We start from the raw sequence: 144,179 nt of genomic DNA on the forward strand, positions 1-144,179 counted from the left end.
GTACTGGAAGCTAACAGCAGGCAGCAAAAAAACCCAACCCTGTTTTATTTTGCTGATTATTCCAAGTAACTTGGTGTCCCTGTGTGGAGGTGAGTGGGCTGCTTGCACATAAGCAGTTTTCTGTGCATCCCAAACCCATGCAGGAGCTGCAGATGTCATTGCAGCTTCATGCTTGGACTGGTGACCCCTACCTACAAAAGAAAGCTTTTGATGCAGGAACAGAGAAATCAACAGATTAAAAACCACCCCAAACCAACAGATTCAAAACAAACACCACTCTTCTTGTGAAACTGCTCTATTTAAAAACTAAGAAAAAAAATCACTCTCCCCTGAAAAACATATTCCAGTGTTCTTAGCTACTGCACACTGTTGCCTTGTTTTTGGATAAAGTAATTAATTGCAGTACCAGCAACTCACTGACAAATCTCATGATATGCTGGAGGAAAAACCTCCAGGAACAACTGACCTACCTAATATCTTCCTTATGCTACTTTATAATGGGTTAATTCAGTCACTTCAAAGTGTAAAAGTCAGTATAGAAGCAGGCCAATTGTTTTATAATTGTATAATAAAAAACTATTGAATGGTCATAATTAGGGGAAGTCATTGGCACATGCACCTAATAGCCTGAAACTGAAGGGACAATGGAACAAATAAAACAAACTGTGAAGATATTTCTACATTTAAAAAATTGTTCCTTATACAGTCTGAGCTGTGTCCAATACAAAGATATTATTATCAGCCTTTTCATTATTCAGAATTCTTTCAACAATTGCATCCAAATTAACACAACCATTGATTTCCATGAGAGCACGAATTCATGCTAATTGTACATTAATTCCCAGGATGAATAATTGAGGTATCAGATGCAATAGTTCAAAAAATGAAATCTTGTTTAGTGATTAAGTAACAAGTAACAAGCTGATAAAGAAAACTGTATCTGGGTCTTCATTAACACATCAGGAATCAATCCAGAGCTGATAAAATCAGAGACCACGCAGGTTTAAGAGTGTGTGACCCTGTTGTGTTTGACTCAGCCTGAACATACCTGTGGTCTTTAAATTTCTCAGTGCTGGTAATTTTATAGCTGGCAACCATCACCTCCCATTATGCTATAAGACCTCTCCAAAGCAATCATGAAGTGTGGATGTAGAAAAGGAATTATTTTAAAATGATGCCTAGTTCTTCTTGTTTGGGATCAGCTAGCATTTATTCCTCCTTTCCTGTATTTCTTCCTGGCAGTCTTGAATGGAGAACTTATATGTAGGCATTCTGCCCATTATGATTCCTCTGTGTACTAATATGACTTCATGTTGCCTCCCATTAACCCTCTACTTATAAATATTACCTAGATCATGAACCTATTTTATCAATTAGGGAAACCAGCCAAATTTTTGCAAGAAAATATGACAATTTCAAAAGTTAAAATGTTGCAAAATAGAAGGAGATACCTAAATAAACTGACACAATTTACTTGTTACTAACAGCTTGCTTGTTTCTAACCAGTTGTAAGATGGAAATAGAGCATCCAGCCTGCTAAGGTAGAAAATTCCAATATAATTATTAGCCAAGAATGGAAAAACCCCAGACCCCAGAATATATGGCTTTTATATTCTGGTCATTTGAATGCCAACATGGTATCCATGCATACTTCAGAAGCAACTTAGTCAAGTTGTTTTTTAGCAAGTTCATTACTAAGCAGAGAATGCTTGGGTCAAACATTTGGCTGTGCTATTTTGTATTTGTACCGTATCCACACTTAAGGGACCTTCACAAATTAAGGAGATCAGAAGTGTTTCCTGAGTGTGTCTACACATATAGAATTTACAAGCACACATGCACAGCATATGTTTTAGCTGTTTGTATAGCAGGGAAAAGAAAGTGGGTAGACGCTTCTAGTTAAAAGCTGAAGTGCATTAAGTCTTTCCTGAAATCGGCTGCTAAAAGCTTATGTATTTAGGGAAGTGTCAGTTCCTTTACTTACACATTATCTGCCAGAGACAAAAAGGACAAAGATCAGAACTAGAGACTTCTTGCCAGCTTTACACACCTGCCCTAGCAAGATGAGCCCTCTTTCTCAATCCATTTCCCTAGTTTTCTCTACAATCTGGAAAAATGCTTGAATGACAAGCTCAGATGGACAACCGGAAACCATTTATCCTCAGCTCTGAGAGGAGGATAATTTCTGCTGGCAAATTGACCTTATCTCTTTGAGAAGATAGCTTCCTTTTCTGTGCCCTTGCTTGTTGAAGAGGACTCATTAGGTTAACCAAGAGGTCATTAGGTCATTAACTCCCCAAGCTGTGGTAGATTTCCCATGACTTTTTAAAGCTTGCTTATGTTTAGACCTTCCAGACTTTCCTTCACTAAAATTCAGGAATAATTTTGTTTTTAAAAAAAGCAACAAATTAGGATGCTGAATTCTAATATATATTCTGAACTGTTCCATCACAAAATAAGCTTTTCAAAGTGCTTTGTATATTTCCTCATCTTTCTTTTTTAATAAAATGCAGCAAGCACTATAACCTTAACTTTTCTTATATTGTCTTTTGATCCATCAATTTCACTTTTCATACATGTGGTATCCCTAGCAATGGAAAAAGATACTAAATAAGCATATGGCTTTACTGTTGGCATATTTACATGGCTGAAAGCAGCTTTTCTGCATCTGTAGATGCACATGCTCTTTCTGAAAGAAAACTTCTGCCCATCTGATGTATCGTATCAGAAGCTTAAGACATCAGTTGAAAAGAACCACCTCCAGCTTCTGCACTCAGTGCTGCTGATAACAAGGCTAACATTGATCCAATTTGAACAGCAGTAGGAACTTCACAGTACTTTTCAATGCTTTCCAGGTTTGTAAGCCCTTGGTGGAATCATCTTACTGTTTAGCATCCGTAAGTCTTCAGCTCTGCTGAGCTCTGATCTGACTGATCATGCCACTGTGAAATGTGGCAGCAATGGATGAGCCACAGTCTGTTTTGTAGCCATGGAACACAGCTGACCTATAAAAATATCTCTGGTCATATGAACATATTGTAGAGAGTTTAAAATAGTTATGTGATGCTTGATGAGAGGATGACAATGCCTTTTTGTGAGGCTAAATGACATATCTCTGTTGAGATCAATATGACTCAGATGTGCAAACACTGAAGTACTGCACTGCAGCTGTAACTATTCCCCTGGTTTTTGTGCTGAAAAATGCAATGTGGACATTATACACATCTATCTCAAAGCTACCCATCCTCTGCTCCTTGCTGCCAGACAGTTCATACAGTCATTATACATTAAAATATTAAATCACTGATAAATTTCTACAGAAAAATTAATGGCATGATAAATGATACTTGAGCTGATTAACAATTACTACCAATCAATATCATAAGTCTGATAAAACACTAATTGTCCTTCTAATTGTTAGAACTTTCTTTTCATCATGAAATGACAATGAAACATTGTTTAAATGTACCTTACAGCTCTCTTGTTATAAGGAAGGAATCAATTGTCACTGTTCCTTGAGTGTACCTGCCTGTGATACCTCTCCGCACTGCTAGCAGGCTGCAAGGAAAGCCTAGACTAGAAACAGCCAGCAGTGCACCAGAAGCAGTTACTTTTAGAAATTTGACATTCAGAAGGTTAAAGCAGCAGGTCTGGTTTGAAGAAAGTAGGTGTTTTGCCAGAATTGCCTCTGGGAAAATTTTTTATGGCATAGACACCTAGAGCATTTACTTGTCTGCTGGAAGAGAAAAATGGTGGTAGCCCAAGGGCTAAGGGAATTTCCTATTTATTCTTTCAATTGTTATTCAGGTTTCAACGTTACTGTATATCTTCCTAAAATGTTGTATAGGTTTTACAGCCCTGCTCTTAAATTTCAATTGAATGCAGGAACAAGCTGTGCAGTGTCAACACAAAAGCTTAATAAGATTATATCTATCTCTGTCTCTTTAGATCCCTATATGAAGCCTATTGCTCGTTAAAATTAGCATACTATCCTTACTGGATCCTACTGTTGCTGACAAAGGATTCTGGTCTGAAATTTGTATGAAGATTCTTGCACAACAACCTCCTTGTACACAGTAGATTTTGCTATCTCAGATTCCCTAATCCTCATTAAAAATCTCATAAAGACTTCAGTCAGCACATCCTTTCCAGGCTTTCAGATTACTGGTCATATTTCTGCAAAAAGACAAAAAGGAAAGAAGAAAGATGTCTGACCACGATATGTCCAGGTAATACTGTATTTTGATAAATCAGGATTTTCTCACTCTTTACGCTTTTTTCTTAAAGCTTAATTACATATCATGTGGAGTATTTACACAATAAAGGCAGTGCTTAGCATTCAAATGCTGAATCTGATACTGTCATATAATTTATAAATATATAAAATATATTACTAGGGATTTTATGGGAGACAAAGCAAGACATCACCCTTGCTCAATGAATCTACATCCTAAATTCTATGTGATCTACCAAGGACTAGTAACAAGCAGCAGAGAAACAGACAAAACACAGCAGTTGTTTAACAGCATATAAAATTTAAGCACATACTTGTACTGTGGCACATTCTTCTATCTTTTGATAAAATACAAGAAGATAAAGATAATGCAGTAAATATGATCAACTACACAATATGTCATTTTCATAGAATATAGCAGAGAAAGAGAGAATGCTACACAAAATATTGTTACATGGGAAAAAAACCCACAGGGTATGAAAAATTTCCTTTTGAAAAAAGAGTTCCAGCTAACATAACAGCCAAAGAATTGTTAGGCCTGGCTCATGGGAACACCCACAAACTTACTCAGTCTCATTGACTTAGTATACACTTTCTCTTCCATTTCAAAGAATAGATGTAATTTCACATATCAAAAAGCAGTAATGCTGATCCAAAAGGCAGTGAGATGCTTTCCATGCTGGGTTAATATCCTGGGATGCAGAGGAAGCCAGAAAGAACAATTCACACCAGTGGCAATGGTGTTATGCATAAGCACTCAGTGCTGCTTTGCAGTTAGCACTTGGCTAAGTTTGTTGTATTAAAAATAACTCACTGATTAAAATGATTTCATTATTTTTAGGGTTCAGTTTAACACTTTAATATACAAAGCTTTGCAAAGTGATAACAAAATTCAGATCAGCTCCCGGCTGGGAGCAGGACCTGGTGACTTAAAAGTCAGCTAATTTCCTGCATGAATTGTTTACTTACAAAACGTTTTCTCAAATGATATGTTAGAAATAACAACACAGGTTCCCTTGTTTGCAAACTTAACTAAACTGTTACCTATTTCCAGTGGGAGTTGTCTTGTAAGTGTTTGCACGAGGCTCAGGTAAGCCCCACTGCTTCATCAGCAGATTCTTTGTTCTCACTATAAATCCCTCTGCTACGTATGCTTTTCCAACAACCACTTTGCCTGGAAAAGTGGATCTGGACATCTTTTGTGAGTGCAGAATATAAATGAGCCTTTGACCTCTAACGACCAATAGCTGGTGTGTGGGATCTTTACCTCCTCCTGTGGAAAGTTTCCCTCTAGACATTTTAATAGGTTATCACAATGGTGCTTTGGGATGAGTTGAAGTACCTGACTGTGGACTCAAGGCCTAGTCACTTGTCTTGGGAGCAAAAAGTAATCAAAACGTCACCAGTCATATCACTCCTTTATGTGCCTCTGGTATAGAAACAGACATAATTTTTTATCCATGCCACTTGCATGGTCTTTCCATGCTCTATGCCTGTTTTTGAAACAACAATATTCCTACTGACTTCAGTTAAGATTTCCCCTCATGACATACCACTGCTTATAATAATGAGAAAAACTTGGAAGGAGAAGCAGGATGCTGTTACGACATGAATTTGGTGATTACAAAGTTTGATTAGCACAGGGAAGCCAAGCATCACTCTTATATTACAAACAGAAGGTTTCCAGTACTGCTCTACCAGTGTATTTCCTTTCAACACAGTGGACTACTTCTGGGACATATTCTATGCCTAGTTTTACTGCTGATGTGGATATAGAAATATGTATAAAGTGTTCATGTGCCATAGCTCACTGGAAATTATCTGTCAGCTCCAGATGTGGATAACTGTTGAATAAAAACAGATCATCAACTGATTTTTGCAAAGGCTGTGGAATGACAATTTGACAGTAATTTGGAGCACATCTTGAATGCACATAGCATGACTTCAAGACAGCAACCTAGACAAAAAGGACACTGTCACCCAATGTCCTCTATCTCCTTCAATAAATACTAGTCTTTCTGCAGTTTTAAAATGCTACATGTCATTGGGAAGCCTTTGTGAATAACGATAGAGTTGGTTTTGCAATTTCTCTAGCTTGTTAAGGATGTGTTCATACATAGCACATCCTATTTTCTTTCTGGAAGCTTGAGGATGGTCTATGCAAAGTGAAGAGAGATGTACCTCCAAACAGTGACAACTTCTGTGCCCCTTAGGCACCTATCATAGGAGTGAAGGGGATATGCTGGATCACCTGGAGGTATCCATGTCTCCCTGTGATTTATAGAATAAGCCCAGCAGACTAGACCAAACAGAGAACTTTGACAATGCTAAATTTAAGAGCAATCTGTTCCAGACTCTGTGAGCTGGCAGATGAGTGGACTGAGAGAAAAACTTTTCATATTCATCTGCATTTTGCACTGATACAGAATTCAACCTACATACAGTATTAAAATAAACAAAGGATAGGAATGATTTGGTCAAACACAGACTTCTGTACAGATATCTCTTGCTTGCTTTCTCTTTATAGCCAATAATAGACAGAAATAGAAATTTTTACGTTCCTCTTCTTAGGTGATTGAATGCTAATAGAAGGGGTTAGATAATTTGTTACATTAACCAATTAAATGGGTTAGATAAATTGTGCCTTCCAAGTGTTTCCTCTCTCTTCACTTAATTTGAAAAGGGAGGATAGCATGAGAGGTACAAAATCTTAAATGAAAGCAATAACATAAACAAAATAAATGACAAAAATTCATTCTCATGCCTAACCTATTTTCTGACTCATCAAACTTATTCATAGTCTTGTTTCCAATTTTATTTTGTGTTAAAAATTCAAATTCTGAGTTGGACACTCCCTGGGAAGGTGATTATTGAAAACACCTTTATAAATATTCTTATAGCTTGCATAGGATTGAGGCGAGGATACATGAGGTCAAAACTATCACTGAAACCTGAAGAGTCTAGCATCCTCTTCCATAGAAGCATTGCCTTAAAATTTGGGGCTTAAATTGTTATTTTAAAACAGTACAGTGATGTCTGAGGCACATAAAACATGTGTGTATATATGTGCATTTCTGGATGTGTGCACACAGGTGCATGCAGGTGTATGAATCACCTATAAGCTGGTCATCCTGGCAAGTCTCTTGTGGAAATCAGAGTTGTGTCGTGGCTTGTCTGCCACTGCAGTTACCAACCAAAATTTATTCTATCCTAAACTTGCAGATTTCTGTATTTGGAATTTATTATAAATGCATAGAATTTATATTAAAGCATTATACAAAAAACACCTTACATAGCAATTATTTGCACATTTTCTGGATTTTTAGAATTATATTTGACCACCTAGGACAAGTCAGCAATTTTATTTTCTACTGCAACTGAACAAACCCAGGTACCATCTAACATGGAGCCTTGCTGGAGACCTGAGGAGACCAGATGGAGTAACAGCAATTTTAGTGATCATGGCAGAAGCTCTGACTGGAAGGGGTGGTTGGGAGAGAAAGCACTCATGCACCACATTAAATTATATGGCACTTCCTTTGCAATACACAGGTAGCAACCCAAGAGACACCACAGTGTGCTGGAGTAAGTACTTGTTAAGATCAATTAAAAACAGGGCTGCCCTTATGACATGCTAGGAACTCAAACATGACATTGAATACATAACCCAGCTGGCCTGGGTCTAGGGCAAGACACACTGCCTGGTAAAAAGCTCTGTGAGAAGCCAAGCTGGGGCTCATCATGAGTGGGTGGGCTCACGGCACTCACCTCACCATGGCCCTCATGTCTGCAGAGGTAACAGGACACAAAGCAGAGTGGGCCTGAGTCACAAACCGCAACACGGCAATAATTCAACACCTTGGAGGGAAGGGATGCCCTCCAGAGGGCCCCTGGCACACTTGACAGGTGGGCTGGTGTGAACCTCATGAAGTTCAACAAAGTAAAGTGCGAGGTCCTGCACCCAGACTGTGGCAATCCCGGGCACACCTACATGTTGGGAGGAGAAGTGACTGAGAGCCACACTGTGGAGAAAGACTTAGGTGTGATGGCTGGTGAAAAACTCAACACGAGCCAGCAGTGTGCACTCATAGTCCAGAAAATCAATGGAGTCCTGGGCTGCAGCAAAAGCAGCGTGGCCAGCAGGGTTAGGGGGGTGATTTTCCCCATCTACTCTGCTCTGCTGAGATCCCACCTGCAGTTCTGCGTACAGTTGCGGTGTGCCCAGAGTAAGGAGGACATGAAAGTTTTGAAGCAAGTCCAGACTAGAGCATCCCCCCTAACAATGCTGAGCAAGTTGGGGCTGTTCAGCCTGGAGAACAGAGGGTTTCGTGTAGACCTCATGGCAACCTTCCAGTATCTGAAGGGGCCGACAGGGAAGCTGGAGTGACTCTGCATCCGTCCTTATTGTGACATGACAAGGAGTAAAGGGTACAAACTGAAAGAGGCGAAATTTATCTTAAGACATCAGGAAGAAATTCTTAACTGTGAGGACAATGAGACACTGGAACAGGTTGCCCAGAGAAGCTGTGGATGCCCCATCCCTGACATTGCTCAACGCCAGCTTGGATGGAGCTTTGGTCTACTGCTGGGGGTCCCTACCCATGGCAGCGGGGTTGGGGCTTGATCATCTTTAAGGGCCCTTCCAACCCTTGTCATTCCAGGACTCTCCTACCCCAGAGCCAACCCTCCACGCCCGCTGCCCGCCGGGCCCGCGCGGGCCCGCCCCACGCCGGGGCTCGGGCAGGCGCAGCCGGCGGCCCCGCCCCCGCCGCGCCGCTTCCCCCGGTTCCCGCCCCCGCCGCCCTCCGTGCGCGGTGCTTCCGGCGGCGCCCGGCGCGGCGGCGGCTCCGGTGGCCCGGGCAGCTCCGCCCTCCGGACGGGGTAGGGTGGCGGCGGCGGCGCTGCCGGGCGGGCGCGGGGGGGCCGCAGCGCCGGGCCCTGCGGCAGCCCCGGTGCGGGGCCGGCCCTGCGCGGCGGGTGCGGGCGGCCGCGGGTGTGCGCTCCCCGTCCGCCCACCCAGGGGACGCTGGCGGGGCCAGGCCTGGCCGGTGCTGCTGTCAGGGAGGGGACGCGGAAGGCAGCGGTGGCACCGGGCAGTCCCGCTCGCATCTGCCCGCCGCTGTCCCTAGGCCTCGGCGGGAGCTGCGTCCCGGGGAAGGGAACTGCCCCCCTGGGGAAGGGAGCTACCCCTGCCGGTAGAGAGCGCGGTGGCCCAAGGAGTGGGAAGGAGTCGGGATGGGATGGAGCAGGGAGGAGGGGAGGAACAGTGCTGGGACCAGACAAAGCGGGCAGGGCTGGGCACGGGTTGTGCTCCTCTCCCCTGCGGGTCTTCGGCCGCTGCTCGGTCCCTGCGGTGTTCCGCACTTACACGGCTTCACCCAGTTGCCCGATCACAACGCGACAGAAAGCAGGATAGGAGCTGAAGTAGCGGTACTATTTTATTTTATTTTTTAGCTGTGTACTTTGGGGTGCTTCACTTCTTGTGGATTGTTATTTGCTACCAGTGCAGGCTGACAAATAGACATCAATTGGATGTGAACGGACATGATTAGGACGAGAGAACACAGTCTTAAGCTGTGACAGGGGAGATTCAGGTTTGCCAGGAGGAAGAATTTCTTCACAGAAGGGGTGACTAGACACCGGAACGGGCTGCCCAGGGAGGTGATGGAGTTACTGTCCTTGGAGGTGTTTAAGTAAACATGGCACTTAGTGCCGTGGTCTAGGTGACTTGGTGCTTTTAGGTCATAGGTTGAACTTGATGATCTCAGAGGCCTTTTCCAACCCAATTGATTCAGTAATTCTGTGACAGTGGGAGATACCAACTACATCCGTGCAGTGAGGAAGCAGCTGACTGGCAAGTAAATGCTATACTGAGTGTGCCAGCATGGAGAGGCAGTATGATATCTCAAGAGAAAAGTGAAAAGACAAATACGACAAATGCACGCAAATTCCTTTTTAAAAGCACTGTGGGGAATTTTATTTTTTTTTATATATTGCATTAAGGGAACGGTTTAACCACAGCTGGAAGGGTAGTTGGTCAGAATGAAGTGGTATAATGCTGGTAACTTTAGGCTGTTAATAGAAAGGGCTGCCTGATGATTACTCACGTTGAGAAACAGTTTCTGTTATCTGGGAAAGCCACCTCCATAAGACAGGGTGGCCACTTTGAATGTGGAATAGGTGCCAAAGGACTTTTGTCTCCGTTGTATCTCAGTGCTAAACCACATGGTGAGTCTGGTCCTAGCAGGGATGCAGTCAGTGAAGTCATCTGAAATTCTTGGATTTTGCATGTTTTGGTACTCATGAAGGCAACACAAGATTTTAGATAGATAAAATTGCCATATATTCCAATATTTTTCAAACAGTAAAATTATTAGTTAGAATGTGTGTGAAATGGCTTGTTTTAGTGCCAGAATATATTATGGGAAGAAACACAGCAAATGGGGCCTGAGTTTAAAGTATACTGTAACAGCTTATTCATTTTTAATTAATAATAGCTTCTAGTTTCAACAAGTTGAGTGTAGATGTTGGTACAATCTAGGTAATTAACAGCAAGAGATGCTAACCTGTGGTAAAAGCACTCTATTTTAGACTGTAATGTAAGGATCCAGTATTCCCTCTGTGCATTAGTGTACAAAGATAATTAAGAGATTTCCCATTTACTGCCTTTTATCTAAGAGACACATATTAAATTGTATTAATCTATCTTCAGAGATCATACGAGCCCTTGTTTTTGTCATTTATACATTCTTTGTAATTTGTCAATGTTGCTGTTTCTTTTATAGTCAAATGAAGGAAAACTGCTCACTGCTCCCAAATGTGAGATTAGCAAAGCTGGTGTAAACAGGAATTATTAATTCACTGGCTTTAAAAATCAAACCTTGTGTATGCATGACTAGCATGTACAACATTTGCTTCTCTTGAAATAGTACAAACTCTTGCCTATCATGTGCTTTTCCAGGGATGGCTCAGGGATGAAATGTGCCATATTTTTTTTTCTAAATCTAGTGTCTGATACTTGTTATGTTTTCACAGACATCCTTCATTTCACAGCCCTTTGAAATCTCAAGTATTTTTCTGTGTACTGCCCACCTTTTCTCGGCAGTCTGGTTGGTGAATAGCTCTGTCCTGTTTCTGCTTGTATGGGATAAAATGATGAGTATTGAGGAGTTGCATTTGCCAAACTAACCAAAATGAATAGGTGGAATCATAGAAGATCCTGAGTTGGAAGGGACCCATCAGGATCATCAAGTCCAACTTCTGGCCCTGCTCAGGACACTCCAACTCCGTGTGCCTGAGAGCATTGTCCAAATGCTTCTTCAACTTGGACAGGACTGGTGCTGTCACCACTTCTCTGGAGAGCCTGCTCCAGTGCCCAGCCATCCTCTGGGTGAAAAACATTTTCCTCATACCCAGCCTAAACCTGCCCTGACTCAGCTTCATGCTGTTTTTTCAAGTACAGGACTCATTAATTGGATAGGTTGCTTCAAAGCTAGGAAATAGATTTGTATACAAAAACTCCCTGTAAAAAGAGGCAAAATAGATTGAAGAGATCTGGTGCTTTTGAATGCTTTAACTTAATTAATGCCTTTTCTCCTGAAATCTGCACAGGAGCTGTAAGGTATTTTACTTTGTCAAGGTTTTCTGTACTTGGAAGAAAGAATACAGTGAATTACAGTCTTAGAAGCCTTTCTGTATGTATAGCATGAAGAAAAGAAGGGTTAGAAAAAGAGAGTTTGCCCATATAATTGAAATAGTTATAAATTAAATAATAGTCTGGGTAGGAGATATTGTAAATAATGTGATGGACTCTAATGTATTTTGAAAGAAAATATCTCTTAAAAAAATTTTGTTCCAGGTCTAGTCCAAAGGGGTTTTCTGGAGTCCTGTCTGTCTTGTAAAAGTAGAGGTAACATTTTGGTAGTCCTTTGTGCTAGTCTGACTTGGGGCCTGTGCAGTCTTGCTCCTTCCTCAAGCCAGCACTCACACAAGATGATTTGGGGAGAAGAACAGACTGAAAACTGGTTCTGGTGTTTCATAGCACTATTTCAGTCCATTTAATGGTATTGACAGGAAATCAAATGATATAAAAGAAACAAAAGATGTAGAAGGCTGCTGCTTGGGAGGAGGATAAAAAGACACATTTTTATTAGGCTTTAGTTTAGCATAATTATGCCTGTACAAAAAAAAAAAAATTAATCATATACAACAGGCCAAAGACCCAGCCAGAGTTTGGAAGGCATAGTTGCATGGGCCTAAGTGGATCTCTTTAAAATAATCAAGCAATTTGAGGGAAGGGGGAGCTTTTGTAATAAACTTTGCATGTACATGAGCTCCAGGGCTGTTTATCTTGATACTTTGCACAGACCTGAGTCTGCATTTTTATCTTTTTTTTGCAAAGTTAAATCCTGTTAATTAGAAATCAGCTTGACTTCTGGTTGTTCCTGAAAAAAATCTCTTTGTATCATCTGGCCCTACTGATCTGTATTTAATGTAATTCTTTCACTAGCTTATTATCCTTTAACCTCTGAAGCAATTTTTCATTTGTCTTTTTAACTCCACACAATTCTTAATGCTTCTTTTAAAATGCCAGAGGAAGAATTCCTATTTGCACTGTAGTCCTAATGATTATTTAATCATTCTTTTATAGTAGTTTTGTCTTACTTGTTATAAGCTGCTATATCTGATATTGTTTTTAGCTCTTTAAAACTAATTTGCCTCCACTTCTGTTGTTTAGACTAATAAGTATACATGAAAGCTTTCTGCTCCTACTTACTTACTTTTGGCCCTGTTGACTAATGCCAGCCAAAATTAACAAAGTTGTGTCAGTGTCAAGGATTTCAAATTTTTACAGGTTTTACAAAATTAGCAAGTTGCTAGAAGGCAAATGACCCAAATTAACATTACTGCTAATGGAAAACCTGCAGCATGATTTCAGGTTATTTCCTTTCTTAGACCTGGCTTAAAGTGGCCAGCTAGCTAACGTACAGCTCTGAGCTGTTGGATGGTTTTACTGCTCTTGGACAAGTTTAGATTAGGAGCACAGCTGGGTTTTACAGCAGCCCCACACGAGCTGCTGGCTGTGGCCAGAGGAATTTGCAGTGCAGATGTGAAGTTGTGTGGGTTGCATATGTGAGATAAGTGATTCCCACTGATCTTCGAGCACCACATCTGAATGATTCTTAAAATTGAGATGCGTAGAGTCATATTTTCTGTGGAGCAGTCTTCATCTTAATCAATAAAATTTTAAGTTTGAAAGTGGTGTATATGCTGATCTAGCCATGATTTCAGGGCTTGATAGCAGAACGTTTCTTGAAGTTTAATGTCTGTTGGCATATTCTTTAAATAGATCTTCTTTTTAAGAGGGGAAAAATCCAGAACGAGAATGTATTTGTAATCTTTACTTACATCTTACACCAAAGCATCTCTGCTTTGAAAAAATAACCACTTTTGGTTTGGAGTTGTTTCTTTTTAATTTTTAAGGAGGAGAGGTTCAGGGTTGTGCTATTTTTTTTTTTCCAGCATCTTTTCTGAAAGGTGGCTCAGGTTGTTTGTGGGAAATGTGACATTATTGGTTCTTGGTTCTTGGCATTCCAGGGGAGCTTGAAGTAAATCTGGCATAATGTCTTATGCACTCCCTTCTGCACTGAGTATCAAGAGTAATTCATGGTCTTGACAGCTACATCAACATGTGAAACTTAACAAAAAGCCAATAATAGAAGAGGCAAGAAAGTGAGAATTGAGCACTTCATTAGTAAACTTACTTTCTGTAGTGAGTAAAATGGGCAAATATTGCAGCCTGTTACCACAAGTGCCTTCTTGCTGGAAACATTCATGCAAAAGAGAGCTGTTTGTACATCTCTGTGTGTTTCTGAGTATGGGACCAAGCAACTGACCCAAAAAAAACCCACACAGTGGATCTGTGTAGAGACTTTAAAAAGTTTCCATTTGTTTAATAATTTACCCTACTTTAAACTTATGCTTTCAAAACCGCTATAGTAGGGTCTCACTTGTACCCACTGCAAACATAAAATACGTGGTTTGTCTGCCTGGCAGTGGGAAGCATTGTGTTAGTTGTTACTTGAGGTGTCTTCTGCAATAGAAGGGTCACATCTGTTGGTTCCGAGATTACCACAGTGTGTATCCTGTGGTAAACTAAGCGGTAACTCCAGCACAGGCTACTGAAGAAACATTTATTCTATTTTGAGACATGCTTAGTCATCCCTGTTTGGCCTCTAACAGGTTACAGGCATTACTCCTTATTCTCTCTTAGTAAAGCTGATGGACAAGTTAATGAGAAGGCCAGTTTGTAGAGCTGGGGGATGGAAATTCATAGCCTGAGCGTGTTGTGTAGCGCCAGCGGAAATCGAAGAATACACTGCACATTTCGTTGTGTTGGTAAAACTCACAGTTTACATCACGCAGGTATGGAGCAGCTGCTCAATATGGGACAAGCATATGTAAGAGGATCTTTATTAGTAGGGAATATGATACAGCCCTCCTGTGTCCTGTAGAGAACATTCAGCTATAAATGTTTCTTCACTGTTGTAAACAGAAAACTTTAGTAAAGTTACTTACCTTTCATTTAGCTTTTTCTAATTGCTAAACCTGCTTATTTGATTGTTTTACTTGTATTGGTGTAGGCTGTGTAAACCATATTGTTATCCTTAATTAATAGTATATTTTATGTTGGGTTTTTAAAGTATGCAGATCTAGTACATTTTGTGTTTAACTGAATTGTTACTTTAATGAAAATATTTTCTTTTGTCAGAATTAAAATGCTTTCTATGGGGACTTCTGCTTCTGATGCCAGGACTCTTTTGAAGACCTCTTTTGTTGCATGGTTTAAAGGAAGATGATGTTGTTAGTGAATTCTGAGCATCCTTCGGGAGGCTGATGACCCTTCTGTTGTTGGTGTATGCTGTCATGGACAACTTCAAACGGTAAAAACGGTATTTTTCTGACTCTGTTTCAGATTAGTGCTCTGATAGAGGAAGCGGTGGGTTAAGTTTAGATTAACAGCTCAAAAGCTTGTTCTTTTGACTCTTAAAACCATTTACACTTTTATTAAAGAAAGTAAAACCATTCACAATGGTTTTAAGAAGCTGTGTTTTCAAAATGGGAAGGTATATCTTCAGATATGCTTTCACAGTTGTTTACAGCATGGGCCAAATTTCATTTCATACTTGAATTCTTTTCCCTGAGTCACTGCAATTTTTTTTCTTGTAATAAATCCCTAAAGATAATGCTTATTTTGACCATTAGTTTTTATGTTGCTTGAGAGCTGGTTTTGGCTAATGTTTCTTCATAGTCTTCTCTTTTTTTAAACAAAAAATAAATGTGAAGTAAGGTAAAATGTAAATGGGAAGTCACACTTAGTAGCTTCCAACTAAGCAATTGTCTTACAATAAAATACAATAATTTATGAATATTTTAGTAGCAGTACTTTGTTTAAGATGATATTCAAAATAGTACAATTTGCTTTCTAAGAATCCTGTATCTGCTCACTGTGTTTATTCATTCTGTTTTATCAGCTCTTTTTCAAAACACCACAGGCAATTAATTCAACTTATAAAGGACTCCTGACTTTTGGCATCTTCCTAAGTCCTACCTAGATGCCACCAGTGTTTCCCATGTTAACAGTTCTGAGCATGTTTTACTACATGTGCCTTCGGCGCCGAGCTAGGACAGCGACGAGAGGAGAAATGAACAGTCGGAGGGCTATTGAATCGAACACCCGAGCCTTACCTATCAACGTTGAAATAGTTCAGTATGCCAAAGAAGTGTTGGATTTCAGCTCTCACTATGGCAGTGAAAACAGCATGTCCTATACCATGTGGAATTTAGCGGGGATTCCCAACGTGTACCCTAGTTCTGGTGACTTTACCCAGACTGCTGTCTTTCGAACTTACGGGACCTGGTGGGACCGTTGCCCGAGCGCTCGGCTGCCTTTCAAGAGGACACCATCCACCTTCTGTAGCCAAGACTATGTGGAACTTGCTTTTGAAGAACCAGTTTATCCCACTGCAGTGCACATTCTGGAAACATACCATCCTGGAGCTGTAGTCAGGATTTTGGCATGCTCTGCAAATCCTTACTCACAAAATCCACCAGCTGAAGTAAGGTAATTTTTTTCTTCTTTATGCTTTCCTGTAAGATGTTAAATGCTACAAATAGGGCTGCTTAGTGAACTTCCTAATACTTATCAGTTTTGTATCTGACTGGCTAAAATTTTCTTTTATTTCCTCATGCTTTTAAAACTGTGGTGACTTGTTTTGATAGCAACTTCAGAGATGTAGACATCTTTTAGGAATTAATGCATCTCCTAACATCAACTTTAATTTGTGTAATGATAGTTTTGGTGCTGGAATTTTTATGGGCAATAATTACTATGTCTGTATAAAACACTATTGAAATGGTAGGTCTGAGCTCTTCCTTCAGTAGGAAGAGAAAATTGTGTAGAAGAGGTTAAGGATTCATGGCTGCTGTATCATCCTGCTTCAAGTAGCCATGGACTCTTTCTTCTCTGCATGCTTTAGGTTGCATGTATAGTACAATTAGGCACTGTAACTATTCTTATGGAAATAAAGCTGAAACCAGAAGCACAGAACAGTCAGACAAAAGGTGATACCATTTGTCTCATCTTTTTTGGTCTGGTCAAAGGGTGGTGAGCTGCACTTGTTTTTACACTCACTTCATCTAAAAGAAGCAGATTTGATCCTGTTGGTTTTCCTTATATTAGGAAGTCTTGATGAAATTCCAGTTGCAGGATCAGGAGTGTGGTAACATGGGGAATGGTGAGATAGTAAAGAAAAACACTGTGTGTGCAGTGAAAAGCTCTTAGTGAGGAAGTGAGGAAATAGGAATGGAAGGAGGAAGTGAACAGGTCAAAGCACGTAGTGCAGAAAAACATTGGGAAAAGCCATCAGTATATGCAATTGAAGTATTCCATATCAAAAAGAGATTAAATGATACCAAAGATATAAAGGAAGGGAGGGCTGATTGAAGAAATACTTAACAAAATGTGTCCTGTAAAGGTTAGTATGCCAACAAATACTATATTGCTATGAAATACACACTTGGGTGGTATAAGCAGTGCTAGGATGTTGGGTGATTTTTTACTGACTTACCTGTAACAGATGCCACTAAAAAGTATATTTTTAGGTCTATGTTACTATCCCTTGCTTTTTAATACTGGGCCATTGATGTTAATTCAAAAACCCTTGGAAAATCAGGTGTCATGGTTTATATTCATAATTCCCAGTTAATATATTTTGTATGCTTCTGTCATCTGCTGTGGTTAAGTGCAGTTGCTTGTTTTACAGATCTAAGGAGAATATGTTGCATAGCTCTAAAGTTAACATCTGAATTCAAGGAACAGTGATAGATCAAAGTAATAATAACAAGCCACCTAACTTTAGAAGTATGAGTGCTTTTAGCACTGTAATTCAGAACTTACTTACAGAATGGTGTGTGGTGAAGGCAGCTTTAAGACTTTCAAATTCAGAACCTAATGCGCAATGACTTCTGGGCAATTACTCTGTGAGCTTCCATTTTACTTTTTTACTTTGTGATGTAGATTTTATTTCCTTATGGTGGAGCACAGATTGGAGGAAAGCTCAAAAATAGTTAACTGAAGCACCTGTTTAATTAGGTAGACAAAAGAGAAATTGAAAATTGTACAGAGAGCTAAAGGGAGATGGAAGTGAAAATACAAATATAAAACTTGGAGGTTTGTGCTTTATGACTTCTCTTGAGGTGTGGTCAGAGTGAGAGCTCAGATGCCCTTCTTCATATTAAAAGGTGAAGTTTCTGTCGGATCTTACTTTTTAATTTGTAGGCAAGAATGCCCCCTGTCCTGCCTGCATAGGTTAATATTTCTGATTGGAAAAAGCTTGTCTCAGGCATCCTTGGAAGGAGTTGTCTGTGCTGCCTCTTCAATAATTGTTAGTCTTGATGCTAGGGAAGTGTTAGAGAGACCTTTTCTTTTCTTTGCTTACTTTTGCTCTGCAGGACTTGTGTGTTTGGAGCTGCACATTTGGTTTGTCTCTTTTCTTCTAAAGGAGGCAAATGTCTTATGCATGGTGTCTTGAAGGGAAGATAAAGGAACCCTTTCTCCACATGAGGGATACAGTATTTTTTTCCTCTGTTCATTTGCCCACCTTTATGAGAGGAATCTGAAGAGTGCAAGAGTGCAGTCTCTTTTCTGCTTCTGTTCTTGGTCTCTTGTTTTTACTTTCAAAAATTCTCTCAGATACCAGAATTCTTTTTTTTTGAAAATGGAATGCTGCTGTAATCTCAGGTGATTCCTTGTTTAACTGATGTTTTGGTCTTGAAGTGCTGTTTCTTCTGTTAAAAAAGGCCGTGACCTACTTACTCAAAAGGCACTTAGAACCTTGTTTTCCTCTTCTGACTATTTTGATACTTGGTTTATTACCAATGAAACCTTTCAGTGCTGCTTTATTTTATCAGCTGATGCTGTATGTGTTTCTTAACACCAGTATAGAAAGGGCAGGTCATTAGGAAAGTTCTTTTTCACCAGCTCCTTTTGATATACAGAGAAGGCCAAACTGTTGGTGAAGTCAAAACTGCTGAGAGGAAAAAATCTATTCAGACTTGCTTAAATGTTATGTTTAGTGGATTATACTGTTCCAACTAGGTAATATTTTTTTATTTTTGGTTAGTTTTTAAAACATCAGCTCATTCAAAACTTAGCTGTGTATAAAAACTTCTAGGCTACAAGTCTCTTTATGAGGAGCTAGTGTATCACAGTTCTTGCTCAAGGGAATTTTACATATTTTTGTTAAAAAATGGCAAACACCCACATCCTTGGTCAATGTATTACTCACTTTATGCTTCAGTTGCATGAAAGATCAGCTCTTGCAGGTGTTCAGAAAATGGTCTTTGGTCATGTTCCTTTGTTGCTGGTGCACTGAGTACTGCTGTCACAGCTTTGTATGATGCTGTCTCAGGTGAGCTTTATTCAGTGTCTTTAGAGGCTGGGTCAGATCTTCATGGAATGGGAATAAGCATTTACCTCTCAGAGGGTTTGTAATTTTTTCTAAGTAATCCTCATGATTAGAACCTGACAGTTAGTTTGAATTTTTTTTTCATTATACTTTAACCAGCATCCAGCAGCTGGAGGATTCTCTGTCATCTCATATCTTTTCCTGCTTTAAACACAAAAGGCATTACATCACTTTTCTGTATGTGAAACAATTTTTTAAAATCATAAATGTCAGAGAAACTGCTGTTCTAACACATGGAAACCTTTTGTGCTTTTCATTTGTGCCTCTCATACCTTGACTGGTGAGAAGTGTAGGTAATTCCTTAAACTATACTAACATTCCATGTACAGATTTGTTACATGAATTACCCAAGTGCAGAAAACCCAAGAAAAAATTAATAGCCTGAGATTAGGGAAATGTAACATAAAGTCTCAATTTTTATGTGGTGAAGAAATCAATCTCTATTTTTGATTGTGTTGTGTTATGATTATTTTACTAGTGTTGCCCTGGGACTTTGTACACATTAGTAGAAGAACACACTCTGTGTTTGTAGGGTTTGGTGACAATGCTGAGTTGTCACCAAGCTTCAGCCAGTGGAGGAGGCAGAGCTCTACACACGTGTGGTGGGGATAAATGCAGCATGAGCTGAACCCAACCAAGAGAGTTTTCTTAGTTTTTCATAGTATATTAGATTGATGGGTAAGTCATAGCTAGCCTCTGTGATGAGAAAAATGGTTTTTTTTTCCTGGTTTTTCCCTCCTTTTTTACCCAGAAGGCTTTCTCTTGATGATTCCCTAGTGGCTTCTTCAGTGTTAGCCCTTTTGATACATTTTGATATTCTTAATAGTTGTTGTTAGTCTTTGTTTAAATGGGAAAGTAAAAAATAATTGTTTCAGAACATTTTCAACTTTTTCTTTTTATAAAAATAACTTAGGTTTTAAAGTTTGTAATATGAAACAAAAACATGATCCCTATTCTCCTGCTGTGGTCTTTTAAAATTTGATTTGACTGTTGTTTTTATGTCATATATGTTATACTGATACTGTATATTCACGTGCTTTTATAAATCTCAAAATCAGAGATTCCTAACAAGTCTAGAATCTGTGGCTGTACTTGGGGTGATATTTCATAGCATGTGTCCTTCCTGCTATGCAGTGATTGCTTCTTCAATAATTAGAGATTATCTTGTGATTAATTTTTTCTTGTTTGCTACAGATAAGGTGTGACACTTACTAGGTTTTTTCCTCATGGATGAGCTACCATGATCATTTGTCTGGGAGCACTTCCATTCTGTCTTGTGTATTCCTGTGGTTTATTTCTATTTAATTTGTGTAATTTCATGTAATTTAGAATTTTGCTAGAAAATTGAGCATGGCTTAGTATTTCCAAGTTCAACTGTGTTTGCTGTATGCAAAGTTTCTTTCTGTTTCTGAAAGTCTTAAAGCCTGTAGAGGCAGAAGCTGCTACAAACCAGAGAAGCAGGCTAATGAAGACAGACAAAATAAAAGGCTCCCTCTCCTTCCAATGGGAAATTTATTGTATTTAAGCAGCCTGGACAGGGATCAAAATGTTTTATGGAACCTCTCTCTCCCCCTGCTCCCCCTTCCCCTTAAAAAAGGGGAGTGCAATCAGAAAGGCAGTGTACTGAATGTAAAATATCATGAGTTCTTACTTGTAGAGAGTGGCATTCAGATGGTTCTTTCACTTTACCTTTTATTCCCTGAGAATCTCAGATGAAAACACCCAAAACACTGCTGATACCATCAACACATTTGAGTGTGATAAGGAACCTTCAGGCCTGTATCTCACCTATGTGTAACACACAAGTTCTAGACATTTGCATCCTTACTTAAAACGTGTTTTGACATCTTCAGGCAAACAGCTTTTTCCTGTTTCGATGCCTGTCATAGAAAAATGAATTCTGGGTTTGTGGAATACAGTCATTTTTGAGAAGCTCCTAAAAAGCTCATGTAGACAGAGCAGTTACTTGAAATACCTTTTGCTGTTTTAAATGTCCTGAGCATTCTTGGAGTCTTGTCTGCTGTCTCTGGTATTTCAGAGTTGAACTTTAGGTAGAAATGAAAATTTGCTTCATATTTTCTCATAATGAGTAGATTGCTTTGAACTCTGCTTATCAGCTTAATCTGAATGATTCTTAAATTGTGCTTATGATCTTCCCAGTTTTCCCTGCCTTTTGTGTTCATGAGCTCACAGCTGAGGTCAGGGGTACACTTTTCCAGGTTGGTTTGAACTAGTGTGCTGAAGCATCCCTGGCATGTTTGCAGGCAGGAGATGTTTTCTCCTAGGTAATCTACAGATTTCTGCTGTGCAGTAATCAGCTAAGAGTAGCATGTGATTATAATTGTTGCACAAGTTGCATTTTCATCAAAGGTGTGGTTATATTCTCTGAAATGCCTTATGAGCTCCTTGTTGGTCTATCTGGAACTCTCACTTCTATTGGCTTTTAACTCAGCTATTAGTTTCTTGAGGCAAGGCATTTATTGGATTGCTTGTAGTGCTTTTTTTTACTTTCTGCACCTATCTCGATTTGACAATACAAGAAACCTCAGCAATTGCAAGCAAAGTTTAATCTTGTATTGCTGGAGAGAAATCTGATTACTTTTCCTAGAAGCCCCTTTTTCAAAGACTCTCTCTTATTACATATATTTCTTCAGAAGTAACCAGGTCTGCTCAGGCATCATCTTAACCATTAAAAACCTTTCCAACAACATTAGGTCAACAAAAAATTAGGCAAGCTTTAAATATGTGCTGTCATTTGACACAGACCTTCCAGGTATGATTCTCAACCTACAAATCACCAGACTGTATTTTTTTTCATGGTAAAGGAAGAAGGATGGATTTTTTTTTTTTTTTTTTTTTTTTTTTTTTTTTTTTTTTTTTTTTTAACCACCTAGGTGTATGGAGTCTCTAGTATCAGAGAAAATTGAGTTCCTGTCTGTCTTCATGGGACAGAGAGAAATTTAATGGGGAAACTGAGTCTGTGACTGAATGGCTGAATTGAGAAACTCACTTAATGTCCTCCTTTTCTTCGATCACTAGAGAAAGTAATACAGATGTTGCTGACTTTTATTCAGGCTTTGCCTGGCACTCCTTGCTGGAAAGACTGAGGCTTTCTAGCACCTTGTTGATGAAACCTTCTTATCAAAGCATTCGCAGTGTGACATCTTTGATCAGCTGTTACTATGTATCTACAAGACTGGAGGACAAACAATGTACTACCTGAATTCATTTGATTCTACTTGATTTTTTGAGAGCTTATTAATTAACCCAGGGTGTGGGGCAGGCAGAAATCCTTGGCTTCTTTAAAGGTATTATTTGGGTTCAGTTTCTCTTTGTTTTGGGTTAAATAGCTTATTGAACATTGTAAGCTTGAAACAGATGCAGGCAACCTTCTTAGGGAAACTGATTTTGATATATATCCTCAAACCATGACTGACTGTAAAAATGCCTTTCTTATGAAAGATTTTTAGGTGGATTACCATAGCAAAAATGTTCCAGAACAGAAGAATGAAATTCTTTCTGAAGCCTCTTGGAAATTTAGACTTTTTTGATCCTGATGTGAATTTTTCACTCCCATTCTGATTACCTGCAGCCTCTTTAAGTGTCACAGTGGTGATCCTAGAGGAAGAGATCACTTCCACTTGTATTAATAGGTTAAGAGCCTGGGAAGGATTTACCATGCCTACACATGGGAAGGATTTACCAGCAATTACTCAGAGCAACTGCTATTACCTGCTTGTTTGTGGTGCCACCAAGGCAGAGAATATCATCAAATCAACCTGATAGACTTGAGTTTTTCCAGATAAACCAAGAGCTAACTTCTTTGACATTAGATTGGTGGGCTGATGATGAAAAGTAAACAGTATGACAAGGACTGTGGGAAACTGTCACTCGTTTGGCTGTTCATCAGCATTTGGTATGCAGTGTGGAGCTTCATAAGATTGTGAAATCATGCTACGTGTCTTCCATTTTCTCTAGTTTATTACAAAGATTGGAAATTGGCTACTGCTAGTGCTGGTTATTGCACTGCAATTTGATGAGCCCAGGTCTCCAGATACATTTTTTTTTTTTTTTTGAGAGCTCTACTGCTGCTAGATAATCCTCTCTCCAGGGTCCAAAAGGAGAAGTCAATAACAGACACATTCTGCTAAAAGTTGATGGTCCAATGTGTGTTAGATGAGTGAAAAAATAGCCTTTGAGTTTCCCTAAGGGTACTTTGAGTGGGTACATGGAAGTGTCTAAGCAAAATGTCAGATGGTGATCTGGATGTGTTCAAGGAAGGTCATGTGGCTTGCCAGCACTAAGTATTTGCTTAGAGAATCGACCTATGTGAGAGGATGTGACAGTGGGACTACAGCTGTTACTTTGCCATGAGTTGACATTCATTTGTAAATTAATGAAATCTTTTCTTAATACTGTCTCTCTTATGAAAACTGTTAATTTTAGGGTAGAGCTGTCCACTCTCCTATGTTAGTACTCTGATGTGCCATATGCTCACTACTCTTCTATGTTTTTAGTTCATGATGTTTTTGGGGTTTTTTTCCCTTGGGACATAAGAGTTCTGCAAGTCTCCTATTTCTACTATAAGAAACTTGGAGAGCAGCATGATGTAGGATAGGAAAATTTATCTGTGCGTACCTGAAAATGTTCATTGTGAAATGGAAGTTATGGCCAATATTGATTAATTTTCTTGATTTTCCTACTAGCAAATATCAAATTTCTAAACCTTACTTACGCTGTGTGCAGTGTTTTAATGAAAATCCCTACATTTCTTTTGCTTTCTGTTGTGATGGAAAAAGTTAAAGCATTTGTTTCTGTTGTGAGTTCAAAGTAGTGGTGTCTGGTAGGGAAGGCCAAGATGCTGAGGTGTTGGGGAGCAGATAGAGTGCTTCTGAAATTCATGTGGCAGGACAGGAAGTCTGAGAGAAATCCTTGGAGCTGGGACTAGGCTGATCAGAAATAGATGGTGTACATGTGGAAGTGTCTGGATTAGTATCGAGGTAAGCACGTTGTCAAAGGGAGTAGCAGTAGTAACTGCTCGAGGCTTTCTTCTTCAGGAATTAACTAGACTTGAGGGAGGAAAAGCATGGAAAAAAGGGGAAAAGTGGATGAAGGATCTCCAGTCACTAAGTGAGGACCTATGCAGCTATAAAAGAGTATGTTTCTGTTTTCAGGCCTTTAGGCAAGTTTGGGAGTGCTGGAGATCGAAGGAATGTAAGACTTGATTCCTCCAGATTACTCAGTTGGCAGCAGGTTTCCCTGTCACTTAGTGGAGGAGATCTGGGGTCTATGTGTGAAAGTAAAGATGTTCTGTACATGCCTTGAACTTCTGTCTGTCACTGAACCAAAGAGGAGAAAGGCTTTTCAGTTCAGCAGTTTGGAAATTCTGGCATCTTTTGCAAAGGACCCTTTCAAAAATGACTTAAAGTTTCTACTTGCTTTGCTAATTTGTCACTGAATTACTTGTAAAAGGAACATTTTGCTTGCCTAGGCAGATAAACAAAGTAAAATTTCAATTTTTTTAATAATTTGTAATACTGTAATTTAGGCAGGCTTGATATTAAAGAGTCTGAGTGATGTTTTGTTTTTTTTTTTTCTTTTGTTTTGTAAGAAATAAGAGGTCAAATGACTCTTTGGGTTACATGGCAAGACTGTTCCTTTAGTGCTTACACTAACATGCCATCATTGTGGAGACATCAGCAATCCATTTGTTTCAATTACCTTATCTGTGAGATGTTAGAAAAACCTGGGCACAGATAACACTAACACAAGTGACTATGAGTCTACAGCTTTGTTATTCAGTGGAGAAAATATGCTAAGGTCTTGAATTAGTGTGTCTTGTTAAATTCATCCATAGGATATTTATCAAATCTAGGGAAAGCATAAGTATCATAAATCATCTTTTCAGCCTTTTTTATTACTTGTTAAATACTTCTGACAGATGATGTTGCCCTCTTACTGTGCTCAGGAATTGCTTTAGAAAATTTGTTTTTAATTCCTGTACTGTATGTATGTCTTTTTTTTTTTTTTCCACAGATGGGAAATACTTTGGTCTGAGGCACCTACGAAGGTTAACGGTGCTCAGGCTCGGCAGTTCACACCTTGTATCAAACAGATAAACTTCCCCACAAACTTAATCCGACTGGAAGTGAACAGCTCTCTTCTGGACTATTACACTGAATTGGATGCAGTGGTACTACATGGTGTGAAAGAGAGACCTGTGCTTTCACTTAAGACTTCAATGATTGATATGAATGATATAGATGAAGATGAGGATGAAGAAAAATTTGCCTGTGGAATGGACACCCTTAATAAACAGTTCAGCATTGTTACCCTCAGGGAATGGCCAACTAATGGATATTTTGATAAACTGCCTTATGAGGTAAGAAAAGCACGTTTACACTCTCTCATTGTCGTGATCATTAAGGGTGCAAAGGTGCTTTACAGAGTATTGGTCAGGATTGTTGTTTTTTTCCCAGTTAGTTCTTGCATTCCTTGTGAATCCCCTGCATTTACTGTATATGTATGCCTGAATTCTGTAAGTCTGTCTGCTTCCATGGGTGGATGTTAGGTATTTGCATAGTTACTGCACTCTTAATTCTCAAGAATCTGTGCATTCACACACAGTTTTTACACCAGTTATTCTAGCCTTGAATTTTCAGCTCTTGAACTTAGAGGCTTTTAGCAGTTTTCTGCTAAATTTTTAGTCCTCGTGCTTGACAAAGAAAATATACAGAAGAGATATGAAAAGATTCAGTAAACATCTGGAAGTGGAAAGAGTTTGCAATAGGTTAAAAGTTTGTTTTCCTGTTTTTTCTCTTAGAAAACTTACAGAGCTTTGTTCTTGAAAATGCCATAATATTTTTATATTATTATTAAGTGAACTTTTTCCGTCTAGCTAAGTTTTGAATTGCGGTGCAGGTAAAATATCTTATAGCTGGACTTCAGCACACTCTCTTCTTTTTTACACTTGCTACTTTTTATTCTATCATTAACACAGAAAACAGTTGTGAGTAAACTCCTTCCAGATCCCCTGGCACCACGATGGTTGCAAGTGTGCTCAGAGTCTGTAGAAGAGTATTTTCTTTCCTCTAATTTCCAGTATAATGAAATTGTGGAGTGTGATTGCTGAATACCATGTGCAGGTCAGGCAGTTCTCGGTGGGGTACAGCTCTTTATGAAGGCTGGTACTCTGACTGGAGTAAGAATTGAGAGATGAAACAGTTATCTTCACCTCTCCTAAGAGAAACTGTTGGCACATCGTGGAAAGGAGCCTTTACTTGCTGGTCAGTCCTTTGGATTTGGGCAGACACAAGATTATTCCTGCTCTTCAGTGTGCTGCAGTCTGGCAGAGGCAGCAAGTGTTCATTCAGTGTGGGAACTCAGCAAATGCTCGGAGTGCTTGTGGCTTGATCCAGGCTCGCTTTTGAAAGGGAAGGTGAGCTGTGCTGCCATGGATTGGAGGGTGCTTGCAGAAATGCCTCATCTAATCAAAGAGGATTTCGGTCTTACCACATCTTTTGACTCTAAGTACCCCAGTTTGACACATGGAGGCTGTGGTTGGGTGACCATGTGCCCTAGTAGCCTGCAGAAGTTTGCTTGTAAAGAGGAAAGAGAAAGGAAGAGAAAGTAACAACTCTTGTGCTTATAAAGAGGAGAGAGAAGGGAAGAGAATGTAACAACTTTTCCTGTCTTCTCTTGATACGTCTCTTGAAACCAAACCTCTTGAGTTTGATTTGAGGTTCTTTTTGTTGTTGATGCAATGGAATAATAGATAAGGAAACTAACTTTATCATGAGTTAGCTTTAGTGGTGTTAGTTTGTTTGGTTTTTTCCCCCAGAGTACACATGATGTTTATTTTACTGTTGATGTTTGCAGGCAGTACTGAAGTAAAGAAAGTACTTCGCATAACTGTTTGAAAGTTGAAAACATGTTGGTTTTAGTAATTCAAGGAAATTAATTGTAGATAAAACTTCATTTAAATGTAGGAATTTTTCTTGTTTGAAAAGGCTAGATAAATAGATTTGTAATGTACTAGAATATCAGAGAGATTGATTAATCTCTTTTCTGTTCCACATGATCATAGAATCATGAAGGTTGCAAAAGATCTCCAAGCTCATTGAATCAGACCATAAATGGTTGGTAACACATATTAAAATTTTAATTTAGGAAGTATTTGTGTAGTCTTGTTACTCCTATGAGCTTCTGTCTCCATGTACTTTATTGTGTTTTTCTGCTCTCCTTTTTGTCTACCAGCTTTCTTTTTTATCCATTTTTTAATATGTTTGGTTTCATGAATAAATTTATATGGTCTGTCAATACCAAGAACATTTTTTTTTTTTCTGCTTCGGTTTAAAGAAACTGAAAATATGGGTGGAATATTCGTCAGAAAACTATAAAAGACTATTTCTGTACTGGTTTTGTGATAGCAGAAATCTCAGTTTCCTACTTTCTAGTCCAGCTGGAAGGGATGGGCATCAGAACAACAAAAATGTTGTACTTGGTGGTGTAACAGTTTTTTATCACATTGGATATGGAAGCAGTACTCTGCATGCTGTATTTAAGACTGACAAATATTAGCTTTTTAGGGGAAGTGTTCAAACTGTGGGTGAAGTAAGGCAATTGCTGACTCCTTCCGGTTTTGATTGATGCATTACATGAAAAATTGTACCTTTTCTGTAGGTGTATATTGATTGTCAATGTGTAACTGTCCTAAGTTTTCATAAACATGTCTGTTCCTTATTTGAGCTGTTTGAAGCTTTTTCGTACTATCCTATGTAATTTATGTAATTCATAAAATATACAAGCTGAGTGGGTTTTGCTAAGTAGGCAGCAGTTCCTCCAGCCTTTTTTTTTTTTTTTTCTTTTTGCCTTTGCTGAATTTCTGAAACTTCCATAGACTATCCTTTCTTACGATATGTTGTTCCTCAAAATGGCATTAGGAACGGTTTGCTGCATTGTGAACTCCAAAGACATTTTAGGACTGCTCTTGTCTAAAAAAGAGAAAAATGCTCAACTTGCCAGGGCACAGTCTTCTGTAGAAGAAACTGTAGATTTTTGGATGATCTTAGTGAGAGAATTTTCCTTCCCTAACCTTGGATGGTGTTAACCAGCACTTATTAGCTGTGAAATACTTGTACTATCTATGATCTCTTCTACAGAACTACCTTAAAATTGAGGAAGGATTTTAGAGGAGAGACTTCATGTCCTTGTCTTCCTTCCCAGTTCATTGACCAGCTTGTGCTGCTTGTAAAGTGGAAGGAGTAAGGCCTTAGTCTTAGTTGGCTTTGCAGGAATACTTGAAGACTGAAAGGCCTGACCAAATTCAAAGCTTTTGGGAAATCTGAGGAATACCTGCCACAGCATCCATGTTGTGCAGTTTGAGACTCACCAAGATGTGCTGGCTACTAAAAACCCAGCTTATTTTTCTCCAGAGAGGAGAATCAGAAGACTCTGCATGCCCCAGTCCAAAATAGGATTTTTGTAAAAATTTTGGTATAGAAAGATATAAATGACATCTTTGTCATTCCTTGAAGCTGATTTTTCCAAAAGCTGCCTACAAGCTTTATGAGCTGTTCATGTCTGCTGGTGTTCATGTGTACTATGTAATGTGTGTGCATTTGCTGGTGCAAGTTGTACTGTTGTAGAACCACAGATGTGTGTTTTCTTAAACTATACTGAGAAATGCCAAAAGCCCTAGAATACCGCCTTCTTCTTGCCTTCTCTCTTTGCCTCTTTGTGCACATATCCTTTGTCCTTTACTTGAGCACGTTTTAATATCAGTTCTAATTAAATAGTCTAAGCTGTAGCAGCCCTAGCTGCAAGAACCAAAAAATTGCAAGTTGTTCATTTGTCTGTTTCTGAATTAGTGGTTTGCGTAGGCCAGTGTATTTTTTATTGGAAAACCATTTCATCTTCATGTGGAAGAACCAAAAAAGGAAATTTGTAGAAAGTATGAGTATTGTAGCTTTGACCAGCATCGAGACATTCCCTTCTGACAAAACCAAGTTGTGTGTTACTGTGCTCTAGCCACAGAAAGTATTTTATAAGTATAAATGGTTGTTGCTTGCTGTTTTTCAACAAAAAAGCTTAAAAAGCCAGAGAAACTTCTGGTTCAGTAAGTATTATTAGAAACTACACCATTGGTAAAGTTTTGCCCCTTGTACTGAGGAGTGGAAATTCTGTCTGGGCTTATAGGCAAACTTTGTAGTGGGTGAGAAGCTTTTTTTTTTTTTAATATGTTATGTTTTTTTATTTGGTAGTTCAAAAATATGCCTAGTTTAAAGCTGGCATGTGCCATGTTTGACCTGGAAATGGCAGAGGAAGTACTCTTGTACTCTTAGTCCATTGAGTGTTGTATAAATTATATTTTGTTTTCTTTCTAATTTTTTTCCAATAAACTTTGTTTTTACTGATTGGTTTATAAGAAAGTGTGAAATAATAATGATTGTCATAATTTTTCATAAAATCACAGTAAAAACTGTTGTTTGTGAGAAACTACATTATGAAATTAGCTTTCAAAGCAGATTCTCAGTTCTGTAGCATTCTGGGAATCACCACGAACACAGCGTAGCACAGTACAGCCCATCATGTCATGTACTCATTATGATATCAAATTGTACTTTATGCTAGGGTACACAGACACAAAAAGTGTGTTCCTGACAGACACCAGACTCCAGGCTAATGGTGATTAATGGTTATTAGCCTGTATGTTTTGAACCTGTTCTTTTTGTTTAATCAAAAGCCAGGAAAAAGCACTTTATAACATAGGAGTATAATATCATAGGAGTGACATTTCATTGTATGTTTTCATTCTAAATATTATGAAGTAGAACAATTTCAGTAAAAAATAAAGACAATTTTTTTTGATTGAGACATGGGCAATTTCATCTCAGGTGTGGAAAGACATCCACACATGGAAAGTATTTTACAAAATACTCATTGAAGTCATCAGTTAGTGTAAATGGACATTCTTCAGTCATTTATAGTTTCATTCACCATTCTCTATTGCTCAGAAGTTACAAAATAACTTTTTTCTCATTGAATGAAATTTGTACTACTTTGCTTTTATCAGACATTATGTCACATTAATTGTAGACATAAATTCTGCTAACTGTGCAGCCTCTGCTGAGCTTTCAGCTCTAGAAAACTTAGTAAGTAACCATGGGAGAAAAATCTGAGGGGAAAGGCATTAATAAAATAGATATTTAGCTGACTTACATAGTGCGGATTAGCTGAAAGTTTGCAAAAAATCAAGATATTAACTTGGGATTACGTCTTTGTTAGCTCCTAGTTATTTTGGATATTTTAGGTTTCAAAATGTCAACAGGTTCCTAAATGCCAGTTGGGCGCAAACTTTGCTGTTTATAATATAACTGCAGTTCCTATATGTGCATATATATTTTTTTATATATGCACATATATATATGTGTCTGACTGTGTATGTATGCTGTTACACTGAAATGTCTGTGCTGGTCCTCTGCATCAGTCTGAGTTCCAGACACCTGCAGAGACAAAAGTCTGGGCTGTTTTTTGGGGAACAGACAAGCAAGGAGAAGAGAAGATGAAGGGCTTGAAACCAAGTATTAAAGAAACTGGAGTATATCAAACACTGTATTTTTGCTATGGAGTTAAACTAAAATGTTTTAAGATTCGTAGATCTTGTTGGAAATTTCAATACTAAATCTGGAGCTGAGTAGGAAGTAACATTTTCCATTTTGCAGGAAGTTGAATTGTTTTGTTGTTCCAAAAATGAAGGGGGGAGGAGGGGAGGTGGAAAGTAGCTGCATAATAAAGTGATGCATTGGAAGTACAATCTGTTTGGATCTCACAAAAAGCTCCATTTTCATTTTACGTCATGGATTTTATTCTGATTTTTGGCGGATTTGTCTTATGAATCCTTCTAAGACATTAAAATGAAACATGTTGGTATTTTGAAAGGACCACAGGATTCTCTTCCGTTCGAGTTGATTTGTGAGTTGTAGTTTTTTTAATTTACACTGATTCATTTCAGTGATTTACTGCTTCCCACTCTGCTTGAAAACAGTCAATTTAAGTTATATAACTTGAGTGCAGGTACTTACATCTGCTAGAGACACCTCTGGTAAAGTAAACATTAATTTTTAGATTTCATTTTTCAAGTGCATTTTCTCTCGGTTCCTAAGCTAAAAGAGATTTCTGGATTTTGTTGGGTGTTTTTATTTCCTAAACAGAGTATTTATGTCTGTGTGTGTGTTGATCATTCCTTGGAAGGGTAAACAGAGTGTGATGGGAGAGGAGGGATATTTCTTAGTTTCTGAGTGTGACATAAAAAACTGTTACAGTGATGCTAGTCAGAAAGAATGGTGATTATTCTGAAGCTGAGATGATTCAACTGATACAGTTAAAAAGGGGTTTTGCCTTTCAGATTTGACTCTGGTGTAGAACAAAAATGCTCTCAAAGTATTACAGCAAGGAAGAGATTGTAAAAGGAGATCTCTTTATGTTGAATTTTTTTACTCGGTTGCATAGTCCAGAGGAGAGGATATAAGATAGAACACAATACACTGATTTTTAAAGCAGGGAGAAGAGGAATAAATATGAAATTGATTTAGGGTGTGGGGAAACTGGGACATGGTATTGTTTTTCCATGTACTTTGCAAATATCTCCCATCTTAAAAACCAAATACAGAGAAGGAGGATGCCAGTTCTGTGTTCTGTTCAATGAAAGAGCAGACTTAGTGAAAGGAAATATATAAACATAGTGTTTACATATATATCACTGTTTAAATTAGCATGGGTAAAGAAACTTTTGATTTGAAAGCTTCCTGTCACTTTCATATGCTGATCTTCTTTTTCTTTTCTTGTTTAGCACGTTGTCAAACTGAGAAGCCAGCGCAGTTCTATTTAATAGTTAATCAATTTATTTAAGAAGTTACTTTTAAGTAAAAGTTTTACTTTTCTTGACATTAGAACGCATTTTCTTATTCCTTTGCAGTTTTCCCTTAATGTTTTACGTGCTATATGACCATCTGTGACTTTTTTCCTGTTTTTAATGTAGCTCATCCAGTTGATTTTGAGTCACCTTACAGTACCAGACCTGTGTAGACTAGCACAAACTTGTAAGCTACTGTATCAACATTGCTGTGACCCTCTACAGTACATTCATCTCAGTTTACAACCGTACTGGGCAAGGATTAATGACACATCCCTGGAGTACCTACAGTCTCGCTGCACGCTCATCCAGTGGCTGAATTTATCTTGGACTGGAAACAGGGGAGCCATCTCTGTTTCTGGATTTAGCAGGTCAGTGTTAAATGTACAGAAATGTTTGCAAAGCTGCTGCACGGTAGTTTCACTAAGTATTTGAAACTTTATTAAAAGGCAAGAAATATCTTGGATTTTCTATAAAGGGTGTGATTGTTATGATGTAGAAAAAAGGAACAGCTAAAACAGTAGGAGTTACTAAATATAGCAGCAGAAGTCCATAGCAGTCTGTAGAGTCTGCATGTTCCAAGCTGCTTGTGACTGAAAGGCTTCTTCCAGGGGGAGCAGTGTTTTGCTTTCTTCTGGGCTTCTAAAACACTGTGCTAGAACTGAGCTATCAAAAATCCATCTTGCAAGGAAAATGTTTGTGGTTGTTCTTTGTACAGATGAGTCATCAGTAGGACTGTTTTAGAATGGCTGCAGTAATAAACTGATTGCATGCTCACATGATATGAGCCAAGTAATCACTGGAGTCCAATGTAAATGCAAATATTTTCATAAAAATGATTTAAAACATTAGCCCTGTTGGAAAACAGGGGGGTTGCATGTGCGTATTCCAATGAGCTGAAAATATGACTGTGGTGTAGGTCATTAAAATAGCAAATTTGCAGGGATTCTTCTCTGTATAACAGCCATGTTCTCTGCTTTCTTAAGATATAATTTCTTGCTTCTTTGCTCATTTGCATTAGTTAAACAGCTTCTATCAATGCATTTCATTTTAGCAAAAATTGTTGCTTCAACTAAGGGGTAATCAGCAATGGCAGTTGAAAGCAGAAATTGACTGATAAGAAACAGAAATGTTTAATATATTTGAAAAAGTTTTCTTAAGTCTCATTTGTTTTCTGAATAAAACGGTTAACTCAAGTATGCAGACATTTTCTTTCCTTTCATGCCTAAATTCCTTACCTGAGGAAGTAAAATATTTTGAAGAAATACTTTGTCAAGATGGGAATGTCTCTTCTGTTTTTCTAGACCCTCCAGTATAATGCAAGAATCCTGTGCCTTTTTTGTGCTTATTGGTAGGGGGAAAAAAAAAGCATTGGCTAGTTGTTGAATTGGGTACGAAAATTTCTCCTAAATTTGGATTTCATGTTAGATACTTTATGCAGAGGATGAATATGCAAGCTTTAATTGAGAATTCAATTTGAAAATCATGAAGTGCCTGCTTTCTGATGCTTAGCTATTAAGTCTGTCTTTTGAAAACTTAGCATATGTGAATCTTTGCGGCAACTCTTTTTCATTTCCATGATTTTTTTTTTTTTTTTTAGTATACAGCACTGCGAAAAATCTTTGTAGTCTTGGAAGAAATTATTGCCAGATTCAGAGACTTATAAACTTTACAGTTCTGGCATTTCTGACTTCTACTTAGTTGAAAATGACTTTATTATTACTAATTTTTTTCTTCAGTGCTGAATTACTAGTAACATGTATTAGTATACAGTGTTTTTAATTAATAAATATTCATTGTTTGTCTATTAATAATCTGAGTGAACATTTTCCATTTCTATTTCTTATAAGGGATTATATTTATTTGTAACAAATGGGGAAAAATTTTGACATTGTTGCAATTCTGAAATTATCTTAGTTTTAGGAAAAAGTGTTTCTTAGAAGAGATGGGTGCAGTCTGGGAATGGGAGGTGCAGTTCAATCGTAAATTTTAAAAGCAGAGTTATAAGCTAAATAATTTGCATGTCTAAACTGTTCTTATCATTTTCCCTTCGGAAACAAAAATTCTCCACTGTAACTAGGTCTGGTTTTAAATCTTTTTCTATTACAGAAATAATTTTGCAACCATTTCTTCTGTAAAAGTCTTTTCTAGTAAAATCTCCAACACAAGTTTTTCTTTCGACAGTCTTCATCAGCATGTTTGTCAAATTTGCTGCAGGAGAGGAAATTTCCTCCAGGAGAGGAAAATTTGCTGCTCATTTGCTATGAACGTATCTACTAAGAGAGGAGACTCATTAGAACAAGACTTGCTTTTCACCATTTTTCCTTTTGTCCAAAACCAGGACACGTATATTTTTGCCCTTTTCTCAGCATTTGGAGTTACAGTTGGCAGTGTTGAATTCAAAACTAGTGGAGTTGGATTAATTCTTACAGTTGTACAGTTTAAGTTAGGATTTCTGCAAGTCAGGATATGTTTAAATGCTAGTCTTGCTTAAATCTTATTTTGGAAAATCTCTTTCAAAAATGTTTTTATCTGTTGTTTCTTATGACAGTCTTAAAAGTTGTAGCTTGTATAAATTTGTCATCTTAAAATGTACATATATGCATGAAATGATTGAAAATACTAAGGAATGATTGGAAATACGTATTTTCTTCAAAAATGTACTAGAGTGAAAAGAAGTTAAAAGTAATTTTAGGAAATGTGACTGGAGCAAATACTGTATTATCATGAGAAGACAGAATGCTTCAGGCATATGAACATCCTGAGGCAAAGCTGAAGGTATTTTAACTTATTGATAACATCTATTCCTTAGGGCTAAAAATTACTATCATAAATTTTTCATTTCAGCATATAATATAAATTAACTAAACTTTATATTAGATTGAACTAAAAGTGTACAAAAAAAGTGAAAGGAGCATCTGAGCAGTCTTACAGTCTGAAATGCAAAATGACAGGGAATAAGCAAAGAATTCATGGCAAGCATTACATAAGCAGCTCTGCATTTCTCTTGGCTTTGGAGGCCTGGTGAATCTCTTCATGCCAGGGGGAAATATCAGTATGGGTGTGGAGGACCTGGATAGGAAGGGTGAGTGGAGTTGATAGGAGGAGTAGTAAATATTGAGATGCTGAATAAATGCTCTGAGGTTTAAACAGCTCATGGACAATGACAGTTTAAAAACGGAGTTCTGCATGCAGATTTCCTTGGATCACTGATAATGTCATTAACTTGTTTAAACTCGATCTTTAAATATCTGAGGAATTAGGATTTTTATTTACATCTGACATTTTACTCTGTGAGAATGAATTAATAGTGTTTTATTTTCAGGTTAGTGATGCAGTATTTGCATAGCAAGCACATCCTGGAATATTTCTTTAACAGTTTTGTTGTTGTTGACAATTGACAGCTTTCATTGCCTTTAGTAGAAGTGTGTTCTGAAAATATTTAATTTAGTGAGGCTTTGCTAGAAGTCAAACTAGGAGGAGGGTCAGACAAATTACTGAAATATACACCAAACAGTCATAGAAAAGGGAGTAATGTGTGACTTTACAGGGATTCTCAACTTAACAATCAGGCCTGTCTCTTGCTTTAATTTCCAGAGGTTTTTAGTAAAACTAGGGTTGACTGAGAGAAAGTTATAATGTTTGTTTTGCATGTTTTTCTTGATATAGTTTAATCTGTTTTGAGAAAAGCACATGATCAGGTACTTGATATTCTACTTACTTCCATGCCATGTTTTAGGATTTACTTACCAAAAAGGAAGTGTAATACATGCTAGAGTAGAAAATATCATTTTGCCAATTAGAATAGCTAGAGGAAGGGAAAGTGATTAATTTTAAAACCAAATTACCTTACAAAGTCTCGCTCTTAAGCATGAATTCTTGCATGCACCAAGAGAACCAAGATGTGTGTCCAAATCAATTTGTCTGGCATGCAGTCTCACCATCCTGTGCCGCTCCTGTCCTTCATCTCCTGATCTGTGTGCCCTGAAAAACTGCCTGAACAAGTGTTCAAGGATGTCAGTGACCTGCTAATCTGACTTCCACCAACACACTCCTCTGTTCCAGCCCTTGTGATGCCATTTGTTATTTTTCCTTCTCCTACACCTCTATGTACCCAGTTGTTCTCCACTCTTACCAGCCTCAACACTTTTGTTGCAATTACCTATGCTAAATGCTGCTGCTGTCGTGTAACATGGCAGTCTTGAAAGGAAAAGCATCACTGTGAATTTAAAAATATATGAACAGGTCTTTAAGAAGGATATTAAAATGGAATTCCACAAACCATTTTATTAAACACAAGGCTGTAATTGTAAGGCAGAAAGTCCTCTGTGAGTTTGTGCAAGCAGTCATATAGATAGAGCTAAGTAAGAAAGAGGGGATCTCAAGATCTTGGAAGTGAAATGAGGAAGAATAAAATCCAGGTGGATTTTGACATTTTGCTTGTCTGGTGGCAGGCTCTGGAAACAGGAGACCTGAGTAGCTGGAGGGAGCATGTAGTTGGCTTGAAGCAGACATAAATGGTTGTTTTTATGAAATAATGACTCTAGGAGGCTTATACCAAGGAAGGCCTGGCAAATGGGGCAATATTGTATCTGTCAAGTAACAGAGGTAACATCACTAACATGGATGCTAATGAAAGGTAACACCAAAAGGGAAAGTGCTAAAGAAAAAAATTCTGTCCGACCCTGTGTTGTTCACAAATGGAAATTGGTTCCCTTTTCCACCCTCTCTCTTGGATACCAAATTCAAATATATGTCAGTGAGTATAAAATCAGTAGTGAAGATTTTAATTGAAAAAAGATTTGGTAAAATCAGCATAATAGAAAACTGTTGTGTTAATTGCACTAAAGGAACATAAAACTATGTAGCTAATTGCATTTAGAGAGGATGAGTAGATGAAAGAGAGCCAGGACTATGTTCGCTACTTCTTACAGCGTTTCCAATAATTTTGAACTGGGGAGTATAGAGTAAGTGAGGATCATTAAGCTAAGAGTGAATTATAGGTTCTAGTTTGGAGGGAATGTGATGTGTAGTACCTGCGTAAGCACGTCTAAAGGTATTTTGAGAATTTCTTTTGGAGGTCTTACATTCTGACGTGAAGAGTATATCTCTTCTACCTTGGATTTTAATTTTGGATCGTGGGATATGCTTATGATGTACACATGAATTACAAGATTGGAATTGTTAGTGGACTAAGTGACCCTGTGATCATGATGGGTTTAACCATGAGCAAATATCATCCTGCCTGCTAATAGATATATTTGTATTTCAGGAAAACTTCATTAGAACTTGCTTCCCAAAAGCTGGAGGGGTTGAAAATAAGCAGCAGTTCTTGAGAGTAGGCAGGTGATGGAAAGTGGAATTCCTTTTTTTATGAAAAACAACAATCCCCTCCCCCCTGGGAAAAAAATAAAAAAAAACCAAACAACAAAACAGGGCCCCTCTCCAAAAACTAGAAAGAAACAAAACTGAACAACTAAGAGGCCTGAAATACTGCTGTCTAGAGTGAGAATAATCTTCAAGGGAAAGGCCCAATGCACTGTCTGGTAAAACAAATGTGCATGTTCACATTATCCTAGATTGTTCAGTCATATTTTATAGCAAATATGAAGGGATGAAGAGAAATCACTTCAGAAATGGTGTGTATAAAATATTGATAATAAAAACAAAACTAAAGGGATGGATGACTGCAGAACAAGAACCAGTCAGTCCTCAGTGATTAAAGGAGAGGTATGTGAAGAAATTTTGATTTGGGTAGAAGGTTCTTTTTTGGGTGTTGTTTTTTTTCAGATTAGCTAAATCAAGCCAGTCACTCAGAGACTGTTAAGTCTCAGAAGTATGAAGACCATGCCACATTTGTTTTGAAAGCATGAGAACTCATATTCTGCCTTGACATATGGCTCTGCGTGGAGATCCGTGTGGAAAGACAGCAGCAAAAGACCTCTATCCTGAGCAGTCTGTTTAATTCAAACAAAGATCAAGGTGTCCCCATAGAACTGTGCACTTCTGCCCAGTGTTCTCTGCCATGTGCTGGTTGTTGACTTCCTCAGATTCCTCATTCTGTTTCTTTTCCTACATGCATGTCTGCTCATTCTTGTACCCTGCTGCTGCATGTACCGTATCCCCCTTTTGTTTCTGTTTCATGTCTCCTAAGTAACCTTTTCCAGCAAGGCAACAAACCCATGAAGGGCAGTGCTTGTTGCTGTCTCTGTGTTTGGTCTCTGTTTCAAGTGTAATGAGTTTAAATAAAATGTTATGAGGATAATAACTCCTCCAGCTGGTGAGCCTGGGGTTCTTCTCCATGTCTAGGGGGTTAACTGAGTGTTTCCCTGACCTGGTAATGTTAACTTTTAATAGTCCTAGAAAGAGAAAAGCATTGATCTCTACTAACATTTATAACAGCCAAGCCCTGTTAAATTATATGGCAGTTAAACTAACATCCATTATTGTAATGGAGTAATTCATAAAATATTTATTTGTTAACAAATTAAAAGCTGGAGGTATAATAAGTGTTGACTGACAAAGTTTTATGGAAAATACCATCATTCAAACAAACCTGATAATTTGTTGATGAAAGAAGCTGTGTGAATGTATTGTTAAAGCACTCATTAAATAGAGGAATTGGCTAATTGGTAATCAGCAATGTATCCATATATCTCAGCTCTGATTTCCAGGGGATTTCCATCCTGCATTTCTCCGTAATAGTGTTGAACTCTATTGCTAGTCTAAAATAGCACTTAAATGTTTAAATACCTGATGTTAATTGTTGTGAATTGTCGTGTCATTTCAGCTCTGACATTCCCACAGGAAGGCTTACTAGTCTCTGTGAATTCACTGTATCCAGTATGGAAACTGCTTGGTGTTTTATTAAACTCTGACTTTAAAAGCTAAAATAGAGTCTAAATAGAGACTGCAGAGTTAGAAAAAAACAGTGGAGGAGTAGACTTGAAGACCATACATGGCAGAACTCCTATGGCTCTGGGGCTTATGTCTCCCCTTTTGTGTCTCAGACCCTCTCTTTGTTTCTGTTTGCTTAGGCTCATAGAAATGTTGGATGTTAGGGACCTCTGAAGGTCGTCTACTCCAAGCTCCCACTTGAAGTGCCAGTGTCCCCAACGCTAGATCAGGTCAGTCAAGGTTTCAGGTGGCTCTTGGAAACATCCAGGGATGGAGATGCCACCCTGGAATCTCCTTTTCCCTCTGTATTCTATAGGATCTACATAATCACACTAAGGCCATGTAATATGCAAGGTGAAAGGAATAAAGAAAGGTGATAATGAATGGCAAGTATGACTTGAGTAAGTAATGAAAAAATAAGGAAAGGAGGCAGCTTGAAACTTGGATCTTGAAAGATGGATTTCAAATCTTGGGCTACTATTGGTGTCTCCTCCTTGAATGTGTCTTCTTCTAAGACCAGCAGCAATTTCATACTAAGCTTCAGCATGAACAAATGCTTGGGAAGGCTAATAACTCTTTCCTTGTAGCAATAGGAGTTTTTGTGCAAGCAGGAGCTTTGTGTCTGTCTGGCATTTTTATTACATCAGTTAAACCCAAGAAGTAATACTGACTTCATGGTGGAATTGTCAGAACCTGAAGCTGCTTTGTCTGAGTGAATGTTTTTGTAGGATAGAACTGGTAAGAGAGCAGAATATTTATTAAGAGAAACTAATTCATGCTTGTTCACAAGTAGGTCCATTATTCTAGGAAATAACATGGGAAACTCATTACAACATGTAGTTTAAGACAATAGTTTTTCTACTGGAGGAACTATGAAAATATAACTATAAGCATGGCAATTGTGTGGGCATTTTTATCTTATTAAATATCAAGCTTACAAGCCTAGTGATTAATTTATGGTTTGGAGGTTATCTTTGAAATGAAAAGTCACTAAGTTTATGTGGTTTTGGTTAAAGCTCAGATTAGAGATAAAAGAGCTTGGGATTCTGACATGAGATCTCTGACAGGAAAGCAAAATATAGAGACCATCAAAGTTTCTACATTTTGGGTCTTTTTTCATATGATATATTAATTTTTTATAATTCCAATGAAAGTCAAGTATTCCTCAGGAATCTGTGTTCTAGAACAGCTAGCAAGTGTTGATTCTAACTAGTTAATGAAAAGAATGAGATTTTTTTTTTCCTGAAAGTCTTAAAACGATTCTGAATAGATCATCCATTTAAAAGGATTTGTTTAACCTCATTTTTCTATTTGCAGATTTTTCTGAGATAAAATATAAAATTATTGGTGTAAACTTGCAGGCCATTGTCAAAATTGGCTTTTGGCTGTTCTAAAACATTTCAAACATGATCAGTGTTTTACTTTGCTCCATTGTCTTAGAATTAATATTAATAACAAAGCATATTCTAGCTTCCTAAACCAAAACAGAATTATCAAGACTATTGTCTTTTCTTTTTTGAAAGAAATTATCTTGTGGTTTACATGGTTAAGGTTTTGACAGTATTCAGACTCTCACCTGAAAGTATGTTAAATTTTCACTTAATATGTGGGCTTCTTTTACAGGTTCCTGAAAGTCTGTGGCTCTGAACTAGTGCGTCTTGAGTTGTCTTGTGGCCATTTCCTTAATGAAACATGCTTGGAGGTCATCACTGAAATGTGTCCAAATCTTCAGGAATTAAATCTCTCATCATGTGATAAAATACCACCTCAGGCTTTCAACCACATAGCCAAAGTGGGCAGCCTAAAGCGTCTCATTCTCTACAGAACAAAAGTGGAGGTAAGAACAGCTATTTTCAACCTTTGCAATAAATATTTTCAATCCTGATAAAGTTGGTTTGGGGTTTAGTTTTTTTTTTTTCAATAATGAAGAAGTAAATTAGTGTTTTGAGTGTCAAGTCAGAGCTAAACTCGGAAAGTCCAAAGGTAGTTTCAAAAACCTTAGGATGTTTTTTTATTTTCAGAATGCTTTTGGCCTGCATGTTTTAACTTTCATGGTAGGTTGGTGACTTTTCACCAGCTGTTTTAAGCAATGTGGTAAAATTACAAATTTAAAGCTTTTCTTGTATTTTGAAGTGTTCTCTAGACAAACTGTACTGGCAGATAAAATTATAGAATTATCATGTTTAATAACTTTAATTCTCAACATTCTCTCCTTTGAAATGATTTGCTAATTTTTAGATTCCTACAGTCTTTGTATATTAGCAGTACTTGAGACACAGAACACAAGTTTTTCATAAAACTTCTCATTTACAGTCTAAAAATTATTTCTTTATACAGTTACTTGACTGCCGAAATCAGAGTTGTTACTGCTTGCTGCAACACATTTCTTCTCTAAGATGAAATGGATTTGTGTGCTAGGGCTGAGAAGTCTGTTGTAGTTTGCTACATTTTACAAATGGTGTATCCTGGTAAACTCAGAAGAATTCCATTCCCTCTCAGTAGCTACATTACTCATGTGTTACAACCTTGCTACCATGGTTTACCTGGAAGCTGTCCTACTTTTGTATTGCGAAAGCTGTGCCAAAATGGGGGCAAACCCATGTCTCTGCATGTTTTTTCCTAGCTTCTAATTCTAGGTTAAACATTTCTAAAAGGGTTTGGTTGTGTGTGTTACTTGTGTTTGAGCTTTTGGTGCCCAGAAGTCAGGCTGTGACACTGGATTGTGTGAGGTGTTAATCTGCAGTGTCATGAAGGGACTGAAGCTGGAACAGTGGGTTCTGTCAACCAGATGTGCAAGTTAACATCTGAAGTTAAGACTACGATGTTGCATTCATAAATTGCATTCAGTTCACACCTGACACATGCATTAGAGTTAGTTGGGTCTTGTCCTTTATTTGGTGAGTCCTAACTTTGTGCCCACGTTCCAGCTAGGTGTCTGTAATGGGGTGGGTAACAGAAGGTAGTTAGATTAGAGAGTGATCTACCTAGTGTGAGTGGTGCTTACTGTGGGATGTGCAGTCACCATGAAACCAGTGGCCCTCAGTAACTTGTTGTTTTGTGGTAGCTGCTCTCTGTATTGAAGCAATTATTATTTTCTTCAAGCCAAAAAGAAAATTGGTGAGCCCTGCATTTTTTGAATAGAGCTGTATTGGTGCCTTGGGTACATCTGTTCTGTTTCTACAATACTAGTCTTTCTGTTAATCTTGGATAAATCTCTTTATTTCATTTTGACTATTGGCTCTAATTCACAAAGCTTTTTTCAGATCCGGGAAAGATCATTGTTATCAGAGGTAGTGATTGTATAATTTTTTTTTTTTTTTTTTTTACTGTTGATTGATCAGAATCTTGATTCTGCTCAGGTAACTTCTGAAGTTTGAGACTTCATGCTTGTAATAATGCAGCAGATGAAATATACTCTGAAGTGATTGGTAACTGTCACTCCTCTGCTATCGCTTTGCTGAGCAGAGCTTGAAATTAGATTGAATGTAGGTGGTAAATATTTCCTGACTTTGAAGTCCTTACATTGTGAAGATTCACTTCTCCCTTTCATGTGTATGGACATGCCTCTGCTTGTAGCTGACAAGAACATTCATTCATAATCAAGTTTATTTAAGATTTTGCTTCCATTTTATACGCATGTATGAACAAAAGGCACTGTTCCTAATAAACAGTGGAAGAGAAATTTCTGAAAATTTAATAGGTACATTTGAGATGATGCTTGGGTGTTACTTGTTAATATGAAGCCATTTAAAAACACACATTGTGCATCACAGGTCAAAAAATAGAAGGGAAAGAATGAAGATGTGGTATAGGATTTGAGTTAGAGCATTAGAACTACAAAAGTCACGGATTTGTAGAAACAACATTATCTTTCTCAACATGAGTTTCTCTTAGTGCAAATCTTTGGTTATCTGTACAAAATAGGCTGCTATTCCTTCTGTACTTTTCAGCTGGTACAGAAATGCTTGTTAGTAAGTGGTGGCTATATGCAAAAAAAGGATAGATTGATCAAGCATGCTGTCAAGTGACTGAGACTTCTCTAAAACCTTTCAAAGAGCTGTTAGTATTCTTGATTTTTTGTGAAATTTCTACTGCTGTCTTCATTGTTGGAGCTTCTGAGGAGCAAACAGAGGAACAATGCTAATGATTAACCAAGAACTTGGTGTTGTATTGTTGCCAACTGGATCTGCTCAGTGAAAAGATTCTGAGGCTGTGAATTCACTAAGAAAAAAAATGCAAACTGATAACAAGTATATGTTTATTATGAGAAAATAAGAAGGTAAGGACAGAGCTGATAAGGTGTTCTGTTAAAGTTCTGTCTCAAAACCAAGAAGAAAGCAAAAGAAAAATCTGTTAATTTTATTTAGACTGTTTTCCTAAATAATTCAGGGGCCTGCTTTTTTTCCTAATCCAAACAATGAACAAAATAAACCACAAAACCTTCATGTTTTAGATCACATCTGGGTAAATAGTACAATTTTTTTCTATTGGTTGTGGATTTAGACATGTGATTAAGTAATGTAGGAAGAGATGAAGATTCTCCATCCTCTTTGTTAGTATGTAATAATTCTGTTTCTGGTTTTACATTATTATGCTTAATAAAAAATACAGAATTAACATTTTAATAAAAGAAATGGTATTTCTACCATATACACTCCCAAGTGCCTGCCCAGATACAGGATTTTCTTGCATTCTGTCCTGCTGTAGCCTTTCCCTTTACTTTTTTGCATTTTAATACTAAAAAAGAGGAAAAAAAGTTCTTTCAACATCTAAATTTAAAGTATTTGTTGTATTTTTTCTATGTATATGATTACTGTGACACTAATAGATAAATTCTAAGGAAACACTCTGTCAAAAAATTGACTACTATTAATGATTTTTTTAGATGCATAGATTTTGAGGACAATGGAAATTTACTAAAATTAATAACATTAAGTTGTCTGAGCAATTGTAATTACTGTTTCTTCTTACTTTAGCTATTTTCTTTGAATAGGTTTTGTATTTAAAAGTGTTGCCATTGTTTCTGTTATCAAAGCTCCAGTTTTTAAGTGCATGTTTTTAGTGAAATGGGCAAGGCACTGCTACTTTGAAAGATTTCTGTACTATCTGGAGAATGTTGTAGTCTTTGGTCTGAACCCTGCTGATTCTTAAGGCCATGTGTAATGTTGCTTCCTTGACATATTGAGTGTGAGGTTGTGTGTATAGAATTGTTTTCTAATGTCTGAACTGAAGCTTCCAATGCCTTTGAATGATTTCAACCTTTCTGTTAATAGGCAAGTCCAGTGATTTTCAGTAACTTTTCAGTTACTAAAAAGAAGTGTCCTGTATGGCTATCTTCCTCCCCACCAAATGTGGCTCATTTTTCCACTGCTATAAGTTCATTAATATGGGTTCCTAAAAGTTGTTTGATTATGTATATGCTTGAATAATTTGTATCTTGCTTTGAGAAACTGATCTCAACCTTTCATAAATGTAATTTCTTTGTGCTCAATACCACTGTTATACTTGTGGGATTTTTGTGCTGGTGGTTTTGATATTTACTGATACATAACTCCTTAATGTTTATTAGTTGAGAGTGTATTCACAGCATAACTTAAGCACTTGTTGGCCTTGATACATTTGAAGAGTACAATGAACAGTGGAAGTATTATTGTATACAGCAATGCACATCTTTATCCTTGAGCATGAATATTACCTTAAGTTAATGCTTATTGTGAAGTATTTAGTCCATATGAATAATGCAGCCAAAAATGTATTTTAAAGAAACCAAAGTCACAATTGTAGTAGGAGAACTTGTCAGTCTTCTTACTGATGGGTGTACATTTTAATGTAAGATTATATATTTCATATTGCATGAAACTCTTATTTTCTTACACCATGACCAATCTAACAGTTAATGCTGCTGTAAAAATGTTCTACGGTGTTTTCAGAAATAACCTATTATAGGTCACATCATAGTTTTGAGAGCTATTGTTTAAAGAGTTTTCAGTTTGGGCAAAGTTCCATTGGCTTGGGTATGAATCTTTAGGATGAAGAGTTGCAAGCAAATAGTGGGGGGAAAAACGGTGAAAGGCTCTAGCTGGAATGTGGATTCTTGGCTTCAAGTTGAGTCAGTGACAATTGTGTGATACAGGGCCTTGATGGTGCTTTTTGATTTCATGTCAGGCTCACAGCATGGAATTTGGTTGTTTGAGCCTGTAATGTGAAGTGAGGGGGAAGAATGAAGGTGTAAAACAGATTTGCAGACATAAGGGAGGACATAATTTGACCAAATAAAGAAAAATCAAAATACAGTAATTTAATTAACTGCAGGGACTATTACTTTCATTGAATTAATTCAGTAATTGCTGTGTTGCTATGTCTTAGTCCCTGCTGTGCCCCTGGCACTGCCAAGTAGCTGTAGAGAACAAAAAGGTGCCCCTTTATATTATGAATCCCAGCTTGCAAGTTATACTGGGTCTGTTTCTGAAGAGCCAAGTTGTTCTGACTTTTGAAAGGCTACACCTGCACTCATTAATAAGGCTCATTCCACCTCATTCCTCTCTTACCTCACACTACGAGTGTTCACATTGCGTCAGTGTTTTTAAATGTGTCATAAAGTTTTGAAGACAGAAGTTTTACCACTGTCTCAAAAATGATATCTCAGAAATGGTCCTATAAACCACATGCATTCGGGGGCTATGGACAGCAAATTTTTAATGAATGCATTTCACTTGTCTCCCTTTTCATCATGTTTCTTTCCATGTTGTATCTTCCAAGGTGATAGCTGATGGATACTTGGGGGAGAATAGAATTCCTGTTCTAATGTCAGCTTCTAGTGTGGAGGAAAATTATTTGCTGCCATGTTTATTTTGAATCTATAAAAGGAAATTGACTGCATTAATGTCAGAGGGCATTACTCATTACCCTTGTGATTGTGGTATTTAAGGACAGCGTGGGGGCCTCATCCTGGAAATGGACTGGGTCCTACATCTCTTGTGAACATTTTTCAGTCAGTTTGGAGATGCCAGCTGAGCCTGGAGCCAGGTGGTCTGAGCTAAACAGTTTCCAGAAGTTCCTTCCCACGCTTAGCTCTTCTGTGATTCTCTTATTGCTGATGACACTGATTGGGAACTTAACCTGGGAGCTTTGTGTTCCTGATCTCTGACTGTGGCCAGTTGCAAGGTGCATGGTTTCTGTATGCTGCACTTCTTCTATCAATAAAATTTGTGTAGTAGCAAGGTACTCATTTTGTAGCTGTGGTATGAGGATAGATACAAAGAAGACTGAGGTTCTCTGACGTGTGATAGTAATAGGATACTCCACATAGTGTAAGGACTTGAAATACTGTACATAGCATAACACAACATGCTTTTCTAAGTTGCAGGAAGTTCAGTTTGTTACAAAGCTTAACCTTTTTTCATCTGGAAAATTTGAGGAAAGGATTGTGTAAAGTTGTTTAAGAGGTATAATCATTTCTGAGCACAAAGTGATTGGATACTTGCAGGGATATCTCTCTCTCTCTCTGGGACTATATGGGCATCTTGTTCTTCCAAAAGGCCACAAAAACTACATTGTAAAGGGTGAGGTGACCTCTTCTATTTTTTCCTCATGAAATAGCTTGCAGAACTGAAGAACTTAAGCATTAAACAAATTTGGCCACCATTTAGTTCTGATTTAACATAAGATTCCCTGACATTTTCTGTAACATTTTATTTAGCTGAAAATTAACATTATAGTGAAAGATAGACGAATAGAAGGTGAACAACTTGAATAGCTCTGTAGACCTCTAGATCCAAGTAGAGTTTCAAGAAATAGTGTATTATGTATTTTGTGTGTTATTGAATGTTTGTGTACTCTTCCCAGATGTGGGGTTTTTTGGTAAAAAATAAGCTACTGAGAATAGGTATTTATCCTCAGAACTCAAAATCTTAGAAGCAGTCTGAAAATGAGTGCTTTCTGGGCAACCAACAGGTATGAAAACTTTTTCTGAAAACAAAGTCTAGTACTTTGTAAGTATCTAAAATTAATTTTGTGGGTTTTTTAATCTGGTTAAACCACTGACTCTCATGTGTTTATTACGATGCATCCCATCTCTGTAAACCTCTCACAGTACCTCATGTCTTTAACATAATTGTTTTAAAGTATCATAGACCAAGAAGTCCAGAACTGAAATTATCTTGATGCTTTGAAATATTGTGGTTGTTGGGGGGAATAGGAGGGAAAATCAACCTGGAATCATATTGTACAGTTTCTCTGTTGCAGCAGATTTAGATGAAAATTGTATTTCACCATTACCCTACATTTGGTTTTCTGCATTATTAACATCTTACATTCTCTTTCTGTTAAAAAAAAAAAATTGCTTTTGGAAACTACTGCAGCATGATTGTAGGTTTTTAGATGCAGAGGTATGATACCTTGAAATTTCTGAACTAGACCCTTTTTTTTACTTATGGGCAGTATTGGTTTGCCCTGTTGTACCTTCCAAAAGGCATGGTTCAATAGAAGTTTAGAGAATTCTGGCTTTGCATCCAATGCAGTTTTTAATTGTTGTGGTAGAATAGCAGATGCCAAGTAATTTCTGACGTAGTTCTTTCACAGACTGTGCCAAGAAAATCCCCTCACCCAAACAGTTGATTTTTGGCTTTCTTTTAGTGCTGTATAATGCCAAAGGGAGGAAAAAATAAGTATTGTGAATTTTTGTAGATTTTTAATTGCTTTTGACAGTCTTAACAAGTTTGTATTTTACATTTGTATGGGGGGGTGTTTGTAATCACAAATCTTTGTAGCAATAGTGACACTCAGATTGATAGAATTGGTTTCTTTTGAGGACTTCTTGTTTGGTTGGTTGGGTTTTTTACTATAGGTAGTTCTAGTATGCCCAAACTTTTATTGGTGTGGTACCTATGAAATGCTATTTCACTGGCTTAAGGTAGACTGATACATCAACTATTTGAAAATACATTTTAATTTAACAACAATAAGTAGCACTCATGGTGTGTGTGCTGAAGTTAGAGATGTTTTGGGCTAATCTGTTCCCAAAGTTGTGTGTTTCTCTGGGTGAATTGACCAGTTCTGACACCCCTTGCTGTAAATTTAAACCTTTTGGGAACAAAAGGGAAGCTTCTGCCCTGATCATGAACAGAGGAACCTTTCTGTGCAGTTCTAAGAATATTACGACTTTTCTGCTAAAGAATCAGCTTCTGAGAATTATGGATGTGATTGGTGCACTTGAGAGAGACATAGATTTCATTGGCTTGGCCTTTGTCTGCAGTTCTCCAGTTCTTCTTTCTTTCAGTATCTCACATTCCAAGAATCTTAAGGAATTCATGCAACAGTTATTGACTTTGATAGGTTTTAGGAAGACAGAGTACTCAGACCACCCTGCAAAGTTACCTCCTCTTTACAACATTTACCCCTCCTCACTGAGGCAGGGTTGTGGGGATGGCTATTGAAGGAAATATTTTCTACTAGTAACTTGGATTTTTAATGTTAAAAATATAAAATTAAATCCTACATAATTCAATTTTTTCTTCAACAAAAAGGTTAACTGGAGAATTAGTAACTCTGATTAAAAACATAGCGAGCAAAGGAAGGGAAGAAGCAGTCTTTAATTATCTTAAGATAATTTTTAGATTCCTTTGTCTTAGCATTAACTTCACTGAAAAATTTGAAGAAAAAATTGCAGAAGAATAAAGGTATTTTAAAAGACTTAGGCTCTTGTTTTATTGAGGGACTGGAAGAATTCCCAGTTTATGTCAGACACAGTTCTTCTGAGAAGGGGAAAAAACAACCTGTTGTTTGTCTCCAGTAAAACAGTTACAAATTTAAAAGTATCTTACAAGATTTATCTATGGAAAGTTAATTAAAAGCTGCAGACTCTTTCTTCCCTAACCCAAACCCAAAGCAAAACTTTTGTTGTTTTTCTTAAGCGCTTCTTTTAATCTTCCAGAGTCACACTGCGGTGCACTTATCTTCATGCCTTGTATGGTAGTGCAATTGTTATGTGATAGCCATATTATAGTGCATAATTTGTATTTTTTTAACCCTTCTAATATTTTTTTAATCTCTGGCTATTTGACAATGAAACTGCAATGAGTAAATAGTCAAATGTTCTAAGTGCATCTTTCACAGATGAGTCACCTCTGCCACAGACAGAAGGCTTTTCTGTTTGAACAGACATTGAGCTCAGGCTATCTGTTGGATGCTTTCTTTATCATACTAACATCAGAAATGATTTGTGCTTTCTGCTGGATCATGAATGTAAAAAAATTCTGGAAAAAGCCAAGCAAGATTCAGTCTTGCCAAGTATATTGCTCTGGCACCAGTGTTTGGTTTTTTTGCTGGTGGGTTGTCTGTTCAAACCAGCAGTACTTTTACAACACAGAAGTTAAAACTTTTGTGATGGCCAAGGCCTTTACAAAGACAGGTAGGATACAATTTATTCCAATACCACCTGCTTATTTGAAGTATACACAGCACATAACTGTCTTCTAGTAAGTATTATTGTTTGCATCTGGGTATGTATTACAGAGTGGAGGACTTTGATGTTTGGACAGACCTGTCCCCTGTCTTGTGTGGAGTAAAGGATTTCAAGTGGTAATCTCATCTCTTGTTCAAGCCAGGATCAGCTCTGTTGAAGTCCTGTCTGACAGACATTTGTTGTACTCATATATAAAGATTTCAGAGAATCTTCAGGCCATCTTCCCTTTTTCTGAGGTTTATGACTAACTACTATGCCTTAAAATATTTCTGAAATCTGCTCTGTAAGGTTGTGTTTAGCAGCACTGTTGTATCCTTCCGATCAGTTTGATGTCACAGTCTTCTTTCTGAAAACAACTTCTTCACTCTGTTTTCCTCATCTAAAAACCTCTTTCCTGGGAATGGAGGACAGGGCAGACCATTTTATTCTCCCACTTTGAACTTTTCCTGTTGTCTCTGGTATCTTATAAAAATAGATTATTTTGGTAGGTTTTGTTTTGCTTGGAAGGCAAAAAAAATTTAGATCATTGAAGCCATGATTCTGCTAAACAAAAGTAAATGTTACCTAAAGTTTGTTTCCAGAGCGTTTTCTAATGAGTTGTTATAATCATCCACTCTTCTCTCAGTCCTTTAAAAGGGAGCAAGTACGAAGCTAAGCTTTGCCTTTGGTTCAGGGGAAACTCAAAAAATCTCCAAACTATACATTTGTCTTGGCTGCTAGGCTGAAGAATGTTGTTAGATGGATATCTTTGATTTGAATGTCTCTGCTTGGCCAAGAAAGTGAAGTTAGACTCCAGGTTAAAGCTCCTCTTAGCTCCTCTTGCAAAGCACTCTAACATTGGAAAGTTGGCCGGTTACAGCTCCAGGATGGGGTGATTGCCTTGCTGTTCTCCTTCACTGAAGTAGGAGTGTTGTCGCTCATGTTGTTGTACTGACAGATGGCTTGACACAGACAGGTTATTACAATGATCATCCTCCTATATGTAGTGCATATGGATTCTGTGAGCTGCCATTCTCTCCTGCTATTTTCATGTCTTTTGCCACCTGGATTCTCAACTGACTGAGACACAGCTAGGCATGCACAAAGGGTTTTTTCTTCTTACATGACATATGCAAAGCCCACCTCAGTTACAGAAGAACAGACACTGCGTCTGAAGGAAATCTGGTTTGCTGTGTGTGGGCATGTGTGCGCCCCAGAAGAGGAATTAATATAGCCAGCAAAATGAATGTTGAGTATGTGGTTGTTTACTCTTGGGCTTGACTTGGCATGATTTGTGATGGTATGACATGGTGTTCTACCAAGCTCCCTTCTATTACTCAGGTTTCTAGTCCTTTGTTTTTAAGTTGTTTTTGTTTTTTTAAATAATGGTCTAAAGTAATAGATTGTGAAAAGACCTTTGAAAATGTAGACTCAGTGCATGGCAGTACAGGAAGGACTGTCTTAAAAAAGGGAGGGACTAAAAAGGTACTCTGAGAGTTCTATGACATTCCTGTTGAAGCTAACACATGGAGCTCAGTTATCTATCAAACTAGCTGTGAATACTAGTCTTCCTCTCTATTTCACCCCACTCAGAAGAGGCATGGAATTGATCTCACATCCTACAAAGCTGTTCAGAGTGACTGTTCACTTTTGTATTGTTTGTGTCAATTAAGGAAAGAGATTGCTGTTTCCCATCCTTTCAGGCCAGTGTTTAACTTCCAATCTGGAAACCATTACTAAAAGACTTGGTAGAATGCAGCAATATATTCAGCTTTCCTGTGGAGACATCTGAATACCTGCAGAAACCTTGTTTAGAGCTCTGTGTGCTGTCAGAGACTGATTTGTTTAGCTCCAATATTTAAGGTTTGCAGATAGGGGTTTGGGGATTTTGCTTTTAATTTGTGCATCTGAGTAGGTTCTGAAGCTCATAGCTTTCACTGAGTTGAATAGGAATGACTATATCTCATTCTCTTTGAGTCTTTCATGATCCAAATGAACCATTTGCTTATTAAGCGCTCAATGTAAAATGAATTGGATATTTACACATTTACAACCTTAAAATATTCTTAATAACCTCTTGAATAATGGCTTTTTAATGCTTGCGTTTCATTCCCTAGCTACCTTTTCCTTTAAAAAGTGAATGAAAGTCAAGCAAGGAAGGGACAGTGACTTTGTAGGGAGGGGAGGCTTACTCTTAGCATCTACTTTTAGGCTGCCTTTGGGAAATCAAATCTTAGAAGGCCAAGCTGAATCAAGATTCAGCATGTCAAGTGTTGGGTATTTATAATTGCTCCTTGGAGACACCTAAATTAAATGTCTGAAATGGCCTCTGTGAATACCCCATGCTATGTCCCTGTTCTGTGTCTGCCAGTCTTTCCAGGAATCAGATGTTTCTTCTTGGTGATATGGCAAAGGATCATATTTCTGCCAAGTTCCATTGGAATGTAACAGAGGAAACTAACTAAAGCATTTACCTATAAACTTTCTAAAAACAAGTAAATTTATATTTAAAGAAACTATAAATTATACTACTCCTGCATACAAACATTGTTGACTAGTGTTCTTGGTGTAATTGTACTCAATAGCATTAGATTACTTTGTCACTTGTATATTGCTTGGGGTTTTTTTTCTATTAGAAACTGTTGTATATCCTGTAGAAATGCACATATTTTTGTTGTTAACATGTTGTGAAGCCTAGTCCTATTTTAAAGGTCATATAGATCACAAAGTCCTAATGGAGTGATGTTTTAAGTATGATGCATAGGTATTTGTGATATGAATCCCAGATTATATTATTTTTTTCACACTGTGAGTGTTTCCAAATACAAAACAAAGTATGTCTACAGACCGTGCAGAAGGATCTTTTCTGTATCTTAGAAACACAGGTAAAAACCTGTAAAGTTTCCTTTGTTGTGGAACAGACCTTTTTGTAAGGTGCAGTCAGTTTCAGGCTGAGCAATGTGCAGTACTTTCTGCAAAGAATGGCAACTCTAAATGGCAGGAACAGGAGTGTAAAATACCCATTATATCTGTTTCAGTCTGTGTGATAGTAGTGACAAGTGCTCAGTGGCTGTCAGCATCCTTGTCAGCACAGAGCTGCCTTTGACATTCAAGTCCCCAGCCCAGCCCTGATGCTGTGCTGCTCTATTGGCAGCTCCATCAGGCTGCAGCTGACCAGCGAATGTCAGAGCCTGCCCTCTTCTCCTGGTGTGTGGCCAGCCCTCTGTGTTTGAGGCTGGCCTTGCCTGTTATTTGATCTTGCTGCACTTCTTCACCAGCTCTCCTATGGGAAATGAGTGGATAGGTCAGTGGGTATCTTCAGGGCAGCACACAACCCCAACCAAAGTGACTTGCATAAAGGTTTGTAACGATTACCATTTCTTTAAGCCAATCAATGGGTAAAGTACCCAGAGACTCATTAAGTGGCATTTGAGGCACCTGTAAAAGAATTTTGAGCTGTATTTCAGGAAATGTGGTGACAGCCTTTAATGCCTAATTGACCTCTTCTCTTTGTTTCTCTTTCCATATTTCCTTCTGATGTGTTCCCCCGTGGCAGCAAACAGCCCTGCTCAGTATTTTGAACTTCTGCTCGGAGCTGCAGCACCTCAGCCTGGGCAGCTGTGTCATGGTGAGTGCTTGGACCATTCAGAATGTGTGGGGGCATTGTGTGTGTGTGCGCACTTGCTTTGGAACCAGTCTGGGTTTGTTTCACAAAGGTGTGTTAAATGCGAGGTTGATACAAGGCTCTACTCTTTTAAAAGGTCCAAGATGAATGCAGGTCATATATTTAAGGGTTATGTACTAGTTTAGTAGGCCTGAAATTGCTTGTGGGCTTTCTCAGGGTTCTTTAGCCTTTTTCTAAGTTTTTGGGCATTCTCTAGATGCGTAATCACTTAATAAGTAATTAATAAGACTTTCATAAGGAGATGCAGCAACTGATGGACTTAAAATGGAAATAAGTACAGTCTTCAATCATTCTTCAGTAGCTGCACTTCCTGTGGTCATAAAAGCTGTTGTAATCATCTTTTAAGGGGAAAACAACTGTGCAAAAAAAAAAGTTTCTTCAAAGAAACAACTTTTGCTGCAGTTTGATCCTCAGTATTAAGTGAATTTAAAACCAGCTGAGTCTGGTGTTTATAGGAAATTTATTTTATTTTTGTCTTTTATAAAAGTAGATTTCACTGTACCATGCAGTGAACAATTTTTGTAGCTCTTTAGAAATTGCAAATGCTTGAGAGAGATGTGTTATGTGTGTTAGGAAGCAAACCTTGAAACACCTCTGTATGTCTGAAACGATGCTGCACATGACGGAGTGTCTGCATTCCTTGCAGATTGAAGACTATGACCTCATAGCAAGCATGATGGGAGCAAAATGCAAAAAGCTTCGCAGTCTGGATTTGTGGAGATGCAAAAACATAACTGAAAGCGGGATCGCAGAATTGGCTTCAGGCTGCCGGCTTTTGGAAGAACTTGATCTTGGTTGGTGTCCTACACTCCAGAGCAGTACAGGCTGCTTCACAAACCTTGCGCGCAAACTCCCGAATTTGCAGAAGCTCTTTCTTACGGCCAACAGGTCCGTGTGTGACACGGACATCGAGGAGCTCGCTGCCAACTGCACGCACTTACGGCAGCTGGATATATTGGGTGAGAGAATGGGGGAATACTGGTGTTTGTTTTACGGTGTGTAAAAGCCTGTCAGTTAAAAAGGAGTCCTTAAGACAAAATTGTCCCCTAGACATATTTGTTAAATAATTATTTCTTAAAATTACGGTTTAGCACATAAAAAAAAGAGGGACGTTTTGCTCACTGCATGATTTCTGTCTCAGAAGCCCATGGATTTATACCAGCTATGTAATTTGACTGCTGAGTATGAATTGCTTAAACTGGAATTTAAGTGCAAGATTTTTTCCACCAACTTTTATTTTCATGACCATCAGCTTTTTTAACTGAAACCTTTCTCTTCTGATTATCAGAAGATTCCATTTTTTTTCATTCTCTCTGGTTTTGTTTGTGTTTTTATCTCTGTGAAGTGTGACAAAGTAGATTTATAGCATGAGTCAGTGATCAATAAACAGATTTTGCTTTTGTGCAATAAATATTTGTTATATATTATATAATATATATTATGTACTATGCAATACTGAATTTCTTCCTCACTTTTATCGGTAGGTGAATTTGAGTTATTAAAGATGAAAGGTTAATTAACAGCAAAACCTAAATAGACTTTCTAGTAAGGTGGAAGGAAGTGATGAGGGTCAAAAAGCATAGCAAATCTGGAATTTCTAATCCTCTGCAGTTTCCATAATTGAAAATATTTTTAGAGATCTAAAGTAAATATACTTTGAACTCTTGAGTAAGGACTTTGAGAAGTGTAGTTTTGTGTGATGCTGAATTTATTCTTTTATGGTGTCATATGAGGTTTTCTTTTTATAATAATGTAGGACAGCAGGGCTGTTTGTGACATCAGTGTGGGAGAAAATTCTTCATGGTTTTACCAACTTAGTTTCACAGGATAGCTGAAAAAGGAAGATTTAAATGAAAGGCAATAAAGTAGTTGCTCTGTGTACTTCTAATGTTTAATAATTGTAATGAAAATACTAATTTGGGTTGAGAGGGATACTGCAAAGAACTGAGAGCCATCAAGGTGAATAATTTTCCGAGCAAGTTTAAGGATTTATGCTTATCAGCATTTATAATTTCAAAGTATTTACCATATGGCTTCAGATTGGCATTCCAGCACACTCTTCTATAATGGTGAAGAGTTTTACTTCTGACTGAGACAGCTGCCTTCTGACCAACACAGGAAAGACTTATGAACAGAAAAAAACTTAACTCCACCTAGTTCAAGTTGTAGGTATGTTATGTTTATGCCCCCCAGGGGTACTGTCTTTTGTGTATCTTTAAGAGAATCTGCTCTGCAGCTAAATTACCAGGGGCACACTGCCCTGTTCAGACATTAAAAGTTTCCAAATGGTGTAGGGAATTAAGTCTCTAAGAAACACTTGTGCCCCTGACCACCCACTTCATGTGTTTCTGTTACAATGGCCTTGTGTCTGCCCACAAAGTGGTCAGACCTTGTTACTGCAGCAGAGGCTTCCCAAAGAATAGTTTGGCTGTGTTAACCTTATGGACAATCTGTTACTTCTGTTGCCTTTCTGACAGCAGTGAAGGCTTACTGCCACATTTCTGTAGTGTTTGAATTCAGATTTTAATTCAGTTGGACATCCTAATGATTTTTTTTTTTAATAATCTGAAAGTGGAAAAAGAGTTTGTTCTGTTTCCTGGGTGCTTACCAATATTCCTGAGTCAGATGGATTTTTAGTCAAACTTTTGCTATGAGATTGCATGTTGCATTCAGATAAATCCCCTCTAGGGGATATCCAGTTGAAAAATCTGAAAAGAAATGGACTTACCATGCTTTTTTGGCAACAGCAAGGAAACTGCATTAATTTTTTTTGTCTGAAGGTAGTAACCACTACAGTCTGTGGTTACAAGAAAGAGCTGTCAAGTAGAACCACATCATGTCATCTGCAGGTAGAGTTGCTAGGTGTTCCCATGTAAGTGCAGAAGTCTCTGTTGTTGGAACAAAGAGCGAGTCTCTCACTGTGCAGGAGTACCAAGGAAGTCAAAGATTTCTGAATGTGCTCTTACTTTGGGCATGTGATACAGGGCCATCCTGTTACTTTAAGCTGCATGAATGTGTAGTATGTTTTTGTCCTTCAGTAGAAGTGTGACAACAGGTCTGAAGCTGTAAGAGGTCAGAGCTCAGCTTTGCAAGAGTAACCTTGAACAGTGGGTCTTCTCTGTGATGTGAATGAATGAGAGGTGCTCTCATTATATCCTTTGTCATCTCCCAAGTTAAGAAATGTCTGGCTTGCATGTGCATTGTGAAGGGTGTAGAGGTATTGCTGCTAGGTTAGCACTGTGTGCTGTAAGGGACTTCTTTTGCTTCAACAAAGCTGTGTAAAAGCAAGGTTTTTTCCTGCATACAAGCACTTATCCAAGTAAGGGTCAGAATGTCTTTCCTTCACTGTAGTCACCAGTGTTGAAGATACTATACTGGTGTCTCTCTGCAGTTGTTAGAACTTATAAACTTGTCAGAGAAAGCTTCTTGTTTCAGCTATAGGTTATTTATCATCACAATAGCTTCAGGGGTGGAGGAGTCTAAGCCTTTGAAAGAAAGCTTGTTGAACTGTAAGGGATGAAAAACACACATTATATATAGCCTGAATGCTATTTGAAGGTGATAGGTCCTGAGGCTTGCTACCCATCTGTCCTTTACCATAATTGTTTGGCAATTTCCTTGTTACAGAGTCAGAGGACTCTGTAGAAGATGAAAATTGCTGGTTTTCAAGGACTCTGTATACTTACTGGCCCATGTAAAGCATTGTTGGATGTCAGGCTGTGTTTGTGCTGTGTAAAACATAGAAAGTAAATTTCTGTTAAAAAAAATCATGGGCTGGTCCATATCTGCTGTATCATAGTTTGGAAGAAGCAGCATAGTGTGTATCACTGAATGCATGAGGATGTGCTTCTCTTGAACTTTTAGTTCTGAGCTTTCTTTTACCCACTACATCCTGAACTGCTTGCTTACAAGTATCACTTCCTCCTCAGCCCACATCTTTTCCGCTGACATGGCATGGTTCCACCCTCTGTCAGAACGATCCAGCTATGATCATCTGACAGTTCTGTAGTGATACAGTACATCAGCCAGTGCTATCAAAAGTTAAGTGGACACCTCTAGACCAGTAGTTAAAAAACTAGTCTTCAAACTGTGATCAGCATTGAGCAATGTGACAAGTCAGATGGCAACCTGAATTGACAGTGTCAAAAGCTTTTCTTGCACATCACATCAGCTGCTTAGTTCTCTTCCTGTGGGGTTCTCAGCTGCTGCCACGGGGGAAGAGTAAATGGTATTAACCTAGCTCTGCAAAAGTTCCAACTGCTCTGTCCTGCACAAAAAGAGTAATGAAAAGTAGACACCCTCGTTACCACAAAATTCATGTATTCCTATCTACATTCCAACACCTCCCACACCTTCCTGAGCAACAGAAAACCCAACTGCCCCCTTGCCAGCTGTCAAAGTTTTCAGCTTTATCTTGAGAACATCAACACGTAGTTAGTCAATTCAAACATGAAAATGTGTATTGTAGCACATTAAAATTTTGAATTTGAGTTCTGTGCAATAGTTTGAATAAAACGTAATGAATAAAAGTCTAGTTTGGCTGGTCTAGGGAAAGAAAGGAAAGTAAGAATATTTGAGGGAAGAGTGCTAGTTATTTTCAAGAGGTGGTACTCCGAAATATTTTTTGGTGTATAGTAGTATCTCTTGCCCTAGAAATTTGGGTTCTGCAGTTTTTATAGCTGTCCTGTACAGGTCTCCTAAACAGCTATAGAATTTGAAGACTTGGATATATGATGGATATCAAATTATTTACAGCTAATAAGCATAATTGTTTGAGCAAAGAGATCATTACTCAGAGGTGCCTTTTACAAAGGTGATACCAGAGAATTAACTGAACAACAAAATTAAATAGCAGATTTTAATGTTTTGGTTATGTATGTATTCTGAAAAATGGCTGATTAGTCTATGGAGAAGTTGTAGTAAATAATAAAGATCCAAAAGCCTCCAGACTCTAGAAGAAAAATGCTCTATATAAGTAATTAACTAGCAGGCTACATTGTCAGTCTTTCAAAAGCAAAGGAAAATGTGCTGTATTAAAATTCTGAAATGCTTTTGAATGGGCTTTTAGGATATATACATAACTAACTGCACATTGTATAAATAAAAGTAAGACTACAGATGATGTGCGTTTATCCTGTGGTGTGAATAACCAAACCCCTACTGGATTGCTTTTAGAAAAAGGTATTTCCTAACATAAAATTTAAAGTCTGAGGAGGGAAAAAACCCAGGTGCAATAAAACATGCAATGTAGGATGACCTACTTAGTTGCAAATCTATTAAAAGTCTTGGATGAAATGATAGGAAAACTATCAAAGTTCAGGTAGGAAGGAATGAAGAACATCCTACACAAAAAAATCTGTGGCTAGGCATCTAAATCTAGAATTTTTGTAGAAACACACGTTTGGATCTTGAAGCATAAAAGCTGTGATGCATAAATGAGGCTGGGTTTAGATGAAGGTGCTGATGTAGTAGCAATTTTAAGTCTTGGTGGAAAAAAAGATAAGTAGCATAATGTGTTGTTCCTAGAGTTGCATTTGGAATGGTAGAGCAGGTCCTTATGGTAGAACAGTGATACTGTGGTAAAGTGTGTGGTCAAAAGAAGTGAATAAATAAAGCATGTTACAGAATTTCTGTGTAAAGCTTTAGGGACTGTTGCATGAACCACCAGACGGTTCTGATGATGGCGATTATATAATGGTAAGGGAGTTAAAAATCACAGTGATAATGACAAGCTTAGTCTCTGTAGAGGAGATAAAATTTCAGGGCATTATAGCAAAGACTCTCCTTGGGTGATGTTCAATAATGTCTCAAAGCAACTAACCTGAGAGCCTGCCATAGGATAATTGGAGACCACATTCAGATACCTCCTTGCTTATGCAGAAGAAGGGAGACTAATGAAACCATTTGGAGTCTTTCTGAAATTGAATCCCATTCAGAGAATGAAAATAGGAAGATGAACTATAGAAAGTGAAACAAAATCACAGTAAGGCAGTATGAGGCATTAAGGAAGCACTGGCTAGAGGTGAATGATGCTGTGTTTCAGCTGTGTTTCAAGTTTACAGGAGTGCCTGAGCTCGTAGAAAGTCAGGTGTGAAGGCTCATCCCAATACAAGGCTATTGCAGGACAACTGTTGTGTGTCCATTTGTGTTCGTGGTGGAAGGGATCAAGCAGGCTGCTACATCAGAGCCCTTCTTTCCAGGAGATTAGCCTGGACAGCTGCCTTAAATTGGAATGCCAATACAGAAAGCTTTTGAGCAAATCAATACATTGAACAATAATAAATTGTTAGGACTAAATGGTATTTATGCAGTGATTCTAAATGAGCTCAAATACAGGGCTCTGGAAATCTTAGTTCTGGTATGTGATCTGTCTCTTAAATCAGCTTCAGTGCTAGAGTAATGCAGGGTTAGAGATATGGCACAACCTTCTGTAAAGGGCTGAGGTTAGGAGCTACAAAACAGTAAGATCATCTTTTGCTCTGTGTACACCAGTGGCAGCCATGAGAAAGTCAGTCAGTGGACATACAGAGGACATTTCCATATTTTGAAGAAGAGCTGCATCCCAGCAAAGGTAGTATTAGCTTTGTCTCTCCGGTCCTTTAGAATTCCTTGAAGTTCTTGGTGAATGTGAGCACTACTCCAATCCATAGAAGATTGGATTTTCAAAAGCTTTAGTTGTGCTGCTTTTGTAATTTAGCTGTCTTTTCCTGGATTGAGTGTTTCAGAGACAACAGAGGACAAGAATGTATCATCTCTTTTCTCAGTGATGTCACTACTGTGGTTACCAAGGGTCTGTTCTGAGCTGCTTATAAGTAGTCCAGGCAGAGGGGTAGATAATGCCAGCAGGTAACACAAAGGTATTCAGGGTAGAAAAATCTTATACTGAAGAACTTAACACTGAAAAAAGGCAGAATGATCTTGTGATACTTATTAGGCAGGTGATAAAGCAGGAGGAAAACATTGAATCAAGTGCAAAGTAGTCACACGAGGCAAAATAACATCAACTAAATATATAGGGGACTGGATTTATATTAGCTTCTGTTTTGTAGGAAAGAGATCCTGTGGACAATTTTTGGAAAACATCAGCTCATTGTCCAGCATCGTTCTAATGGGAATAGAGAAGATTAGGGTTATTTAGACATGAAAAACACCATAGGACTTACTATAAAATTACTGACTGTGTGCTCAGTGCACTGTATGGTTCTGGTCATCCAGTTTCAAAAGTACTAAATTATTGCAGAAACAACACAACAGGGGCCATTTTGAGATGCAAGGGAGTCTGGAAAACAGATGGCCTTGAGGGAACAGAAGAGATGTGCATGGGAGTATGAATGATTTAGAAATAGTGAATTGGGAATGATCTCACTGCTTCTTTCATTGCACCTTAATTATTGCAACTAATAGGCTGGAGTTTTTTGTTTGTTTTTTCTCTTTTTTTTTTTTTTTTTACATAATGTAGTTGAACTATGGAACTTGTGAAGGGGCTTTTAAGTATGAAGAAATTCAGAAAAGTAGTAGAATTCATGAAAGATAGCTTTAGAAACCCTAAAATTATAATTTTTGGCAATTGAGAAGATTCACCAATGAAAAGCTACTTAAAAAAATCTGCTGCTTTTTTTTTTGCAGGGGAGGAAAGGAGTGTAGGGAGCATAATTGGCCCTAGCCCTAGACAAGATCCTGAACTAGATGGCTTTTTGGGGTGCTAGTTAGCTGCAGATGGAGCTGTGTGAGTTGAAGTGTCTGCCAGCAGTTTTCTGCAGTAGTGTTGGATATATAAACTCTCTAGAGGGAAAGCTTGACGAGCAGTTTAGCCCACTCTAGACACCCAGGCTCAGTTCACTTGCCTAGAGTAACCTGCCAGGCTTGCAGCCTTTCCTGTAAGGCATGAATCTCCTGCTCTGGGTCCAGTGTCCTGTCTGCCAGCTGTGTGTGGATGTCCTGCATGGTGCAAGGTCCCCAAGGGGCACTGAGTACTTCAGACAGCTGATTCACACCCCAGTGCCCAGTCAGATGAACCAGGTGCTAAGCACCATGGACTGGACTGTCTGGATGTCCATCAGCTGTAATGGATGTGTGGATTTGTGCTTATGAACATCGATTTATTTAGTTTCTGACTGAATCCTATGCTTGTTCTGACCCTGTGTGACACTTGGGAGTTCAGTCACTGGTCTTGTTTTTAGTAGGGTTTAGCTAGTATTTTGTACATATACTTATGTATGATCAGCAGTCTCTTGAATAACTGCCCCTGCATGTGTGTAATACCCACACTTGCTCTGGAGCCCTGGGAGCCTTGCTGATGCCTTTGGAACTGGAGTAGCCCCTGATCACTTGTCTGCTGTGCTGATGGTCTGTGTGCTCAACAGGAGAGCATGACTCTAGCATCCCATGCTGCTGCTGGTCCCTGGGAGGTCTTGTGGCTCTGGGTACCTGGCTTCTGTAGTAAAAGATTCCCCTTGAAGTTATAAAGTTGCCCCCCAATAGGAAATGATGGTGACTTAAGTAGTTAAGAAAATGCACTAGGTTTTCTAAAGGTAAAAATTCTATGTGCTCTCTGAGAAGCTTTTAATTTGAAAACTAATTTAAATAATCTAGATAAAAGTTGTGTTGTAGTAGCATTTTTTGACACAGTATTAACAGCTTCAAACCCTGCACTATTTTTGGTAACTTTACAATTCTGTTTTGTTTTGTTTTTGAACAGGAACAAGGATGGTGAGCCCTGCATCTTTAAGAAAATTGCTGGAGTCCTGTAAAGACCTTTCTTTACTCGATGTGTCCTTCTGTTCACAGATCGATAATAGAGTTGTGCTAGAACTGAATGCCAGCTTTCCTAATGTGTTCATAAAAAAGAGTTTCACCCAGTGACTCTCTACATATGCTGCTGTGGAATTCGTTTGACAGAGTTGTTTTCCTGTAAATTTGTGCTGATTTTTTTTTTTTAAGAGAATATAAATCTGCTATAAAATAGTAGAAACTATTAATTATCTACACAAATGGGTAAAATGCATTTAAATGTATTATGTTTCTTAAAGTTGATATTGTAGCTAAGAATTATTTTACTCTGCTAATTGGTGGCACTGCATGTTTTTAAATACTTGCCATATGTCTGGCTTTAATGAGAAGCAAATGAATGTCTTAAATGTCCCTTCATGGGGTGTTATACACAATACACTATATTAATATCCAGGTGAAAGCAGAAGTTCAGTATTTATCAGTAAGGAAAATATGGGTGCTTCCTTTTCATGTGTTTGTGTGTGTATATATAAATGTATACATATGTATTTGTATATACATACACAGATATTGTAGCATTCTAGTTTGGCCTGCAGCATAAGATTTTATCATCTGGCCTATTATTAGCTATTTGAAAACCAGTTTAAGTGTGTATAAGAACAGACAGAAAAGGCACTTTGTCTTCTTCGAGTTTTGGCAGTGAATTGTATCTGATGCAGTTTTCTCACTTCCTTCACCTGAAATAGATGTAGTGATGTTTACAGTCCAGCCTAAGCAACACAACAGATAAATGCAAGAACCTGGACCACCTGAACTTAGAGCAGAAATGAAAGATAAAATTGACAGCTGCTTCTTGCTATTGAGACACAAAGTTTAAGCCAGGTACTTAATGTCTTAACTGATAATGTGTAGAAAACTCCGGGGTAGTTTTCTTTTTCAAATTTCTGTCATGGTTGAAACTTGATTTGTGAAACGTCTGGTTATTGTGCAGAGTACCATGAAAAGTAGAACTTGGGGTAATGTGTTAGCAACTGTCCTTTCACTGGCATCAAATCTACTGTCAGGTGTAAAAACAAGCATCTTTGTTCAGTAAAACAGCAATGAAAATATAATGGGTTTGAAACAAGGGCAATACGATTTGATGATTTTATGATCACCAGACCTTAGTACTGGATTTGTTTTGTTTGGGTTTTTGTTTTGTTTTGTTTTTCCAAGAGGAGAGTAGCTCAAAGTACTATTGCACTCTCTCTTTAAGACTGCTTAACCTCTGGAGAAGGAAAACTGTGTTGATGGACAATTTCTGGAAGTTTCTTTCTTTTGCACTTTCTTGGATGAAGCTTTTCTCTTTTTTTCCCCTTGAATACCACTGCTCTGTACAGCTTTGGTTTAGAATTTTACCTTTTTAGCCATTGTTGATGCATATGGACCATAAAATATAGGCTGTCTTTTGATACTGATTCTGTTATTCTTGTACTGATGGCACTTATTACCTACTGGAATAAGAAGAAAAATACTTTGTCTGAGAGAAGTACAGTATTGTACTGAAGATCAGTGACAAAGAACACTTCAGTTCATGCAGTAAATAAGCAACTGCTACTAGAGGACTGCTGCAAATCATTAAAAATCTGACAATCTCTGTGACTCCTGAATGACTGCTTTGAACTCTTTGTGCTGGTGCCAATACTTTATAAACCATGTCATGAAACAGCTACAGAACATTTATCTGATTTTATTGAAAGACCTAGTTCTTCAGATTTTTAAATTTTGCTGAATCTCTGGGGAATTCCAGATCCAAAGAAGGGCATGCACAGTTGGCTTTTTGATTTTTTTCCCTCCACACAGATGGCACTATGGGATTTCCAACTAGTTTATGCCGTTCCATTTTTTTTTCTTCTTTAGAAATCTGGGCATTGTCAGAGAACTTTAAATTGATTTACTTTTTTTTTCCATACTGAAAGATGTCAGCTTTGGTATGATTCTCTGTGAGACCTCATTTCTCTCAATCATGTTTGGGTTCATTTGTTTTTCTGTGAACTTTTAACTTTTTTTAGTCTATATTTTTCATTCTAATTATTAAACATTATTATTCTAGTTACATGAGAACACAGGTACAGATAACGGGAGTTTACAAAGAACAGAGTTCAAAACAAATGTATTTGTTGTAAAACTTCACTTCTCAGGGGTTGTTCTGTGTTTATCTCCTTTTTTTCCTATAGAGATCCATTTTGTTTGTTTTTCACTGTAAATACAATGGGATGTGGATGAAGTGATAGCCATTGTGCCTTCAAACTGGTAAACTTGGTAGATAATAGAGTTTTTCTCATCAATTAATCAAATAATAAGTGTTTTTGTAATCATGTACATGTAAAGAGTTTCATATTTGAAATATTGGTTGCTTTTTAGGTAGCATAAAGGAGGTTTAAATTGAATTTTTGTTCATACTGGAGGATCTTTTCTTTCTTATGATGCATCTTCTGTTTGAAAATGTTTTTTCCAGGTATTCTCTATTGTCACTTGGAAGATAAATTGAAGTTGACCTTTTATTTGGATTGTTTAAAACTTGTTTAAACAAACAAAAAAAAAATTGTTTAAACTATTACCAACATATAATGAATTCAAAGAGCAAAGAAGCAATTGGGAATGACTTCCATCTATAGTTGTAGATTCAACCTTCAGTCAGAGAGTAAGAAACTTTTAGCTATGGCCTTATAAGTCCCAAGAAGTCTTCCAGCAAAACAGTTAGACCAGACTTGACATTTGTAATACTTGTAGGATAAAGAAAACAACCTGCTTTTAGACCTTCCTCATATGTCACAGAGAAGCAAGAATAGGACGCTGTCTCTTTAGTTCTGCTATCTTATACTTGTGTCTATTTATTTATATATATATGTATACATAAATTATATATACACACATATACATTCATGTGTTTATATGAATTCTTTGGATGTGTGTACATACATAAATATATATGTATAAATCTCAAAGTTTTTCATGTAGGAATTACTTTTGTAAAGTGAGTGTAATAGCAAAAGGTGTTTCATAGCAGTTCTGCTTTCAACTATTGCTTTACTCTACCTGGAGACTGAGTTCATCTCCACCCATGCATCAGGAAAAGCCTGGACAGATGTGCTGAATTTCCAGTGTTGCTTTGCCAAAGTGCCTTTTCATTTGCTCGTGGATGGTGTTACAGGGTATGAAGAGTGAATGCAAAGTCCCATAACTACTGTGGACTGTCTCCTTGCAAAGCAGTCGTATAGAGGGAAACTTATATTCTAGTTTCATTTAATCCAAAATGAATGATGTCAATTCCTTCACTGGATTAATTTAATTACTCTTGAATTGGGTCTCAGCTCCATCACTAGACTGTCCCTCAGTCATGTTATTTATATTCTTCTGTTAAGGAATATTCCTTTTTCTTTACTTCTGTTGTTTGATTATCTGTCTTTTTGAAGCTTTGTAGAAGATGTACTTTGGCACCAAATATTAAAAAAACCATGGCTGTCGTGTTCAAAAAAAAGGGGTTTACTCTGAACTGCTCCTGTTTTTAAACTAAAGGGGATCTTCCTCTGTGTGAAATTGATGTGGGATGGCCTGTAGGTAAAGATGTAATTTCTTGGGTAATTTTAAAAACTAGTATGATAACTTTACCATTTAAAGCATCTTCTTAACTCTTCAAGGCTTTAATTCAGCAGTGTACTTACTTGTATTCATAATTTTGAGATGTCTGGCTACATAGCTCTATAAAATGGATGGGGTTTCTGTTCTTTAAATTATACACCTGATTAAGTCATGCTCCATTAGTGAGCATGACTTATATAGAACAGTTTTGCATAGGAGCTTATAATCCTCCACGTACTTGGAAGTCCAAGTTTCAGACAAAAAAACCACAAACAAACAAAACCTTTGTATTTCCTTAGAGCTCTTATGCTAAGTTTTCCAGATACAAGATGTCCAGTAATCATGGTACACAGTGAGTAGAATTCATCTCACTGAATGTTAGTTCTCTGAAAGTTAGACATCTACTTCAAGGAGGAATCTGGGCACCGCTGGGGAGTTATTAATCTCTTAAGGCAGACATTTCAGGAAAGTAGAATGAATCATGTTCTAGAGAGCCTCTCTGGAGACTGTGGAAGCTGTGATTTAGCTCAGGTTAGATACTAAACTGAGATTAATTCCATCCAGTGCTGTACTACCTGTCTTGAAAAACAAGACTGAAACAACATCCATTCTTAAACCTTCAAATCCTTCAAATTCTATCCAGAGAGAAGCAAAAAAAAAGAAATTCTGAGGAGGAAACCTTGAGGAATTTTCTTAATGCCGGGATCTGCTTTTGCTCCTTGCTAATACCTGTGGTATATAATTTGTTTTATTTTGTTAGTTTGGCTTTTGGGTTTGGGTTTTTTGGAAATGCATCCTCTTTCCCTGTACCAGAATCTCATGTACCTAACTGGCTGTATGTATAGTTCCATAAATGCGTGAAGTGAACAGGCAAACATAATTAACTTATTGCCACTATTTTGGTAATATTTCATAGTGCTCTAATAAAGACTGAGTAGTTTAACTGCTCTACTGTCATCAGAAATGTCACCCACTGTGCATTTGCAAAAATTGTGTGCTGAGTCCTGGTTCTTACTGTGTATACTTACTGCATCTTATGGAGTATATTTCCCATGTCACATCAGCAGGACTGCTAAATTTACAAAAACTAAATAAAATGTAGCATTTTATTATGAGGACTATGGGAGTGACTTTATATGTGATTTACATGTTCATTACTGCTCTTTTACAGTGATTCTGTAAGTTGTAGCTTTTGAAATTACGAGACTAGAAATCCCTAGTTTAATGTATCTGCACACTCTGTGTCAGATGCAGTCAGTGTTTTTTCCCAAATGAAGGCATTAGTCCTTCACTGAGATGATGATTTCTGTGATTTTTAGATATCTGACTTGATAATGAAATGCAAGAAGGTGCTCTTTAATAAATTTTACCAGCACAGGATAAATTGTTGTAACTGACATTTGGAAGGGCTGAGAAATGAGTGTTGCATGTTACAGATCCTCATGAGCTTCAGAGAAGGGCACCAGCAGGAAGAGTCTCATTAAGAAGACTCAGCCTCTGAGTAGGAGGCAATGGTGAGATTTTCCTTTTCAGCTAATGGACTAAATACTTTTGTTTGAGTTACATAGCTCTGGTTTCTGCTTGTCTTGTTTTCATTTAAGGATGGTAAATGGTGCAGTTAGGACAGACATCCTAAGCTGAAGGACATCCATTGTGAGGAGTGAAGTTTTTCTGTTGCATGTTTTGTTTCAACTTTTCTAAAAATAAAAGAATAAAAATACCCTCAACTATTTGAGTAATCTATTCCTTAGCTTCTGAAGAAATGCAAATGTCAAGAAGATTGAGAAAAGGAAAAAAGGGTACTTATCCAGATTTATCTGGAAACTCATGGAAGGGTAGCCAGAGCTATTTATAGATGTGAGGAAAGTAAGTGCCTTGTTCTAGATCAGCTGTTACCTTTCCTAGAAACATAGCTTTCCACATAGAATCACATGCTCGTACTTCTAAATCAAGATTTACCATTTAGATGCTCTTAATGTTGACCTTTCGTGTACATGTTTGTGCAGTAAGTCAGAATGTCTCTTTGTTTCACTTCTATCAACTACATAAAAATAGTTTTTCTTTGCCTACCACTGTGAAATCATGTTTTTTGTTACTTAATGAAACTATTTCATGCATGTACACACAGGTGCATGTAAAACTTAATTGCTCCAGTTTTTTGCAACTGGTCCTTTTCTGAGGACAAACTGCAGTTTGGGGGTAAAAATGGTAAAGTCTCTAGGGAAGGTTCAAGGGAAGTCTGATCAATGTATCAAAATACCTGATGGAGGGAAAGAATGAAGAAGAGGGAGCCAGATTCTTCTCAGTGATGCCCATGAACAGGACAAGAGGCAATGTGTACAAACTGAAACACACAAGATGACACATTTTATGGCACAGGTTGCCTAGCAGAGAGCTTGTGGAGTCTCCATCCTTGGAGATACTCATCATCCTGGGCACTGACTGGCTGGCCCTACTTGAGCTGGTGGAGGCTGGACTAGATGACCTCCAGAGGTCCCTTTCCAGCCTCATCTGTTCTTTCTTCTATGATCTGAGATACACCTGTGGTTGGTTTCTTTGCTTCATTGTATTGATTGCTGAAGAAGATAGGGGGAGGGGGAAAAGAAAGAATACTTGTCATAAGGAACTTGTCATGTTGAGAACAGACATGAGAACCTTGTACATTTCCTTTTTTAATTATTTTGGGAGAAATAACGTATCTCTCCATTTAAGTTAGCAGAAAAATCTAGGTGCAACTTAACTGGAATAAAATTTTGGTAACATTTTTAACATGCAGATCTGTAATGTACGAAACACACAACTGCTTTATGGGAATGTGATTGTCACTCCAAAGCCTGAAAGTTACACCAAGGACTAAGAAAAATAGCCCTGTTCTTGGGCACTGGCAGTAGTTTCTGGGTAGAGACTGAGTTGTCTATAATACACTAGGAATGGTTTCGTTTGTATATCTTTAGTATTTGTTTACATAGACCTTACACTGAATTGGGATTGCCATGGTTTAGGTGACAGTTATTCCTGCTTACTCTGTTGGAAACTGAGTATAGGAGTTACCTGTTCACAGTGTCGAACACAAATGTTCAAATTCAGGTGAAAAAGAGGACCAAGTTTATGAAACAGTGAGATGTCTGAGTGTTTTAGGGAGGTACCATGTATAATTGTGGTGAGTTCTCCATCTTTTGTATATTTACTGTTTACCATTGTCAGGAGTAGTTGGCTCTGCTCACCATCAGAGATGGGTTCCCTTTTATCAGACCTTGGTCTCTCTAGATTTTTGTTTAGGGCAGTGCCACAGATTTTTGCACATACCCACTGTTCTGAAATGAACAGAGAAAATAGCTGGCTTGGGTAGAATTTGGAAACTAATGGCTAGTCTATGCTAGAAGTTATTTTGGAATAGTTACTAAAAGTAAATTAAAATAACCAGGAATTGATATGTTCACAGGGCGACCTTGCACTTTCTGAGTTAACTTTGGCATTCAGACAATTACAGGTGCCCTTCAGCTGTCATAGTGAAATCTGTGATGGTGGTCTTTCTGGATTTTGTTAATGAACATAAAGCCACTGCAGCTCTTCAGCATCTTGTGGCATTTTGCATTCATGTCCTTGCCAGGCAGATGGTGGAGTTGAGGGTTGTGGAGATTGGCCTAGCTCTGGAAGTGAGGTGTGTGAATTGCCTGGGGAAATTTCCTGCTTGCATTTATTCATATGTGCAGATGAGAAGGAAGGGCATCTCCAGACTTTCACATTTAAATACCTAAATCCAGCACCTGGATTCATTTAAACATAACAGGTCTCTCTCCCTGCCCCCCATCACATAACCAGCAACAAAATACTTGCATTGTATTTATGATTTAATAGTACACTCAATTTTCTGCAGCAATAGGACTTTGAGTAATGTAACAAGAAACTAATTTCTGTAAAACTGGAAGAGAAGCAATAGAGGGAATAGTTCCAGACTCTATCTGTAAATACCTGTGCTGTGCATGCTATGCCTGTAAGCACCAGAAGCAAGTTATGCCTTTTTGTAATAACAAGTTGAGAAAGGACAAAAGGGATAATTGCCTCCAAGCACATTTTCTGTAGCTGGAGGATATTTATATCATTGAATTTTAAATATCTAGAGTAGATAGTAAAGTTAGGACACTATTTTCCTAGGGTCTGTCACTGAGTAGATAGGTTCTTCTGTAGGGTAATTCAGATCAGATTAGTCTTCAATTGAGGTCTTGAATTGACCTTTGGAAAAGCAGAGGTCTGTGTAGACCCAATAAAATTTCTGTTGGAAGCTAGCATGAGTGGATTCAGAGTAAGAGGTTGCTTACCCCTTGGTGCTCTCTATTATCTCTCCCCTGGCTTGACTTGCTTCCACCAAAGGCCACCACTTGCTTTGCTCTGTTAGTTGAACTGGGTCTAATTTCTCCCTACAAAATATCTTGGTTAAAACTAGAAAACGGCTTGTTTTCTAGTAGTTGTCCTTTTGGTTGTTAGAGGTTTTTTTTACCCTCCTAATTTGGCTATTAAAGCAAGCAGAAGGAAGGGGGCATTTAGCTTCAATTAAAATAATAACAAGCAGCAGGTGGGAGCATGTTGGTCGTGCAAATGCTTTAATTCAAATTAGCATAAATGAGGATAGCCACTCTTGATTGTGATCCAAAGCTTCTTAATTTGTACATAGTTCATCTCAGTACTGTGCCACAAAAATGTCCAAAATGAGGTTGTTTATTTGCACCTCATGATGGTGGCTGAAGCCCTAAAGTATAAAATGCTACTGTAAACATATGAGAGCGTTCAGGTCCTAACTGGCTTCAATAAATTCCCAAAAAAAGATTCTTCCTTCCAAACAAATGTTGGAAGTTTTAGATTAGAAAGGCTAATAAGAGCATATTTAAAGTATGGTGAAGGCAGTGGTTAGCAAATCTAAGCTGGAGGGAGGGGCAACAGTTCTTGGATGAGTTTTTCAAGACTCTTTTCCTGATCTTAAGCTGCATTGGCCCATGAAGATAACATTCACTCCTTTGCAGTCCAAATATAGTCAGTATTCCAAGAGCTCTTTCTCTATGTGCAGTCTTAGATGCCAAATCTGTTTTCTGTGTTTCTATTCAGTAATTAGATGATCCACTTTTAGTTTTGTCCTCCTCTTAGTATACAAGTAGTGTTTATCTTAACATCTATATTTATTTTTAATACTCCTCTCTGAGACTTGTGCTTTCCTTTTATACTTAGGCAAGTATTTGATTACATTCAAAACGGGGTTTTTCCTCTGCTCTGTGTTCTGCTTGACCAAGAGTAAGTGGAAGATAATGTTATTGGTGTGTTCCTTCTTTTCAGATGTGGCTGCTGTATAAACCCAAAGGTGTCTGCATTTGCAGTCACAGCTCCAGCATGGATCCCTGGCTCCTCCTCATTTGACTGTTGCTTTTGGGGTATGAATTATGGGTTGACTTGAATGCACACATACACACAAAACAGAGATGTTAGCCCTGTATTCATGAAGGATCCCATTTATTATGGAGAAATCATCTAATGCCTTATATTGTTAATTCAAAGATAAAATCTTCTTATCTTTAAAAGTTAACCAATGATTTCTATTTAGGAAATTAAGTCTGTTTTCTTCTGCTGTGTTGGATCATTTAAAATATCATAATACTGTGTTGTGCAGTTTACTCCATTACTGCCGGTATAAAGAAATTGAAATTAATGTTCTCCCTGAGTTGTCAGTGTCTGCTAATTCAGAGATGACAGGAATGTGTTAAAATATAGTCAACCTATAATATTTATCTTGCTTTGCACTTAATTTGGTTCCCTTTGACTGTGTTGCAAAATGCCAAGTGTACATAAAATAATGAATAAATAAAAAATAAATTATTTGTCTACATTCATTGACCTTTTGTGCATTCCTTTTAAAAAACAATGAAATACAATACAATATGATGCATTCCAAGGAACAGTTTGGTTATGTTTTTATATATAAAAATATATTTTATATATATTTTGAAATAAGACACCCTGGATGGTTTTTTGATATGATTTCATAACCTAGCTTATTATTATTATTATTATAAAATTGTATTATTTTTTAGTGGTTAGCTTCCTCTAGTCCTATGAAAGCACATGGAACTAGGTGTGTTACACAAAATAGATGCTTCACTGCCTGAAACAGTTTGTGGTACAGAGCAAGAGACGACAGATGTATGTAGACAGATGGGATATAAAGCAGAATATGGAGATTACAATGTACCAAGAGAGACCTCCAAGAAAAATATAATTGTTGACTTTCTTTCAAGAATAATTTCCTAGTCTAGTGCAAATTATGTTACCATAAGGCATTTCTTAATCTCTTTAATTATGTACGTACTGGTACGGTTGCTTTTAAATGTGGAGCTTAAGTAACATAATAAACTCTGAATTTAGCAAAAATGTTAAAGGCTCTGCAGCTCTGAATATGGGCACCAGAAGGGGACAGGTGATCAGCTGGACTCTACTTGTCAAGATCAACCCAAATGTTGAATTGAAAATGAGCAACTGCTTTGCTAGGAGTTTGTCCTCCTTTTGATGAGTTTTCTAAAGTGGTTTTATGGGTTCCAAAGTTGATGTTAATTTAATCGGTGCCCATTTTCTTCTAGACAAATTTTTTGAGTGTTAGGTTCTCCTGATAGTGTTAATTGTTCAAGGCAATTAACTTAACCAGATACAGAGCTTTGAGTTTTCTAACATCTTTAAAGAAATTCTTAATAAGACTTTTAATCTCCAGCACCTCCTGAAGGGTTCTGCTTTTGTATCACAGCTTTGCCTCAGGCCAGTTTAATTTCAAATGTGCTAAAACTGTCTTCTACCATCAGCTTAGAGCTGCTGGTGCTTACAGTTATCCAGAAGTGTAAGAACAAGATTGGGCCTGGCTTCTATGCATTTGGACAAAACACAGCTGACTTTTGACACCTGCTAAAGTACAGTTTCAGGCACTGTTTCTGGTGGCCCTGTTTCTCATGATACCTGTTTCGCAGTATTGAAAATTCACACAAAAATCTGAAATGTGTCAGGTGTCTGTCTTTCCCTTGTGGGGCACTTCAGGTAATGGAAACAGTTTAAAAACCTACACAAATAAAGCCAGATTTCAAAATATTTCAGGATTTGCAGACTTTAGTGCCTGAGAGCCTGTAATATGCTTCTTTACATTATTATTTGGCAGATCATTATTTGAGCAATTTAAGGAGTTATGTGTTCTCCATGCCCATACTTTTACCTGCTCTGTGTCTAGACAGAGAGAGGAAAGTTCAGTGTTCTATGAAAGCATTAAAAAATATGCAAATTTATCTCTGTTACTTTGCAATGCAATTGGCAGTCTTGACTGAAATTTAAACAGAACGGTGCAGATCTGATACCATGCATGCTGCAACTGTTTATTCACTGGTAAAATCAAATGTCATTATATACAACATAGGCATTTATTATTACAAACAGATTTTAACATAATGCTTTCCCTTACAGTTTTTTAGAGCTAGAAATAAAAATGCCCTGATGCCAGGCAGTTTTGAACTGACAAGTATCTTCGGAAGTTAAAATAAATGCAGCAGCATTTTTTTAGCAAGGTCATGTCCACCCCTCTGGATGCAAATGCACAAACAATTTCAGTTCAAACTTCAGGCCAATAGGTCTCTAAATGCAGTTGGAGCCCAGTGATGCAGTCTCCATCATTTCTTTGTGAAAAGGATGAATCATGCTTTGATTCAGCCTTTTTAACTGGCTACAAGCTCAGGGCTCAAAGTGCACCACAGGCAAAATATTAAAAAAAAAAAAAAACAACAGATAATAGGCATTAAATTGTCTGTATTTAAAAACAACACTGAATGTGATGAAGATGTGACTGGCAATCTACTTAGGTTATCTTTTCTAGTACCCGTGTCTAATAATAAATGTTAACATTACTGTAGCACAGAAGGCCTATCATAGAAGAACCTAGAAGAAAATTACTGTGTTGGGAATAAACTTCAGAGAGCTTACTGTGTGGTATCTCTATTTAGAGAAATCTTCGTTGTGTTTTTGCTATTGCTTCTGCTTAGTAATTGCAAAGGGTTTGTCTGCAAAATTATCTAACTGTCACAGGGAGGGTTCATTGAAGGTGATGACATGCTATTTTCAACATATGCCCAGTTTTTTTCCCCATAACATTCATTGATAGACTTGATACAATGCCTTACAGTAACTTTCATTCCCCCAGCAGATATCTTTTCTAGAGCCCCTACCTAGTGCTGAGTATAAAATGCTCCTCTTTTTAAAAGGATTTTGGAAGGAAAAAAAAAGTGGTGGGACATAGCCTTCAGGTGCCCTAGACTGTTTTTATCCATGCTGTGGCTGCTGCTTGCCCTGGAGAGGAGTTTTAAAACAGTTCTAATTAATTTTCCATTTGTGTGTTACCAGGTAGTATTTACTGTATATGTTACTAATGAGACTCATGAAGAAAAATGTTACGCAAAAGTAAATCACTATCTTTGAATTGGCTAAGAGAAAAGATTTGTAAGATCAAAATATTGTGGGCACTGATCAAACTGAGAGATCTACAATGCTGCTCTGTTTTTTTTATATCTATACTTTTAAATAATTCAGTCTTTTCAGAGAATTACGGCAGCTTTCAAGTTAAAATATTGATTGGTGGGTGTTCTGCTGCTCTCCAAAAGGTGTAGAGGCTTTCACATCTGCGTCTCCTCCTCTCAAAGTGGCAGATCTTCGTTAAGGAGGCACGGATTAAGGATCTCCAGCTAATGATTCAGTGCTGTCTGTCCCCTGATAGGAAGAAGTCATTTGGGAGGGGGTGGGGTTACAACCCCTCTTTTTGTCCTTTCCTAAATATACAGTCCTTAGGCAATTTTTACATCTTTCAGTTGCCTTAAATATTGTAGGAAACTAAGTGAACGCAGTCTCCTCTCTCTCTACAAGGAAGAGTACATGTACTGCCTTGCTCCCTAGCATATCTTTTTCCTCAGAGCAACACTGTCTCCTTACAAAAAAGCACGTTTCCCCAGAAGTCTTTTAAAATAATGAGCTTAAATTTGGAAGAGTGAGGGAATTCCAGCTTCTTGCATCTTTCTGTCTGCTGCTGAATGATTCATATCTGTTGTAGTTCTGTTCATACACAACAGCAGGGTCTATCCAGGGAAAGCAGAGGCTGTTCCCTCTGACCGAGAAATAGCAATGCTGTATCTTGTCTCAAAACAGATATGAGAAAATGGTCCATATTCCCTTGGGATGCTCTTCTGTATTGGGTAACAAGCTGGAATTGTAACATTTCAATGAGGCTGTTATTCTTGTTTTACAACACTCACAGCTGCTGTGGCCACTGCCTCTAAGGTCTCCTGCAAGCTCCGGTGTCCTTACCCCTGACTCTCTGGTTGATGCTGAATTTTACCTTAACTAGAAGTCATTCAGCACATGTAAATGATGGGGCTTTCCCCTGCCTATGGCCACGTAGGCTGCATGTTTGGGACTAGCAGGAGCTACTGCAGCTAGCCTTATTTCCTCTGGTGAGAGTTACGTCCCAGTCTGGCAGTGGAGCAGTGCTGGAATGTGGGAAGCTTTGGATTTAGGCCAAGGAGAATTAACTGAAGGTGCAGCTGAGGCTTAGCTGCTGGGTTATGTGTGTGTTCTCGGGGTGAGCCCCCTTCTGCCCTTTCACTAGAGGTGTAGAGGCAGGAGGGCAAGAGTCACAGTGCTGGGCCAGGCAGGGGAGAAGGAGGTTGATTTCAGCCTTGTGGTTAGAGCCTGTGGGAGGTGAAGGGGAGTGAAATCAAGCCTATGGATATAAAACCTCAAGTGGCCTGGCCCCTACTGTGGTTGGGCCTGTATTTCTGAATGGTCAGCTGGAGAGGAGGCAGGACCAAAGCCGAATGAACTGAGAGCCTCTCTGCAGGTCCTCTGAAACACTCACCTCTCTTGGCTGGCTACACAAGGCATGTGGGCAGGCTGGGTTGTCTGTCCTCTTTGTTGCCCAGTCCAAAGGGGCAGACATGCATGATTAAATGAGGGACTGCTTTAAGCTAAAGGTATTGATTCCACCCAAAATTAAAAACTTCTGATTTGGGAAATAATATATATACTGAGCATGTATGCAAAATTAATATGCAAAAGGCCAATATTCTCCAGCTCCTCAGACCTATTAACAAATAAATCAATCCTTACTTATCAACTGGTTTAGGAAGGGTCCCTGGGACAAAGCCTGCTTTTCTCTTTGGAGGCTGAACCTTACAGTTTTTTGCCTACTGTGAACAGAGCAATCTCCACAGGTAGGACAGACACAGACTTGGTCTGCAGTTGAAGATGTACCCATAGCTTACCTTTCCAATTCCTGCTGCAGCCATAGCATCTCGTTTCTGTTATCTGAACAAGTCCAGCACTGATGTTCAGCTGGAAAACAGGTTATATTCTCCCATGTCTGTTCAGTGCTACAGTATTGGCTGCCTGTAGTGTGATTAGCTCTGTGCAGAATGCTTATTTCTTTCTAAAACTTAATCTGTCTTGGGTGTTTTGTTTTGTTTTGTTTCAGCTCAATTTGCTTGTTGAGTTAACAAGAGACTCTGAGATCGTGATATGTCACTTATCAGTTTTCAGTGCAATGAAGTCTGCTGCAGCAGAATGTCTGAATGTCTTGGGTTCTTGATATTCACAATATTTTAACATTTTCAGCACCTACATACACAGCGTGGCAAGTGGTAGTTACAAACCGGCGGCACTGAAATAAACACAAGATGTAAACCTGTGTGGTCGTACCAGCCCGTGCTGCCGCAGGGTGTGGGCCCATGCAGAGCCGAGCTCCTGACGCATCCCAGACGGCCTGGGCGTAAAAGAGAGCACCCAGCCAGCACAAGAAAGGCCCTGCAAGAGACCAGGGCTGTCCCCAGATCTCTGTTCCTGGGAAATGGGGGTTCAGCCAATGGAGGAAAGTTTTGGGGTTGTTGTGGTTTTTTTTGGAGGCATTTGGTGACACCAGTCTGGCATGTGGGGTGGTTTGCCTTCAGCAAGAACAGAAGCCAGTTGGTGAAATGGTGGGATTTGAGCCCCCTGCTTTCCCAGAGAAGGGAGCCCTGTGGGAAGGCGCTGGCAGAGGTGTGCTCAAGGCGCTGGGACCTGCCCCAGTCCCGCTGGCCCGGCTGTGCCCTCGCTTGCCGGGGATGGGCGGCGGACAGGGAACAGCTCCTGGAGGCTGCGGGGTGCCTGGCGCTGGGCTCGCACCTCCCTGCGAGCCTGAGGGCAGGAGCAGGAGCTACCCCGCGGTCACAACAGCCCCTCCACGGGACCACACCATGGGTCTGCTTCTGCGCCACGGAAAAGTGACAGAGCTTTGTCCTGTTATCCAACGTGCCTGAACTGGAGGAGGGATTGCCAGTCTGAGGGACTGCTCACCTCCCCAGCGGGAGGAGGAGGGGAGGCAAATAGCATCTCTCCCAGTTTTCAGGGGCATGCAAATAAACCATGGATTTGCTGGGTGTTTTTTTTTTTTGTTTTTTTTTTTTTTTGTTTTTTTTTTGTTTTTTTTTTTTTTTTTAATCCCATCCAGACGACAGGACAAGCAACACTTTTAACATGGGACTTCGATGTTTCTCTGTGTATATTTTAAAAAATACACACAAATATACAGCAAAAAAAAAAAAAAAAAAAACAAACAAGAAAACATCCAAACATTAAAACAAATAAACAAAAACCACCCAAAAACAAACAAGCAAACAAACAAACAAAAAACAAAGCAAACAAACCAAAACCAAACCACCAAAAAAATTTAAAAAGGAAGGGAAGACAACAAGCGTACTCACGACTTTGTCATCCCCTCCCAGAGGCACCACGGGCTCCAGCGACCTCTCCCACGGGTGTCCCCGAGGCCAGCCCCGCCGTCCTTGCGCGCAGGGAGAGCGCGGGCTCCGGGAGCGGGCGGGGGGACGCGGGATGCGCCGCTGCCCTTCCCCGCGGAGTTCCCGCGGCGGCGCTGCCGGCCGCTGGGGGGCGCCCGCGCTCCACGCGCGGCCCCGGCCCCGCTCCCGGCCCCGGCCCGTGCCCCGGAGCGCCGCCAGCGCTGAGCTCGGCCCGCGGAGCGGGGCGAGACGATGCTCCGCGGGAAGCAGAAACAGGACCCCCGCCTTCAAACACCCTCCAAACCCCAGCGCTGCCCGTTCCCCGTCAGCCTCGACCCTAGGGGAAAGTCGGTCCCCAGCCACGCCAGCGGCGGAGTCGTTTGTCAGAAGCAGTGGGAAGCAGTCTCGTCCCTTCGTGCATCTTGCGGGATTTCTCCTCGCGCAGGCAATTGGCAAAGGTTAGGAAGGCGTCTTTAGATCCCCTATAATCCCAGTTTAAATATTAAAAGTATAAGCAGCCTAGGCCCAATATTTACCTATGTAACTCCATAGATTTCCCTCCAGACCTGGACTTCTAAGAATTTAAGGGATGGTTTGCGTTTCTTCCTATTTTTCCTTCTCCCACCTCTTCTTTATTTTCCCCCCATCCCTTCGTATTTATTTAACAAACTAACCTGAAGAGGAGGGAGGAAAAGCCAACAAAAAAGGGGCAGTATTTTTATGACCGAGAAATAGCCAGTCTCCCTGTCTGTAACGTGAAAGGAAGGCGAGATTCCATCCCCGCCGCCCGCTTTGTCACCGTCTGGGTTTAAGTGGCCACCGCATCAACACAAAAGGCCAACACACACACATCCCAAAACTCGACATAAAACCTCAATTGGCTCAATAGTGAAGATGGGTATTTCGATAACGAAATAACCTCCCTGCTCTGGTGGGGTCTGGGTACCACTCTGTACCCCCACCGTGCTTCAAGCGGCAACTGCCAAGGAAAAGGGGGGAAAAATCCCTCAAGAAAGTGTTTAAGATAAAACTAAGTCTCAAACGGGATTAAGGTTTTAATTACAATTCCCTATCGAAGTAACATGTTTGATGAACTGATTCTATCAATTAATAGTAACCTTAATTTAAGACTTATGAACTAGCTTTGCGTGAAGTATATGTCAGACTATTTTTTTTTTCTTTTTAGGAAAAAAAATTATAAAGGTTAATGCTACAACCACAAAGTACTAAAGCACTAGCAGAAGAAATCGTAAAGAAGAAACGTGCTGCTTTGGCTAGAAGTAATTACTTGTGAATGCTTTGGGGGTGTTCTGTCTGGTAGTGGTGGTGGATACAAAAAAATGGAAGTTCTTTTAGAAGGGGAAAATAGATGGATGTTTCTACCCGCCAACGATATTATTTCATAATAATTTTGGCCCACGCTATATTAAAGAGAAAAACAAGGTAATTGGAACATGCATCAACAGTTTTCCATGAAATAAGAGTTAAAAGAAGTAATAGAACTAATCACTGTCTCCTCAAATCAAGTAGAAAACATTTCAATGCACTAATTAGAGTAATTAGAATAATAAGACTGCCTATATGTGGTAAGACAATGTGTACAAACAACTTTATTTAATGTATACTGGTAATCAGTGATGCGTGCGTGCTTGAATGCTTAGTGCAATAAAATTCACCCCCGTCCGCCCAAACAATCAAATACAAATTAGTTTAATGATTGTGCCTGCTTGAACGTCTTAGAAATCCACAGGCAGAGGGAAATAAATAGCACCATCCTTGTTTGTACGTCTCCCCTACTGACCAAGGAGCTGATGCCTCCATGGACTTGGCAATGAATGACTGTAGACATGAATGAATCAAGGAGGGAAAGAGAATTAATGAATGAGTCAGGCTGGCTAAAAACAAGTCCTAACTTTTAGACGAGCGCCTCTTACAACTCCCGGGACGGGAGCAGACGGGATGGGGAAGAGGAGGGGGAGAGAGGTCTCGTCATCACTTTTACAAGCTGCCTCTGCCTGCCAGGATTTACCACCGTGCGAGGAGGAGGGGGAGAAACACCGGCCGCCAACTTCCTACCGGCCTGCTCTCTTTTAAATCCTTAAAAATTATATCTGTGCGGACAGGCCCAGGGACACACGGGGCAGTACAGCTCAGCCCGGCCGGGCGGGACGTTGCGAGACGGCCGGGAGAGCTGCAGCCGGGCGGGAGCTGGAGCCCGGCGCTGGGACGGCTCGCACCGCCCCGGCCCTGCCGGAGAAGGGATGGGGTTCCCCGGGCGGCCCCACGCCCTGCATCCCCACTCGCGAAGGGAGGGCAGAGCTCCTGCTCCGGGCCGGCAGCAAGGGCACGGAAGGGCCAGGCAGACACGGGCCAAAACCGCGGTGTCTCTGGGGCGAAGGGGTCCTGGCACCCCCTCCCCAGACGCCCGCGCCGCGGCCGGAGAGCAGCGCCCGCCGCCGACCCGCCGCTCCTCCCGGCAACGCTGGCACAGTTTCGGCCGCTCTCTTGCCGCTGTCCTTGCCCCATCCCTCTCTCTCTTTGCCCGCCGACGGGAGGGCAGGGTCCGACGCCTGCGTCCCGCGGGGATGCTCGGGTCTGGCGGCGCTGGCACCGGGCCGCTGCGGGGCCGGGGGTGCGGGGGAAGGGGCTCCGCGCCGGCACGGGCGGCCTTCCCGGCCCCGAGGGCCCTGCGTGAAATCCCGGCATACTCGAGGCACTTGGCCGAGTTTCGGAGGTATTTACAGGGAGTTTGCAGGCAGAGATAAACGCTTCGAAGGAAGAGACCCACAGCGTGGGCCAGGCCACGGGCCGAGGCCGACTGCGGCGTGAGAATCCGCATGCTGCAGCTGGGACTCGCCTGCCAGAGAGCCCACTTGTTTGGTTTATAGCTTGATGAGAAGTCGGGTCTGAAGATGAACCTTTGCTTTTTGTTTTACCACTTCTGCTAAAGCACACTTTGGCTTTGCTCTAACTAATTTTCCCAGGAGAAGTGCCCGCTCCCCCAGCATCGCCCGGCAAACTCCCTTCTGCGGCACATCTTCCTACATCCCCGACGGCAGCCCGGCCATGCTCCGAGCACAGAGTGCCAATTTAGCGTCTGCAGCTCTGAAAATTTGGATTTTTATCTTTTCCATCTTGAGATTTAAAGCCAGAGAGGCAGCCCAGGTCGCATTCCTTCCGAAACGCACAATAAATAGACACCCGCCCGCAGGAGCAGGGGAGGCGGGGGAGCCACGATTCCCAAGACAGACCCCAACGCCTGGGCTCCGTTCTGGAAGCAGCAGAGGGCCGTCGCTGCCCCGTCCACCGCCAAAAAGCCGCGGGCAGTTTCCTTCTTTCCTCACTCCCTACTCCCTGCTCCACAAGGCGCTGCCCAAGCTCTGGCTGGGGGTCCCCCATGCCTGCCACCCTCCCCCAGTGCTGTATCTACGGCCAGAGGTTTAAGCTGGACTAAGCCCAGCTCTCCCGCCCGCCGGTGATCGCTCTCCCCCGGGCCTCATCGCCCACCGGAGGCCGTCGCCTCCCTTTCCCATCCTCTGTCGCCCTCACCGACGGCACAGCAACAAAGAGCCACCAAACCTCCAACAACGCGGCCTGGGACAACCCCGAGGCCTGGGGTCGCCCGGCAGGCAGGGGTAGGCAGCCGAGGGAGAGGGTTTTCCCCCACCGGATCAGCCGGAGGGCGGGGAGCAGCCCCAGGCTGGGGCCAGGAGGCCGGGAAGGCGCGGGCAGCCGGGACCGTCCCGCCCTACCCCCGCGGCCCGGCGACGGCCAGAAGCGCGCTCGGAAGCCGAGGTACTGGAGAAGGGGACATGGGGGGAGCCCCGAGCTGCCACCAACAAAGCCCGACGGGGAGACACCGCGGCCTCCGCACTCGCCAAGGCTCCCACAAGCTGCCCAGCCCGAGAGTAACACCTGGCTGGACACCATCCCGGCCTGCCCCGCAACCTGGGAAATTTGTAGGATGATTTCCCCTTCCTCTGCTTCTCGCTTTCCAAACCCCGGCCCCCACTGCCCACTCTCAAGAAAGACGGCGCAGCCGGGCGGCGGCGGGAACTCCCCGGGCAGGGCAGCACCGACTACTGCCTCTCGCCCCTGCGGGGCTGGAGACACTGGGGGTGACAACCAACACTGACAGACTTGAGGATATACAGTCTCCTCTCGCCTTCCAGTTTCGGCCTCTACCAGAGAGAAGAGCGAACCGAGCAAACAGGGCTTTTGTTGTTGACATCTGACCTAGGACAGAGTGTCCCTGCCTGGAAATGAGAGGGAGGGAGCCCGAGGAGCTGCCGCACACCCTGACATCCATCTAAAGCAGGAGCATCCTATGGCTGCTCCATTTCCCCGTCTCCTTTCTCTTAAAAGAGAGATCGAAAGAGATAAAAAGAACGACCCCCGAACCAGCCGGTCTCCCCATAACGAGTCCGGAAGGACGAGAGAAGTCGCTCCCGTAAGGTCAGCCTCTCGCTGGGCAAAGAGCCCCGGAGGAGCAGCCCCGGGACCTCCTCCGGGGCAGGCCCGGCCCCGAACAGCGACCGGCCGCGCCACCCCGCTACCGGCTGAGCCGGCCACCCCCGCGGCACGGTCCTGCCCCGCCGGGCGAGGCACCGTCCATCCAAGTCACCTCCTGTCCACCCGACACGGGAGCGCTCCCCGATAGCGGGGCCCTGTCGTCAAAGGCGAAATATTCCCTGGGCGCCCACCCGAGTGTCCTGCAGAGGGCAGAGGCTGCTCGCTTTCCGCAGCCCGTTCCGCGGGCTATTGACCAAGGACTTTTAAATCCATACCCAGCTTCAACATTTTACCCGTCAGCACGTCTGCGGTCACAAAACACTTCTTCTTTCTGTCACTTCTCTTCGAAACTATTGATAAGATCATTTAGCTGAATCTGTTCGGGATGAGTGTAATATTGACTAGAAGTTAGAAAAGATGATTAAATCTAATAAGCCTAGAAACTATCGTGAAGGAGGGGAGGGAGGGGGGAGAAGAGCAGGATATCGCACTTAGGAACCCGAGCCAGCCAAGAAGGACCTGAACACACCGCCGCGCCTGCGAACACTGCGCAGTTGGATGTCGCTTGTCAGCGCGCCAGCCCCGCGGGTCCCCAGCCGGGACCCCTCAGGGAAAACCGACCCGCTCGTCACCGCACGGAGCCGCAGACACCTAACGTGAAACCGGGGCCATCGCCGCGGGGCCCGGCCCGGCCCGAGGGTGCGCAGCCCCGCTGGGCAGCCGCGTTCTTCCTTCCTCCTTCAAACGGTACTCCCATCATTAAGCCCCGCCTTTTTGTTTTGCCTTTTTCTTTCTCTCTCCCTCTTTTTTTTTTTTTTCCCTTTTTTTTTTTTTTTTTAAGGAGTCAGATGTTAAATTATAAAAAGGGACGGAGAAGAGTCGAACCTCTTCTCCCCCATGCCTTCCGCCAGAACATGCAACAAACTTGAGATCTCCCCACCAGCATCAAAGGCAGGACAGCCCTACCCGCACAGAAATCAATGCTCCGAAACACACGGCTGTGGTTCATCTGCGAAGAGACACAATGAACACAGCTCCCGAGGCTCTCCTTCAAGACCCTGAAAGTTATAAACGTGGAACCTCTCGGTATAGGCATCAAATTTATTCCAAAAATTCCATTAAATAGAAAGGAACGGCGGTGCTTTTACACAGAACTCAGCTCAGTATAAGTACTGGGGACTTCTCCCTCCAGATCTTAAGAACTGTGCAAATCTGTGCTATCTTTAAAAATAAAATAACGATATTTCAATAATTAGAAGAAACTATGAAGGTATTGTGCATTTCTGTTTTATGTAGATAATAAAATATTACTTTAACATAAATATATAAGGATCTCTGCGTTTTTATTTTTCCCCACAAGCACATCCAAATGTACCAAAACAAAGTATTTTTAAAGAGACTGAACAAAAAAAAATTACATCCCATATAGATTTTGTTCACCTACTCATTTAAAGCTACAGAAAAACAGTTTCCAGAACCTGTTTGCTTTAAAAGAAATAAATATACATTGAGGCAGGCCACTTAAAAATGATATGAAAATATTTCCCTGGGTAGCATTAAAAAAAAAAAAAAAAAGAAAAATAGACAAAGAAAACATTGAAACTATTTCTGCATTTCAAAGGACAAATATTAAACATATATACATAGTGGTAAGGTTTGCGTGGTAACTTTTTTTTTTCGTAAACCTATTTGGAGTTTGAGGTTTTTTCAAACATCCTCTCAACTCCGTTGTCTGACCTTACGCACATATTAATAAGTGTCTGAAAGTTCATTTCCTCCCTTTACCACTGGATCTGCCCTGATCTGATTCACTTCACTAGGCGCTAGTCCTCAACACTTTAAATAACAAGCAGCTCAACACATAAACAAACAAACAAAAAATTTTATAAAACCAAACAAAATAAAAAAAAAAAGAAAAAGAAAGAAAAGAGAAAAGCTTGGTGCCCGTATCTTTTTAACAATTGTTGGAAAACCAGGAAAAAGGCTAATGCATGTGCCTCTTAGAAATCATCATCTGTCTTACCAAGAAGAAAGAAAGCAAGCAAGCAAGAAAGAAAGGGAGAAAGAAAGAAGGAAAGAAAACCCAGTGTCACAGGCATTTTAAAAGACAATGAGAAACATATTCTAAAGCCTTAGCTACTGAATGCAATATTTATAGGAGAGTTCTGCGAGAGAATGCTTCACTGTTTTTTCTCCATAATTGTCCAACACTCAACTAAGTAAACTTTTAGATTATAAAAATGCTTTGTCTCTATAGCACCCGTTTGTGCTGACTAAATGATCCCTTTATGAATTTATAACTATCATAAAGTTCCTCTAATGTATATGCATAGCTGTGTGTGTGCATAAGTACACAAACACGCACGCAGACACACGCACATACATGCGCTGCTCCGAGGTCCCGCTCCTCTGCTTCCCTTCAGAGCTTTTTGTTTTCCTTTTTTTTTTTCCATTTTTTTTTCCTTTTTGTCCCCGTGGGTTTTTCTCTTTTTTATTTTGGAAAGTTAACCATTTCTCATCAAGATAATGTCACGAAATGCACTTTAAAACTATTAGCGAAGGACGGGGGGTGGGAAACACGGATTGAAGAATGGCATTTTTTCCCCACTTCATTTCATTCCCCAGTGAAAGACACAAGGCTGCCCAAGTTAAAACTGGTCCTTTCCTTCAATAAATTATACCACAATCTGACCAAAGGACAAGGGGAGGATGGGAAGGGAGAGGGGCTGGATACAAATAGAAAATAAAATAAATATGGAAAGTAAAGTGAAAAAGAAATGCACACGGTCTCTATGGAGAGGTGGGGGCAGCGTGTGTTTACAGGCAGGTGTAAGCACCCGACCCCCACCTCGGGCCCAGCAGCTCCTCAGGCTCTCCCTGGCTCTGCCTTGACGTAAAACTGCTCAATAAAAGAAAGTTTAGAGGCTGATATCGGCCCGGGAGGCGAGACCGGGGATGCCAAAGGCACGCAGGGGAGCCGCGGGAGGGCGGGGGGGGGGGGAGGAGGGGAAGGAAAGGGCGCTGAGGGGGCGGTGGTGGGGAAGCCAAATAATTCCCTTTCCCCCTCAAGGAAATGCCACTTTCTCTGGGAAAACTCTGGAAGCATACTGTTCCCTCTCTGCCTTCCCCACACCAGGCCTTGCTTGCCCGCACTGACACGGTCTGGAAGGGTTGCACATATTTTTTTCCTCCCCCTTTGGTTGCGCCTCGACCCCCGGACACACTGCCTGAAAATGAAGTTTACTTTGTTGATTTGCATTATTCTCCCTTCTCCAAACTCGACTCTTGCCATTGAAGGCATGTATTAAACAATTACGAGAGTCACATCTCTGGAGAATGGAAGCTGGAGGTGCATATATATGTGTATATAGAGAGATTATATATATGTGTATATATGTATGTCTATGCACGCATGCATATGTATACATAAACACACACATACTAATTCTTTTTGCCATGGTAAAAGGAGAAAATAAGCGTTACACGTATTTAAGAATACTTGTTTATAACAAAAGTTCACATATACACATAAAGCAAAGGCTAAAACACAGTAACATATTGTAGACCGGTCACTGTTTGACTAACGCTTACTGTGGAAAATGCAAGTCATTTGCAAAATTAAGGTCGGAAAGGAAGGGGGAAAAAAGAAAAAATAAACATTTTGTTTATGTAAACTTCGATTTTCTTGCAGTGCAAATTGGTACGGTTAAATACTGTCTACATCAAAAGGGATAGCTTTTCAGTTCTCTTCCTTTTTTTTTTTTTTTTTTTTTTTTTTCCTTACATATATTCATACAGGGGATCCACAGAAAATAAACACAGCAGCATGTGCCAACACCGAGCGACATTCCACAATGCAATCTGCCTTTGTGTGGCGGGAGGGGGCTCCGGAGGGGACCCGAGGTGGCTGTGCCCCCCTTTCTCCTCCGCCCCCTCCCCGGCAGGGCAGCGCCGTATGTTTTGGCCAGCGAGTGAGGGAGTTTTGTGCGAACCGCTTCGCCCTGCGCCTGCCCTGCCGGTGCCCGCCGCTGCCCTGCCGGTGCCCGCCGCTGCCCTGCCGGTGCCCGCCTGCCTGCCCGTGCGCAGTACCCACTCCACTCCCGTGCACGGGCACTCGCCTGGAAAGGTCAAAATACAGCATCACACCTCCTACAGTCTAAGGGACAGTGTGGTGCAGGTGCTTTGTCTGTCTATCTGTCTGTCCGCTGTGATTCGCGCTCGCCCTCTCGCTCGCTCGCTTTTTTGTTTTCTTTTCTTTTTTTCGCGTTTGTTTCTTTTTTTTTTTGATTTTTGTCTTTTTTTTTTTTTTAAGATAGGAGAAAATAAAATTTAAAAAAAGAAAAAAAAAAAAGAAAAAAAAGGACAATCAAAAGTTGGGGGAAGGAGAGGAGGAGGAGGAGGAGGAGAGGAGGAGGAGGGGCCGGGCGCCCCCGCCGCGAGTTCACTGCACGGGGGTCTGCACCCCGTGGTGCGGCGGCGTGTCCCTGCTGGCCCCGTACACGTCCTCGGCGCCCGGCAGCGTCCCTCCCGGGGGAGTCATGCGCTTCTCTTTCTGTCTCCTGTTACAAAACCACACTCTCACCACCTCCTTCTCCAGCTGTAGGCTGTCCGCGAGCGAGGTGATCTCCTGGGCGGAGGGCTTGGGGCACTTGAGGAAGTGGCTCTCCAGCGCGCCCTTGACGCTCACCTCGATGGAGGTGCGCTTTTTCCGCTTGCGGCCCTGCGCCGCGATCTTGTCTATGCTGGTGGGGCTGCCCGAGGAGGAGTCCGCCTCCTCCAACCACTTGTTCAACAAAGGCTTCAGCTTGCACATGTTCTTGAAGCTGAGCTGCAGGGCCTCGAAGCGGCAGATGGTGGTCTGCGAGAAGACGTTGCCGTAGAGGGTGCCCAGCGCCAGCCCCACGTCCGCTTGGGTAAATCCCAGTTTGATGCGCCGCTGCTTGAACTGCTTGGCGAACTGCTCCAGGTCGTCCGAGGTCGGCGTGTCCTCGTCGGAGTGCGGGTCGTGGTGCGGCGGCGGCCCGGGGGGCGCGGCGGCGGCGGCGGAGGGTGCCGGCCCGGCCGCCCCGGGGTGGGGGCCGTGGGGCGGCGGCGGGTGCTCGGGGCCGTGGTGCGGCGGCCCCGGCGGCGGCTCCTCGTGGGCGTCGCGCAGGCCGTGGTGGTGCAGCCCCGGCTGCCCGGCGCCCAGCATCCCGTTGACGGTGAAGCCGGGCGGCTGCGAGTAGAGCAGCCCCGCCTGCGCGCCGTTGGCCGCGGCCATGCCGGGCGGCAGGTGCGCCGCGCCGCCCGCCCGCCACGCCGCTGCCGCCGCCGCCGCCGCCGCCGCCGCGTGGTGCCCTCCGCCGCCGCCGCCGTGGTGCACCAGGTGCGGCGCCCGCCCCGGCGGCGGGTGCTGCGGCGGCGGCGGCAGCTCGTCGCCGCGCCCGCCCGCCTGCACCACCGCCGGCTTGATGTCGGGCTGGCCCAGCGCGCCCGCCGACCAGGGCGCCTCGCCGCCGCCGCCGCCGCCGCCGCCCCCGCCGCCGCCGCCGCCGCCGCCGCCGCCGGGGCCGCCGTGGGACAGCGCCGCGATCCACTGGTGAGCGTGGCTCAGCGGGTGCCCGTTGCTCTGCAGCGCGTAGTCCGCCTGCACCAGGGCGCCGGCGTCGCGGTAGCCGCCGCCGGGCTGCATGCCGCCGGGCGGCTCGGCGTGCACCATGGGGGAGCCGGAGGCGAGCAGGCTGTAGTGGTTGGAGGCTGCGGTCGCCATGACTCGCCGAGCCGCACTGATCGCGCCGGTTAAAGGCGCCGCGCATTTGACAGCTACTTTTTCGCCTCGGGCGCCGCGCGGCGCCCGCGCCCCCCCGGCCCGCGCGGCGGGGCCCACTGCGAAGGCACGCGCGGCCGCCCCGCCCCGCCGCCGCACGCCATTGGCTCCCCGCGCCCTGACGGACGCCGGCGCTCCCGGCGACCGCCGCCGCCGCCGCCCGCCATTGGCGCTCCCCGCCGGCCGCGCCCCGCCCCGGCCCCGCCCCCGGCCCGCCCCCGCTCGAGCCCAACTCCGAGGGGGAACGGGGCGCGGGGGAGCGGCGGCCGCGGGGCCGGGCGGGGGGAGCGTAGGGGAGGGAAGGGGCGCGCCGCCGCCGGCCCCGCCCCGCCCCGCTCCGCACCGCCCGGCCCCGCGCCGCCGGCGGGAGGATGCTGCCGCTGCCCGAGCGCCCGCCGGCTCCTGTTGCTCGCGCCCCGACGCGCGTCTCTGCGCGGAGCGCGGCCGCGCCGCGCCCGGAGTGGGTGCTGCGGGCCGGCGGGGTGCTCGCCTGCCCGCCCCCAACTTTCTCAGCGCCGCCTCGCAGCCAGCCCCGCCGGAGCGGCCCGGGAGCGCCGCTCCCCCGGGGGCGGGGAGCGGGCGGCACTCTGCCTGTCCGCCGGCCCTGCCCTGCTCCCGGCACCCGGGGGTCGCCGGAGCGCTCCGCTCCTCCGGGGATGTCGGGGCTTCGCACCTCGGCGCTGCGGAGGTGGTTTTGTTCCGCTTGTCCCGTCCCGTGGGGACGGGACGCCTGCGGGACCGCCTCAGCGGCTTGGGGACTCTGCATGGATGCGGAAGATGGGCATGAGAGGGCGGTGGAAAAGGAAAAAACAAATAGGGAAAATAGAGGGGGGATAGGGAAAAGAAAAGAAGTTGCGGCCCGGACAGGAAGGAAGGAGACCCTGGAACTGGATTCGGATTTCCTAGGAATGAGCAGCGTCAGGCTGGCCGACGCGAAAAGAGTTCGCTGCCCATTTTTGAGCTGAAAGCCATAGCTTTGTCTCGAAAATAAACTGCTCACGGGGGTAGGTGCGCGTCGCAGGCTCCCACTATCTTCATCGAAATAACACAATAGGGCGGACCGGGGAATTTATTACTACTAACAAGAAACAGCTTTCTTCTGCGAGTTGTTTATAAATCATCGTGTTTAACGTGAGCGCTGGAAAGGCTCCTTGCCTGGAAATAGTCCTCTGCGTGGGGGTGTGGAGGAGAGGGGGGGATGGGCTCCTGCACATAAACATATACACAGCAGCAGCATAAACAGGATATCCAGTGCCCTGAGACAAGGGGCGCAGCAGGAGTTACCTCGTTTCGTTAGTTTAGCGGCGTATCAAGAGCTCCTTCTGCCGGGGGGTGGGGAGGGGAGGGAGGGAGGAGGAGGAGGAGGAGAACGAGAGGAGGAGGGGGGCGCAAACTTTGTCCATGAAAGAGTGGAGAATCTTCCTAAGGTTTGTTTTTTTGTTTTTTGTTTTTTTTTTTTTTTCCCCTTTCTTCGAGATGCAGGCGAAGGAAAGAACAATACTGCCTTTTCTTGCGAGGGTTGCGGAGAGAGAAGTCTCTGAAGTGAAGCTGTGCCTTTTGTTTCCCGTGTGTAAACAACTGGGCACCCAGGAATTTTATAATTTGATGCTCATTTTCTCGTCTCTCTCCTCCCAATTAGGTGTAGACCAGTGAGTTGAAACAAAACAACAGGGCAAGTCCGCAGCAGGCTTCTGCCAAAGCATCGCGGGGACCGTCCTGGGAGAGCCGCTCCACTCTCCGCGCCCGGGCCAGCCCTACCGCCCCGTTCCTGGGGCCGCCGAAGCTCCGCCGGGGGCGGCTTTCCTGCCAGCCCGCCTCCAGGTCCGCTGCCAAAAGTTCTTGCGTGGACGAGACACGAGGGGCCACTCCACGCATCATTTTCAGAGCGAGGTTTTCAGGCGGGCGCCTCCAGCGTGCGGTGCTCGCTGAGCACGGACCTACCCCGGTGGTCGCCCGAGGGACCTCCCTTGTGCCCCGGCCCCACGGCGTGTGCACGCCCCACGGACAGCTGGTCCCCGTGGAGTGCCCACGGCACCGCGCTCCCCGCGGCTCGCCTCGACCAGGAGACGGGACACGGGGTCAGCGAGATTCAGCCAACACTTTTCTGGGGGGAAAACCCCTCCGGGCCTGCCCCAGTCGTGCAGTTCCTGTCCTCTGTCCCGCCCGGCCCTCTGGCAGGTGCTGCCTACTACGGTCGCCGTCCTGCGTGCCTCTCCCCCCGCCGCCCCAGCGGCACATCTCACGGGCTGACGGTAATCACAGCTACCGAAGTAGCACCGCGGCCTTAGGAGGCGGACAAAACCCCGTCTCCCCGGCAGAGCCCCCCGCCGTCCCTCCTGCCCCCTCCCCGGCGGAGCGCACGCCTACGGAGGCGCAGCTGGGAGCAGCGAGGAGCGCGGCCGGTGCATTCAGAGCCGCCGCAGACTCCACCTCCTCGTCCTCCCCATCATTGTTAGCCCTGTCATTAATACCGCTCCTTAAGCATCCTCCGCTCCCATCTCCCCCCGTGGAGAGGAGCGCCGGGGAGCGGGGAGCGAGCGCCCGACCGCCGGTCTTGTCGCCTCGCCGCTGCCCGCCGCGGGCTCCGGCTCCGGTCGCCGCTTAGGTCCGGGCCGCTAGGGATGTAAAAGAGACAGTCATGTGGCCCCTTTCTGGCGGAGCTGACCCCGCGGGATTAGAGGTCTCACCAGCCTTTCTTTCCTTTTCTCTGCTCGCATAAAAGCAGGTTGAAGGTGATGCGGTGTCTTGGGCAGACACTGCAGTGTTTTGATTCAGCTCAGCCCTTTTCACTGTTCAAAGCAGCTGTTCAAATACTAGGGCTGCTTACTTTGACGTGAAGAAGATTTTCAAACAACCCCAAAAGCTTTGAACTGACAGGCCTCCTTGATATCTCCTTCATTGCAGTGCAGCTACTCGAGAATATTCGCTATAAAATACATAGAGCGCCACTTAACTGGAGCTGAGTCCTGGCTGGGAGGCGAGGTGCTGCATACACATCAGGTGCATCCAGAAGGACGCGGGAGGGTTGCGGGAGTCCTCTGGCCGCCCCCCGCCGGCCCCCCCAGCTCCCCACCTGGGGTCCCTGGCCCGCCACCCGCCCCCAGCTGCCGCGGCGGGCTCCGGCTGACGAGATGTTGGGCTCCCTGGTGTTTCAACTCCGTGCGTGCCGGAGAGAAAGCTGCATTTCCAGCAGCAAAACAAGAGCACGGCTCGTTCCTAGCGAGCCTCGGCTTTCAGCCGCCGCTCGTCAGCCTCCCCGGCTCGGGGGGCTGGAGGAACGCTCCCCAAACGCGCGCTCCTCTGTGCGTTTGGATGCGTGCGGCTGTAGGCTGGGGAATATATATTTGCATATGCCTGTTGTGTTTAGAGGGTGAAAAGCTTTTTTTTTTTTTTTTTTTTTTTTTTTTTTTTTTTTTTTTAACTCTGCTCTCCAAACCTTGAGATAGACGCAGCTGAAAGGAAAGGAGGAGGGGGAGAAATCCCCGCGCCTCCTTTCCGCGTCTCTATTATCTACCCATTAGATGTTGTTTTAGGAGGAAATGCTCCAGGAGTGCAAAGACGTGGAGAGTCGCTCAGAGAATTGCTGGGTGCAATAAACGTGAGACTCCTGGTGCTCGCTTTAAAGGCCAACTTGGAAGATTTGTGCTTATTGCTGGGGCGCATTTAATGCACCTTTTGTGAGATGGGATTGTTTTGATCTCTGCTTCCTTTTTAACCTTTCTCTATGAGGTATTCAAGCCTGTGCTTTCGTGTGGCTCTTTCCAGTGTTGCTCCGAGGAGTCTGATTCGGCGGAGAGACCCAAGACATGAATGAAACTTCAACTTTAAGGGCCTGCGGAGAGACAAAACTGAGGCCGGGGCTTCACAAGTGATTGCTTTAAAAAAATCCAATCTACACAAAGAGGCAGCTGGCTGCTTTAATGAAAACTGCTTAAAGCGGCAAGAACCGCAGCCTCAGGGATGTATTTATAAGATGACTCAAAAGCTACACTTTCAAGTTGCTTTTCCTCGGGGTAGATATAACAAACACATTTAACTAAGAAATCTAAACAAAAAGGACAGAAATTGATAACTTTGATTGCACAAGCTCACATTACCCATTGAAATTAAAATCCTCCATCTAAATAGATTTCTCCACCTATCTCTAGAGAAAACAAAATCTCTCCCTGCATATATAGATATACACAAGTGTACGTGTAATATCATGTACATTTTTGCCCTGCTAGAATACTGATTATCCCAGAAGATAGAACGTAGAAAGGTGTAGAATTAAAAAAAAGAAAAAAAAAAAAGTTCATGTAAAGTTTACATTAATGTTCATTTCCAACATTCCCCACAACTCTATTCTTCCGGCCGCTTCATTCATCTGAGAATCTGCTATTTTATCTGCATCAGTGTTTAAACTATTGGGATATAATGTTCTAAGTTCAGTATTTGAAATTAAATTATTTGAATTCACGGATATTAATCTTTTCCCTTCATCCTCCAGTTCTGAATCTTGTCATTAAAAATGATCCACCCTTTGTAGTCCGCAAGTGAATATTTTATAGACAGATACCGCTATGAAGACTTCTAACGCAACGTCAACCAGTCAGACTTAGCTGTTGCAGGGATTACTTTGAGTAATTTATCAAAGGCAGGCTGCTAAATTTTGAGTGGTGAATATGAGGCCTTGGGGGAAAAAGAAGCAGAAGAAGCAAACGAAAAAAAAAACCACGAATTCCATCAGTCTACGAGATAAGTTCTGGTTGGAGTTAATACAGCTTGTTTATTGAATTCTTGGAGACAGCCCCAGATGCGATTGGTGCAACGGAGTTTGCAATTTAGTGTTCAAAACCATGGCTGGGAAATGACCGCCCCGTGTTGGAGCTGGAAGGGCGTTTCTGTTGGCATGAAAAGCAGGTGAATTGGAAGGAGAGGAGAGGCGATTCAGCCTCTCTGGCTCGGGAGACCGGTCTCACAAAGGTCTTTCCAAAGCCTGCTCTGTCCGCAGAGTTTCTGTGCAGGACGAAACACAGCAACAGATTTTAGGAAAAAAAAAAAAAAAAAAAAAAAAAGAAAAAAAAAAAAAAGTACCCAGCTTTCTCTGACAAATCTAACGGTCGCTTTTCTGTTTGTTTTGTCAATGCTCACGCCTGATGGAGCAAAACAGAAATCCTCGGGAAGAGCTCAGATAAATGGTATCCCTGCTCCACCGGGCGACGTGATCCTCCCTCCCCTCTTACAGCTTTCAGGGCACTTTTGGGCACGACTCCCGCTCCTCACTCTGAGAAGCGCCTTCTTAGAGGGCTCTCGGTCGCCACTGCCCCAGTCCGCAGCGGTGCGGAGCGCTCCCTCCGGTGCGGAGCGCTCCAGGCTGGGGATGGTGCTGCTATTCGGCAGAAAAGAGGCGAGCCCGGGAGCTGAGCCCCACGGGGGCCGCGGGCAGCACCGCTCCGGCCCTGGGCGGCCCGCACACGGGCGCGGGGCTGGCGGTGGCCCAGGGGCGTTCTGCCAGCCCGTTGTCAAGGCGGGTTAGGGAAACGGGGCCCCGGCTGGGGAGCGACTTCTGTGTCCCCCCCGCTCTCAGCCTCCCACGTGGGGGTCGGCACAGTCCCGGCGGGGCTGAGCGGGATTTGCACGGGAGCCTGCCTCGGAAGGAGAGGCGAGAACGGGCCGGGGGCGGGGGGGGGCTGGAAACTTTCTTTCGCTTGGCGAGGAAGAAGAGGAGCGAGGCGAGCAGGAAGGCTGGCCCATTGTCCACAGAGGGTGCATTTTTGTCAGGCTGGCGTTGGTTGCTATAGTGAGGAGGGAAGGGGAGAGAGAGAGGAGGGAGAGGGAAAGAAAAAAATACCCGACCCTAAACCAAACAGAGGAGCACAGTTCGCCTTCCTTCGCTCACCCGACTCCAGCCGGTAGCGCTCCCCGCTCCCAACCAAAATAAGAGCGGGCCGCGGGCCGACCCAGGCTCCCGGTGAGGCGAGGAGCCTCCGCGGCCCCGGCCCCGCGGGGCAGCCGCCCCGCGCCCGCCGCCGCGCACCCTCCGCCGCCCGGCCGCGGGGGGCGGCGGGCCCGGCCCGGCCCGGCCCGGCGGGGTCCGAGCGCTGCTGCCTGAGGAGCAGCAACCTCCCAGCATGCGGGATGCCCCGAGTCGCACAGCCCAACAGCACACCTGATCCAGCGCCTACCCACTTGGTCACAGTGGCTTCGCACCCCGCAGAGCATCCGTGACACTGATCCTGACACGGACTGCGGGAGGCTTTGCAGGGTGTCCTTTATTTTTTTTTTTTTTTTTTTTTGTGCCTAAACAATTCAAAGCAGGGGGAAAAAATAACTTCTTCCGATGCAAATGAGCAGCTCTTTAATTTTAAAAGAGACTCTTATTTTGCAGCAGTGTTTTTTGTTGCCTTGCTATTGAACTTTGAAAATAGTGTGGCGGGGGAAGGCAATAATGAAGGGTCTCGAAGGCTTAAGATTTAGTTAAGTGAGTGACTCAAGATTGCACAAAGAAAGTTAGTTACTTAGTTAATTGAGAATTATTCACCTTCTGAGATCGGCGCAGCAGTTTGTTCAGATGACAGTGCGAACTTGGGGCGGGGGAAAGCAGGAGGCCGACAGGGGAGGAGGCAGGTCTCACTTGTGAGGTTTTCTTCTCTCTCTTCTCTCTCTTTTTTTTTTTTTTTTTTTTTTTCCTCCCAGGACAAGTTAAATTGCAACTGAAGGAGAGAGGTCAGTATCTTTTCAAATCAATCTCTCTGTCGGTCTGCCTGTGTCCCCATCTATTCCCCGTAAAGGGAAAAGCTCCAACTTTGTTCCTCCATCTGTTCTGTATCATCTGCAATCGACAGTTCTTTAGATTGCATGCACTTTTGCTCCCGATGAAGTGAAACTTCTAAGATGTATAGTCACTTATCTGAAATAAGGAAAAAAGGGAAGTCGTCTTTTTCAATCTTAGAGGAGAATTGTTTTCTTTCCGTGCAACTGTTTAGTCTTTCTTTCTTTCTTTCTTTCTTTCTTTCTTTCTTTCTTTCTTTCTTTCTTTCTTTCTTTCTTTCTTTCTTTCTTTCTTTCTTTCTTTCTTTCTTTCTTTCTTTCTTTCTTTCTTTCTTTCTTTCTTTCTTTCTTTCTTTTCTTTCTTTCTTTCTTTCTTTCTTTCTTTCTTTCTTTCTTTCTTTCTTTCTTTCTTTCTTTCTTTCTTTCTTTCTTTCTTTTCTCCCTCTTTCTTCTTTTTTTCTTTTCTTTTCTTTTCTTTTCTTTTCTTTTCTTTTCTTTTCTTTTCTTTTCTTTTCTTTTCTTTTCTTTTCTTTTCTTTTCTTTTCTTTTCTTTTCTTTTCTTTTCTTTTCTTTTCTTTTCTTTTCTTTTTCTTTTCTCTTTTCTTTTTTTATTTTCGAATTGTAGTTGACAAGTTTTATTAAAAAAAAAACACTCTACAAGCTACCACTTACTGCATTATTGACATTTTTAAAAAATGCTTGAGAGAAATCACGTTAATGAAGAGAACATTTGTAGTAATTTGGTGATAATTATCAGAATCACCAAATATTCGCAAAGGCTTTAACATTACGTGTTGGAAGAAAAGCAAAACACATTACTTTAATAGTCTGATATGCAAACTATGGACCATTCAATTACATGGCTTAATAATGCATACATGATGTGATCTTGTTATTGGGATAGGAAGGGCTGCAGTAATTCACTCCAAAGACCAAGTGTGCTCTTACATTCAGTAAAATCCATTGCCATGGATCAGGGGGCCCTGCCAAACTACATTTAAGAGAATAAAAATTAATGACTGAGAATTTGAGCGTTAAATTAACATTAATTATATGACCTGCCTGCTGGAAAGATTAAATTTCTTACGCCCTAATTAGATAACGTCTCCTCATACATCAAACAATTTCCATTTCCAGATTTCAGGATTAAAATGCAGGCTGGGGAGACTTGCTCGGTCGCCGGCAGCCGGCGGCCTCACGGAGATTTCCGGGCCCCGTCCCGCTCCTCCCGAACCCCGGGGGCTCACCGCGGGCTGAGATCGGGGCCGGGGAGCAGCTCTGGGTCAGCCCTTCTTTAACTTGAATTTCCCTCACCCACCGCCCCGGATGTGGTGGCGAGGCGAGGCCGGGCGGGGCGGGGGAGCACGGAGGGTGCGCGGGTGCGGAGGGAGATGCGGGAGCGCCTCGCCCGCCGCCTGGGGATGCTCTGAGGAGCCGCCCGGGCACCCACGCTGCCCCAGGGCCTGCCTCCCTCGGCCGCCCCAAGGAGTAAGGACAGAGAGACGCGGCTATCTTCCCGCCTCACGAGTGCAACTAATTTCACTTTAATTGCTTTTCTCAAGAATAAAACCTCAGCGGTTCTCCCTCCCTCCTCCACGCGGGCTCCACACGGGATCCTGCCTTTTCCTGCCCATGAGAAGCCCCCTCTCCCCTGCTCCTTCACCCCTCCAGCCCCGCGGTTACCCACGCGTAACCCACGGGTCACGGTCACCCCAGGCAGCAGCCTGCTGCTGGCGCTCGCCCGCACCCGCGTCCCCTCCCCGCTCCTCCGCCTCCCTTCCCCTCCCGACGGCGCCCGGGCCACGGAGCGGACACGGGCGTGTGCGGCGGGGCCGTGCCACCGGCGGGGCCAGGCAGCTCGGTTTCAGGGCTTCGGGTTTCAGGGTTTTAACCTCGACTTCTGCAGGGGAAAAATAAATTGGGAAAAAAAAAAAAAAAAAAAAAAAGAGAAAAAGGAGAGGCGGGAGCGTGCGGCAGGGGGGATGCGTGGGTGCTCACCCGCGGGGTGGAGGATGCCGGGCGCAAGCGACCCTGTCGGCTCCGTCCTCCTGTCAGCATCCCCAGCCTGGTGGTGGGATACTGGCTGTGCCTCGATGGTTCTTCGCTGTGCCTTTGTGCTGAGCGTCCTGGAAAGCTCCTGAAGAAAAGTCTGAGAAAGCCAAACTAAGACAAACGTTACTACCCAGAGGCTGTTTTGGGAGAGCAACTGTGCAGCAGAGCTGAAGTGGCCTTTGGTAGCTTCATAGTTAAATGCAAAATTCATAGCAACCCCCTACCCACCTCGAAAAACTGTGAGGAACAGGAATCATAACATCATAAAATATTTCCTTGTTCTCATTTCATTCTATAGTACCAGATAATTGTTTTTTCAACTCAATTGAAACTCAGTTTCTGTTATTGCAGTGTTACTGCTCTTCCATGAACTTCAGCATTTGTCAAAACCAGCCATTTCTTGTCTATTAGTGTCTCTTGCCCACTTTCTCGACTGGATTGATAACTGTTTATGTTTAATGCTATGTTAAGTAACAGCTTCGAGAAATTGAGCAGGTGAAGAGGCTGTGGAGGAGATAAGAGTAAATTGTCTTGTTCTTCGGCCCTGATCTCCAGAAGCACCTCTCCTTCAGGTCTGAAGCCTAGGCCATGCAGTCAGACCAATGCTAAAAAAAAGGTAATTATTCCCCAGGGAGTTAATCTTTCCAATAAATAACAAATACCTTTTATCTTAAATTTGATGACAAATAAAGTTGGATAGACAGGGGACCAGAGGCACTGAGGGCAGTAGAAGTTAGCTTGTAGCACACACGCAGTCTGCAAACTTGACCAGCATCTTCAGCAACACATCCACCCTCCAGTAAAAAGAACCTCCACCAGAAACAGTTGACAAACACATTTAACTGAAGCAGATCCAGAAACCACACAAAGGAATATTGTGGCAATCAACTAAAAAAGTAGCAACCTGCAGAGCTCCCACTGTTTGCCACTCTTTCCAGCTTTAGAACAACTGATTCTGTAGGAACTTACTTTCTGCCTCTGGTCAAGCTGATGTGTGTTCCTCCATATCCTCCTGTCAGCTTCAGTGGCAGAGCTGAAAAAAGAGGGCAGAAATGACTGGGTGGTAGTGGTCTTCAACTAGAACACACTGGCACTCCTCTGGTTACCAAGTTACTGCAGTGGGAGTGCAATAGCCTATTTGTTATAAAAATCTAATAATTGGTCTACAAGTTTTGTATTGTGAGGAGGCTACAGTTGACATAACTGTTTCTCCCCTGAAAATGCAGATGTGGATGTGGTGGGATGCCCCTTTCTCTCTGCTGTGGTGAGTGACAGCTTAAAGTTTAATTTTAACTATTTGTAGTCCAACTTACTTTCTCACATTTGTGTAAATCCAGTGGTTGGAAACAAGCTAAATCACTCCCTTGCTCTGGATGCAGGGTGGGCAGGGACCGTGACTCAGGCACTGCTACAGGTGACGTGACAGTTGCACTTCTGCAGCTATGCTTGCCTGTCTGGGGGTGCCAACACCAGTTGGAACAGCAGGGATTTCTCTGCTGCTCCCACACACAGCCCATGAAAGGCAATCAGTCTTCACAGGGAACAGCTCAAATAATTCATGTACCATAATAATTGTATATTCCCACTAAAGTGACACTGAACAGTCGATCCTTCAACAAAAAAGATTTGCCCATCACCCTAGATGATTGCTGAAGTGTTACATTTCTAAAAAAAAAATCCCTAAACCTCCATGATGATATGCAAGTACATAAAAATTAGTGGTGCTAACTGAGCCTAGAGCTCCGTGGCTGAAATGGGAGTCTCTCTGCACGTGAGCTGGATGGCAGAAATGAGCCTGGATCCCTTCCCTTTGCCTGCTAGACCATTCATACCGTGAAGACTGGGTCATACATCTCCCCCCCTCCACTTTCTGCTGCGCAAACGTATGGTTGGTGTTTCCTCAGTGGGGAGCCCCCAGCTGAGAGTGCACCTGTGGTATAAACAGTAAACAGGAGTAAAGAGTTAACCTGCTTATGCACACTGAGAGAGGTTAGTTTATCCACTTTTATTTACTGCTACACTACCGGACTGCGCTTCAGCATAAATTGGCTCAAGGTGCCTTGTTTCAGCAGTCGTACAGAGAACTGGCTTCTTAGTTATTCTGTAACTCAAAGGTGTGCAAAATCACTGCCTAACTGGGAATAAAATTATCATAAGCACAATTATGCCTGTGCTGAAAGGACAAGGTCAGAAGAGAGAATCCAGAATGTCAACAAGACTAGTTCATGATGGATTGTCCCAGACAAAGCTGTCTGATGTTATATATCACAAAAAGTTAAAAGATGATGTAATTTATATGTTAGACTCATTGTCAATTCACACCCAAACCCGAGGAATGGCAAAATCCATTGTCGTACTTTCGGCCATATGGCATGTTTTGGGATGTGTGGTAAGGGTGGTTAGCAATACAGAATTTTTATCATTGGCATGTCAGTAAAGCATTTTGTGAGCTGACAGTAGCTTCTGTGTTTGGCACCAGTAATCCTGGGGGACCCCGTGTCAGTGTGTTTTCCCTGCCATGGCTTCACAACAACTTGCTCACTGCTCAAAATAAAAGATCCTCACGCAGCCGAAAGGGTCTCTTATTTAGTCCTTTTGCTCCAGAGTTTTGGCATTGCTGGTTCAAATCTTTTGGGATGGTGAAACATGCTTAGGCAGGACTATTCAAGGGCAGTTTGGTGGTGCAGTGGCTTCTACCAGCTCTCACAAATTTCTTGCAGGGTTTCTTGTACTCCTCCCCCATTATTACCTTTCTTCATTTTTCTTATAGTCATTTTTTATACTATACAAACATATTCATCCAGTAACTATCCAGAAAAACTTGGTCAACATCCAGTGCTCATACATTATTTTGAAAGAGGATTGTATTCATGGCTGCTGACAAAAAATAAATGCATTCATTAAAAAATCTGCCTGTTTTAAGGGTAGGAGATGAAGACCTCACTCTTTTTATTGCCTCCTATCTGAACACATTCTGGTCATTACAGGTGGGAATGGGAGAGCTGCCCCTTGTTATAGTTGTATGATACTTCCAGTTAAAAATTTTTGGTTATAATGTTACTAGATTGCATCAACAAGGCCCAGATTTTCTATTGTCACACAGCGCTTTAGGAATGAGAACAAAAATTTTTATCTTGTAAATTTTAATCTACAATAGGGCAAAGAAAAAAGTCTAGCGAGTGGGGAGCAGATTAAAAGGGACTGGCTTCAGATGTTATGCTATGTACATAGCATAACAGAGCTAGCTCTTCCAGACACATCTGAGATCACCCAGCTTGATGCTATATGTCCTGTAGGCATGCTGAAGGTGGAAACTGGGGCCATTTGGAAGTGACATACCTTCACATTCCAAGTGCATGCACACAATGAGTATGAATGGTTGTTCCTCTTGCCTAGGAGTGTACAGTCCTGGACCTTTCATTGGACTGTATTTATCATCTAAGGTTGGTCTGCAAAAGACAAGACCATAGATACTGCTTCTTGATTTGAATGTAATTTGTAGATAATGTATTATATCCATAAAGGAAAAGACACATCTTACATATAGGTCCGGTGTGATGAGGTAAAAGCAAGTTAAACAGCTTAGGACACCCACCAGCCCTCTTCCCTCCCTCATGTTTGCTGAAGGTACACAAAAGAGACTAACAATACACTTCAGACTAGATACCTAGAGGGAGACTGAAACTCAGGGTTGCAGTACCTAATTTTTATATTCCTGGTTTTCCAAGGGAATTCTCAGCCTGGAAGTGCACTCCAGGTTATTGCAATTTCAATCCTGATAAGCGGGCACCTTGAACAGGGCATGCTGGCAGGCCTGAGCCTGCTGATAGGAAATGGTCAGCAGAGACAGTTGCTCGTCTCTTACCAGGAATTGCTCTCTGCTCTTCCCTGGGTAGCTCTGGAGAGAAGGATGCAGGCAGCAAGGCTGATGGTAATATCCCCTAACTCCTGACATCTGCAGTGCAGGGGCCATTGGCAGCCAAGAGGAGGCACAGCTCATCTGCTGTGCTGCTGTGTCTGCTCTGGGAGGAAGTGCAATGCCTAGGGTAACTCACTCAGATACAGCTGACTCTGCCACGGATGCTAAAGTTAAGCAAAATTAATGTGACACCCTAGTTAAAAAGCTAGGCATTTCCAGTGATAAATAACAAGCTTTGAGGATGTGAATTTTTGAGCATGTTTGTCTCCAGGGATGAATCAGTGCCCAGCCATGTGTATCTAGAAAGTTGAGCCAGTGTAGTTTTCCTTCATATCTGGTGCTGTTGATGTAAAGGATCAGAGCTCCTAATTGTGTTTTTATTGTGTTTCTGTGTTTGAATCAGAGTTGGTAGCAACCTCAGGCTGCACTTTCAAAAAGCTTGAATCAGCAAGTGAGCCCATTTTTTTTTTGAATAATATTTTTGAATTCAAACACCAGAGCAAAGCTGCAGGTTTCTAGGGTTTCATTTTCAGTGAGGCAGGAGGAAACTACCTTTCTTGCTAATAACTGGTTTGAATGGGATCTTGCAAAGTGTCTACTGAAAGACTCTGTTCACAAGACTGGGACAGTTAGAAGGGATTTTGATGAGTGGGAAATGAAGGAATATGTATGCATATACACAGCAATATTTGTCTCCCACACCTGAGATATTTTTCTCTATTAGTTATGGGTGAGATGCCTTTTCTGCTTGACACTGCAGTCACTTCAGAACATTTTTGGGCAATGGGTCTGTGAGGCATACAGATAGAAAACCCCCTGAAAACCTTTTATAGCTAAATTAAGTATTGGTATCTCTCTCAGGACTTTATTGCAATATTTTTTCCTCCTTTAATCTCCTACTCTTCGATTTATGTAATTAAATTACAATCTCAGCTCTTGTGAAAAATAATAAATATGGCTTCTATACATTGTGATTCTAGAGGGATGTTTTAAAAAGTGATTTGAAAGTACCCTGAATGTGCAGCAACCAACAGAGAAATAGAATGAAAACCACATTTATTATTAGGAAAAATCTTGAAACCTTTAACCATACTTGTCATTTTTAAAGTTGACTTATGATTTAGATTAGACATTAAGAACAGCTTTCTAACTTGCAGTTGGAAAGCACAAGAATAGATTACCTAGAGTGACAGTGGGAGGATTTTGGAAATAGATTGGACGAATGTCTGCTGGGAATGGTTTAGCTGCAGTCGATCCAGCCCAGTGCCAAAGGATGCACAAGTGACCTCTAATTCCTCCAAGCTCGTTACGGTCCCTGAGCGCTGGCAGAGGCCCCTCTGCCAGCACCGGCTCCGCAGCCCCGCTGGCTTCTGCCGAGGTGCCGGAGCTGGCCGGGGCAGGGGGACAGACCCCCGTCCTTCCCAGGACGTGTGCGGAGCTGGGGAGTGCCAGTGCTCACGGGAGGGCTGTCATGGCTGGGATTCACCTCTCGCCCCGCCTGACCTTTCTGCTTGACTTCTCCGAGCGTATTTCTGGTTATAAGCAGCTCCTCCGGGCAGCCAGGAGGGAGGCAGGGAGTCACCTTCTCTGCAAATGTTATACATGAATAAACACCTTCCTGGGCTTACTTAACCGCAGTCCACTGTGTGTCTGGCTCCCTGCTGACACACCATTAGCATCTGAAGCATCTATATTTCCTGAATCGAAACAGAGATAACTTATCATTCTCCAGCTGCTTATCTCAGACCTGCCCTGTGGATCTGGTGGAAAGATTTCCCCATTAGCACATAACAACAGGTGCCTGATACTCACTTTGAAATGTTCCCCTTTTTAAAAATAAGAAGGTTTGGGATTCTTGCCTTCTACTTTTTGCATCTTTTTTCCATCTCTGTGCCCGTGTAGCCCAGTTTATTACTGGACTGTTGTCCCATATCTTGCTGACAGTGCTATCAGTTCCATACAAACTTGTCCCCCGAAGTTCTGGATATGTTAGCATCATCCTTGCATTGCAGTGGCCAAAGTCAGTGTGCCATTTAAAAAGGGGTTAAGTACATGTTGAGGAAACTCTTTCGGGAGCTATAGGAATATAGAAGTACAGGAACAAGCATCCACTTACTTGCTGTTTTCATATCAGTCTTTTCTCTCAATAAATCCCTGGGGTATCAAGTCAGCACATAAAGTGCTATGCATAGGTTTACTTTCTGGAAAAAGGGTCAGAAGAGGCAGAAGTGCCCACAGCAGCCAGTCTGATGGAGGGTGGGACTGTAGAGGGGCATACCCTGGAGACATCCCCTCTTCCCTCTTCCACAGAGTTTCACCCTGCTTCCCAAGGCAGCCAAAAGTGGCATCTCTGGAAACAGCTTTTTCAGCAAGCTCTTCAGCATCCTTTCTTGTAAACGTAGTAGACAGGGGTGTGTTTCTTCTCCCCACTGTAGCCTGGGGTGCCAGGGAGCTCCTGGAGCACTTGGGGCTGCACACAGGTGTGCTCACTGATGCAAACTTCTCTGTGGAGCCTGGCCCCAAAAGGGTCTGACTCCTCTCAGGCATTGCTCATGTAAGCTGCTGCCTCAGCCGTGGTCCTCTGTACTTTACTGGAGCTTTTTAGGGTTCCTTCTGGTTTAAAAATGTTACAGCTCTTTTTAAATCATGGCTTTAGGTAGGAAAATAGACATGGTGCAAGGAAAGGAGAATATCAGGGCAAGAAGTTGAACCCTCTTCTTACTTTCTGAGTACTGCTACCCCTAAATCACTTTTTTGTCATGCAGTGAAATCTTATCCAAAGCACTGGAAAGGAGCACACAACTAACCACAGAGCTGAGATTCATTGGCTGGAATTTTATTGTAAGAGATACGAGGAGCTTGATAGACACACTGGTGCTATCACCTATAGATATGTTCCTTGATGCTTTTCATCATGAAATTCTGCTTCCTCTTGCTTATGTAGTTGTGCCATCTGTCTTGACTTGAGTGTTTCAGTGCTTGATGTTTTCATCCAGATCAAGATCCAGGAGACAAGTGAAAATATAAGCAGCCTATCTTTCATTTCGAAAGAAAAGCTTCTTGAGTTTGCAAAGTTGCAAAGTTTGCAAGGGGAGCCTTGCAAATGCAATGAGAAAGCTAAAACACCTCAATGACAGGTGCCTGCTTTTACTGGTATTTTAAAAAAGCCCCAAACAACTAATTTTTACAACTAATCTATGAGGCTTTTTGTACATGGCCTGATTTGTATTTTCTTAATGCTCAGGACTGGTAGTATTGTTTATAGCTCTGTCAAACTTATAACAATTAAACAGCTTTTTCTGGCTAGTCTCTGACTCAAGGCAAACTATCCTGTAAGCAGTCAGTTTCATGGTTCCATGGTTTCAGAGAATGAAATTAAGGCAAAACTGATACACTTGGAACGTCCTAAAAATTATCACTATTGTGTCATTGTGAAAGTCTAGCACATCGATATTTGGTACAGAAGTGCAGAATTTTGATTTTAACCAAACTCTGATATTTCTGAAAATGTGAATTTACAGCTGATTGTTTATCCTGGGTCAGACACAGTCCTTGCAGGCTCTAGGTACCTTTAACAGACTTCAGCTTCTCCCCTCACCTGGTCATGACCAGGCTCTGGATGGAGAAAGAGAACCCAGGTGAGTGGGCTGGGGGAGGTCTTCCCTGCAACCCCTGTTTGTGATGGTTTTATATTTCTGTGTTTCTGGGTAGGGGAATAGCCAGTAAGGGTTGCTCTCTTGTGATCTTATGGGAGGAGGCAGGAGTACTGGGAGGGGGAGAACTACCAGAAGTGTGGAAAGATGGTGGGAGAATGGGGGTTCACACAAAGGAAAAGAGGAGGAAGGTGAAAAATCAGGATGAAATTAAGAGGATGAGGGAAACATCAGGGCCCAAAATAGGACAGACTATGACACTGAAGGGGGATAGAGGGAAAGAGGCCAAAGTGTATGCAGCTCCCTAAGGAATCCACAGCAGGATCCAAGAGTGCCATGCCATCTCTCTGCATTTGTGTTCTGACTTGCAAGCAGTAGTTTTGTACATGCTCCCATACACCCATGCTCTAATGCACCTCTGGTGAGCAGCACTTCAAAGATAACAGCCTGTTACTGTCATTATTTCAAGCAACAGATGATGTCACAGACTTAATTGTGAGTGGAGGACTTAATTCTCCTACCCAGTGATACGTTTATTTTAAAACAAGTCATATAGTTTTCCTCCTCCTGAACTCCATCTGTTTGAGGGGTATGAAGGTTGAATAATTGAGCCTTCAAACTTTATAGGATATCAGAATTAAGTTTCTTCTCTTGTGTATATAAATTAAAATGTGCTTGTTTGATTACATATGTGATCCCAATTGACTAAGACTGGTCATCTAAAGTGGAATGACCTCTTGGGAGGAATTGATAAAATTATCAAATTATTTTTAGGTTTTAATTCTATATGGCAATGAAAGATGATAACTAGACATTGTGTGTGCATTATTTTTATTCCAAGGCCTCCCTTATAATGTGGGTGGAACACTAATAACTCTCATCAGGACCAGAAATCTGACCTGTTACTTGCTGGAACACAAGCTCATTATACTCAGTCCTCTGGCTGGAAGTGAAAGAAAGTATCACTCTTTTAATTTGTTGGGGAGAATAGAGAACAGCACTGTGAAATGAGTTATCCTCATTGGGTATCCCAAACTTCTAAAGTGTAGATGAGCCATGGACACTGGTTAATACAATATTGCTCCCTGTCATGATGGCTGGTGCTCCCCCTGATCCTCCAAGATATGTGGTTGCTGGAGTAGGATGGAGAAGTTTCTGATGGTCCAACTTGTCCATGAGAATGGGCAAGGAGCAGCTGCAGGACCATCATAGCTAGGGCCCTGGTTTGATGGCTGTTTGTCTCCTCCTTCTCAATCACTTTGCAATCAAGCTCCAAAATGACAATTTGAGGTGGTCAGAGTGAATGTAACTCGTGGGAACAGAGTTTTAGTATTTTTCTGGACTTATAAGCTTAATAATTTCCAGTGAGGGCACAGCAAAGACAGAAGTCTTGGTTGCACACTGAATATTCAACACAGTTCTGCATCTACTAATTTTTAAGCAGAGATGAGCCATTGCTGCACCAAGGAAAATTAGGTTTGTCAGTTCATTCACACTTTAAAAACAATCTTATAAATCTGCATTCTCTCCATCCTACCCATAACTCCTCTATCTCCAACTTTGCACAACACAAGCCCCAGGTTACCTGGGTGCCTGCGGTACATGCAGAACACATAGTGATCAGTTCAGTTGTAATGCAGAGCATTTCCAAAATTAATTACCTAGAAGCAAATATTAAATGACTGTTCTGTAGAATACAGGAAGAAGAATTATTGCAGAGGAGTGAATGAAGGCTGTTATGAATGTTGCCGTTGTGCTCTGGGGTGCAGCCTCCCCAGCCCCCCTGAATGGAAATGTAATAGCAACGAGAGCTGATCTGCTCTCAAGGTTTAGATGTGGGCCTGATTTCCAGCAGGTGGGTAATGCTGGTGATCTGATGTGCCCTGAATTAAGCATGTCTTTAAAGTGGGTTTTTCTTTTCTTTCTTTCTTTCTGAATAGAGACTTCCAGTTCTGTTATACTGAGGCTGGCAGTGGCTTCAATTAACTCTGGATGTGGCTGCAGCACCTGAACATTCCCTCTCTGGCCCCACACTTCCTCTCAGGCTTTGCCAAACTGCTGCAAACAAGTTTATTATCTTTTGCCCTGATGTTTTATATATCAGTTAGGGTGGGAATTCTGTGTGTGAATCTTAAAAAAAAAAGAAAAAAACAAGAAAGAAAAGAAAGAAATTACAAGAAAAACTGAAAGCCGTACGCTCACAGGTGTAGGTGGGCTTAGGTAACAAGGATTATATTGCAAAATCTAATATGAAGATGGGTTATATCTAGCCCTTGCCAAAATTAAAAAAAAGGAAATCTGATCAGCATGGTCAGCAACTGAGTTTGACCCAAAGACTTATGGAATAAAGTGTCATTTGCATCCCTCTTCTGCAGTCTCAAAGAGGTAATAAATAGTGCAATAGAAAAGAAGTGGCAGTGGAACGACTAATTTTAAAACTTTTTTATATTAGTCTCTTTTCAAAAGGAATAAAATAAGAAACTGAAGGTAAACAGTTCTTTTTATTATATAAAAACATATAAAATGAGCTATAAGATTTATGTTTTTCTGCTTATGTGTTTATACTTTGATGACAGCAAAAAACCATGAGAATGAAGACGTGACCTTCACTTTTTTTTTCTATTGTGCATTTCACATACATCTTTTTTTTCCTAAGGGATCTTGGTGTCAGAAATCCCTTGCAATATACATGATACAGGGATTTACTGTGATACAGTTTTACCAAATAACAGACCATTTAGGAGACTGTACGTGCAGTAAATGGAACCTAAGGATTGTATTATGTAGTAGAAGTTAAAAATAAGACCGTCTGTCTGCTTCTGGCTGTGGTGCTTGCCTTCCCAGCAAAATGCCTGGCTAACTTTGTGCCTGCCACACAGAGCTCAGGGAGCAGTGGCTGTCTGGACTGACTCTACTTTGCTGGCTCCTTCTTCCTGGCACCTGGCATGGCCACCAGGGACCGGGGTTTAGAAGGGTTTGCCTAACGCCTTGGGACCAGTGTTTTAAAAGAATTTGACTTTAATGTACATATTTCACTCAGGGCCTGGATTTTCAGAAGAGCTTTGCTACTGGATTCTGGGCTGCTTGGAAATGTAGGTGTTTTCTGTGGGTGCCTATACTGGAGTAGACAGAGGCAGGCCTATGGAGAGTTGCAGTCCATGAAGTGATCTCTGCCCCGAGGGAACACTTCCAAAACAGCAGCCCCAGCCAGGATGGTATCCACACACGAATGGTGCTGTGTGTCCTGCTGGCTGAGCCTCCTCTGGGCACTGCTCAGAAATGCTGTCAGAATGAAGCAGAGTGCTCAAAATACATTTAGGGTGGAAGACCCACCCTGAATGAAGGTCACAGGCCTTTTGCTGCAAATTGAAGGAAGGTGAGGCTTCTTCTGATGAAGAGTCAACACTCATTACTGAAAGCTTTGAATAAATCTTTGAATGAAGATTTATGTCTGCAGCTACAAGCTCGTTCATCTGTCTACGTACCTTACTCGTGTTCGTATGGAAAATGATGAAAAAAGTGTGTTCATAAGGACTCTCGTAGGTTGTACAATGCTGTGCTGAAAATTTTATTACATTGATTCAAATACTTCCTGCAGTTTATGTAAAGTAATCTTTCTGTATCTCATGGAATTTGCATCCTGGGAGTGATTGATACTCTGAGTGGGATGAAGCCGACTTCCATTCCCTACCACACAGGTGTGTGATGAATCCTGGTTTGAGGTGTGCTATTATTTACTGCCAAGGTTATTTCATAAATTCAGTTTCACACTTCTAATTCAGGCTTGCATGCTTTCTGTGAGGAGGGCTCTTATTAAGCCATCATTTCCTGAGCAAACTAAACCAAACTAAAAAGGCACCAGTAACAGACCGGTTTTATTCCCCTCCATAAATGTGTGAAATATTGGTTTTTTGTGCATTAAAAGTGTGATTAGGTGAGATGGCATCTTTGGACAATGGACAAGTGCCACTCTTCATTACTAACTTTACACTGTGTGTGGATCACTTTTAGTTTTCTAGGTGATTTGTTAATGGGATTGAAAAAAACTAACACACAAACTGCAAAGGGGGAAACCAAGTATGTAAAACTGCCACAGAGATTAGTATTAATTTTCAGACTATCTGAATATTGGTGTATGAATATCACTTGTTGTTAAAAAGCCAACACTCTCATGAAGCAATTATTTTCCATTTTAGGAACAGGGAAACAGCAAAGCTTCTTGGAGAAGAATGCACTCAGAGAGCCTAAACTGTTACTGCTGGCTATTCAACCGCAACCACTGGATCCCCCGTCTTTGCTTTACCACCAAAAAAGTGTTTGTGGCTGGCCAGGTAGTTGCAGAATTCAGCCTTTATAACCTCTTCCAAGAACAAAAACAGGGCAGAACTTTCAGAAACAGGAAGGATGTCTGGTCTTTTTTTAGCCTAGAAGCAGGTTATAGAGGATGAGAACACACTTATGGGGTAGGCTCAGTCATGAAACAACTCTTTTTGCACGTTACCCTTCAAGCTCAGCTTGGAATAGCCTGCCTACTTATTTGGTCTTGATTTATTTGGAGTCTTTCAGGCATCAAAAAATAGAATCATCCCCATCTTTTTGTTCTCTGAGGTATAAATTATACAGTATAGTATTTTTTTTTTCTTTTAGACCTTTATTTGGAGCACTCAGAAGGTTTTGTGCCCTGAATCTGTGATCTGCAACAATTTCATTCCTATATTCTTGTTCCCCATGTGTCGGTCTACATGTGAGGCAGAAGGGCAACTACATGGCTCCAGCTGTGCCACGTGAGCTGAGCAGGCACTTTACAGGCTGGATGCTCAGCACAGGAGTAGACATGAACTTTATAGGTGCTTTTGTCCTTCTGCTAAGTCTGGCCTCATGCAGCACTGTTTATACCTTGCTAAGTTGTTCTGGGTACAGTGACTTCTAGCTACACCTCCCACAATGTTAATTTGGATGTTTAAGGCTGTTCCTTAAGTCCTTGTCTGAAAATATTAAATGAAAAAAAATTTTCCCACTATTTTAAAAGATGAGACCAATTAAAATTTCAGTTGATCTTCCCTCTCTTTCTCTTTTCCTGAATACTGCTTCAGGTGTGCATCCCTTTGAATGCATCTCACCTGCTTTCCATACTACATTCCCACTGTTTCCTTTCTGCACAAATACAGGAAATGTGATTTCCAAAAGCAGTGGTTCACTAGGCATCTCTTCTCCACAGTCACTGCGTCAATAATCTTTGTTATGTGTTTCTTTCTTGGTGGTGGGGGTAGTCCAGGCAAAGTAGGGACTTGGCTGGTGCTGGGTGTGTAATGCACTGGCCCCTGCTGATCAGAATTGGTGGCAAGCTGGGAGAAACTAGGAAGCCACTGAGAAGGGAAAGATCTAAGCAGGAACTAATCGCCTCACCTCTGTCTTTTGAGTTGAGGATCAAAATTAGGCTTCTAAAATGACATTGTCATGGTCCTCTAGACCTGTATAATTAGCTTTCCAGCTGGTGTGTCAACCATTCTCTTGGCTCTTACTTTTGTAGGTTATTATCTGACGGTGTGCACATCTTACTTTAAATTTCACCTTCTTGAGAAGGAATCTACCAGTGTCTGACTGCCCATTTGTCCTGATGACAGGGAAATTTGGCACAGCTCTCCAAAATAATCTTTGCAGCACAGAAGCCTGAAGCGTGGAAGTGATTGTCGTGTGAGTCCAAACCAGCTTTTATTACAATAAATTATCATGTTCTATGTAAGTAAGAAGTAGTTTATTTTTCTTCTGGTTTGATGCAGACCTTCAACAGTTCTTTCACATCTGTCTTCAGAAAGGATAATTTGTATGGGCAGTGAAGTAAGAAGTGGGCTCAGACACAGACATGAATTTCCTGTACAGGTAGTAGGAGTCCACATGGGAAAATTAGTGCAAAGACCACTCATTCTGAAGATGTGAACATGGCTAATTTGCTGTCTATTTTACCCCTTTTAAAGTGAGAATATGTGTGGCACTTCATTAGAATGAATGCTTGGCATTGTTGTCAGAGTAAATCCATATACTTCCCTTATATTAGATCACTGTTTTATTTCAAGAGTTACATGCATACAGGATGACAGCAGGCTGATTTTCCAAATTGCTCTGCTTTGTCACCGTTAACTCCCGGCATTAGGCCATCTACAGACTCTGTTCCTGAGGTGTGCTCTGCCAGTTCCAGAGCTGTTCCTCCAACTATATCACCTTTCTGAAGGTCACTTGTACTTCTACAGTAAGTGCCACATTAAATTTTTTATTTTTCTTTCATTTCTTTTTCATAAATAATATTTTTTAGCCCTAAAAAACACGCTCTCTCACAAAATAGTGCTCTACTGAGAAACAATAAAAAACAACCTATTGAGGCATGGGGCTTATCATTGCCTCTAATTTCTTGATTCCTGTGAATAGTCTAGCACAAGGATCCTCTTTAAAAAAATGGTATTTTGAATAAAATACTCAGAATTTTTTGGTTTTCAGTATGACCTGTCTCGCACACCAGGAATCACCTATCAGGGTAAATATTTTCCAAGCAACAGAGAGGAAGGATTGGAAGTGCTGAAGAGGCAGAAGTACCGAGGAAGGGAAAAAAAAATATTGCTTTCTGTTTTGCCGATAATTTCTTGGCTGCCAATTTCCACTTAGAGCTGCAGATGTTACATGGGAGTGGAAACTTTCAGATAGTGTCACACAACTCTTGAGATTCACTGCCACTGAAAATATAATTAGAGATCTGGTTATCCAGCTAGAGGTCAGAAAACCAGAGTTAATTGCTAACCTGTTTATCCTACTCAAGGGATAAAGCACATAAATACAGTTAGAAGCTGCTTAAAGCCTAAGAGACCTCTGCTGAAATCCTGCTGCAGGCTTAAGGTAGCGGTTTTGAAAGTGCCTAAGGGAATGAGAAGTGTGGGATTGCACACAGGCTCCAGTATCCCACCCGTGCCAGTACATCCAGCAGCCTGTGGTGGTCCTGCTGAGCCCACAGCCCCATCCACTGACAGTCTCCCTCACCCCTCCTCCCCCACCAGCCAGGCACAGTCCCCCTGTTATCCAACATGGAAGGGGCAGATATAGCCTAAATAACTTAAGAGGGGAAGGTCCTTTAGAAAACCAGACTTAGGTACTCTTGAAAAAAGGTGCCTCAGACTTTTGTTTAAGCAGCTGGGGTTTACAAGCCCAGTCCTCCAAAGCCTTGCTTATGTGAATAGTCCTTGCCCTTCAGCCCAGTGTGGCTGAAATTAATGCCTCTTCACATGCCCCTTTCATGCTTAAATGGCAGGAGCCACAAGTCACTTGTTTCCTGTCCTTTCACCACCTGATTTCTTACATTAAAACCCTCCCATCTATCTATTCTGAGCAGGCAGTGAAATCCCTTATGCCTGTACAATGCAATCCACTTTCAAATGGAAGATTTTTTGTTACCCCTCATTCCTATTAAAGTAACTCCTGTGAATATAAAGACTTTGCTTATCAAGCCCACAAAATGCAGCCAAAACTGAACAGGACATCCATGGGGCTGGAGCAAGTCCCTCCACCACTCCCTAAGGGCAAAGTTCTTTCCAAGTATCTTCTCTCTCCTTAGGAATACTTCTAGGCTACAGCACTTGTAAGAAGCCAGAAGAATTATTTTTATATCAGGGAAAAGCCATTTTATTTTTATTCCACTCAGACTGGAAAAAAACTACTTTTTTAAAATCAAAAATTCGAGAAACATTTTCCTCTAGTGCACGTTGAACATGGTATTCCTTTCCCCTCATTTTCACTATTGAAAAACCAGCAGCCTGGGTTCAAGCCACTTGCCTGGGCTCCATCAGAAGCTATTGGGTATTCTTGGAGGGGAGTGCTCTCTCTCCTGGGAGAGGTGTTTAGGAGAAGGGATGCAGGGAGCTCCCAGCACTCTGCTGCATGGCAGATAAAAGGGCATCTGCTAAGGTGAGTCTCACACAAACCACAAGGGTTAGGAACAATTGTAAATTGGGAAGGTTTTGCTGGCATCAGCTGAGGCGACATTTCTGCCCTTGCATTCAGGATAATACTTAGGTATATGACAGAATTTTAAGTACCTGGTCACTGAGAGCAAAGAAGATTCAGAATGTGCTTTGGCTCTGCCCTCTTGCTGACATGTTTGCCCTAATACACCATAAGAGAGTACTGGTGCCTGTTGCTTAATACAAACATGATGGAGTTGTTGATTCATATTATTTAATAAGAAGATGACTGTTCTGCATTGTCTGTTTGCATCTTAGGAGCAGTAAAATGAATCCATTAACTTATTAACTTTTATTTTGAAATCTTTCATGGAACTGTCATCTTATTTTGATTTGAGTAAGCGATTCATCTTTTTTAACAACTGTTTTTTTGGTCCAGGGAGACTCATGTACTTCTGTTAATAGGTCAGAATTACGAGATGTATCACTCATGTTCAGAATCTTTTTGTAGTGTATAGCTTATTAATAATAGATTTGAATATCAAAAATAATGATATGCTGTTTCAGCATTTAATTTTGGGGAAACATTCAGAAGATTTCCCCCTTGTACTGGCACAGTCAGTGATGAAGACAGAGGGAGAGAACTGTACTGTAGGTGGGAGCAGAGACACTGCAGCAGCTACTGTGAGGTTGAGCTTTAAATTTTTATGACAATTCATAAACTATTTTTCTAGTCGAGACTCTGGCTAATCGCAGCCTTTCCCTGACAATTTCCTTGTTCTGATTCTCATGGATTTAACAGTGTTCGTGGGGGGTGAGCCGGGTGAGATAGCTCGCTCTTGAAAGCTGCTTAAGCTTGTGTACATTTTTCTTCAGGAATGTCATGTCTTCAGCAAGCTGTTTGCAGGCGACTGATTCCTCTCCTCTTAATTCTTGTCTGTCTAATGGTTTTACTAGTAGAGGGTGGACATGTGAATTCAAAGTGATGGCTCAGAAGCCTTTATTCTTGGCAAAATTCTACTGGGTTGTTATCTTTTACATCTGGTATTTCTCTGTGCCTCTTCTCTCATCTCCTTTCCACCCCCAGCCCCATCCCCATCCCCTTGGGATCCTCTCTAATGCTTGCCATATCTTCCTTTCCAGTTTTACTCTGTGGGCACTGCAAAAACTCTTCTCATCTCCCACCTTGATTAATGTCATCTTTTCCTTTGTACATCCACACAGCAACTCTCAACACTCAGCATCTCCTCACCTTTCCCTCCATCTAACTCTCCCACCCCTCAGGGAGAAAGAGAAGACACCACAAATATGATTTTTCTAGTCTGAGACTTTAATTTCCTCAGCTCTGATCTTGCCAGCAATAGCTCTTACACTGCAGGTGAGGACTCCTTTTCTAACCCTTTTCACTCGTGGGGAGCTACTGGCAGCCTCCTATGTCGCTGCTCTTCCCTTTAGAGGGCAGAAAGGACTTTCTTCCTCACCACTGGAGTAGGGTTGGGTGACTCAAGGGCTTGTCCACTGTTAGACAGTTCCTTGGATCTTTTTTGGCTTGATTTTTCCACTGCCAGCTCTGCATTATCCTGGCACTGGTGCCCTGTGTGATGGTGGCTTGGTGTTGTACCTGCAGGGTTTGACGTTGTTTTCCATACTCTGCGCCAGGAAGATGGACAAGGTGGAGCAGAGAGTGCCTTTGGCTATGTATCCCAGTGATCCCTGTTAGGATCATCATTCTCACTGGTCTTTCCCATCACATTTTCCCTTTCACCTCACACCTCGAATCTCTCTGCCAAAGCCCCACGCTCCACCTTACTGAGTGCAACTTTCCTGTCCTCAGTAAGATATAGGGCAGCTCCAATACCTTCCTGATCGCTGTTGTGCCTTACTCTAGCAGCTTCTGATTGCCAGTGTCAGCAGTCTGATGGTCCTTTCTCTGTGCAGGGGCTGTCCTTTCTGAGCCAGCTAGTTCAGCCCCTGCCACCTCACCTCCACAAGTTTCAAAGCCATTTCAGCTGAAAAGCCTGCAAAAATTGTCACCTGCTTACAGCTAGGACTGTTAAACCCTTTAAGAATCTCTTTTTTTGGATGTGCTTTTAAAAGATGTTTGGATATATCCCTGGCTAACTCTAGCCTCCAGAGGAGTCTCTCTAACCCCAGTTCCTGCTGCTCTTCCCGACATCATTCTCCCTCCTGTAATTCAGGCTGCTTAGTTCCACCTTTTAGCTGCAACCTGCATGAAACAGGTGCTTTTCCTCTCCACATGTGTGTCCTTCAATTACTTTTCCCCATTGAGTATGGACAGTCTCTGGTGATTCATTGCTTGGCATGGGAAGGGAGTGAGCTCCCACTGCCTCCTCCCAGTCACCTGCTCCTCAGGGCTTAGGATGCACCTCCTCTTCAGCCAGCTCTGTCACAGGGGCATTCAATGGTAGGAGACAGACTGGGACAAATCCCTCTTAAGATGCTGCAGAGTGGCATTGCTGGGGTGTGTCTGCCAGTCCTCCCACCTTCCACAGTGCCAAGAAGAGCAACCTTGTGGAGGGAGAGCACATTTACCCCAGGACAGTGGCACTGGCAGCTGTCGAACTTGCACAGCCAGAAAATTGTGTCCCCAGTGCACACCTTGGACTCCGGTGTGGCCACTTTGTTGGAAGACATCTGCAAATTAAAACATCTCCCAGCTGGAGCAAAGGACTTTGTCATGGAGAAGTGTTTAGCTAGAAGCAAAACACTTTAGTGCAGGGACTTTAAGTGAATTTATGCTTTTAGTAAATTTAAGCTCCCACCATGGAGTTTCAGGTTTGATTGCTGTGTTGACTACACAGCATAAAACACACAAGAACAAAAAATTGATGTATGTATAATGCCCATATGATAAATGCTGCTGGCCCTGAGGTAACAAAGTGAAATTAAAGGCAGAGCAGAACTTGTCCTTACGGCTCCTTCTCCACCTGCTGCCCCTTTTCTCCCACTGCAGTTCTAGCCTATGAAGGATTGGTGCCCAAATATTCTAAACGTTTTCCCTACCCATGTTTTGCATATATAACACATATGCCTTACGTTAGTGAGAAGCTTTAAAATTTTTGTGTGGCTTACCTCACCCTCTCAACCAGGAATTTCATAAATAAATCACTGTCTTTCAAACCTTTTTTGCAGATTGCATCTGTCTAAAGCGTGTGCGCTTCAATAAGTGTGCCTGACAGAGAAATTAAAAAGAAAAATCATCTCCCAAACAGAAACTATAAGAGGCATGTTGAGCTAAACACTCGCTGCACATTATTACAAGGGGAATATGATTTGAGAAAGAGTGTTTAGAAAGTAAAGCTGACATTTTGTTTCTCTGAGCTCAGTGGGCCAGAACTTCACCTGGGGTAGACTGACACAAGTTCATAGAAATCAGTAGCTGATTTGTACTCACTGGGACCGGTTCTGCTGTAGGGGCTACTTTTTTTCCTAAGGAACTAAATATTCCTTCCTAATATGTCTTGCTGTTGGTGTTTGTTCAGTTTTCTGAGTAATTCAAAAGGGATTGTTCAAGACTGTTTTCATTAGAAATGAAAAAAACTAAAAAAAAAAAGAGTTTTAGAAGCAAAGCATAAGCTTTTCCTGGAAAAAAAAAAGCCAACTAAATTGATGTCTTATAAAAAAAAAGGTATTATTTTTTGTTAAGACTGAAAAAATTCAGCTGAAAGTGACCCCACATTTGATCTGGAAATCCTGTGCCAATGCCTGATGGGAAGTGTAGTTTGGGGACGTAAAAGCTCTGCTTCCCTCTGTATGCTGTGTTCCCTCTCTTTGCAGGGTCTGCACCCTGACCAGGACAGGAGCCTGTGAAGCTCCTTGAGTGAGCACAGTCTGCAAGGCCAGCCCAGGAGGCACTGCCATGCCCCTGAGGTTTGGCCAGTTTCCCTTCAGCTGAAGAGTCACTGACTTGAGAAACCCCAGAATATTTGCCATGGTGTCCACAGCCAGCCTCTGAGTAAGGAGCAGGCCTTTTTCTTACTTCAGAGTTGGCACCTGTGGTTCATCTAGCTGAGCAGTGATCATGAGCCAAAGTGTATTTTTGGCAAACAATAAGCCTTTATGCCATACATGTTTTCGTTTGGAAACACTGTGGATAACCTGAGTGATGCTTATTTGCTATAACACCACTACACACCAGGACCTTAAAATGACAAATGCTAAATCTGCCCCCTCTTTAAGAATTTTGTTTATTGCCAGAGGGTGTTAAAGTCCCTTCTGTGGAAAGGAGTAGAGATTATTTATTCCAAAGGCAGTTTTACTTAAAACCTGCAGGAAGGATATTTTTCTGTGTTTTCCCGGATTCTTGTTTGCATCATGCTCAGAAATACCAGTATAAATACTAAATATGCAGCCTTCTCTTTGTTTTCCAAGTAGGTAACATGGGGTTGCCCTGACTGCTTCCCACTGGACTCAGCATCCCTCTCTGCCTCTCACCTTGCTTCAGCTGTGTGTGAAAAACTCTGCTGCTGTGGCCTTGAGATCACCAGAAAAGCAACATTGCTTAAAGAAGGCATGTTCATACTTAGAAGGATCTTTGTTGCATTTTAATTACTAGATCCCTAAAGCCATAAATACACCCTAATGCTGAAATCAAATTTGAACTTTTAAACTTGATTTTAAGGCTGCCTTTTCTTCCCTTTCCTTTGCTGAATTGTGAAAAAATACTCCAACAAAAGTCTGCATAGTGATTGTGCGCTGTAAGTTGCTGTGCTCTTTTGCATAAAAGATTTTCCATATTACAGCAGGGGGCCTTCCCCTGGTATGTCAGGAAGAAGAAGAAAATTCATTTCCTACACCCGCCTGTCATTTGCCCTTTTATGATTGAACCGTACACCGTCAGACAACCACGAAAGTGACAAAAGCTTTTGCAACTGAATACATCTGATAATTGCAGTGTTTGGCTAAATTTAGGACTACAGCAGTTGATACTGCAGTGTCCAAGGGAGAAAATAAAAAAAAAAAAAGAAGAAATGGTGTGTAATCCTATTTTACAGTCTGAGAGTTTAGTGATTACCTTAAATGATCCATCACCTTAAATGGTGTTTCTATTTTGTTAATCTTCTAGACTTCAAGAAATATATTTTTTTTTATTTTAAGGAATTTTAATATTATTGATTTTTTAAATACAAACCAAGACTGTAATCACTTCAGAGAAGCAGGTCCACATGAGATTACTTTTTTTATTTATGAATTTTGAGGTAAAAAGTAATCCACATTTGCAGAGCTCTGCACAATGTGTCCAATCCTTGGGGTTCATGCATTATTGGAGCATGAGGGATCTTCCCAAGAAACAAATTTGTTGTAATGGTACTGTAGGAAGTTTTGGAAAAGTGAGAGAGTTTTGTCAAACAGAAGCCCTACACAGTATTTTTCCTTTATATAAGGGCTAGGGTAGGGTTATGATTGTAACACAATGATTATGTGCTGTCTTTGGAAGTGTCCTGTGCAAGCATGTTCCAGGTGCTTGTGTTTACCAAGAATACTGTATTTATTCACACAAAGAATATGAGAATAGTAGGGGAAATGGAATTGTAGAATAGTTCAAGGAAACAGGCTCAAGATTTTGCTGGATTAATAAAATTATTTCAACAACTCAAGACAATTTCATCTATAGTAATTATTACATGACTTGGTTAAGCATAATCCAGCAAAATATACACCACTTGGGGGACCCTGCTATGCACCTTGTCCAGGCCAAAGCTCCTGTGAGAGGTTTTTCATAAGCTGTGTAATGCTAAAGCTTTGAAAACCCTACCAGTCTATAGTCAAACACGAATCAATATAACTAATAGTATTAGACTGATATTACAAACAAATATTTTTCTTCCAGAGCAGAAAAATCTTTCCATCAGACCATGAGAGGGTACTGAAGTGAGAAATGATTTTATATGTAGCTCTTTCCAATGCTTATCATTCTTATATGTAGCTATTTAGTGTTTTATGAGAGTAGTTTGAAGTTCTTGTTATTGATTTGATGTATTTCAATGTATTTTCATGACCTTTCAAAACACATTGTTAAAAATTTTATATTTACTTTGTTACTGTGTAAAGACATTGATATAATGAATATTTAGCCCATATGAATCCTTTTTTTTTCCTCATCCCCACCATATTCATACCAGTCAGGAACACTGTCCCTTCCCATTCCTACTGAATTGGAGAGAAACAGGATCTAGGAGGCGTGAAGTAAACGAGGAAGGGGGTGACAGAGGTGGCAGGTGCCAGTGATGTTGGAGGAAGGTTCTTAAAAATATTTTTCAAGTTCCAGATGTAAGTTTCATGGCTATTAATTCATCAAGAAACTTAGAGGACAGTGAAAGCCTGTTTGTATTAGTGTAGGATGGCAGAGAAAAAAGTGCTGGGTGGCTGAATAATGGGGTTTTGTCAGGCCTGTTTCAGTGGCACCAAGAAGGGATCAGAAACAGCTTCAGGGTATTTGTGCTGATGGGACCTGATGAGATATTGAGGCTTTCACTCCTCCTCTAGAACTTGCAGCTTTTAGTTTCCTATGAAAATAAATGATAAGTGGGCCAAGAAGAAGAAAATAGAGGTCCTGGGTGCATTTCTCAGGATAAAGTTGTCAATGGGACTGTAGCAGTGATGTAAACCCAAGCCTTTGACTTTGATCATGGTTGATGATAATATTATTAATATGGACATTTCACACTCCATTTTTATTGCAGATTGTATCTTTAAATATTTAAAATGGGCCTTAAAACCTGCTGTTATGGGAGATTGTCATGTCCTTTGGATATAGTACATACATACAAGAGCTATGGCACACACTCCATCAAATATCCTCCCTGGAATTCCATATGCAAATAACGAGACACTAAAATGTGAAGTATTATGTTTTTAATGTAGAGTATGTAAAAATTATTGTTTGGGCTGCTATGCAGCTTTAATGAAGGATGGACAATATTTACTATCCCCATGTTAAAGTTTTGCTGTCTTGGATCTTGAAGGCTGAGGTGCCTCTGGTTTCTGGTGGGGCTTAGTCATCCTCTGCACAATCAGAGCTCTCCTACACGATGTGCTGCAGCATAGGACAAGTCCCCATGCCCAAATGCACAAGGGCTTTGCTGAACTGAAGTTCTAACCTTGCCAGAGGTGACGTTCAATGCAGAGTGGATTGATTCGCTCCCTTGGCTGCGGTTGAGTGAGAGCATTTTTAAAAAGGAGCTATAGGCGAGGAGTGAGTGTGCAGCCCTAGCAGATGTGGAGAGCCTGTGGGGCTGCAGCAGCTGGAGAATGGGCTATGGAGCTGAGGGAAGAGGAGCAATGGGGCCCAGGGGGTCCCAGCTCACCCTTGCAGCAGTCATACTATGCATATTTTTACACTCCTTGTGCTCCTGGGCTTGGGAAGTTGTTGGGAGCCTCAGAGCCAGTTTGAATTTGTGGGGTGAGAAGACCCAGCTTCTATGAGCTGGCTGAAATGGGCCTTAATGTAGCTTGTCAGCATCAAAGGGGTGACCAGCTGCTGTGGCCCTGACAAGCTAAACTCAAACTCAGCATCTCTGCACTCGAGTCTCTTCTGCTTGTCTCGCCAGCCTGAGCCGGGCAGATGGAGGGCATGCGTCTTGCCAGAGGTCAGACAGTAAGTCAATAGCTTTACCAAGCTGAGATGCCAGGACCTTTCATTTTCTCAAACCATATGCTCCTCTCTTTTACATCTTCTGGGAGTGGCAGATGGGCAGAAGCCACCTCCTTTCAGAGCAAAGGTGGCTGGCAACAGTGTAAATGCCACTACAGCCTCCCAGAGAAAACCTACAGGGATTTCTTTGCCACTTACACAATAGAGAGAGGTTTGGGGAGGGTGGGAACAATTTATAGCATCAATTTAGCTTCTCTTCTAAGTTTACTGGCACTGTTCAGTGTAGTGGAATGCCACCTCCTGATTTTTACACAGTAAGGTTTTCTGGAGGGTTGGTTGAAATACACAGCTCAGTAAAACTAGTGGACACTAGCTACTTCTCTGGAAATCCTGATGGGTATTCATGGAGTAACCAGAAGATTTTATACTGTCAGATCAACAATGTCTGGATGGACACAGTCTCTGCCCTTCTCTGGCTGTCACTTAGTCCCCTTCCTGCAGCAATGTGATGAGGCAGCACTGGAAGATGGTTTCCCAGAAATTCTGCCTGATTGGGAAGAGGAGTTTTCTCTTTGAACCAAAACTTTGTGCCTTACTTGGCTCAGCTTCTCCACCCCACAACCTCCTTCAGGATCCTGTGGGCTGCTCTCTCCCTCTCTCTTCCCCAGACATTGGCTCTGTTGCTACCACCCCTCTGCCCTCTGCAACCTCTTCAGGGCTGCCACCACCCCTAGGCTTGCAAAGCCACTAGGGCCCCGGGGGCTGCCAGAGTTGGTCTAATGGCTGTCTCCAACACAGTGTTTTAGAGACATCCAAGGCAGCTGAAGCAGGGCTGGAACTGGCACAAATCATCTGCAGAGGGACCAGCAATGTGGGCTTTGTGGTGTGGCATAAGAGGGTGTCACACCTCTGAAGAAGCAGGAACCCTCTTGCCTCCTAAAAACCAACAGCAGCTTTCCCTGGGAGGTTTGTATTTTACAGGAGGCATGTAAAGTTGCTGTCCTGATTATACAGCTGCTAGCCTAGTTCTGGGAAATGAGTGCATGAAAATGTGTGCAGAAAATGAGCCTTCTAATAAGGCTCAAAGACTTTGAACTTCCCCTATTGTCACCGTAGGTCTTCCCCTACTTGCTTAGCAGAGGGAGAACTATTCAGCTACAATCAAATAATGCAAATGACCTGAAGGAAATTCATCCTAGAGACACTTGCTGGATAAACTGCTAATATCGTTTCCTCTCTTTCACTATTCAACCAGAATCTAGGATGACCTTTCCAATGAAACATAAAACCTACAATGTGCGCCCTTACTAATGTATTCTAATGCAATTAGTTCATACAAAAGGCTTGTTAAAATTGCAGTATCTGCTTTCACCTTTACAATAATTGCTAGTGATCCCAAACCATAAGAGTGTGTCATTCTGCAAGGCTCCTGAACTGTAAATAAAATGGAAAGTTTATTTGATAACTCTCCTCCCTGTCTCCTAAATGGTCCTGCTTTTCTTACAGAGGTGTCTGCATGAAGCCTACCAGAGGCTTAAATCTAGCTCAAGAGAGAGGGTCAAAAGAAAAGGTATATACTGTAGTCAGGCATTAGGGCAGGAGACATACTGTCAGTTTCCATAATTGTGCTTTTTGAGGGGCATGAAAGGAAATGCTAAGGTTAATGAGAAATAAGGAGGCTTAGAGTGATGCTGGGTGGTGACTCCATTTTGCTGGGGAATTAAAGGAGGGCACTCCTCCCTCAGTTGTGTTCATCAGATTGCAATCCCTTCTAAATAGTTTTGTCACAGAGAAAAACCAGTGAATAATTACCTCCTTATAGCTCTTGAATTGTGCAGGAAAGCTGCCATCCCAAATGAATGTCCACTATTCCATTTAGCTGCTGTGTGACTGATTTCTAAGGGCTTCTGGAGGAATGTGACACTTGGGTGGGTGGGATGGTGCCATAAGTAAGGCTGGTCCATTAACCAAAGCCAATTAATTCATCAGGCTCACCAGGCTGACACCAGCATCCCTGATTGAGACAAGCTTGTCTGGCTTTCCCTGGTGCTAAAAAAATCCACCTGGAATGGGATGACAGTACTGCAAAGTACCCTGAGCACCTGGGTGCTTCAGAAGGATTTGAGACAATGATTTTGGCCCATAAAGTGAATGAAAGCAATGTTAGTTCAGTAATTCTATCACAATTTCTCCTGTCAATATATACTGCCTGAAGTGTCAGAGCCAGAAACAGGTATGATCTTGCCCTTTTGCTCTAAATTGTTATTGTTACATGAATTGCTGCTGTTATTTTGGTAAACCTTTCTTAGCCTGAAGTCTTTTTTCTTCTCAAAATAAAACTTTGCCAAACTTTGCTACAAACACTGTCACTGTGAGGCACTGAAACAATGTTCCATTTCCGTTCCCCTACTGCTGGCGTGTAAAGTCACAGGAAGGGAGCTTTTCCAAGGGATCAAGATGAGGCCAGGGAAAACAGTTCTTTCTTCAATCCAGTAGCTCTGTGTGTTCAACTACAACAGAACAAGGGTTCCCTCCTGCTCTCCTGTGAGATTGATCTAGAGCTGGCTGTGGAATTCTTTGGTAATTTTTGGAGGTAGGAAGCCCCAGATGAGGTACCTAAGTCTAGGAGAGGACTCCCACAAAGAACATAAGGCCATGCAGAGATGGTTCTCTGTGGCTGATTGTCTTCCCCTACCTAGAATACTTCTTTAGGAGGGTTTTGGGGGATGTGCACATTTGCCGAGGATTTGCAGCCACCTGACTGCCCTACCCCTGCTATGGCTGCAAGCAGGCTGTGGGCACATTCAAGTGAGCACAAGCATCCTCTGTGGCACAGACTCAGGGGCTCCACTCCAGGCTGAATGATGGCCCAAGTCCTGCCTTGTGCACTGGAGACAGGCTTAGATATTTCTTGCTCAATTGTTTTTTTCTTCAGATACTGAAACTACCTTGTGCTCTGCAGCCAAAGATCCATGCCTCCCACGCAGCAGGGTGCCCAGGAATTTTGATGATGCAGGGCTTGAAACTGCTGCTAGTGTAGCCACAAAAGGATTCACCTACAGTGAGTCACAGTCTCAAGTGAACCCCAAGGATGGGCAAAGAGCTGGGCTGAAATACTGCTAGAGCTGGGCAAGTGGTTTTGTTACTCCTACCTAGACTTGCCCTGCTGCAGTTATAGGAGCTGAGGAGAAGTTTTGTTGAGACAAGAGCTGACTCAATGTGCACCTTGTGTAAACCTTGCCCCTTTCCTTTGTGTTCCAGTAGGTTTGGCTGAAGAATTGGCAGATTACAGCTGATATCTCGGTATATGTTGTCTTTTTATCCCATTTGTTTGTATAGGTTCTCAGTTACAGAGAAAGAAATGAATGCTGTAAGCACACAATGAAGAGTTTATCCTTCTTTGTTATGAGCTCTTTACTATTCACATTCTCATGTGTCCTGTGTTTTTTGATGCAAAGCCTTACTGTCTAAACAGGGAAGTGCTGGGATTTATTTATTTTTAATATCAATATTTAATTGTGGTAGTTCCTAATTATCTACTGCTAATTTACAATGGGAAGATGAAGTCCTTGATTTGACAAACTGCCTTCTGAAGCCAAGAGAAATACTGTTGTGCAATAACTGTGACCTGCACACGCTAAGAAATAGGTTTTATTTGCATTTCCCTTAAGTGCAGTACCTGCAATGGCTGACTTGAAAATCCCTCCTCAAATATATTGTCAAACCACAGTAACACAAAAGTATTTGACCTGGTTTTCTTTGGTTGTTGTCATAAGGGGAAAGGGAGGAGCAGGTTTTCAGCAGGTATAAATGGATGAAATCAGTGCAGGAATACAGCCGGGGATCTGATCCTCTGCCGTCTGGAAGGGAGGAAAGGAACTCTTTACATTTTGCCCCTGAGGCAGAGGTAAAGCACTGCCTGTTGCTAGAACCTGTGATGAGTTGTGCTGTTAGTCCAGGCACTGCTTTCCCAAAACTGTGTGCCCATGCTGGTGGTGGGAACTGCAGGGATTTCCCTGCCTGGCACTTGGATCAGCTCATCCCAAACTAGATGAGGCTTTGGGGGTGGCAACACGGGGATCTGAGCTCGAATAAAAGTCAGAGCTTGCAGGACCACGTTGTTGGTGAAAGAATCTTTATCCTTGATCTGCAGGAAAGATTTCCTCGTGCTGTTTTCTGTGCAGAACAGATGGGATGGGCATCGCTGTCTGTCAGGTGACACGCCAGCTCGCAGGAGGTGTGTGATTAGAGAGGACCCTGGGTGAGGCCATTCCCCAGGGAGCTTAGAAGGGAGCACGTCCTGCTGAAGCAGCACACATTGCTGCCTTCCACTGCTGGGAAGTCAGCGCTGGCATCACTGCAGACACTCCCCACCAGTGGATGTTGCTGCAGGCACATCAGAATTTCTTAATGTAGTGAAGAAGAAAGGGGAAAGAGGACAGCAGGGAAGAGAAATCAGGGGAAAAATGTATAAAAAATTCACTACATAAATTAGCTGCGCTTCTTGCAGCAAAACTAACAGTTTCTTTTGAATGTGAATTCTGTTGCTTCTCTTAACTAAATGCCTAAAGGAATTGTATCACATAATATACAAGGGTAATTATTAAAAATGCATAAATAGTCTTGTAGGTACAAAAAGTTGCAACTTGTCTCCTGCAAAACATTAAAAGGTTTGCATATGTCAATGAATTACAGGCTGTTTGCTTTTAATCGCTGCTATTTTGGGAGTTCCTGTAAGGATGTTTTTAGAAGAAACACATTTGGTAATTGGAGGAGGCTGCCCCATTGTAATGGGCAGTTGAAACCCAAAGGAGGCCTAGCGGGGATTATTCAGGGTGTCTAACGGTTTTGGCTCTGGCTTTGGGTGTTAAGTATCGGCTAACATGTTTATGCCTGGCCTTCAGATGTCCAAACACAAAGGCTCTTTTCTTCTGCTCCTGGCAAGAATCCAGGCCAATCTTAGAATATTTGCCCATCCTCCTCTTCTGTATCCGACCCATCATTGAGGACAGTGTTTCTCTTGGAGTTTCATCTGAAAAACACTACAGCAAAGGAATGTTCACTGACCCAGAAGCCCAGTGACAAGAAGAGGGAATTATATGTGTATGAATGTCTGCCTTTGGGGAAAAAAAAAGCACACGGAAAAAGAACTACAACAAATCCAAAGTTTCTTTCCAAATTGAGCCACCTGGATTTTTTCTTTTTAAAAGTCAGTTCTGGTGGGATACACTTGTGGTGTTTTTTTTTTTTTTTTTTTTAAGCAAAATATTATGTTAAGATAACCTGCTTAGCATTATAGCTCTGGGATGGAAGAAATGGAAAATGTGCATTCGTGTTCAAGAGCACAGACATCAGTTCAGATTGATACTTGGAGATTATCGTGAACTAGAATAATGTATTTATGACTAGGGTCAAAGGGATTACCTACATGAATAAGACCTAGCTGGATCAGGCTTCTGCTGGTTACAGCCAGCCAGGAATGGATAATGTGATATGAAAACAGACCTTTTTGGATGTTTTTTTCAAACTTATACATGTTTCTATCTCCGCGTTTGAAGCTATTAAAAGCATTTGATGCAGTCTTTAAATTTGGTCAATATTTTCTTTTAATTGCATATTTTTGACCTCAGTCCCGTAGTTCCAGGCAATAGAAAAAGATGAGTGCTTCTTGTAAGTAGCTAGAAGCCAGTTTCTAAGGACTTGTGTTATTTGCAAGAGAAAGGATCACCAGCATGAACACTGCGAGATCAGTCCCTGGGTTTGTCGTATGATCACTCCAACGTTCCCATTAGCAAAGATCAGGCAGAGAAAACCTGCATTCAGCTAAGTCCTCATGTTTCCCAGTTATGCAGCTCTGCACAGTATCTGTAACATATCTTCTTGGTTTAAGGTCTGATGTGCTACAATGAATGGCAATGATAGGGTACAATAAATGCATTTTACTGGCTAACAAGATGGGAAAGAAAATGAAAAGCATTCTTAAGTCTTAGTCATTGGCTTCTGTATTCAGGCTTTGTTTCAATAAGCACAATTCATCAGCTGCTTACAAGAAGTGTTTAGTTATTGAAAGTATTTGCATTCTGTGTACATGTCCTTCTAATGTAGTTAATGAGTTTGTTTTTATTACAGATGAATCCTGAATCTTTTGATGTTCACACAACTCTGTCTCTACTGAAAGGACCTCTCCTTTCCTTAATCCAGATTACCAGTCAATGCATGAATTTCAGATTTTTAGCAAGGAAGAGCAATGGAAGAGAAGTTAACTGACAGAAAAAAAGCTGGAAGGTAGGTTGCTCTAATTACACAAGTAGTGTTTCCAGCACTGTTGTGTCTGCCTTCTCCCATTAAACAGTGATTAGGATGGAAAGACTGAAGAGCCAGCCATCATTAACACCCTTACAAAAGTTGCTCCCTCCTTCTCTGCTGCTGAAGCAAAGGCAAAAACTCCAACTGATTTCAAGAGGAGCAGGATTGGGCCCTTAGGCTGTACATAAGTGTCTGTGTTGGAAAAGAGAATGTACAATGTTGGGTGCTTCTTATAATATAAGATTAGATTAAATCCTTTCAGTTCCCTGAAGCACTTAGTGCTGGGCTACCTGTGGCAGATAGTGAGTGAATGCCTGTCAGCATGGATCATCCTCTCAGCATTCTCAAAATGTACAATTCTCGTTCTGCAGCATTTGAGAACTTTAAAAAAATAGAGTCTAGGGGAAATAGAATGTAACATCAAGACACAGAATTCACAGAATGACTAGATTGGAAGAGACCTTCAAGGTCATCGAGTCCAACCCAGCCCTAACACCTCAACTAAACCATGGCACTGAGTACCATATCCAGTCTCTTTTTAAACACATCCAGGGATGGTGACTCCACCACTTCCCCAGGCAGGCGATTCCAGTATTCTGTCACTCTTTCCATAAAAAAAACCTTTTTCCTTATATCCAACCTGTATTTCCCTTGGTGCAGCTTAAGACTGTGTCCTCTGGTTCTGTTAGCTGCTGCCTGGAGAAAGAGACCAACCCCACGTGACTACAGATATCCTTCAGGAAGTTGTAGAGAGTGATAAGGTCACCCCTGAGTCCCCTTTTCTCCAGGCTAAACACCCCCAGCTCCCTCAGTTGTTCCTCACAGGGCTTGTGTTCCCAGCCCCTCACCAGCCTCGTTGCCTCCTCTGGACGCGCTCAAGCGTCTCAACGTCCTTCCCAAACTGAGGGGCCCAGAACTGGGCACAGCACTCACGGTGTGGCCTCACCAGTGCTGAGTAAAGGGGAAGAATGACCTCCCTACTCCTGCTGGCCACACCATTCCTGATACAGGCCAGGATGTCGCTGGCCTTCTTGGCCACCAGGGCACACTGCTGGCTCATGTTCAGCCACTGTTGACCAGCACCCCCAGGTCCCTTTCTGCCTGGGCACTGTCCAGCCACACCGTGCCCAGCCCATAACACTGCAGGGGGTTATTGTGGCCAAAATGCAGGACTTGGCACTTGGACTTATTAAACTTCATCTTGTTGAACTCTGCCTATCCCATCCAGCTGTTCTCTGCAGAGCCCCCCTACCCTCCAACAGATCGACACATGATCCCAGCTTAGTGTCGTCTAGTGCAAATTTACTAATGAAGGACTCAATCCCCTCATCCATGTCATCAGTAAAAATATTGAACAGAACTGGCCCCAGCACAGAGTCCTGGGGGACACCACTGGTGACTGGCTGCCAGCTGGATGCAGCACTGTTCACCATCACTCTCTGGGCCTGGCCATCCAGCCAGTTCCTAACCCAGCAGAGTGCTCCTGTTCAAGCTGTGGGCTGCCAACTTTTCCTGAAGGATGCTGTGGGAGCAGCAGTGTCAAAGTGTCTTGCTGAAGACCAAAGAGACAACAAGACAAAAGGACAAGTAGCTTCAATTTTTACCTGATCATTGGCACAATCAAAGAGTTTTACATGTGGAGATACCTGACAACCAATCAATGAGCAGTCAGAAAACCAGTTAGTTGATAGTCTTTTTGTTGAGGTATATGAAAATTATATGTAGCTAATGTGAGTGAATGGTTCACCAGGCAAATGGGTGTTTTCAGCAAAAGCAAACATATGCTGATCAGGTGAAAGGAATTTCCCCTGTCCCATCTCTAATCTGCCTGTGAAGGAAACTTGTCCATGTCTCACTAGCACTCAATGGCCACAGCCCAAAACATGTCCCCTTGCCATCAGTCTTCAGGCTGGCTGACAGACTCTGTACACCTGAGCTCCTGGGCAGAGGCCAGCACCCATGGCCATCCCAGCTTCAGTGATGACACAGCCATAGTAGGAAACCAAGAAATATGGTGATTTTACCTGATTGGAACAAAATAGAGCATAGGAAAATAACTACACACTAACACGTGTTGTAGGAGCCTTCCTGGAGTGTTTGGATGTCCAAATGCTATTGACTTTGGACAGCTGACAGGCCCTTCCCCTGGTGTGCTTCTGTGTTTGAGGACAGCGCTTTGCTTTTTGTTTCACACCCCATCTTCCCTTCATGGCCACATTGTAGGGACCAGACATTCCCCAGAAAGCAGGCACACCTTCATACCAAACCTCTGGCCAAAGCCAGTAGAGTGCAATGGGCTGGGACATGTGGCACAGGGTAGCTTAAGGGAGCTGCACTTTATTCTCCCCCCACCCAGTGTGCTTTCAGCTCTCTTCCCTTCATATCCCAGGCTGTCCCCAGGCACTGGCTGGAGAGTGTGCTGCTACCTGCAGAGCTGGACATTTGTGCTTTGTCCCTGCCTAATTTGCAGGTGTAGGCGCTTCACAGAATGATGCTCAGATGCCCTTACCAACCCTTCACTCTCTGACAGAGGAGAAATCTGTGCAAGGCTGATGGCTCCTGGGCTGAGGTTACAGAGGTGAACCCTGAAGACCCCTGCCCTGCATTTTATGTTGGAGTAGGACAGAGTTGAAATGAGACTAAGTGTTTCCACCCCGCAGTATCATGACTGGAATTTTGAGCCATTAATTTTTTTTTGAATTAAAAGCTGCTTTTTACATAAGTAATATACAATAAGTTGGTGAATACCAATTAAAAGCATATTTCACAAAATTAGACTTTCAGTTGCCTGTTCTATTGAATATCAGTAGGTAATAAGCTTTTCTCATTTCCCTGAGCATGTAATTTTTCCCTTGAATTCTTGAGTCACTGCTTTGATCACTTCTTGATTGCTTAAAGGCTGTGAGTCAGTAATTTTTCCCAGTTTCGTTGTCACATCAAAGATCTTTGAGGGGCTTTCTCCATTAGAAGGCAGCCAAGGTTCCTGGTTGACATAGTTCATCACCATGCCAAAGCTGTGCTGCACAAATGAAAATAGGGAATAATGCAACACTTTTAGCCATTCGTGTAATCACTTGAATAATATGTATCACCTCCTTAAATGGGCCAGCTGCTACACAGCAATATTTTTTTTGCTTGAATTTCTACACTTGAAAATATGGAAGACAAACACTAAACAGGAAAGGTGATTTTTATCTAGATATGCTGATGAGTGGAAGCAAAGGCAGTTACTTTCCTCCATTTAGAGACTTTTACCGTTGCTTTATTCAGGCATTTATGACGTGAACAATTCCGGCATTGAAAAGCCTCATGTTTTTACAGAAACATCATTTAATGTGATAACATGAAAAATAAATGATTTGTGCAGGATTCTGACTTTCAGTTTGGTACAGGAATTTGCATCTCACAGTGGCAGTTTTGATCAGCTGAAGTTATTAATGTGGCTCACTACAGCATGCCAGGTCCTGACATCATTTGTCCACTTTGTCTTGGGTTCCTCTTGGGCAAAACTCAACAGATTTCCAAAGAAGCTGGATCTGAGAAAATTGAAGGCCAAATTATCACAGACACTCATCAGAGTTTTCCTTGGTTCACAGGACAGAGCAGCTGTCCTGTGAAGGCTGTGACACCAGAGCCTCCGGACTTTCATCTTTGGATGTGAAACCCTGCCCAGCCCCACTGGAGCTGCCTGAATCTTCTTTTTCCTCCCTTGGAGGGAGAGTCAGGGTGTGCACAAGCACCCTGTCAGGATGTGTTGGGGTCCCATATCCCACAGTGGGAGAAATGTGTAGGGGAAGAGGCTTGCTTTGGGATGACCTGAAAGCAAAAGCTCTTTCTGAGGAAGGGTGTGAAACTTGTGGCAAATTTAACTTCTTCAGGAGCTGCAAGTACTTCCAGTGTGAACTTCGCTGCCATCATCCCTGAAGCAAATAAATTACAATGGGAAAGCATTTAAAGGGACACTGTCACCTTACAGCTCCTATGTTGAAAACAAACAAATGCCTCTACCTGTGTTACAAATCCCACCTTAACATTATTAAAAGTGAAAGAATTTTTAAAAATCCAATTTACTTGTCACTCTTTCTGCTTTGTTTACTGGTTGTGTTTTCTCACCGTGGACAACAGAAATCAATGAAGTCAGGTTTGCCTGTATTTGAGTCACTTTCACTTTTAGGTTTTCAGGCTTAGGGTGGAAAGTTCAGGGGAATGGTTATTTCATCAAATACGACTGTTTTCATTTGCAATTAAAAAAATCAATGGCAACGTTTCTATTCAGACATATGTTTGTAAAAGTCTGCTTCTGTGAGATTTAAACTTTGGACCAACCTTGGCAGTGTTCTTTGAAAGATGTAGCTAAGTAAAAATATAGTGGCAATAAAAGAATTCTTTCCATTATCATGGCAGATTGGAGACAAGTTATGCAGCAGGACTCCATCTTTATAGATATCACAAAAGTAAGAGATGAAGTATGGTCACAGCCTCTGAAACAAGGGGCAGATACATCCCTAACAAGAAAAAAGATAATGAGATTCTAATATTCAGCACTATGAGCCATGATTTCAGCAACCCAAGAAACCACAGTTGCTGCAGATAGCATTGCAAAGGTTTCTCTGGAAAGAAATGTGAGAGCAGATAAAGAAGTAACTTTGCAGATATTTACATGAGATTCTCATAAGCACAAGGGGCAGCTTTTGATCAAAGGATATAAATCTGGGTGAATCTAAATGTGGTTTTTTTTTCCTACACTGGAGTTCCCTGTTCTGTGCTACTTCAGGAGGGCTCAATTTAAGTCTTCATAATGGTATGCAAAACTTGCAAAATCTATCCCAGCTGGGGCATGCTCTCTAGCTAAGGCTTCCTTCTTGCTCCAGCAGGACTTCATTTCAGGGAGCTGCTGGAAGACTGAAACCCAGAATAGCAAGTGCTGTTTGCATTCTGAGAAGTAGCCCCAGCCTTCTGCTTCCACCCGTGTCAGAAAGGATTTCAGGACTGGGCCTAAGGCTTCTGGCCCTGAATCTAAATTTCAGCAAGTGTACATGATTTGAATAATTAAGAATTGGTCTATTTATTACAAAAAAAAAAAAAAAAAAAGTAGAGTCAAAACAAAGAATTTGCAATCTGTAGTATTTTTTCATTCATAACATTTTAATGGAAGTGACATTAATTCCAGTGAATAGGTTTTGTGGTTTCATATTGGCTGGGATGTACCCCAGGTGTGGCAGAGTGCCCCTGGGGACCTGAAAGACTCACCCTTCTTCCTCGCTGAAGTGAGAAGTGCTTGGACACAAAAGTCTCTACCCAGCATGATGAGGCACTGCTGGTCAGCTGGCCAGTAACTCACATGTATGGGCTGCTCATTTGTGCTGTGTTTGGCACACACTGCATAATTCTGCAAAAGTCAAAATAGCAGAGGTAGTTGTTAAGGGACAGATTCTTCTTTTACTTAGAGATGTAATGAAGCTCCTAAATCAAGGCTGAAAACAATAGAAAATGGTAGCTCTAAGTTTCAAATACAAAGCATTGGGAGATGCCTGTGCCGGAGTCCTTTATTGTTCCCCTTCTGGACCAAGTGTTAAAGGTCTCACCTAAAAGGAGCTGCTTTTTGTTTAAAAATGCTGAGAGTACACATTTCATCGAGTGAACACCACTTCATCAAGGAGCTGTCTGCATGCCTTTCAGTCACTGCTCCTCCTGACAAGCTCATGTTCTTACAGGCAGCATCTAATTGCTATAAATACCTGCAACGTATCATTCACTTCTCCTCCTTAACATAAAACTTTGGCTTTAGAGGAAAATTGGATCTGTTATTCCTGGTGTTTCTTAGCCTCTTGCTGTTGCTAGATGATACCAGGCAGGGTGGCAGGAGGAGGAGGAGGAGATCAGGTTGCTTCCAGGTAAACTGGCAAATGCTTCTGCAGACCCGGCAGGGGCCACCAGGTCTCCTCTAAGGCTATAGGTATCATGGGGAGGGAATTCCCAGACAGTGAACCCTCTTGTACTGGCAGACTGGGAGCTGTTTTTAAAGGGGGGAGAAATGGGGGATAAGAAAAGAAGACCTTGTAGAAAATTCCAGTCTCTATTCATAAGGCTTGTGCTAAAAATGACCTCGTGTTTCATAGTGCAGCAAACAGAGTTGAAGAATGCAGTCTTGTGGCCAAGAGGAGGGTGTTTCAGTGACCACTTAGGAATATTTGAATCACACAGTGGCTTATTTTGCTGTTCTTTCTTATTCCTGACAGCACAGTGTTTAGAGAGGCTCTTTGAGTGGGATGAAGACACTAAGATTTTAGTATGGATAATTCAGCTGCACTCTTCCAGTTGTACACAGCTTAGCAGGGGGGACCATATTTTTGGCCCTCTAAGACATCTCATAATCTATCTGTGTTGTCTGTCACAGATTCAATCCTTTGAGCTATGATCCTAAAAGCCCTCAGGGGCCAAACCTATTGGGGAATGAAGCACTTAACACAGGGTCTTCTGCAATCGATACTTCAATACTAGAAATGCTTTAAAAATACTTTTATTTGCTTAAAAGAGAAAAGAGCCAGTACAGATGAAACCTACTCATCCCTTACTTTACTGCTATTATAAGCAGTTTCTACGAAGCTTAGAGTGACCAGTGACATTTCTTTTTGGGTGACACGTTTGGAAACTTCACAGTTCTTTCATTTTGACCACACAGAACCAGTTACTGTATCTTTCCAAAGCAAATGGGCATGTGAGCACCAACTGGATTGCCTGGTTTCTCGGCCCAGCTCCCATCCAAAACTCTCTAAGAAGAAAAGGCCTCTTGGTTCTTACAGCCAGTTTCAGGCTCTGACACTAGGGATGACCACTTGCTCAGCTTATAAATCCAGAGATCTGAAACCTGTGTCAACAGTGGTATGTTTAGGACATGACAAATGTAGCTTTTGACCATGACGTGTCATTAGCTGCTCAGTCCTTAGGAATGTTTCCAACTGCAGTATTTTTGACTTTTTCCTTGCTTGCAGCTTTGCAGAGATCTGCACTGGGATGGAGGTTGGTGGGAATTGCAAACTCCATCTCCTGTAACAAAAACTCTTGCAACTGCCTGCTCCTGGCTCTTTGTCTGCTTTTTGGAGAGGCCCTACTCTCCTCTGTACACATAAGAGATTTCAGCTGAAACACAGGTCTCCCCTCTGCTGTCTGCCCCCTCTTCCCAAGACTTAAGAGGAAATCGAATGCTGCAATATAAGCATGCAGGTTACACTTGTATTTAGTTCAATGGCCTCTTCTTTCTAACAGTTTACTTTGTCTCTTCTAATTCAAGCATGTCAGTAGCAAGTATCATATCTGTGACATCGATAATAAAAATCCCATTGTAAATGCCGGGGTGTCATTTTCCATTCTGCCTAAACAATCCCGAGCTTTGTGCCTTCTGGAGTGGCCCCTGTCTTTCACAGGTGACATTTGCAGATGGGGATCCGCATGTGCGAGGCACGCAGCTAAGCGGCTCATTTCCATATGGACAGGCTGGCATAAGGGCACTTTGTGTCAACCAAGAGGCCAGTCTGCAGCAGGTGGAAATTTGACCATACTGGATTTACCGTGAGGGAACAGGGCCTTCTCCCTCTTGAGGTGTGCCAGCCTGGTGGAGGCAGTGGAGGAGCACTGCGCAGTACCTGGCATTTTCGCATGCAACTCCATGCTCTTTGTTTAGAGAGGAAAATCAGGAAAACCATCCACAGACTTGTGTGCTTTGACTCTGAAATGTTTTCATTGACATGTTTTGGCCCAAGGGCGCCTAGGGAAGTCGACACCTCACTTGTGTGGAAAGCAGCCAGTGGTGGCAATTCCAGAGCTCTAGAGCAGCTGGACCACTCTACAGGGTCTCAGAGATGTGGAAGATGCAGCTCCCAGATGGACAGGGCTTGTTTGGAAAGAACCAACACTTTTTTGGCATCACCACCATGGCTGCTTCTGTGGCTCTGTCAGTGTTGCAGTGGCATTGTGGAAAGGACAGTGCTCCCTCCTCAGAAGAAAAGAAGTGAATAATTTTTAGAAAATGTGACCCTTGGGAAGGCTTAGTTTACGGAGTAGGGTGTCAAAGTTGTGGGTTTTTTTGTGATCTTACCCTTCTTAGAATTACGTCATCATTTATGTACTCTCCTAAATCACACCAATTACTCTAAATATGTACAGACATATACCAAAGTAGCTAAAAAAGGAACAATTATGATACTATTTGGCATGGTTACAGCATCTGTGAAAAAGACATCTTTTATGTGTAACACAATTTGTCCAGAATTAATGAAAATATCCAGGGCTGTTTTTATGAAGTAATTTGTCACATTAAACTAAAAAAACCTAAGGTTATGTTGGACATGAAAAGAAACTCCCTGAAGGTCAAAGCAATTAAACATTGAAACAACCCATCAACCCAGGGGTCATCGAGGCCTCATCTAATGAGAACGTTCAAACGAGAGGAAATCCTGCAATCGTCTCTACTCATTTCTTCGCCAGGTTAAATACCCATTTGAAGTCTTGGCACAGCAGAGCCAATGGAAAAATTCCCATGGGCTTGATTGGGCCTGTGTTTTTTTTCCCTTGGATTTGAATAAAACCTTTGTATTTCAATCAGATCTGAAATAATTTGCATCTTCTATGAATTCCTGTAAATCAAAAGACCAGTAAGGAGCTTAGTAGTATCATCTTCAATAGTTTTTTCTTCCTTCTTCTGTATAAATATTAACAGCCAACATTTCGTTGTTGCAAATAGATTCAGATTTAGTTGTTTCTGAGGGGATCTCTGTGTGTGTTGTATTCACAATCAAAAAAGAACTACTGCAGAAAGTTTCTTTAGAAGAGAACACTTCAACAGGAAGAATGTTTATATTTATCTGGCAAGATTGATATCAAGTGTGACTTTAGCATTCAGTCAAATATTTTCATAGTTTGGTAATCTTGATAATAAAAAGGACTCATCACTAACTAACTGAGAATTTGTGTGCTGCCCTAACCTTCTGGAATTAGATATAAGAAGACTTATAAATACCTCTCCTTTAAAACTGGTTTTGAAAAATGCCAGGTAAACTCATACAGATTTGTGGAAAGAACTATGCGGGTCAAGTGCTACCAATTTCTTTGTGAGCCTCACATTGGAAAACTGCTTTATATCTGGTAATGACAGCACAGCAGAGAGCAGTTTCTTGATGCTTCTTCCCTTTTATGCTTTACTGCTTTGGTGTTGTCATTAACACTGCTCCCTCTTGTTTTCCACTCTTCTTTCCTATTCTTCTTGGTGTATGTATATATGAAAAGTGTATGTTACTGGGGTATCAGTATTATGTTCCATAAGCTATAATTTCCATTGGCAATTCCCTGCTTTGGGGCAGGTTCTTTTACTATAAACTGACAAAGCCAAGGAAAAAGGAACCAACATCTTTGTGAAATATTTGTGCGTTCAATGTATTTTTATATTAGACAGAAGGATAAAAGACAAAATAAGTGCTTTGGACTATGTACCCTAATCTCTCTGTGTACAGAGGTCCAGGGGATTCTGTGCAGGGACTGGGAGTTAAACCAGAGCAAGCTTGCAATTCATTAGGTGGTGATGAAACATGTGATAGCTTTTCATTTGTAGCAGCTGAAGTAGTGATCCAGTTAGATTAGGAACATGCATTGTTTATGAGACAAAATCTGGTGTTTTGTGCTTTTTGGATAAGTGGGATATAATACATTCCTCTTTTCTACACTTGACTGCTCATCAACTTTTATTTCAGAGGGGAAAAAATTGTATTTTGTAGTGTGGAGATGGTGGTACAAGTAAAGACTGCAGCAATCACTGATGCTGATGTTTTATAAGTGATCACCGTATACAAACAGGAAATGGCTCAAAATACACTTCATAATGATTTATTCATAACTTCACTAATTCTCCACTGCTAAATAGTGATATCAGCGCTCTAACCATGTCAGACTTAATTCGTGTCTTGGTTTCCTTCCATAGTTGTTAAGTTTGAGGGTTCATTTAATGTGCTTTCTCTGGCAGAACAGCAGGCACATGGAGCTGGCAGTGATGAAATGTAGTGGTACAAGGACGTGGAAGTACATTTAGGAAAGGGAAAATTCAAAATCTACTTCCCCACTGTCCGAAGCTCCACAGAAAATCAGTCTGAGACACTGATTTTCTTGAAAGAATTAGGATTTAGACACGCCACAATCATTAATATTGTCAGTGCATAAGACAGCTCAGCAGTGTTTTATGTCTGAGGATTTTTTTTAATGTCCTGTCACTGCCTTTACATGTTGCAGGTACATGGCTCAGCCAGGTCTCAGGCACCGTCTGCAGGGGAAGGAAGCAGCTGACGTGTTTCTGAAAAACTGTTCAGCTTTAAAAGGAATGTTTTTAGGGCTAAGTGGGTGTCCCTCAAAAGAGAATAAATCAGAAGGTTCCGCCAGATTAAGAACCCAGCATTTTGAACATTGCTGAAAAAAAAATACTCTAAAAGATGTTAAACGAAAGTTTGCAGAAAACGGACAAAGTCTGGACTCGTGTTCACTCTGCCAGGCAAGTTCACAGCCCTGTGGAGCAGGGCAGTGCAGAGTGGGGGTACCCAATGCATGGCAGGAACCACACTGTGCTGTGGCAATGGCAGCATCGTGCTGGCAAAAGGGGTTCTGCCCAAAACACGAAAAGACAATCAGGGAATGTTTGTTTCCCCCAGGAACTGTTCTCTGCCCCAGATATGGCTTCTTCAAAGCCTGCATTCGGAGCTGGCAGCAGCACCTTCCTGTCATCTCTTTCTTCAGTGTCTGCAAAGGAATGCATTTTCCTCTGAGATGGTACCTATTGTCTGCTTCTCCTGCCAGAAAATATATGCACTTTTAGGGCATGATTCCTCTTATCTACTACTGCTTGAGGAGAAGGATTACTTTTTGGTTGGATAAGTCACACCCCTAAGCACTTTTGGAGATCTATGTTTTCTGGGGCTTATATTGACCCATAAGGTTTTTCTTCTTTTCCTCTTTCCAATATTTTCCTTCTTCTTTTATTAGGCTGTAAAGCCCTACAATCTGAAAGGACAAGTTTTACATTTAATTTTTGGTCTTTGGTCTTATCCAGCTTAAATGATTCCATGATTATAAACGAACACAGAACAATGGCTGACTGAAACCTGGTACAGGTTCTGTGACCAGGTGCTGGTTCTGAGTGAACCAGAGATGAGGAGATGCCTCATGAGCTCAGATTCACCCACACAATCCCAGAGGGAAGCTTCATGTTCTAGCTTTCATTTTCAGTGGTTGGCTATGGAAATAGAAGTGTTTTTTCACAGCTTGTTCTACCCCACTGGCACAGCCCAGTTTCTTCCAGCTCCTGCCTTTTTTACACTTGGTTGATAAAATTGTGAAGTGTAAAGCATATTGAATTTTGCCATTTTACAAATGGTATTTATAGGTGGAGCTAATAACAGTCTTGGAACCAGGCAAAGCAGGAGTGCAACCCATGCAGATAATTTCAGACAACGGGGAGTAGTGGGCACTGATGTCTCAGGGGTTTCCAGGAGTAACTGGGGAATCTGCCTTGTTTCGAAACTCTCCCTCCTCCAGTCACTAAATGGAGGAAAGATAATGAGCTTTTGTAATAGGCATGGGACTGCTAATAAAAGCTTGTCTTGCTGACATCCCTTTATTGAAATTATTACGTGTTCCTTTTCATGTTGAAGCAAGATTAAAACAACCCTAGGATATTACTTTTTTATTGGAGTCAGAAATCTACACAGTGCCAGAAGAGACAAAAATCTAACCCAAATTCATACCTACAAGTTGGAGGTGAGGATTTAATCATCTTTTCCAACAGACACCATCAGACAAAGTGATCTTTTAACAGGCTGACATTTTGTTGACAGAGATGGACAGAGACATTGAATGATCTCAGTGCCAAAACTGAAAGAATAATGTAGCTGGATCAGCAAAATGTCATGGTTAATAGTATCAAAAGCAACCAAAATAATTAAAAAGCAATAGGTCAGTCACATTGCCACACTCTGAAGACTGTAATAAATAATTAAAAATTCAAACCAACACAGCCTCAGTATTATGGAAATCAAACTGGACTTCAGGGAAATGTTTTTGTGACTAGATGGTCACAAGGACCATCTTTCCCTTCAACCTGTCCCACAATTCTTTTCCAAGCTCTTGAGCAAGAGAGGTTAAAGAGAAGGTGACAATCCAAGATGATTAGGAGACAATGGCAATTTATTATGATACCTGAATAATAGCAACACAATTCAAAACAGATAAAACAGAATCACAAACAAGATGTAGGATTACCCACGTTGAAATAAAAGGATCAAACACTCACAGAGGCATTGATTGCACTTGGGGGTATTTTGAATCTGGATCATGTAAAGCTTTTGCATGAACTTAATTTATTCCCATTAGCTCAGAGAATGTCAATGGAGAAACTCCAGTACATCCAATTACATGTGTGCCTAGATGGTTGTAGCATCAGACTGTAGGGTGAATATGACCAACACAAGTTGAAATAATCAGCTAAAAGTCAGTCAGAGAAGAGACATGGGATATGCAAATAGTTAAAATGCAACAGGAAAAGGCAGCAAAAATTTCTGCAGATGTTTCAAAGAGGAGCTTTGCCATGTAAGAAAAAAGAGATCTTGATAACTTGAAATAACTTAGTAGGACTGGAAGGCTACCCAGGCTTTTGCTTTCCAAAAGTGACACTGTCAAACATTTGAGTGCATTGTCATCTAATTATATTTTATAAAACAAAATTGAAATTTGCTTTTGATTTATTTTTCCCTTATTCAGTTCCAGAGACACAGAAATACAAGTATCCCATGAAGATGAAATACTGAGTCACTGAGATTACTGACTTGACATGCCAGGCACTTGGCCCTGCAGGCAGCAGGAGGAGCTGCATTTGTCCTGTGTGTTGGAGCATTGTTGGAGCAATATGTGCTGCCTCCTATAGGTCCCCAAGCCAAATGGGCCTCTCTGGCCTTTTTGCAGTCCACAGTTAATTTTCACATGATTAGGTGAAACAGGAAACCAAAATACAGAAAAAAACCCCGTTCTGTAAGTCCTTACCCATGTAAGGAGATTGTACCTTACAGCCAGTCTTAGCAACAAAGCAGGTATGAAAGAAAGCAAAAGATGCCTTTTGACATCTACCTGAGCTTGTCCCACTAGGACTGTCAAAGGAAAGTATATCAGAATCCCTTCTGATCCAGTTGGCTCATTAATCAGTTCTTTTCTTGACAAAGTCACCATTAACTGAATGATCCATTTCAAGATTGGTGTATAAATCCTGTTTAACAATTTGTCAGTAGAATGGAGGAATTAAAAAATCTCTTCAAAATCACGAGTCATCCCACTACTAGTTTTGAATCAAAGTTTAAACAGGGTAGAATACAGAAAGACATAGGACCAGGTTTCATGTCTCTTGCAATGGCATCCATTTGAGTTATTCCACTGAATTCACTTGAACAGTTCATGATTTCTGCTGAAGCTGAATTTGATTAATAAACTGATTGCTGGTAGACAGCACAGCACATTATCCTTACTGACACCTTGCACATTGTTTTCAGCTGCACATCCCAAAGCGCACACTGGACACTGAAGATCCTAGTTGTGACCTTGATGCCAGCAAACCCATAAAATATCAAGACTGATACAGAGGTTTTTATGATGTTAGTAGGAATATGTAGGTGTCAAAGCCGTAAGGGACAGGTGTCGTAACAAACACAGTGGGCCAAGTTCATGCTGATGTTGACCACGGTAAAATGTCAGCACAGATAAGATCCGAGACTGGTACAAGTGGCTCAAGAGGTAACATAATGATTCTATACTGATGAATCCCTGAAAACTATCAGTGCAAGAGGACAATATACAGACACTGATGAACCAAAACATTGCCTGCACCAGCATCTTTCTGTTATACAACCTTTAAAAGCCCATTGGAGGAGGAGGGTGTTAGCATGAGAACATCTGGAGAGGTCATAATTCTGCTCTTCTGCATACATCCCTCACATCCCTTGGTCCTCCAGGCTTCTGTAAGTTGCTAACTTAAACAACTTGCTTTGATGCCTACATAGTGACTTCCTGCTTGGGTCTATTCATCCAGTTTACAGTTGCTGTAGAACTTACACTGGACATCAGATTTTGTTCAGCTGCTCTTTTTTTTAAAAAAAGAAATTCCCAGGAAATTGATTCATAGGGAAATTCCTGCACATTTTTTCCCCCAGTTTAGCAATCTTATCCACAAATCAATTATACTAGATTGTGATCACATTTTATTTAAAGAAAAATGATTGGTTGGAGTTTTGATTCAGAGAAAAGCACAAGATACTGAGAAATCTCATGTCTTGCCAATAAAAATCAATTAATGTTGCAACTACATAAACAGAATCAGAAAAGAGTAGTACCCCTATTCCAGTTTGTCCCAAAACAGATATAGCAAGATACAGTCATCCTCAAAATAATGTGTTACTTTTATTTTTTTTTTTTTCAGAAAAGGTGCTTGCTGCAAGCAAAGCTAATAAGTTGCTCTGTTAGCACTGAGATTTACAAAAATTGATTTCCTATTGCACTGTGTCTTCTGACTGGATCCTATAGTGTCTAGTAGGGCTTAAGGAATGAGCAGAGTGCATGTGGGGGTTGGGATGTTTTTCCCTCTCAATACCATCTCTGGCATCTCTTGGTGGGCATAAGCAGCCCACCTGTAGCTGCCTTCTCAGAGAGGGCACTGGAAAGGTCTGTCTCTTCTGCCATTTGCTTCTCTGCATGAAACATTCAGGAAGAAGAGTGGCTTTGAACATTGTGTACTGCTGTTGGATTAAGCTGAAAGTGCTCATGAGTTCAGGAGGAAGGTGGGGTAGAGGAGCAATGATACTTCTGTCTTTTCCACCCACAGGAACACAATTTGTGCAAAATCTTCATGACCATTCACACCTTTTTTTTCTTAAGAAAGCTAGATTTAAAAATTCCCATTGACTTTGCAGAGCTCTAAGCCAGGACTGTTCCTAGATATCCCCACAGGGTCAGCTGGGTTGATACTAGAATTACATTGAGAGTTGCACTAAATGCATTGAGCATCATAATGATGGGTGTCTCACATGGGGTATTATCCTTGCGATAGATAACGAGTATTTCCAGGCTGTGCAGGACAAACCTGCAGGACATTGCAGGGACACAAAGGATAATGGGGCTGAGGAGGTGGGATGCATAAGCCTGGTGCAGAGGAGATCATCCCAGGTGTAGTTTCCAATGTCACATCCACCTGACACAAGGAGCAGGGAGAAAGGAACCCCTTTGGGTCAGCAGACAGAGGAAAAGCACGTGGCTCAATGGGTTAAGGAACAGGCGAGTACAAGCCCAGCCCAGAGGGTGGTGAATGAATGAGCTTCCTCCCCCTCTCCGTTCCAGCAGTGATCAGGATTCCTTTCCCAGCCCACCCCCGGGATTCCTTCGGCAGGAGGAAAAGGAGAAAAGCAAGCCCTTTCTCTTCGTGGGGCGCAGCGGGGGCACGGAGCAGCGCTCTCCGCCCGCGCTTCCCCTCCGCACCCCTGTGCTGGTTTCTGGGTGCTGCAGATTGAAGTTGAGAGCTGCTCTTATGGAATGCAAATACATTTTCAGGACTTTTTAGTCCATTGAGGGCAAAGACAATCCAAGTGAGGAAAGGCACACGGTTGAAATTCAATGTTTAACACGGTCTGTTCAAACAGAAAGATGAATTGAGACCCCTTTGAAAATGTGGTCCTTATGATTCTTAAGAGTAGAATAAATAAGGTGACTGCAGCTAATATTACTTTTCTAACCCTGCTGCCTGGGGGTTTCAGCACATTTATGAACCTTCCACACTTACCTCCCTTAGAACCCACCTCTGAAGATGGCAAGTATTACTTTCTTCATTTTGGAGGGGGGATCTCTAAGTGCTGATCAAAGGTTTTCCCCAGATACTTCAGGAAACCTGTAGCAGAGAGAGGAAGCAGAATAATTTGAAAAATTATTGAAAAATATTATTTTTTATTTGAAAAATTATTCTGCCCTTTCACATTTGTATCATTGTTTCCTTTTAATTCAAATAACTTCAGAGATTTGCACTGCAACAGACATTTTCTAACATCCTGAGCCCACTGAAGTGTACCAAACCCACTGAAGTCAAAAGACCATCCTTAGGTGAAGTTGCTGTGTGAACTTGTCCTAATTTGGCTTATGATCAATAAGACCATAAGCCCACAATAACACCGGGACCAAGAGATTGTAAACATTAATCTTGACTCAGAACTGTTTAGGATCATTGGCCAACCCAACAGAAAGTTAGTGTATTAAGTAAGTCAGTGTATCAGCCTTTTAAGTTAATTTAAGTTAAAACCATAATTTTCTTCACATCATTTAAAATATCCTTTAAACTTTCCCCGGGAAGAAGAGGTCTTAACACAGAGGACATAGTTGGAAATGCATTTCTTTCTGGTGTATTCTGTGTATTCTGTCTTCTGTGTCAGTAAATCCTACTGTGGTGCACAATTGATGTAAAAACAGACCTTGGTTTCTTGGTTTTTTTTTTTGGTGGTTTTTTTTTTTTTTTTTTTTTTTTTTTTCATTTGGAGGATGATTAACAGTGTGGCATGCTGGCCAACAGCCAGCCATACCAGTCATGCTTTACTGGTTGCATGTGTATCCCCTGATAGACAATGTTTAGAAACAAATTAGAGGGCTGAATAGGAGCAAAGTCACAGTTTTGGTCTTTGGATCCAATGGTGGAAAGAACTGTGTGTGAGCATTTGTGACTTTCTCAAAGTTTTCAGTGCTGTTGTAAACACTTCCAATTTAAACCTAGATCATAAATCAATATCTTCTTAGAGGCATACCCATGTCTTATCTGGAGATGCATTTGTGTCCCTCAGCCACATGTCTACAAGAGTCCATTTTGGGTCAAAATATTCTAAAAGACCATCTTGCATGTGCTTCTGCCTGGCAGCTGGAAAGCAATCTTCTTCCCCTTCTACTCCCCTCTTCTCTTTCCATAGCATATTCTGGATAAAATTGGTGCTGAGGTTTATGGGGAAAAAAGAAAGAAAAAGGGTAAAACTAATAATCTGGGTAATAATTGGGTAGTAGTTTCTCCTGCTGCAGTAATTTCAACATATTGGCTGAGCTTGGTATCACTTTCTCTGCAGCTGGTTCACTGAAGAAGCAGGTGTTACCAGACTTGCAGAAAGCTGATTTGGGACTGCTGAGATGCCTTTTTCCCTCCATGTGGGAGACCCTCATGTCAGGCATGTGACAATACTGATCAACATGAAACCCTGTGTGACCTGAGAGACCCAAGTGCTGGGGGGTGGTGTCGTGGCTCACTTTGTGTTCTGCTCCTTGCTCCAGCAAAGAGGATCACTGTGGGGAGTAGAGGAAAAGAGGTCCTGGAGTGACCTGCAGGTATGGAAGGAAGGAACTGCAGGGATGCATTCCCAAAATGTCTGGTTTAGCACATCTGGTTGTATCGGTGCAGCTTCATGGAAGATGAGACAGTTGCACCTGTTTACACCAGAGATACTTTTGGAATAAAAGACACAAAGAAGCAAATCTCAGAGAAGCAGAAATCTAGAGACAGAATTATAGATACTATTGAATCCCCAATGTATTTTTAAACTTCATTTTAAAGGGAAAACAATGGGAAAAAGCCTCAAAGGCACATATTTAAGTATTAGTTTCAAAGTAATACCTCCTCAGAGATCTGACTTTATCACTAGTGAAAGGAGAAAGCAGAAAATGGAATTGTTTTTGTTGTTCTATCATGTTTATGACATGACAAAAACGTGGAGTTCTTCTGCCTTTTGCTTTTCACCTTGTTGAACTGCTGTCAGACTTCTGTAAATCGTTTGCACCATAAACAAGCTTTGTGAGTGAAAGGGCAAGTGCTGAGAAAAGCCAAAGGCAGAGATTTTATATTGAATTTTTTCTTACAGAGATAACTGACTTCAGCATGGACCAGCTTCACCTAGATCTGGGAAGAAAAGCCAAGCATCATTGACGACAACAGCATAATGAAGCTCAAGCAACAGCAAATGGGCTAAGACTCTTAATGTGTTGGTTTTCTTTTTAGGCAAAGAGTAAGATAATTGCAGCTGAGAGGATTTGGTTTTGAGCAAGAGCTACTGTCTTGTTTCTCCTTAGCATTTCAGCCACAGATGTGGAAAGACTGACATCCCTTACACAGGAGTACTACCTGGAAACTGCCCACTGTTGTGAAGCCCTGA

General features: G+C 41.7%; 2 protein-coding genes across 2 annotated transcripts; one reads left to right on the forward strand and one right to left on the reverse strand.

Moving 5' to 3' along the window:
- The first annotated feature begins 9,090 nt into the window (after positions 1-9,090).
- FBXL4 (F-box and leucine rich repeat protein 4) lies at positions 9,091-67,619 on the forward strand. Its single transcript, XM_053973738.1, has 9 exons — positions 9,091-9,115; positions 15,006-15,177; positions 15,769-16,358; positions 25,300-25,645; positions 32,303-32,547; positions 40,697-40,910; positions 53,071-53,142; positions 53,846-54,158; positions 61,898-67,619. The coding sequence occupies exons 3-9, from the start codon at positions 15,850-15,852 to the stop codon at positions 62,059-62,061; spliced, it is 1,863 nt and encodes a 620-aa protein (XP_053829713.1). The 5' UTR covers positions 9,091-9,115; positions 15,006-15,177; positions 15,769-15,849; the 3' UTR covers positions 62,062-67,619.
- A 17,762-nt stretch (positions 67,620-85,381) lies between these two features.
- Positions 85,382-87,707, reverse strand: POU3F2 (POU class 3 homeobox 2). The gene has a single exon (XM_053974449.1). The coding sequence runs from the start codon at positions 87,640-87,642 to the stop codon at positions 86,335-86,337; it is 1,308 nt and encodes a 435-aa protein (XP_053830424.1). The 5' UTR covers positions 87,643-87,707; the 3' UTR covers positions 85,382-86,334.
- Positions 87,708-144,179: the final 56,472 nt, after the last annotated feature.

The sequence above is a fragment of the Vidua macroura genome, chromosome 3 (genome assembly GCF_024509145.1).
Source record: "Vidua macroura isolate BioBank_ID:100142 chromosome 3, ASM2450914v1, whole genome shotgun sequence".
Lineage (NCBI taxonomy): Eukaryota > Metazoa > Chordata > Aves > Passeriformes > Viduidae > Vidua > Vidua macroura.

Coding starts and splice junctions, on each gene's coding strand:
- FBXL4 (XM_053973738.1), top strand. CDS start 15,850: ATGCCACCAGTGTTTCCCATGTTAACAGTTCTGAGCATGTTTTACTAC. Junction 25,646..32,302: donor TTGATAAACTGCCTTATGAG/GTAAGAAAAGCA, acceptor TTTTTAATGTAG/CTCATCCAGTTGATTTTGAG. Junction 40,911..53,070: donor TCTACAGAACAAAAGTGGAG/GTAAGAACAGCT, acceptor CCCCCGTGGCAG/CAAACAGCCCTGCTCAGTAT.
- POU3F2 (XM_053974449.1), bottom strand. CDS start 87,642: ATGGCGACCGCAGCCTCCAACCACTACAGCCTGCTCGCCTCCGGCTCC.